The sequence below is a fragment of the Rutilus rutilus genome (genome assembly GCF_951802725.1).
Source record: "Rutilus rutilus genome assembly, chromosome: 3".
Taxonomy (NCBI): domain Eukaryota; kingdom Metazoa; phylum Chordata; class Actinopteri; order Cypriniformes; family Leuciscidae; genus Rutilus; species Rutilus rutilus.
This window is the reverse complement of record NC_140211.1, coordinates 11,861,899-11,991,148: the sequence shown is the minus strand read 5'-3', so window position 1 is coordinate 11,991,148 and position 129,250 is coordinate 11,861,899. Positions and strand designations below refer to the sequence as shown.

Genomic DNA, 129,250 nt, shown 5'->3' with positions numbered 1-129,250 from the left:
AATAAGCATTGTTGCCATATTTGTTTACCCTAATTATTCATCTTTACCTATGGGGTTAAATCTATGACCACGATTCAAAGAACCCTTAAATTGAATAAGCTGTAACAAAAATGTACAATGGAAGGGTTATTTTTGACTCCGATGATGGAGGCAAGTATTTTTCTCTGAGAACGGTGTATGTGTGGTTTCAGAGAGAGGTGTGAAGACACACCAGTGGGGTCAGTCATGCATTTGGAAAATGATTAAACTGATGTGTGCAAATCATGCTTGCAAAAGTATGCACAGGTGCAAACAGATGCACTTATGTAATTGTATATAGCCTGTATTTATTGGGTGACAGTGATTTCATCAAGTACAAGTTCCTGGATCAGCATCTTTGTTGATCCTCGAACATTCCAATCAACCAATCAGATATTAGGGACAAGTTTAGGCTTACAACCAGGGTTAGGTGCTTCTACGTCAGTGTTATTCACCTATCATTTCCATATGATTTTTAATAGGTTACTTATGGATAGGAATAGGACCAAATTTTCAGACAGGAATGTTGTTCCAGGATCATTAAAATATGTTGAACCAGGAACATGTCTTACTTGACAAAGTCACAGTGACCGTATATATTGTGTGTGTGTGTGTGTGTGTGTGTGTGTGTGTGTGTGTGTGTGTGTGTGTGTGTGTGTGTGTGTATACTTACACTTATCACAAGTGGACTGGGTAAACATGTACTGTACATAATGTATTTTGGATTTTTTTATTTTTATTTTTTTTTTATACTGCAGGTAAAAAAAAAAATCCAAATCCAATTTTTTATACAAATCTTAATATAGTTTTACTATGTCAGTGCTAAAGTTAAATGTTATCCGCTGATGTTAACCTCAGCAGCTCTGCAGTCTGTACTGAACAGCTTCTTCCTGTCAGTCACTCTACAGGAAATACAGGAAACTATAGGCAATATATAGGTAATATATTTGACTGAATGATTAATACTTAATGTTCTATGCCAGGCTGATGACTCAGATGCTTTGAATTATACAGCTGTGAGCTTTCAACAAAATCCCTCCAGCTCTAGAAGACCCAGGGAAAGGGACTCACAAGATAATTTAATATATACACATTTAAGATAACAATGAGCAAGATTTACTTACACAGTATTAAGAGGTTTCTATTTAGAAGCTATAAAAGTTGTCATTTTCCAATGTCAGATACCAAGACCAAAATCTGAAATGATGATTGAACTATCAAACTATCAAATAAGTTATCCATAATTATTGTCCTGTCCATTTATGAATTTATCATTTGAATGTGCATCAAATAATGTATATTATAAATTACTAAAGAAATGAGTGAGTGAGACTGGTTGACTTTCTGTTGAATTATTTCGGTCACACTTTACATTAGCTGTCTTTACTATGTACTAACATCAATAAATCAGTACAATGCACTTATATTGAATTCATATTATATGGAAAAACACTTTTGCTGCTATTGAGGTGGATACGGGACAGGTGTGGTGGTATGGGTAGGTTTAAGGGTGAGTTAAGGTTTAGGGAAGGGTCAACAGTGTAATTATACATGCAATTACAGAAATTAGTCACAGATGTAATTCCATGCAGGTATTTTATATAAATACAATGTAAAAACATGTATGTACACAATAAGTGCATTGTATCAAATTATGAATTTGTATGTGAGTACATAGTAGTTAAAGACACTAAATATAAAGTGGGACCTTTATTTCTCCACTGACTTAGAGCACATCACAGCTACAACATGTGCTGAAATTGTGTTAAATCCCTGTCCGTGGTTCTGAAATAAAATTATTTAGTCATATTGCTTTTGTAAAGAAGGTAGCATGATTTCATTAGATACTGAATCTATCCAGAAATTGATGACATCATTGTTCAAAAAGATATGACAAAACCCATTAATAAACTAGAGCAAGTAGATTTTCTTTGTGCAATATAATTATGAATTCAGTAGCAGATTGTACTGATAGTTCATCTTGACCTTTGACACGTCCATGCAGACCATGAGTCAAAATAAGTAATTTTTTTTATTTTATACACTGTAGATATCTGAAGTATAGTAATTGTGTGTTTTATAATTGTCTTTAACCATAAAAAATAGATACTATAATTACTATATTGTAACAGTCTTTTTACCTGCAAACAAACAACGATGAGGACAGAGGTTATTGTCTATGTGCAGATAATGATTAATATGCAGTTAACTCATGCAGTAAATATTAAGACAATTTATGTCTTTGTTCTGAATAAGAATCTTTCATACTATAACTATTAAAATTGTGATAATTTTGCTGTATTTTAGTACTAGACTACAATATGTGTCCCATTTGCCTCAATTAATAATATGCCCTTTTAAAAATCAAGCATAGCGTTAGTTCTGGCAGGTCACGTTAGTCAAGCTCGCATCAGCTGACCCTCAGCTGATCCACATCTACCTATAGGAATACGACACCTATCACCGTATACATATATAAGCTCCTTCAGTATTATCAGCAGCTATCGCGTTTCTCAGGAGCAAATTAAATGGCGAAATTCGTCAGGCAAACAACATCATCTCACAAGGAATCGTGCAATCGGGAATTTAGCAAGAGGAATTCATTCCCCACAAGGATTTCACCTCAGATTCATCTTAAACTTGAACACGAGATTTGTCGCATTGATCATAAGTTTCCTGATTTGGAAGTTACCTCAGTCTGCATTGCTGCTCGCATCGCTGCATTATTGTCACAGGACTCGACGTGATTCATTCTCAATCTCCATTCATCTCTGGAAGTTTTCACAAAGCTAAGCTAAGTTCCTTTTTAATGCTCATTGCTAAAATCTATCAGGGTTTTGGCAACATGCTTGTTGCTAATGCTATACGTGTGGCTTGGGCTATTCTAACTTAGTCGTTTTCATTAAAATTGCTCTTGCTAGGCTTACGCAATCATATTGGCCATGTGCGTTACTATGTGTTGTCATTGGCAACTGATCGCGTTGCACACGCTGTGCTTTTAGCGCTATGCAGCGCAGATTCAAGCAGCTGTTTGATATGAATTAACAATTCATGGTGCAAACGGAAATATTCTGCTGTGGCACAGCTTTAAAAGACATAGTAAACAGTCACAATTCAGTTGAGTCACTTTGGACACGCTTGGTCTATCTAATTCTTGGAAACACGTCGTTCTTAAAGCTACAGTGTATTGTATTTTGTAGTGCTTTCATTTTAATATATTTTTTACAGTCTATGATTTTAATGCATTGTTTCTTTTAAGGGCGTGCATCTTTATAGGCTGAAATTCAACATGATGGTGTATTTAAGCTGTTACATTCACCGCAGAGGTCGGGTATTCAACACTAACAACACTGTAGCTTGATGGTCCTGTGAAGGAGTGTGGAATCATGGGAGTCGTCATCGTCACCTCCACAGCCGAAGGAATCCGTAGGACGGGAGCAGTAATCATGTTCATTAATGATGAAGCACACTGTATGTCATTGCTTAGCTGCGCAGTGCACACTGCATCTGACTCAGAGCTAGAGGGTTATGATTCTCCGACCGGACTACACTAGTTTAATACTAGTCCTATGGTTCTACAAACATGCTAGTTGTATTAGTTTTCTTGTCGCTAGTCGGAGCTATTGCTGTAGGGTGCATGCTTCCCCTGCCAAACTACACTAGTTAGCAATAGTTCTGTGATTTACACACTATGATTGTTGTATTAGTTTGTTGCCGCTAGTCGGAGCTATTGCTGTAGGGTGCATGCTTCCCCTGCCAAACTACACTAGTTAGCAATAGTTCTGTGATTTACACACTATGATTGTTGTATTAGTTTGTTGCCGCTAGTCGGAGCTATTGTTGTAGGGTGCATGCTTCCCCTGCCAAACTACACTAGTTTTAGCAATAGTTCTGTGATTTACACACTATGATTGTTGTATTAGTTTGTTGCCGCTAGTCGGAGCTATTGCTGTAGGGTGCATGCTTCCCCTGCCAAACGATACTAGTTTTAGCAATAGTTCTGTGATTTACACACTGATTGTTGTATTAGTTTGTTGCCGCTAGTCGGAGCTATTGCTGTAGGGTGTATGCTTCCCCTGCCAAACTACACTAGTTTTAGCAATATTTCCGCGATTATACAACATGCTTGTATTAGATTTTGCTGCCGCTAGGGGTGTAAGCTTGCCCCAATAGATCCCATACAATTGTTAAATTGGCTACAGCAACACGCTTGTTGCCATGTGTCCTTGGCTTGCTCCAGCTTGGTGTGATGCTTCCCCAATTAGATTGGATATATAGTGCTCAACATATGACGCTAAAATCAGGATGTAACCATTCTATCAGCCTCAGTCATGGTGGGTGTAAAAATTATAATAACAAAATGTGTGTGTGTATATAATTTTTTATAATTTTTCTCTTTTCTACAGAAGTAAACTACAACCAAGTATAACAAGGTTATGACGTCATTGACAGGTGGCAGTGTACGCAGTACACGTCAACAAATTACTTGTCTATAACTTTGTGTAAATGTATCCAAGCATCAGCATCACGCTTGTTACATTAAACCATCCAGCTAATTCTAATTCAGTATTGCTAATTCTGGGTGAACCAGAAGTTTCCACCAGGATTACTCCAGTATTGTGTACTTCAGTACTTATTTCCAATGAAAAAGATCATTGAAAATTAAATCTCCATCTCTCATCTCTAGCTCACAGGCGTCACTCAAGAAACTGGAACTGGACCGCGGATATACAACAAGCAAGCAGCTGATTCATTTTAATATCTAACTTTAACTTCATTTCAGGTGGTATGTCATTCATTGCAATATGCATGTTTACTGCTGAACATTTCGGGTATTAACAACATGCTTGTTGCTATGGCTTATGTGGGTATTGGCATCATACTCATTTAGGCCATCTAGGTAAGGGCAACATACTTGCTTAAGGCTTCTGGTATTGTTGGTAACATGCTGTTGCTCAAGCTTTTCAGGTATTGGCAACATGCTTGTTGCTTTGGCTCACTCAGGTAACTTCAAAGCATCCAGATTGCGCTGTCAGTTGGTTTTGGGGGATATTGGCATATGGTTTTGTTTTGGGGGATTATTGCTGCTCTCCCTGCTCTTATCCATGCTAGGCTGCATGGATGCGCAGGGAGTTCTCGCCCAGAACGGAACCATTCCGCCAATCCAAACTGTATGCTAATTGTCAATCATATTTGACGGTAGTGGTCCTGACAGAAATCAAGCATAGCGTTAGTTCTGGCAGGTCACGTTAGTCAAGCTCGCATCAGCTGACCCTCAGCTGATCCACATGTACCTATAGGAATACGACACCTATCACCGTATACATATATAAGCTCCTTCAGTATTATCAGCAGCTATCGCGTTTCTCAGGAGCAAATTACCCTCCTCCATCCCCAGCTCCTCCTCTCGCCCAGTCAGGATTTGACATTCTGATTCCCCTTGAATCAGAATAATTATTGAATAATGTTGTACTTTAAATCTTGAATTAAATATATTTGCAAATTTTCATGTTGGTTCTGTTCTGTTTACCCCAAGGGGGATTATTGCTGCTCTCCCTGCTCTTATCCATGCTAGGCTGCATGGATGCGCAGGGAGTTCTCGCCCAGAACGGAACCATTCCGCCAATCCAAACTGTATGCTAATTGTCAATCATATTTGACGGTAGTGGTCCTGACAGAAACGTTTTTATAGGTAGCAGCAAATCTCAGATGGTACATGATGGTACTTGTTACAAGCATTAAAGCACTTATAAACCTTTGAAAGGGAAATATGTATATGCAATAATACAGGAAGACAGATATGGTATGATTGACAAGATGTGCACACAAGCTCCTTCTGGTGGAGAAATGTATTAAAAGCAACCCTGAAGACATTAAAATAGGCCATAAGGCTTGCTGTGCATTCAGCAGCAGAATGACCAGGCCGATGGATTCTAACTCTTAACCCTTTCACTCGTAAGTTTAAAATATTCTGGCTGACCCCCCAGCGTGAGTTTTTCAAGGCGACCGTTATTTAGAATGTGTCACTTTATGGTTTCCATGGTGACGCGCGTCATTGCTTGTCACGTGACACACCGCAGCAACAACAGAGCTGAATGAATGATGATCTGCTTTTATGCCATTTTCCCTTTTTTATTCAAAATATTCACAAATTTGTTGGATATGGCATGAAATATCTGATATTCCGATTGTCAAATATATGCAAGTGGAAGTGTTTTGTTGTTTAATCACCTTTATAACGATCGCGTAAGTTCAGCTGTATGCGCGATGGGCGCCGCCATCTTAGTTTGTGATGCAGACGTAGTTCAGAGAATCGGATCTGTTGGATTTTATACAACACGTGAATTCATCCACTTCTCCCGAAATACATAAAAGTAAGTGGCTGGTGAACTGGGAGAAGAATAGAGTAAACTTTAAAGTTACTTACACAATGTGTATCTGATATGAATAAAACGTGTCTAATTATAATCGAAAGGATTATTATTGCCTCTTCCTTTGACATCAGTGTGTATTTTACAAACTCTAAATGTATTGTTTTTTTAGTACTTATATGTCTGAAACCTAAAATAAACATTATGTGGTTGAAAACACTGAAACGTTGTGATATATGACAGCACTGAGCGCGCCTGTCTCTGGCTCAGCGCCAGCCAACGCGCGAAAGCAAATTTGAATTTAGCAGTTGATCACGTCATGTACTGACTGTTCTAATCACACCGGTGTGATCGTACGCTCCAGGGACCAGCTTAGACTGATCACACCGGTGTGATCGTACGTGCGAAAGGGTTAATGGTGTTTCCCTTATGCCCTAAAAGAAGAAATGATCTCTTTCCCGTTCACATTGAGGAACCTCAGTATAAACTGTAATGAAAGGATGAAATAAACATATGTTTAGACTTTCTGAGCTAAACTTAATAAAAAATTAAAAAAATACAATACTACTAGTGGTTCACTCTAACAAATGGCTTTAGGATGATATAAAATGTCTGTTTGTGTTCACTAATGTTGCTTTGGATCACAGGAATAAATTATACTATTTCACAATCGTGTAAACTAATAATAATTTAACTGCTTACAAAAGGCGGATAAATTACTGCACAACATGAGCAGAGGTTAGGTCAATAAATGGATGAATGAATAAATTGATATGGTTTATTTATCAGGATGTTCATGTGACCTGAATATTTTAGTACTTTTCCAACCGCAGGACTGGCGGCCCTGCTCTTACCTTACCGCCCACACAAACACCTTTCTGAGCGGATCTCTTTTTTTTCCATTAAATAGATTGTTTGTTTGTTTTTCTGACCTTAATTATAGAGGAAGTTCAACAACTGCCAAAATGGCATGTTTTTTTGATCACGTTAACATTTTTTTTTTTTTTTTGCTTTTGCTTTAGTACAAATAGAAATGTGAGTGATAATTAATAATATTAACTGAAAGGCAGAATAATAATGCCAAATAATGAATAATGTTGCATTTATTCTGTCTCCAAATGTTCCATTTTATGTGAGTATTTGCTTTCTAATGAAAGGTGCACTATGTAACTTTTGGCCCTGTAAACAAAACTGAATGCATTTTGTAGAAGAACATTGTTTTGGTTGTGCTTCAGCTCTGTGTGCCTGTGTGGATGAATATGGTTATTCTACTGGTCATAAAACATTCACTATGGACTTCAGAGATATAACCAGTTAAGATGGACAGGATCTCAAGCTGACTAGCTGAAGATGTTACTGTAGCTTTACCCATTAATAGACACGGTACTTTCTTGAAAATAAATTCCAGCACAGCGCTACAACAACCAAAATGAATTGACCCTTCACAACAAATAATGCTTTACAATGAACTCTGTTATAGAGCGACATATGGCAATTTAACTGTTCAATAAAATAACTTTCCCACCTGTTGTCACCCAGTCGCTTTTACATCTCATAAAAGCCAATGTTGATTCTTGTTGTATTACTAGCTCGGGCTCATTCTCTTTTTGCAAGCAGACTCTCCTCTGTTTGCCATTTTATTAAAACAGGTGATTCCGGTTGGAGATTTAGCGGCTCCATGTCAACCTTTCTCACTCACTGTGACTACTAACCTCTGCCACTCCCACACCATACACACGTCAAAGTAGCAGAAGCAACTTTTCTCTATTTACGGATATGACGAGACATGCGCGGGTGAGTGACATATGTATGCAATTCTGCTCGGTCTTAAATATAAACACTTATAATAGACTTACCATATTGAATCGGGGTAAGGCAAAACACATATAGTGTTTTTTACACATATGGTGATGTATTGATTTATTATTTAAATGTTGTTGATTTTGAACAACAACAAAAAAAGTTACATAGTGGCCACATGGCCCAAATACTTTTTTTTAAAGTTTGATTAAATATAATTCTGAACATGATATTTTGATGCAAAACACAGGCAGGCACAGACAAAACATTTCAGGGGTTGAAAGGTCAAGGTATTGCACTGGTTCTGGTCTTAGCCCAGTTCTGGTCATGAATTTCTGTTGTTGCACAATAGTGGTGCAGGATCCTTCAGCTGTGGTCAAAGTGTGACAGCAGGAAGTAAGAAAACACAAACTTCCGATGTTGTCACACTGTTGGAAAAAAAAAAAGTTTCCACATGAAATCTTGCAGAAATTCAGTATTTGTCAGTTACAGATTCAGCCTCTTCTGATGAAAAGCAACAAACAAACATCTCTTTCCAATATCATGGAGTGACAAGTGATACCATGCCACACATTTAAATAAACATACTGTACTGTAACTACTTTGATGTGTTAATATGTTCATTTCTGTCAATAAACATTCATAGTAGATGTTGCATTCAAATTACATTTTAAATGTGTCAATCTAGTGGAAGACTATAGATGTGGTCACCATGATCATGAACACAACACTAACATTAAGGTGAATCAGCCAATAGAATCATGTACAGTCATGTACATATGTGTTTTTTCTTTAGTACAGGGAGGTACAGTATATAAAGATGAATCTCTCTCTCTGTCTTCTCTTTCGGACTGTGTTGATGAGGAAGATAAAACCTGTCATCGGCTCTACATGAAAACCAACATTGATCTTTAATGAAGTCTGTAAGTTGAGACTAAAAACAGAACCTCTTTTTTTTATTCTTCTTACTTTATGGAGTTTTGTTAATAACTTTTTTAATTGGTTTATTTTTTAATGTCAATTGCTTGTTCTTGTCTGTCAAGCATTTTAAACTACACTGATTTGGAAAATATATGCTAGTCATAAATAAAATTGGACTGACTGATTTATTTTGGATTAATCTATTTTCAGTTTTTTTTTAATCAGCTTTCCAAAACACGATTTTTACTACATATCTATATGCATAAACAACATGTCGCCTTGCATTAAAATGTATGTTTAAAAAATAAATCTTGTCCGGTATCCTAACAATTTAATAATATCTAAATTAGGTGGTTTAATTTAAGACAATAAATCATGTTCTCCTCGGTTTATCCATTTGAGGTTTAATTTGGCAATTTGAAATGCATAACTCAACCATTGTTTTCTTTATAATTTTTTTTTGATTATTGTTATTTTCCTAGAAGATTCACTTCAGAGGTTCTAAATCAGACTGTTTGGAACTATCTCCTAAAAATGATTCATCATTTTTTCATCTTATTGCTTTACCTTTCAAAATGTAAGTATAATGCATAATGAAGCAAATCTACCACAAACAATATTAACCATTTTATTAGCCATGACATTTCATATTACATTTTTCTAGGCAACTCAGATAATGCAGACGTTGTGGCTCAGAATCATCTGAAGATTGTTCAAGCTGGAGACAGTGTCAACTTCACCTGTATTTTCCCAAGAGAGTCAAGAACCAGCGTTGTTTGGGTCAAACGAAGAGTCGGAGAGAACCCCCTTCCAATTGTTTCATCATATCAAGCTTTATCTGCCGTCTTTGAAAATGGCTTTGACAAACATAAACGCTTTTTTGTAGCAAAAGACGAGAGCAGTTTTAATCTGAGCATCACAAATACAGAAGAATCAGACACTGGAACATACTATTGTGTTATATATGTTTTTAATTTCCGATTGGGTGAGAGCACTGATCTCATTGTTAAAGGTAAGCAGAATATTCACTTAAATTTGACTGTGCGACATACAGTACATTGTGTCTGGTCAAACAAGCATTATGTTATTGTTGTTTCTTTCCAGATGGACAGCTGAGCATTGACTCAGAGCATCTTAGACCTGAGACAGATCCAGATCATCCAGAAGAGTCTGCAGCGGCCCTGCAGTGTGCCGTCGTCACTCAGAGCTGTGCAGGAGAACACAACGTCTACTGGTTCAGACATGAATCTGGAGAATCTCCTCCAGGAATCATTTACACTCAGGAACGCAGGAACGCTCAGTGTGAGAGGAGATCTGATGGGAACTCTACCACACACAAATGTGTCTACAACCTGCCCAAGAAGAACATCAGTCACTCTGATGCTGGGATTTATTACTGCGCTGTGGCCACATGTGGAGAGATACTGATTGGAGAAGGAAGAAAAGTTGCTTCACCAGGTATCCACTGAATTTGCTACAGAAAATCTAAATCTCATGGTTGTTGTATCACTAAATATCTTTTAAAAAGAAGTTCTTTTTCACATCTGCAGATACACCATGGAGTACAATTGCCCTAGTTCTAGCAGCTTCAAACTGTTTATCAGTGATTGTGATCATAATTCTGGGCTCACAGTTGTACAAGCATCGACGAAAAGGTAGGAATTACTGCATAACTCTTCTCTAATATGTAAGTCTGAACAGTCAAATCAACATCCTTCAGTGACCGTGCAGTTATGTGTCCAATTCTTATTGTATTTCAAGATGGGACTCAGAACATTCAGAATAGTCACTTAATGGTAAGCACATGTTTTATACCATTTGTTGTAATTCAATATGATGTCTTCATGGGCAATTTATGTGACAGAATGAATCAAAATTGCTGTTCTAGGATGAAGACAGAGATGCTTTGAATTATGCTGCGTTGAGCTTTCAACAAAAGCCCTCCACTTCAAGAAGACCCAGGGGAAAACACATCAGATAATTTAATATGTGCACATGCAAGGAATCAATACAATTTACTAAAAAATAAATTCTCTATTGTTCACAAAAAAAACCCTACTCTTAATGTGACTCTTCGTGTGCTTTAATTGATAAAACCAATATATATTTTAAACTGTTTGTAATTTTGTTTATGCTGTTTTGTCTTTTATGTGTAATTTTATGTTGTCTGCACCTTGACGCTTTATCTGGCCAGGTCGCCGTTTTTAATGAGAATGAGTCCTCTATGTGCCTACCTGGTTAAATAAAGGTTAAAAAAAAAAAAAAAAGCTCTTAATTAGCCTACTCAAGCTTTAAACATTATTCTATGCCTAAGTTTTATCTAAAATTATCTGTCAAGTGAACAGTTTGACAATAATGTAATTTAAAGAAACCTTCATGGAAACCTGTTTTTTTGGATGTCTGCATCAACTTGTTGGACTAGATTTTTGATCTACACATGCTAACATATTGATTGGGAGTTCATCAATTTTAGATTTGTTGAAAAAGTGTGAAGTTGATAAGCAGTAAAGAAGGGGAATTCCCTGTCCGTGGTACTTAAATTATATGTGACAATTGTGTCCATTTTACTCAAGCTGACTCTCGCTTTAAAAATTTGTTTGACTACATTAGTAAGTAGTAGGTCATTTGAGATTTTAATCAATCATATCTAGGAATTGGATTGCATCAGTCTACATACCTGAAAAAATGTGACGCTGCCCAATATAATTTATAAATGGCTCAAGATGTCCCTCTAGCGGACACATGTGGAAAAAACCTCCACCATGAGACCAGGAAAATAGGCTGTGAGGCCTTCAGTGCAATAGACTGTATTCAGAAATCACACGTTTAACTTATTGTTGAAATTCTAGGCGTACTATTCTAGGTTTAGGGATTGTTTCTGTCTCTTTCTGGACAAAAGTGTGTCCTATCTGACCACTGCTTAAACTTTTAAGTGTAATGTCATTTCCATTAATCAATTATTTTATTGCATCCATTTTCCTAATTAAAAATGTTTATTAACTTAATAGTATATATATATACATTTAAATTGATTTATAAAAGTATATATAGTTGTATATGTGTATATGTACTGTAATAGAATATATGTTTATTGTTTATAGTGTCAGGATAAGCTGTTACTATTTATATATGTTTTTGTCACCCTGTAAGCATCGATAGGCTTTTTTTTTCCTCTACCAGTGTTAGCTGAAGTAATGAACCGCCTGTGAATGATGCACGTGTGTTTTTGATTCAGATAAAGGTGTGAAAACACAGAGCGGGTCAGTCCTGTGGTTGGAAAAATGCTCAAACCACACTGTTCACAATCATGCAAAAGTTTGCATACAAAAGCACAGAGGTGCACACAAACTAAACCTCCTGATACATTAGGTTCATTAATAAGTTAATGAGTTACAGTATGCACATACAAGCAATTGGAAAATTACTTTACGTATACATTTTTATGCTGACAGTCATGTCTAAAGTTGTAATGTTTCTCCGCTGATGTTCACCACAGTAGCTCTCAGTCTGTACTGAGCAGCTTCTTCCTGTCAGTCACTCTACAGAAAAATGATGTACTTCTGACTGGAGCTGTGATTCACGTCACATGTTCTCGCATGGACAAATGCTGACTTTGAGGAGGAGTCTGTGCTTTGTGATATTAATGGCTTTAAGCCCAAAAATGTACTGTATCAGAGCATTTCAGGGTTATAACTAAGGGCCCCAATACAATAAATACCGATGGGTCCTTTTTTATCCCAACCACCAACTTAAAAACATGAAAATAATGTTTTTAACATTGCAATTTTGTGCTGTCTTGACCAAGTTGGTGCTCTCAATAGCATCTTTTCACAAACTATGAAAATTTGTGATTATATTGTATGAAATTAGAAATTGTGATATTTATCACAGCTTTCAAATGCCCAAAACATTGAAAAAATACCATTAAAATCTAGGCTTTGTTCTGAAATTCTTCTGAAGTCAAGATATTGCTTTGTTTAAAGAGGTCCAAATTTACATGATTACTCACAGAAAATCTTTACAGTTTTTCTCATTTCTGTGTTTGAAACGCTGATGTAAATTACAGCTGATTACACTTCTACATGGGATACCTATAGCAAATTTTATTTTGCATATCTGTTTGCTCCAACAGAAAAATAAAAATCAAGTACTGCATTTCTAAACGAGAAGAGGTTTAGAAAAAATGGATTGTGGCAGACAGAAGAGAGAAAGATGTACAGTATGTTGTATAAGAAACTCAATATTTTCTAAAACCATGTATAGTGATCATGACGGCGCACCACGGAAGCTATAAAGGATACACGGACCAAACATAGTCAGCTTCTGATTGGCTGAAGTAAGTCGCTCACAGGCATGCCAGAAGTATGGCAGGGCGATGCAGCATCTCGTTCCCTTCTCAAATGGTTACAGTCATAACCTGAGACGTTCCTTTTGAGGGAACTCGCAATGCGTCGGAAGTAGCAACGCTATGGGAAGGATAATACCCACCACTACGCCATACTAACAAGTGTGTCATCATTATCAATCACGTCGAGCACAGCTTAGGACATAATCACCTGAGCCCCTGGAGCTTTCCTTGGTCTGCAGACACAAACGGAGGAGGATAAAAGGGCTGTAAAACTACTTCTCTAGAAAGCCCCAGAACTCTTGCATGTATAGGTCTTAACCTCAGTGCACCACAAAGGAAACAAGATACCAGAGTGGGTCTCCCTAGATGTCAATCGCCCAAGGTGCTTGGCAGCAATGGCCACCACATGAACCTTAGCGTGGAGGATGATAGCCCAGCAGAAAAGCGATCCTGGACGATGTTCAATGAGTGATTATACAGGTGCTTCAGACGCAATCACGCAGAGGCGTTCACATAGCGTCGCTACTTCCGACGCAGCGCGAGTTCCCTCAATAGGGAACATAAAGCTGTTACCTGTAACAATGAACTATTAACCTGTAACTATTAACCTGCTGTCACTTTAAGGCATAATGCACAGATTCAGTACACTGAAACGGATTCACATTCGTTTTCTTTATTGACTGTTTACGTTCACTTAAGACATAACCTACTATATTTGTTACTCACCAAGACAGGCATGTTGACATACTTTTTGTGTGAATTTGTCTGTTAAAGCGCAAGACTTGAAAGAGAACTCAATATTTGTGCACTTCGGATGAGTGTGCACACAAATCTTCTCGTGCGAGTTCTCATTCGTGTCTTCTTGCTGTTGAATGTTTAAATTTGCAAGGCTTAAAAACACACACAAATGAGTTTAGTTTAAAAACAGATTGCAACGTGTGCTGTTTCAGTCTCACCAGCGCTCGTGCTCTCTCAACACCTGGGTGATAACGGTGTGAATGACTGGTTACATAGAGCATATTTCACTCGCATTTAACAAAGTTTACAAAGAGTTTTGTACACATTTTTGATCAATCGCTGTTAGAAGCCAGAATGTGTATCGATCGAAAGAAACATTCATTAGCTGAACTCTGTCTGTCTGTTTTATGTGTTAATATTTTCAACAAACCATGTTAAATATGCGCAGCATGCCGAACCGTGGGTGGAGAACCGTACTGTTTGATTTTTTAAAGAGAACCGGTATACCCCTAGGTCACACATGTGGCAACAGGGTTATTTAATGAGGTGTTGATAATCATAGACTGCAGGAAATTAGAGTACAAAACACTGTGTGTGCTTAGATGAAAAGATGCTTGTGTTACATGTGGTGTGTGTTTTTTTTTTCCATTCTGTTTTTCACAGTTCAGAGGCACTTGTAGTGGGGCGTCACTGTTTTAAGCAGGTCAGTTTCATAATACAGAGATTGTCTACTTCATGCTCCAGCCAATCTGCAACTTTACATTCAGTATAGGGCGTGTGTAACATAATGAGACGGCCCATTTTTACATCTGACTACAGTCTTTTCATTTACTGTAATCAAGTAAATCCATAAAGAGCTTTGTTAATATAAATAGGTGAAAAGAAATGTATTCAGTCAACCAGTAGAAGGAAGAGAAGAAGATTTATTGGAGCGACTATCTTTGTTTGTACAGGACACAACAACGTTATTTTTTATTCAAGAAAGTCTGTAAGTACATATTTTATTTTTTTTCTTCACCTTAATGCACTTAAATGTAGGATTATTTATCTTTTTTGTTTGATTTTGTCAAACAGCTTTTGAGGTCAAAATGTTTTGAGTATGTCTTGGAAGTGGATCACATATGATATCTACTGTACATAAACATGCTATAGACCTGCATTATAATAAAAAAAATAATAACTATTATGTGACGAACTAGACTTGTATAATTTTATGTGAATTTGATGCATATAATCATCATTATTATTATTTATTTTAATATTTTTGTCCCTATAGATGAAAAAAATGTCCCTACAGCATTTTTTTATTCTACTGTTTTACTTTTCAAAGTGTAAGTTACTATTTTGTATTCTGTTAACTTAGACCACTAGACTACATTAGTAGCTAGACTTCATAGTTTTTCATTTTCTTCATTGTAATTCATGAAGAAACCAAATCTACAGCAGGCAAAACTAACTGTCCTCTTGTTCATTCTTTAGGCAGCTCAGATAATGCAGACATCGTGGCTCAGAATCATCTGAAGATTGTTCAAGCTGGAGACAGTGTTAACTTCACCTGTGTTTTTTCAGGAGAGTCAAGAAACAGTGTTGTTTGGGTCAAACGAAGAGTCGGAGAGAAACCCCATCCAATTGTTTCATCATATCAAGCTTTACCTGCCGTCTTTGAAAATGGCTTTGACAAACATAAACGCTTTTTTGTAACAAAAGACAAGAGCAGTTTTAATCTGAGCATCACAAATACAGAAGAATCAGACACTGGAACATACTTTTGTATTAAATATATATATAATAGTTTTTATTTTGGTGAGAGCACTGATCTCATTGTTAAAGGTAAGCAGAATATTCACTTAAATCTGATCTGACTGAGATACATACAGTACATTGTGTCTGTTCAAACAAGCATTATGTTATTGTTGTTTCTTTTCAGATGGACAGCTGAGCATTGACTCAGAGCATCAGGGACCCGAGACAGATCCAGATCATCCAGAAGAGTCTGCAGCGGCCCTGCAGTGTGCCGTCGTCACTCAGAGCTGTGCAGGAGAACACAACGTCTACTGGTTCAGACATGAATCTGGAGAATCTCCTCCAGGAATCATTTACACTCAGGAACGCAGGAACGCTCAGTGTGAGAGGAGATCTGATGGGAACTCTACCACACACAAATGTGTCTACAACCTGCCCAAGAAGAACATCAGTCACTCTGATGCTGGGATTTATTACTGCGCTGTGGCCACATGTGGAGAGATACTGATTGGAGAAGGAAGAAAAGTTGATTTGCCAGGGCCGGGTATAAAAAAAACACACAAAAAAAACAAGTGTGGGTCATGGTGTTGTTGCATTACTAATATCTTTTAAAAATAAGTTATTTTTAATTTCTGCAGATACACCATGGAGCACAATTGCCCTAGTTTTAGCAGCTTCAAACAGTTTATCAGTGATTGTGATCATAATTCTGGGCTCACAGTTGTGCAAACACCAGCAGAAAGGTAAGATTTACATGCTTTATTTAACTCTAGTATTCAAAGCAATGTCTACAAGTTTCAGTGCAGATGTAACATATATGTTCTTATTGTTTACTCAAGAAGGGATCCCATATATTGTCCTTGATAAATCAATGGTAAGACTTTTTCTGCTTTATCTTCTCTTTATTTGATTGCTTTCAGACTGGGCTTTGTTTGCTTTATGTCAATATACATTTACAGATAAAATGTGAAACTACATTTTGTCTGCATGAAGTTTTAATCGGTTTTGGTTTTTCCAAGTTAAATTTTAATTGTGTTGTATGTTCATAATCAAAATATTTGAATATATGCATCATTATAACTGTGGTTCTGTTTCAGGCTGATGACACCAGCACTACAGTCAATTATACAACGTATCACAAACGTATTTAACCTTTTTAGAAGGCTTAAGGAATAAAACTGGCAGAACACAAGTTTGACTTTCACCTCGTCTATCAGGCATTCAGCAGTTGTTTGAAAGAAGTAATTTTTAAATGACAAAATTTACCACATCAAATGATTACAAAACATGCCTTAGTTTGTATTAAAAAAAACTAGGACATTAATTTACAATATGTACAAACTGCTGTTGATATGAGCTTATATGGAACCTGATATATTTCTTTCAAAACTTTTCTCTTGTAACAACTAAAACAGTGTGGAAGATGTGTTATATCTTCCATTGACTATGATTATGCAGTACATTAGATATAAATGTTAATGGTTAAAATGTTGATTTTATGCTTAGAAATACAATTTGCCTGCTTTTTTGTTTCATACTGAATATGTGATATTTTTTTTAAATAATAAAAAAATATAATTCAATACTTGAGTGTTTAATTTGTCAGAGGTCAGGATGTCAGGATGTCAGATACCCTGAGAAAACATAAATAATATAATAAATAAATGTCTTAATCATATCATATTAAACCTCAACGTTCTTTACTCAAATGAAAACTCAGTGCATTGTGCTGAAACATTTTTGGGTAAACTGCAATTTATTAAATGTACACACAATGACAGGAAATGAGACATCACATATTGTGGACTTATTGCTGCTGTCATTGTACGGATCATACTTTATTGCTTAAATTATTGTACTATTTCTTATGTAACAAATTAGCTCAAAAGGGAAATATGTATAATTAATTATAACAAATTGTCCCCTTGTAATTATAAGGTTCTATCTGCGTTCTGAGCAGTTTTGAGATATTGAGCTTTAAAGTTTTTGCATTCCATTCGACTGTGCAGAAAGAACCTTTTTATTTTCTAAATAAAAAGTTCCAAAATGTACACAACTTCAAAAACAACATCACATAATGTAAAGAAGTGGTCACAGAATAAGAATATGTGAATAACTAAATTTTGACAAAAATGTCAGATAGAACCTTATAATTCCAAGGGGACGAAATTATAATTAATTATAAATATTTCGATTAATTTTAGAATTGACTGTAGCAGAATTAATAGTACAATTATTTAATCAGTTCGTTCAATGAACAGACAGCATAATCAATTATAAATTGAAATAAATTATCTTCCTGGCCAAGATCAAGTGACTTTGATTTTGTGAGTGTCAAACACAGAGAATGGAAGCTTTAGTGTAAGTTCTACCAGGAAGACTCAATTGTTACGTCACTTATTACTTTCTCATCTAACCAATCATGTTCAAATACTAGTAGTATGAAAGATCGGTACTTACACATGTCTGAGTTTGCAGATGCTGACACCAACATTCACCTCCATCCTCCCCACCACCCGGGGGTCGGCTGCACCCCCGCCTTCGTCTTCAGGCAGGAACTGCAGAATCCGTTACCCTCGGTTTGCAAGTTACGGACGGGGCCTACGCCAAAGAACTTTATATCATAATACTTGCTGGCTGGGCTGTTAATAGATTTATACTTTGTTACATCATTTTGCCTCCCGAGTCTTTCTGGTAGAACTATGAAGCTTGGATATAATGGTTTAATAAACAAAACTATGGGTAGGCTACACACACAACTAAACTAAGCAAAGATTATAAGAATTAAGAAAGTAAAGAAAAGTAAAGAAAGAGAGAGAGAGAAGAGAAGAGGATGTCAAGATTACAATCAGTTAACCACAACGTACGAGAAACATCAAAGAATCAGGGTCACCTTAAAAGGGGCACAATAACTTATAAAGGCTTTAAATACGTGTACTTGCATTGACTTCTGTTGCTGAACAAGTCCAGATGCAGTGAATTCTGGAAATTCTTGATGATTTTGTCAGGAGTGCGCTGAAGTGTTCGTTTGGGTTCTTCTGGGTGGTCCATGTTGAATCTAATGAAGGTAACTTGAAGATAAAGATGCCGGAAGGAGACAGGAAACGTAGTGTCTCAAAAGATCTGAACTGATCAGAGAACGTTTAAAGGCCCCATCAGTTCACACACATTTGGTGAGGTGACCCATCAAAGTTCCATCTTATCCCTTTTTGCATGTTTATGGTGGCATGGAGGATTTGTGCAGTTTTTACACAAAGGTAAAAAATAATATGATGCATTTTATCATAACATCCTATACACTATAAATTATGAAATGTAAAGAGGTTTCTTTTGATACCAAGACCGTCTAGGTCTAGCCCAATCACCTTCAAGTGGTAACAAAACAAGCCAATCCAATACAAAACTTTACCATCCAATATTTTTGTTCTCATTTTCTGGTCTATGAAGTAATAAAAGTCAATGGCCCTCATTTATCATTCTTGCGTAGAAACGGGCGTATATGTTGGTGTAAGATTATGCTTACACTCCTCTCACCGCCTGATTTATGAAGCTGTGCGTACCTTTGAAATCCAGGTGTACGCAATACCTGCCCTTGATAAATGTTGCGGCCGAAAACGATCGTCATTAGAATAACACGCCCCTATATATTCAAGTCTCCGCTCCCCCCACGCCCTCATTTTACGCCATGGACACACGGAAGACGGCAAAGAAGAGAAACTTCTTTGAGAAAGAAAGAGAAACCAGGGAAGTGGAAAGAAACAAAATGTGGTAAAATTCTAGATTTTTATTATTAATGACGCTTATTGTTATTTAGAAGAAGAATGTCTTTATTATTATTATTTGTATTATTATATTATTTAAAAGAAGAAGAATGTAATTTTTATTATTTTGTCAGTCTGAATTATTTTTTGGTCATTGAAAGCCTTTCATTACTGAACCCAGTCCGTGCACACCTGCCGGGCCTAACCCTGGCCTAACCATCGTTTCAAAGAATAGTACAACGGCGAGCGCGTCCAGTATAAACGCCTCGTCCGTTTGGGGAGGTGCGCGCGCAGTCTGCGGAGACTCGCGCTGCGGAGCCAGGCGAAAGTATTTAACAAGGCTTGAAACGTCAGGTAAAGCGCACAGGCTCGCAACTTAAGGAATACATATGCCTACAAATCAAATGCTTTGGTAAAGTCACACAAATTAAACATTTAAGTCCATGTTGCACAAAAATAAACACTGAAGTTTATAATTACTATGTTGTTGTTTTTTTACAGTGGGTCATAATATATCATATCTTTTAGTTTGTCAGTGCGTTTTGTGGTGTTAGGAATTGTTTTTCTGCGCATTTCCACACTAACTCAAAACGTGCGTACAGCACCTCCTGAGCTGGCTTTGAGCGTGCCGTACGCCAACGTCCATATTGATAAATCTCAAAGTCACCGTGGTTTTGGGTGTACGCCAGGTGTACGCTGGAAATTTGGTGTACGCACTTTTGATAAATGAGGGCCATTGTGATATAATCTCGTCTTTTGAGTCTTTCAGGTAGAACTGCTCTTTCAGCCGAAATGCCCAGGGATTAATGAAGCTCTGAATGAACTGGATCCACACACCGCTGGAAGTCGCCTTCACACCAGCAGAGAGAACCCCAAAAATAGTAATAATAATTTTGAGATCTTTCTCCTAATAGGAATGAAAATAGCTTTTTGCTCTCTTTTAGAGAAATTTGCACTTTCCTCTTCTGAGGGTGACTGGATTGAGCAATCGTTGTACAACCGCTCGTCTCCGAAGCAAAAAATGTATACAGTGAGTAATGCTGGTCTTATTTATACGTATGTCCGGGCAGGTGTGACTCGGCACGCAAATCTCACTGGTTAATGTCCATTGGCTCGTTATGTTACTACTTGGAGGTGATTGGGCTCCCAGCCGAGACCCCATGACATCAGTCTGACGTGACGTTGAACGTGACTGACTGAATGAGAAAGATGGGGATTTGAAGACATTAAAGCAGGTATACATCATCATCAGTATTTGAAGTTACCCTTACATAACTAAAGAATCATAACTAGGCTAATATAACATAGGAACGTTGTCTTCCTTAAATATTAACCTATCTTAACATGGGTTAAATCCCTATTCTTGAACTCATCTTCTACTGAACTTGAAATCACAAAAAAGAACACTTCAACAAATAATTAAGATCACAATAACAGGCTAAAAGGACTGAAAAGGTACTATTATATGTTTAATGGATATATATTTTTAAGATTATAAGATTATATATTTTACCTCATCATAGCTAAAACTAGTGTAACTTTTTCTTAGGCCTCAACTTTTCTAAGATGTTTTTTTTTTTTTTTTTCTCTAACAGTGGAAAGCAACTTGCAGTGGTTGACTGTTTGAATGTTGTCTCTGTGGTTTTGATTCAGAGTGTGCTGTTTAAAACAGACAGAGTTCAGTCCTGAGGGTAGGAAACTGCTTTAGCCATGAAGTGCATGTGTCACGCTTACATGTGCATGCAAACAGATCTCATAGTTCAAAGCTTGTGTGCGTGCGTGTGTGTGTGTGTGTGTGTGTGTGTGTGTGTGTGTGTGTGTGTGTGTGTGTGTGTGTGTGTGGTTATATATACAGTATGTGTATATATATATATACAATATATTGCAATTCAAAAAGTTAAAAGCCTTACATATATTAATTAAAATGAGACACTTCAAATGCTGAAAATGTATCCGCTGACATTCACCCCAGCGACTCTCACTCTATAATGATCAGTTTCTTCCTGCCTCTCATGCGACAGGAAACAATGCAGCTCATCTCTGACAGCTAGAGTCACATCCTCTCCTTATATGGACTGAGTCTGAGTCTGCTGTAGGTTTGATGGTGGTGTAAACAAGGCCCAAAATGATCATGTGTTTTGTGAATGAAATCCAAATAGTGAGCTTGTTAGTGGGCAAAAATACAATATTTCTGTGAACACAATATAGCTGAAGTGCTTTTATCTCTTTGATCTGGTGTGTGGGTTGTGTGTGTAGTCTTTTATGATGGCTTGGGTACTTTTGTGGTTAAGAATCAACTCAAATGTCCACTTTACATCAGATCATCAAAGACTTATGAAAACATTAAAGGGATACTTCACCTCTGGGAAGATGAATGTGTATTTAAAATAGGTCATTTTTGTAGAAGAAATGTGAAGAAATTTTTTAATTTGGAGCTTTCTAGACTGAGAAAAGCCAGAAAATGTATTTTTGGCTTATGTGGATGAAAGACAACAACTCCCAGAATGCACTTGCTTCGCTGCCCTAGGAGGCCACGCCTACCGGTAAGACAGCGCAGTTGAAAACAAGGTTAGGCTACTAGTGAGTCTCTGTGACGAGTCTGCCTGGGATTTCGGGATCGCCCAAAATGTCCGGGATTCGGCTTTTGCGTTCTACAGTCGCCATTCATTATGTTTACTGTGGTGAGCAGGACGAGGCTGACGGCCGCGGGAGAACAGTGCGAGGCCGGTGGGGTCATTACTGGGACGCGCCGGTCTCGCAACGGAGGTGCGGGAATTTTCTTAGCAATGTTAAAACGCACATCAACCGATCACTTGTTTAGCGTTCATGTAAACACTACATTCAGATTCACCGATCGGAATGAATTCAGTTAGATTGAAACATGAGGTGTGCATGTAAACAATGAATGGCGACCGCAGAAAGCAAAAGCCGAATCCCGGACATTTTGAACGATCCTCGCCCGCCGGACATGTCCGGGAAAAGGAGGATGGTTACCCATACTTACTCAGCTTTCTCCTACTATTCAGCTTTCTCCACAGAACAAGAGCCTGCTAGCTTAGCTTCCAAAGAAAGACGGCTGACTGTGTGTACATTCTGTGAGTGAGATCCCACCCTGTATGGGCGGGCTGAAAACATGCGGAACAACGCCATCTACTGGCTGTAGTCTTTAGCCTCGGGCCAGAAAATCCTCCGATGACGCAAAATGACGATTTTTGCGTCATCGGAGGATTTTTTCCAGACAAAAAATACATAAATCTCTCCTCTCAGGGGGATATGAGGGTGGAAAGCATGGTAATATACTACAGGTTTTCTACTAATACAAAGCTTAATGCTAAATCCTGAAGTAACCCTTTAACTTTGAAACATAACTTAAATTTAATATCTGAACATGAGATTTATTTAAGGCTCTTTAAAGATGAACCAGTTGAGATATTGTGCAATAGAAGCATCTTTTTTTAAATTGAATATTGCATTGTGAAACATTAAATATGCATTTCGTAGCTATCCTGGTACTGCTTTGAGGAAGATTTGTCAGATTATGATCAGTTTGCATGTGTTTTATTCAAGTGTTGAACTTTGAACTTGAAAATTCTGTTTGTGCATTAATATGAATATGAAAAGATTTATGTTAGGTCATGTTTTATTTCAGTGCAAAATTAGTAATTGTGTCCCTGTCCTTGGTGCTGAAATTACAAATCCGTGTCCCATACACTTCTGACTTTAATGATTTAAGGCCTAAAAAAATGCACACAGCACTGGTTGTCATGGTTGAGATTTAAGTCTCTGAAATATTATGTGGAAAAGAGAAACATGTTATTTTTCAACAATAATTTTAAAATGAATAAAAATGTGTTGTGTCTACTGCTACCTCACCCACAAAAATAACCATTAAAATAAAAAATTAACTGCATTAGGCCATCTTTTTCAGTGAAGAGACTCATTTCCTGTTTTTGGTCTTATGATACTAACAAAATAATCATTAACCACATTTATATACGTACAGATACCATTGTTATGTGTACCTTATAGTCTTAATATGCAGTAGGCAGTTTATCAAATGTCATACAGAATTTCTGTTCTGTTAATCGTTGTCTGTTTACGGTACATAGATAAGGCTTTTTTTCTTGCTTTTTTTTTTTTTTTTGCAATGGAAGGGTAGTTGGGTTTTAACATGTTGTGGTTTTGTTGCAGCAACAGGTGTGAAAAAAGACGTGTGAAAACAAACAGAAATGAAGGACATGGGTCAGTCTCACTGCACTACACAGTGGTAAATGCTTACCAGCACTCAGATCTGACCCATCTGACAACTTTGAAATGTAGCTTACAACAGCAATCATATTTCCTTTAACTTAAAAAAAAAAAAAAAAATCCTTAGCATTTATGAGATTCAGTTACAGTGTAGGAAATTTGTCTGTGATTTTCAGTAAAGCTGTTTTAAAACACTCTAGTATGTATAGGGTAAAGGTACTTCATTTGTGAAAATAGCTAAATATCTGATAATATTTTTAATTATAGTCTTCCTTATTGTTTCCACATGTTTTAAATTTAATGATCAACTTTTTGGGGGAAAATAGTATAACTCCACCACAGCATCAGTTGATTGGCTGCTGTCACAGAAGTGGTTTTCACCAACTTCAAAACCCTTTTCAAATGACCAATCAGCTTTTACAGCCGTGTGAATAAATAAGACAGAAGTGTATATGCACCTCATTTGTTTGAAGCAGAGATTGAAGGACACATGGTATATGGACAGTCTACTGATCTGCCTCTATTATATACCTGGCGTGAAAGGGTTGTTTTGGGCTTATTCGTGTTTTGTTTTTGTTGTTGTTTTTTTCCCCAGGGGAATTTAAAACATGAGGATAATTTTGGAAGACAAGTGATCATGAGATATTATTTAATCATTTTGTTCTTCTCAACAATTGGTAAATATACTTGAATACTTTCCTATTCAACAAAACTCTATTTAATGTCTATTTATCAGAACTCTGTCAATTAAATGTACCTGTTTGATTTTGCAGTCTGCTCCTCTGATGTGTCCTCTAATGTGGATGTTGTTCAGGAAGATGTAAAAGTAGTTCGAGCTGGAGAGGATGTCAATCTTACTTGCAGCTTTTCAACGATTCTGCAATCAACAAAAGCATGGTTTAAACAGACGGCTGATGGAAGAATCATACAAATTGTGTCTTTATATTTAAATCAACAACCCAGCTGGAATAAGGACTTTGAGAAAATGAATCGGTTTAATGTTACCAAAGGAGATGATCATTTTAATCTGACCATTTTACAGACAAAGCCTTCAGACTCATCAATATATTACTGTGTTGTCACATCATATTACAGCATTGGAATGGGTGCAGGCACTAGATTAATTTATGAAGGTAAGTTTTACTGCTTTTAGCTTTGCTTGATTTATGACATCAGATTTTTTTTGTCCTTACTATTTCTGTTGCTTTTATGTCACTTTTCAAGCTGGACACACAACTCTTCAGCAGTCTTTGATAGACACGCTTCATCCAGGGGATTCAGTGAATTTGCAGTGCAGCATCTTCAGTGAGAGTTGTGCTGGAGAACACAGCGTCTACTGGTTCAGACAAAGCTTGGGAGACTCTCAAGGAGTCCTTTACACCAAAGGAGAGAGAAATGGTCAGTGTAAGAACAGCAGTGAGTCTCAAACGCAGAGCTGTGTCTACAATCTCCTCAAGAGCAACATCAGTGACTCTGATGCTGGGATTTACTACTGCGCTGTGGCCGCATGTGGAGAGATACTGTTTGGAAAAGGAACTCAACTCAATATTAGAGGTAAGGTTTTTGGAGACATATTTAATTTTGCCACTCAGGAGGAACATTTAAATCATTTATTGGGGGAAATAATAGCAATGGACTGATCTGTTATCAGTAATTTGAATTATGTCTTTTCAGAGAGTGGTGTGAATACAACCCTGCTTGTTCTTGGGATTTCAAACATCATATTTTTTACTTTAACTGTTTTTCTGGCCATAAAATTATGCCAGAATCGAAATAAAGGTAAGGTTTCGTTTTAGCACACACTGATAACACATACAGTATTTGTATTAACACGTGTTTATGAAAATACAGCAATTGCCACTACAGCAATATTATAATTGATTGCCTTTTTTATTACATGTTTTTCTTATTCACCCACAATCCACAAAACTCAAGAGAGTCAAGTAAGTTTCTAGTTTTATGTTTGAGATTCAAATCATATATGTACCGGTATTCTTTAGAATCATAAAGTAAGTCTTATCACGTGCAAATGATTATGCTAGTGGGTCTCATTTTTTGTGACAATGTCTTTGATGTTTGTTTCTTCTTCTGCATTATTGTAGGGTGAAGACATTCTGAGTTATGCAGCTCACAATTCTTTCACTGTAAATGGATTTAAAGTCAAGATTACTCAAGAACACTCTCTGGTGACATACAGCATGTGTAGTGAAAGAATGCCAATAATCGCAAAACAGAAGTAACAGTTTCCCATTCAAGCCCAGTTTATGAGGTAAAACATGTTTTGCTGTATATTTTCAGTACTGCTTTGTAACAGTGTGTATACATACCAGATTTGCAACAGTTAATGTCACATCGCAAGTTTTTTTTATATTGTTCTGTATTTTCATGACCTTTTTATCATGTTATTTGAGTTTTACATATAGTCGGTTGCATGTACATATGGTCATTTACATAGAATATAAACCAGATAGTCTTGTCTGTATATTAACTTAAACTGTACTTAAATTATATGGTGTTTTAGATACTTGAAAGTATCTAAATTAAGATGATAATTTCTCAAAGAACATGCCACAAATTCCTTGTTTGTAGTGCAAATGTAAAACATGATTTTTAGCTTACAAAGTAATTTTTCATAAATTGTGTTATGTGTAAAACAATGCATGTTCTGTGATATCTACATACATGGCTTTAATGTTCCCCCCAAAAATGTAACAATGTAATATAGGTGTGGATTCACGTTTCTATTGTGCAAGTAAATAACTAAAACAAAGTCTGCTTTATCCATTATTGTTACTGTATCTTGCTGTGTGTCTCTTTTTACTAGTGTCAGTGACAATGTGTTACATTATCCAGACAGATTCTTCCTTTAGCAAAAATTCTATTTCATTTAAACATTCCACTAACACATTTAACTAAAACACAAACTGACATTAAAACTGCTTATGTGTTCTCTAGTGATTGCATAACATATATGGTTTATTTTTTATTGACTTTATGCTAGAGTACTTACATATTTTTGAAATGCGAAAAAATAGTCACTTTTTTTTTCAAAAACATTACTGTAGACAACTAACGTGAAGTCATATTCTCTATATAAATCATTAGTTATGACTAATTATGTCTTTTGAAAATGTAAAAATGCTGAAGGTTTTCTGTGATGGGTAGGTTTACGGTTAGGGCCAAGAAACTGTCATTAGCTCTCAGTATAAAAACCATTATGCCTATGGAATGTCTCTATGTCAAACTCATCTCCAAGAAATAAAGGCCTGCAGAGATATTGAAGCACATCCATGGTGGTATGTATGGATACAAAATACATGCTGTTTTTTATAGTGGGAAATTCTCAAAGCCAGCAAAGCCATCTGCTGGTGTAACAATAACCAGATTGCCCAAATAAATGAATAAATTATTTTCATTTTCATTTATTTACAGTATTTACTCACTTACTCCTGATACTGTGCAGACTTCATCAGTGTATAAACAAATAATCCCGATAGGTTCATCCAATCTATTTTGACCTGGTGTAGTCTTTGCATAATTCAACTTTCATGTGCGTAATTAAAATAAACAGTATGAGAGGTGTTCTAGTTTGTTTTTCCGGATTCATGTTCTTCCGGAAGCAGTGCTTCACACTGGATGTTATCTCTCGTTGCAAATACACAGGTCGAGTCTAATAGAAACAAAGTCCCTCACGACCAGGATGACTCCGGGTCATCACCTATTTAACCCATGACTTCCTGCAGACTGTCCCTATACGTCCTGTGAAATATGTGCTTGCAAAGTTTGTGCATGTAATATGTTCTGGACGAACCTCTTGTTTGTTAACTTTCTTAAGTCTGAATCATATGAAGGTAAATCAGTAGCAAAACTCGAGAGCACGTAAATGTGAATTTGAGAACTTTTGAGAATAAATATTTGTACTTGTACATGAACATTTACACTCACAGCTCCAATGTGAAAACCTGTAAAATAAAAATCTGAAGTTGAATGTTGAAATTTGCACTCGCATACAGTAGTCACAAACCTGTATTCTGAATTTGAAGCTGCAGACAAGTAGACACAAATGTGTAAAATGCCATTCACAGCTAATACAACGACAGACACAAACTTGTAATATATATTTTGCGTTTAATCTTATGTTCACATTCGTGGTACTTCCTCAATTAGGCACTTACAACTTCTCAAATCTGTCACTGCAATTTCAAATTTCGCGCCTTGACTTTTGCTACTCTTTTCGCGATATATCAGATGCAAAACTAACTTGTGCACTTGAAACTGAGAGGCGGTGAGAGAGAAAGGGGGGCGGGAGGAGGGGGGGTCAAAGGAGTCGTTTTATTGGTTGGCAGCTAGCCAATGAAATGGGACTTCGATGATGTCACGAAACCCGTGTGCACTGAAACGTTAACATGGCTTAATGCATTAGACTGATATTAAAAGAAATAAACGATATTATCAAACTCAGTAAACACAATGCTTATAATGCATACTACAGAAAAGCAGATGAGCACAGAATATGACGAAAGAAAGCAAATGTGTGTTCAGTGCAAATAAACTTGCTGCCTGTGTTTTATTAATAATTTAACGAATTATGTGTTGTTGTTTTTTTTATTTTTTTATTTTTTATTTTTTTATAACTGTTGGTCCATTAAGCCTTATTAAGCGTTTTCTTGGTTTTCTGTGGGAGGAAAACGTACAATTAAACTCGTTGCATCCATATTCAGAGCTCAATTGCTTTGCTTTATTTGTATGGTGTTTCCTGAGTTTGGTCTTTTAATACCACTGTCTCAATTAAACGCGTTGTGTTCATATTCTGTGCTCATCTGCTTTTCGGTAGTATGAAAACCAAGAAAACGCTTAAGGCTTAATGGACCAACAGTTATAAAAAAAAAAAAAAAAAAAAAAAAAAACATAATTCGTTAAATTATTAATAAAACACAGGCAGCAAGTTTATTTGCACTGAACACACATTTGCTTTCTTTTGTCATATTCTGTGCTCATCTGCTTTTCTGTAGTATGCATTATAAGCATTGTGTTTACTGAGTTTGATAATATCGTTTATTTCTTTTAATATCAGTCTAATCATTAAGCCATGTTAGCGTTTCAGTTCACACGAGTTTCGTGACATCATCGAAGTCCCATTTCATTGGCTAGCTGCCAACCAATAAAACGACTCCTTTGACCCCCCCTCCTCCCGCCCCCCTTTCTCTCTCACCGCCTCTCAGTTTCAAGTGCACAAGTTAGTTTTGCATCTGATATATCGCGAAAAGAGTAGCAAAAGTCAAGGCGCGAAATTTGAAATTGCAGTGACAGATTTGAGAAGTTGTAAGTGCCTAATTGAGGAAGTACCACGAATGTGAACATAAGATTAAACGCAAAATATATATTACAAGTTTGTGTCTGTCGTTGTATTAGCTGTGAATGGCATTTTACACATTTGTGTCTACTTGTCTGCAGCTTCAAATTCAGAATACAGGTTTGTGACTACAGTATGCGAGTGCAAATTTCAACATTCAACTTCAGATTTTTATTTTACAGGTTTTCACATTGGAGCTGTGAGTGTAAATGTTCATGTACAAGTACAAATATTTATTGTACAAGTTCTCAAATTCACATTTACGTGCTCTCGAGTTTTGCTACTGATTTACCTTCATAGAATCAGGCTTGAATTATTTTGAAATTGACGCCATCCTTAATATTTACATCTGAGTAGCGCTCGCTGTTATGGTAAGGGGCGTGACTTTCCAGAATACTCGCTAAGCTGTGCCAATCACAAAACACTGGGCCAGCTAACCAATCACAGCACATTTTGTAATTTGGAAGGAGGGGCTTCATCGAAACAGGAACTAAAGACTGGAGAGGGAAGTGCTGTAATAATGTTAAATAAGTAAATAAGTTAAAAAAAAAAAAAGTGTTTTTTGAACAATCAAGCATGAAAGCATATTCTAGTACACCTCCAAAACAAAATCAAGACTTCGTAAAAGGGCATAATAGGACACCTTTAAACTTGATCATGCCCTGCCATCTGCCAAACCCTTGATTCAAAACATGAAATTAATTATTTTATTTATTTTTAAATTTAATTAATTTAATGTAATATATATTGGACACTCACCATTGGTAGGCCTAAAACATTGACTTTTATATGAGGCCCTTAAAAGGATTGTTTTCTGGTTACATGCTTCTTTGAAACATCTTATTTCCTGCTTTTGATCTGTGTCAAACCACAAGATGCATTTCTAATAGCAATAAAAAAACATATTAACCAGAGTTTTCAGAGAGGCCAACTTTAGTTGCTAAAAACTGGATAACTAAGCAATAGTATTTATAATGCATTTCCTAATAAATGAAAGAGGTTTTTTGGAGCAATGGAAAGATGGTTGGGTTCGATTTTTTTGTTGTTGTCATTTTGATGTGGCGACGGTGTGTGAAAGCAGAAAAGTTGAGCTGAAAGTGCACATGTGCCTCAGTTGACTGAAGCAGAGACAGATGGACACATGGTAAAGACAGTTAGTCTAGTGATAGTGATCTACCCTTATTCTTTAGCGTGTGTGATGGTGTGGCTCATTCGTTTGCTTTTTCAGGGGAATTCAAAGCCTGAGGATAATTTTGGAAGACAACTGATCATGAGATATTACTTCATTCTTTTGCTTTCCTCAACAATATGTAAATATAACTAAATGCTTATGCTTTGTAAACATATAAACAACTCACCTATTTAAACTTTATAATATATTCAACTCTTAAGTATCTAATGTGTGCTTCCTTTTGCAGTCTGTACTTCTGAAGTGAATGTTGTTCAGCAAGATTTAAAAATAGTTCAGTCTGGAGAGGATGTGAACTTTACCTGCAACTTTTCAGAGTTTCTGGAATCAACAGCATGGTTTAAACAGACGGCTGAAGGAAAATCTTTAAAAATTGTGTCTTTACACTATAAACAACTCATTTGGAATAAGGACTTTGAGAAAATGAATCGTTTTAATTTTACCAAAGGAGATAAACATTTTAATCTGATAATTTTAAAGACAAAGCCTTCAGACTCAGCAACATATTACTGTGTAGTCGCATCAAACTGGAAGATTGGAATGGGTGCAGGCACTAGATTACTTGTCAGAGGTATATTTTCTTGCTTATTATTTATGTTTTGTGGGGATTGTGTTGGATGACTTTTGGCCTTGTTTTTTCAAGTGTCCCTTTTATGTCTCTTTGTCAAGATGCAGCCGTAGCACACACAACTCTTCAGCAGTCTTTGATAGACACGCTTCATCCAGGGGATTCAGTGAATTTGCAGTGCAGCATCTTCAGTGAGAGTTGTGCTGGAGAACACAGCGTCTACTGGTTCAGACAAAGCTTGGGAGACTCTCAAGGAGTCCTTTACACCAAAGGAGAGAGAAATGGTCAGTGTAAGAACAGCAGTGAGTCTCAAACGCAGAGCTGTGTCTACAATCTCCTCAAGAGCAACATCAGTGACTCTGATGCTGGGATTTACTACTGCGCTGTGGCCGCATGTGGAGAGATACTGTTTGGAAAAGGAACTCAACTCAATTTTAGAGGTAAGGTTTTTGGAGAAATATTTAATTTTGCCACTCAGGATTTAAATAATATTATGGGGGAAATAATACCAATGGACTGATCTGTTAATATGAATTATGTCTTTTCAGAGAGTGGTGTGAATACAACCCTGCTTGTTCTTGGGATTTCAAACATCATATTTTTTACTTTAACTGTTTTTCTGGCCATAAAATTATGCCAGAATCCGAACAAAGGTAAGGTTTCTTTTTTTACCACACACTGATAAGACATGTACAGTATTTATTTTAACAATATTTATGAAAATACAATAATTGCCACTATAGCAATATTATACTTTATTACCTTTTTAATAAAACAATTTTCTTATTCACCCTCAAATCAATCCACAAACCTCAAGAGAGTCAAGTAAGTTTCTGGTTTTATGTTTGAGATTCAAATCATATATTTATTAATTAGAATCATAAAGTAAGTCTTATCACATGCAAATGAGTCTATGCTATGCTAGTAGGTCTCCTTAAAAGACTTGACTTTTTTTCTCAATTTATGCGACAATGTCTTTGATGTTTGTTTCTTCTTCTGCATTATTGTAGGGTGAAGACATTCTGAGTTATGCAGCTCACAATTCTTTCATTGCAAATGGACTCAAAGTAAAGATTACTCAAGAACACTCTCTTGTGACATACAGCATGTATAGTGAAAGAATGCCAATAATCGCAAAACAGAAGTAACAGTTTCCCATTCAAGCCCAGTTTATGAGGTAAAACATGTTTTACTGTATATTTTCAGTACTGCTTTGTAACAGTGTGTATACATACCAGATTTGCAACAATTAATGTCACATCACAAGTCTTTTTCATATTATTCTGTAATTTCCTTACCTTTTTATCATGTTATTTGAGATTTACATATAGTTGGTTGCATGTACATATGGTCATTTATATAGAACAGAAACCAGACCACAGATTTGTACTTAACTTAAACTGTACTTAAATAATATTGTGTTTTTGATACTTGAAAGTACCTAAAATAAGATGATATTTTCTCAAAGCACATGCCACAAATTCCTTGTTTGTAGTATAAATGTAAGACATGATTTTTAGCTTATAAAGTAATTTTTCATAAATGGTGTTGTGTAAGATGCATGTTCTGTGATATCTACATACATGCCTATAATGTCCCCCCACAAAATGTAACAATGTAATATAAATGCATGGCTTCACATTTCTGTTGTGCAAGTAAATAACTAAAAAAGCTTTATCCATTATTGTTTTTGTATCTTGCTGTACAGTATGTCTCTTTTTATACTTAATGTATGTTCAGGAAAACAGATTCTTCCTTCAGCAAAAATGCAATTTAATTTAAACATTCCACTAAAACATTTAAATAAAACACAAACTGACATCAAAACTCCTTATGTGTTCTCTATTGATTCCATAACATTTTGGTACATTTTTATTGACTTTATGGTACTTACATGTTTTCTGAAATGCGAAAAAAATAACCAGTCCATTTTTCTTTTTTTCAAAAACATTACTGTAGAAAGCTAAGGTGAAGTCATATTCTCTGATATAAATCATGATTTATGTCTAAATTATGTCTTGAAAATGTAAAAATGCTGAAAGTTTTCGGTGATGGGTAGGTTTACGGTTATGGGCAAGAAAATGTCATTAGATCAGTATAAAAAAACGTACTCGGTTACTAACGTAACCTCTGTTCTCTCTAGAGAGGGAACGAGTATTGCGTAAGCTAGCTTACGCTGCGGGAAAGTCTCCTTTCTCGAGATACTGAAGCCAAAAATTATCCTTAATTTTTTAAAACTTGCCAACGCAGTGCGGCAGCCTGCAGACCTAGGGCAAGCGAATCGCGTGCCCATTGGCTGCTCTGCGGCAACTGCAGCAGCCTATGGCTGAGCCTTGCGCGTGACGTCACGTCCAATGAGCGCGCTTGGCGCGCTTAATGCGTCACAGCCCGTCATGAGGGGTGTGGCTTAGCGTATATAAGCAAGGAACAGAGGCTGCTTCGCTGGTTTCTGTCGCATGAAGCGAAATGAGCTCGTGGCGAGAGCACTCGTTCCCTCTCTAGAGAGAACAGAGGTTACGTTAGTAACCGAGTACGTTCTCTTACGAGAGGTTCTCTCGTATTGCGTAAGCTAGCTTACGCTGCGGGAACACCTTTGTCAACGCCGTGCGCGCGCCCAGCATCCTGAATGAATCCCATGGGGAGCCCAGGGAACGCGAAGCGGAGCTGGGCGGCCAAGATACCACAGTACACAAGCACATAATATGGGGCAGGGAGCGGCACAGCCAGTCCAACTAACACTTCCATATAGTGTAGCTCAACCAGTAGAGCTAAATCAGCAGCGTAGCCCGCGCACAGACAGTGGGCTGGCTTACGCGAGACTTAGACTGATAACACTTTGGCCTGCAAAGCGGGAACTTCCAGGTTGTAAAACCTAACAAATGTGGAGGGGGAGGCCCAGCCTGCCGCCGCACAAATGTCATGAATGGGAATCCCACTGGACCACGCCCACGATGAGGCCATGCCTCTGGTGGAGTGTGCCCGAATGCCCAAGGGGCACTGCAGGTTTTTAGATGCGTAAGCAGCTGCGATAGCATCAACTATCCATCTGGACAGGGTGTGTTTCGAGGCGGCGAGACCCTTGGTGCGCCCACCAAACGAAACAAAGAGCTGCTCTGAGCGCCTGAAGGCGGCGGAGCGTGAAATATAGCTTCTCAGCGCCCTAACTGGGCAGAGGAGTTGACTATCTGCCTCGCAGCCGGCATTCGGCAGGGCTGAAAGGGAAATGACCTGCGCTCTGAAGGGAGTGCCCAAAATTTTAGGGACGTACCCATGCCTCGGTCTGAGAATAACTTTAGAGTCATTGGGTCCGAACTCGAGGCACGCAGCGTTAGTGGATAACGCGTGAAGGTCTCCCACACGTTTTACTGAAGACAGTGCTATCAGAAAAACGGTTTTGAGCGTGAGGTATTTCATATCCACAGTTTCTAAGGGTTCAAAGGGATGTGCTTTCAGTGCGTCTAAGACCAGTGAAAGATCCCACATAGGAACCGAAGGGGGTCGCGGGGGGTTCATCCTCCTCGCTCCTCTAAGGAAGCGGATGACAAACTCGTTCCTTCCTAATGCGCGGCCCGGCTCTGAGACAGAGAGCGCTGAGATGGCCGCGACATAGACTTTGAGCGTGGAGGGGGACCTGCCCGCGTCCAGTAGCTCTTGAAGGAAGCACAATACTTGCGAGACCCCACATGTCTGTGGATTGAGCCCTCTGGTAGTGCACCATTTGTTAAACACAGACCATTTAGACGTGTAGAGCCGCCTTGTGGAGGGGGCTCTAGATTGTATGATCGTGTTCATCACCCCTTCTGGTAGATCAGCATGTAATTGTTGAGGCTCCACGCATGCAGAGACCAGTGCTCTGGGTGGGGATGCCAAATCGAGCCGCAGGCTTGAGAGAGAAGGTCTCTCCGCACCGGAATCGGCCAAGGGGCTGAGTCTGCCAATTGTATGAGTTCCGGGAACCAATCTTGGTTCTCCCAGAACGGGGCTATGAGGAGCACTGTGTGGCGCGCTTTCCTGACTCTCTCGATGACCTGAGGCAGCAGAGAGACTGGTGGAAACGCATATAGCGGGCCGCTGGGCCAAGGCTGGGCCAGCGCGTCCTCGCTCTTTGAAAAGAATGCTGGGCAGTGTGCGTTGTCTTTTGACGCAAAGAGGTCGACTTTCGCTCTGCCAAAGCGGCGCCACAGCGACTGGACTGTTTGGGGGTGTAGAGACCACTACCCAGGGGGAACGTTGTCCCTGGACAGTCTGTCGGGGCCCTCGTTCAGATGGCCAGGCACATGCGATGCTCTCAGAGAGCGCAGAGAGTGCTGAGCCCATACGAGGAGGCGTTCCGTCAGGGCGCAGAGTTGCTTTGATCTGACACCGCCCTGGCGGTTCACATAGGCCACTACTGAAGTGTTGTCCGTGCGGACTAGAACATGGTGACCATGGAGGAAAGGGAGGAAGTGCATGAGCGCTTTCTCGACCGCGAGCATCTCTAGACAGTTTATGTGTAGGAGATTCTCCTGGTCTGACCAGTGGCCATAGACCGGTCTGCCTTCGAAGAGCGCTCCCCAACCTAGGTTGGACGCGTCTGTTGAGACAACTTTCCGGTGTGAAACCACTCCCATATTCACTCCCGTGTGATACCATTCGGCTGCTAGCCAGGGCTGCAGGGCTGAGACACAGACCTGAGTCACTCTGATTAGCGAGCCGCCGGTCGCCCAGGCTCGATGGGATACGCGCGTTCTCAGCCAGCGTTGAAGCGGGCGCATGCGCAGTAAACCCAGCTGAAGCACTGCTGCAGCTGAGGCCATATGCCCCAGAATGCGCTGAAATGCTTTCAGGGGAACCCGGTTGCCTTCTTTGAAGGATGCAGCGAGGCGCTGGATGCGGCGCGCGCGCTGCTCCGACAATCTGGCCGTCATCGCCACCGAGTCTAGTTCTATTCCGAGAAAGGAAATCGACTGCCGGGGCGAGAGCGAGCTCTTGGTCCAGTTGACCGCTAGACCCAGACCCTCCAGGTGGTCGAGTAGCGCTGTTCTGTGAGACACAAGTTCTGTCTCTGACTGCGCTAGAACGAGCCAATCGTCCAAATAGTTCAGAATTCGCATTCCCTGACTCCTCAGGGGAGCGAGAGCCGTGTCCATGCATTTCGTAAATGTACGGGGTGCTAAAGACAGGCCGAACGGCAGGACTGTGTATTGATAAGCTCGACCGTCGAAGGCGAATCTCAAGAATGGCCTGTGACGGGGAGTTATCTGGATCTGGAAATACGCGTCTTTCAGATCGAGAGAGATAAACCAGTCTCCTGGGCGAATTTGCGCGAGGATCTGTCTGGTTGTAATCATCCTGAACGGCCGTCTCATGAGAGCCTTGTTCAGATGTCTCAGATCTAAAATAGGTCTTAATGCTCCGTCCTTCTTGGGAACGAGGAAGTAACGGCTGTAAAAGCCTGACTCGCTCAGGGAAGGATGAACCTGTTCTATGGCCCCTTTTCGCAGCAGCTTTGCTATTTCTGCTTGAAGCAGATGTGCTGTTTCCAAACTCACTTTCGTTTCCGTCTGCGCTAGAAAGCGCAGAGGGCGACGAGCAAATTGGAGCGAATAACCGTGTCTTATGGTGTTGAGCACCCATTCTGACGCGCCCTGAATAGCCTCCCATGCTTTTGCATGCATAGCTAGGGGTCGAATGGTCTCTGGGTTCAGATCGCCGCGTTGCGCGGGATGGGGAACCTGTATCAGAGAAGACGGGCCGCCGATGCTCGGACACGAGGGCAGAAGAGCAGGGCTGGCCGACTGTGCAGAATTTAGTAGCTCGATCTCGGACGATGGAGCGTGAACTGCTGTCAAATAACCCAGGCGCGAGAGCGGCGTGGGGATTATGGTGTCTGAAAGTGGGTGCGCGTGCTCGCGAGCTGGCGCGGGATTTGCACTTATGACACGGCCAGTGTTTGGGGGCTTTATGAGGTTTGCAACCTGTCTGGCAGAGCGGGCAGTGGGCAGGTGTGAGCACAAGGCTGTGGGCACATTTCCTACACTTGATGCTCGAGCGGAAAGTTTCCGCTTTAAGAGACAGCGCTCTGGACGCGTTGCCATGGGAACCTGGTCTGTGTGAGGCAGTGAGCACACGGGAGTGGGCACTTTTTCTACACTTAATACCCCTGCGGCTTGAGCCGTAGCAACTTGAGGTAACTGAGTGACAGAGCGAGCAGCGAGTAGGTGTGAGCACGGAAGTGTGGGCACATTTACTACATTTAGTACTCGAGCGGTGTGAGGCCGCTTTATGAGAGAGCGCTCTGGGCGCGTTACCATGGGGATTGTACTTGTGTGAAGCAGTGAGCACATGGGTGTGGGCACATTTTCTACACTTAAAGCACTCGTGCTCTTTTTGAGATTTATCTGGGTCGCTGGAAAACGGCGTTTGTGTGCAGGCGAGCGAGTGTTAATACTGGCTCGTTGGCTGCGGTGTGTGCTGCTGCAGTAGCCTGAACATAGGGGACTGACAGAGCTGTGCGTTTTGATGGCGGTCCGGCCGTAGCGGGACTCAACCATCTTTTCCTCCTTGCGGATGCTAGGAGGACTTCGCGGGCTCGGGCTTCAACGCGATCTTGGGCCGCGGGCCCCGGGGGGGGCGGCGGTCTGTGACGGCTGGTCGAGCGCGACCTGGGGCGATTGCCCTGGCGTCGCTGCGAAGCGCTGGGAGGCCTGGAAGAGCGCTGGTTAGAGCTGCGCACAGGAGGCTGAGTTTGAGGGCGGCCTGTGGCTGGGCTCGAACGGCGGGGCAGGAAGAGGTCCATCGCCTGCGACGCCTTCTGTACTTCAGAGAACCGATCCACAATTCCGCTGACCGCAGGGCCAAAGAGGCCGGTGGGCGAGAGTGGTGCGTTCAGAAATACAGCGCGCTCTGACTCACTCATGTCCGCGAGCGTCAACCAAAGGTGTCTGTCGATGACGGTGAGCGCGGCCATGGATCTGCCGATGGCTTGAGCAGCGGTCTTGGTAGCGCGTAGCGCGAGATCCGTAGCGCTGCGCAGATCGGTTAAGGCAGACTGATCCGAGCCCTTCTCGTCCAGTTCACGGAGGAGGTCGGCTTGAAGGATCTGAAGAATGGCCATTGAGTGCAGGGCGGAAGCAGCCTGGCCGGAGGCGGCGAAAGCGCGGCCGGCGAGAGCTGAGGTGGTCCTGCAGGCTTTAGACGGCAGGGCAGACTTTGAGCGCCATCTAGCAGACGGCGGGCAAAGGTGCGTTGCCACAGCATCCTCAACGGCGGGGATGCCGTTATAGCCGTTCTCGGCGGCTCCGTCCACCTGGTAGAGAGCCGAGGAGACTGGCGAGCGGAGTCTGGTGGAGAACGGAGCGTTCCAGGATTTAAAGAGCTCGGCGTGGAGCTCAGGCAGGAAGGGTGCTGACCTAGAGGCAGGCGCAGGGCGGCGGCTAGGTAGAAAGCACCCGTCAAGGCGATTGGGCTCCGGCTCCTTAGGTGGGGACCAATCCAGTCCCATTCTCTCGACCGCTAGAGTGAGGAGGCGGAGAAGCTCTGCGTCAACACTAGCGCGGGTTCTGGAAGACTCCAAAGTCGAGGGGGCGGAGCGGTGAGAGCCCGACCACTCCTCGCTGTCAGACGCGAGCAGAGAGCAGCTGTCAGCGGCATCATCTGCATCATCCCCCAGGACGACGGCAGTGCGGGCAGAGGCCGGCCGCTGCGCGTCGGTGAAGGGTGGGGGGGAAGGAGATAGCGAGGCTCGCGGGAGAGGTTCCGGCGAGCACTCAGCTGTAGCGTCCAGTTCCGGCGGCCTTTGGGAGCGACGTTTCTTCTTACGTGGCCCGGAAGAAGTGGCCGGAGAAGGTGGAGGTTCTTCAAACTTAGCGAGTCGAGCCCGTAGGGTCGACATCGGTAACTCCTCACACTGTTCGCAGCCGCCCTCGGAGAGAGCGCGAACCGCGTGGTCGAAGCCCAGGCAGAGAGCGCACACCACGTGGCGGTCTCCGTCGCTGAGCGCGGCTCTGCACGAGCCACAGGATGTGCGAGGCATTTGCAACAACGCCTCGCGCTCTTTTAGATGCAAGTGTGTCGCGGCGGACACACAAACACACAACACAGAGCAGAAAAAGGATATATATGCCGGATGGCGCAGCAGGCAGGGAAGGCTGAAGGCGGCGAGCGGCCGGCGTCCTCAGGCTGAATTCCTCGGCGTGCTGGTACGCGATTCGCTTGCCCTAGGTCTGCAGGCTGCCGCACTGCGTTGACAAGTTTTAAAAAATTAAGGATAATTTTTGGCTTCAGTATCTCGAGAAAGGAGACTTTCCCGCAGCGTAAGCTAGCTTACGCAATACGAGAGAACCTCTCGTAAGAGAACCACTATGCTTATTAAATGTCATCATAATGATAGGAATACCTGTGTGTGTGTGTGTGTGTGTGTGTGTGTGTGTGTGTGTGTGTGTGTGTGTGTGTGCGTGTGTGTGTGTGTATATATGTGTGTGGCCTGGTAAACCCTACAAAAAGAGGACATAAAGAGGGCAATAACCAAAATTCTTGTCCTTGTGGGGACATTTTTTGGTCCCTATGAGGAAAACAGCTTATAAATCATACCAAGTGATGTTTTTTGAAAATGTAAAAATGCTGCAAGTGTGATGGGTAGGATTAAGGGGTAGGGTTAATGTGAGGGTATATAGAATATACAGTTTGTACAGTATAAAAATTATTATGTCATTGGAATGACCTCATTAAACATGAAAACACAACAGATCTTTTCACCCTGGATCTTATCTCTCGTTGCAAATGCACAGGTCACAAAGTCCCTCGAGACCATGATGACTCCGGGTCATCCCCTATTTAACCCCATGACTTCCTGCAGACTGTCCCTATAATTTTCTCATGTGCACATATTGCATGTCATAGAATATTATTTAAAAAATTAAAAAATAAAAACATTGGAATCCGTTCATCACAGAGGATGACTTCGTGGAAGGCTATGGTGGAAGGACTTTTAGGTGAGTCACTACCACCACCAACAGATAAGAGTAAAAATGCTGAAGCAACCGGTGCCTCTGCTGGCAGGAAGCAAGACCACTTATACAAGAAGGTGGATGTGTCGACTGCTAGGTTTGCTCAGATTAAGTCTATGCTTATGAATTTGCAACTGAGCAAGAAACTAGCATCTTCAATTGAAGCCCCCAATATGAAGTTGCCTATTTTCTCACAGCTAGTTCTTTGATGATGAAGAAGTGGAGGTTATATCTGACCCCTCCGACCCACTGGTTATAATAACACTAACTCAGGGGTACAAGCTGCAGTTCCGACGGTGGCCTCCCGCTTTCAATTGATTCAAGATGACAATATTATCAGACTCCAACAGCTCACTCAAAAAAAGGGTGCCAATTAACCAGCAGAATGGTCAGAACGGCTCAGTGGGTTCTTCTCAGTATACCTTTTAATTCCAAAAAAAAACGGTGATGTAAGGCCCATACTCGACCTTCGTGACCTCAACAAGTTCCTGAAGATCTGACTATTTCACATGTTGTGCAAAACCGATGTTCTCCAGGCAGTCAGACAGCAGCACTGATTCTCCACGATATACTTAAACGATGATTACTTCCATATTCCAATTGCTCCACAACACAGGCCGTTCCTTCGCTTTGCATTCCAGGACCAGGTTTATCAGTTCTGTGTCCTCCCGCTCTGCCTTTTTCTTTCCCAAAGAGTCTTCACCAGGTGTATGGCCGCAGCACTGGCTCCAATCCAAGCCACAGGAATACAGGTGCTTCTATACTTGAATGACTGGCTCCTTTGCTCCCACTCTCAGGAGCAGGCAGTGGTGGAAATCACACAGCTGCTCTCCCATATTCCCCGATTGGGCCTTACAGTGAATTTTAGCAAGAGCCGGTTAACTCCAAGTCAGTTGTTGGGGTCCATAGGTGTCATGCTGGACTCACGATTTATGAAAGCCTTGCCATCAGCACAGCGGATGGACAATATACTGCTCCTTGATCCGCAACTTGATCCTACAGAATTAGTCAATTACAGGCCGATCTTGAATCTACCTTTTCTGTCAAAGATACTAGAAAAGGCAGTGTCCTCACAACTAGAAAAGTTTTTTCTATAAAGTCCTTTTTAGAAAGAAATGGTATCTGCGAGGATTTCCAGTCAGGATTTAGACCGTACCATAGTACTGAGACAGCTCTCATTAGAGTCACAAATTATTTGCTCTTATCATCCGATCGTGATTGTATCTCTCTATTAGTGTTACTCGATCTTAGTGCTGCATTTGATACCATTGACCACAACATTCTTTTAAATAGACTCGAAAATTATTTTGGCATTTGTGGAATTGCATTAGCATGGTTTAAATCATACTTATCTGACCGTTATCAGTTTGTAGCAGTAAATGAAGAGATGTCTTATCGATCACAAGTTCAGTATGGAGTACCACAAGGATCAGTACTAGGACCATTGTTGTTCACTCTGTACATGCTACCCTTGGGAGATATCATTAGGAAGCATGGCATTAGTTTTCACTGTTAAGGTGATGATACTCAGCTCTATATTTCTTCACGCCCTGATGAAACTTACCAGTTCACAAAATTAACGGAATGCATAGCTGATATAAAAAAACTGGATGACTAGTAATTTCCTACAACTCAATTATGAAAAAAACTGATTCTAATAATTGGACAAAAAACTTCCTCACGTAATAACCTAGAATACTGTCTAGGTCTAACACTTGATGGCTGCTCTGTCAAGTCTTCGTTGTTGGTTAGGAACCTGGGTGTGCTCTTTGATACCAATCTTTCATTTGAAAGTCACGTTTCTAGTATCTGTAAAACCACATTCTTCCATCTAAAAAATATATCTAAATTACGACATATGCTTTCAATGACAAATGCGGAACAGTTAGTTCATGCGTTCATGACATCAAGGCTAGATTATTGTAATGGTCTTATGGGTGGTTTCCCTGAGTGCATAATAAACAAACTACAGCTGGTCCAAAACGCAGCAGCTAGAGTTTTTACCAGAACCAGGAAGTATGACTACATTAGTCCTGTTCTGTCAACACTGCACTGCAACCCTCTATTAAACATCGTATACATTTTAAAATATTGCTGATTACTTACAAAGCACTAAATGGTTTAGCTACCCAGTACTTGAGCGAGCTCTTAACACACATCTATTGCGATCTCAAAATTCTGGCAAGTTGATAATACCTAGAATATCAAAACTGACTGCTGGCGGTAGATCCTTTTCCTATTTAGCACCTAAACTTTGGAACAGCCTTCCTAACATTGTCTGGGAAGCAGACACACTCTGTCAGTTTAAATCCAGACTAAAAACACATCTCTTTGACCTAGCATACACATAACACATTATCAACTTCTATAACTCAATGTTAGGCTGCGCACATATATTCAAACGCACATACCTATAGACTGAACTCGTAATACGCATGTGCACGCCATCAGCGTTCTCGCTGGTTCGCGTTTTTGAAGTTTGCGCAGAAAGAACTTAAGACTTTTCTGTTAAAACGGTGTCGTGTTAGCGGCCCCTAAGTTAATAACTAATGATCGTTGCGACGGAAGTGAATCAATCAAACTAACTTTAGCTGGACAATAACTTTATTCTAGAGCTGCTATAAAGCCAAAACACTTTACTTTAATTTCCTATTATCAATGTAAAGCTGCTTTGGAACAATCTACACTGTTAAAAGCGCTATATAAATGAAGATGACTTGACTTGACTTGACATAGATTGTCAGCCGGAACCCATAATACCTGATGTACTCGTTACACCATAAGAAGAATGGCGTCTCTGCTAATATTAGTCCCTCTCTTTATCCCGCGGTTTACCGCAGTCCGCCGGATTCAAGCCGTATCCAGATCTGATGAAGGACATGCACATGGACATGACGTCAACGCAGTCCTGAAGTCTCAACTAGTCTCTCCCCTGTGAAGGCCTCTTTCCCTTCCCTTTACCCCTGTACAGATAAAACATTGTCAGAATGATTCCAATTCACATGGATATGCGGAAGCGACAATTTTTTTTTTATTATTCAGTTTTAAGGCCAGACAAGTCAATTTGTAAAGAAAGACTACACGCCTGCGCACATATATATTCCTACGCGCATACCTATAGACTAAACACGTAATACACATGTGCACGCCGTCAGCGTTTCCACAGGTTCGCGTTTTTGAAGCTTACACGGAGATGAAAACATTTTTTTTTTTTAATTCAACGCTTGCACCTTGGAACCTATTTCAAGATTTGCGTTCTCTAACCACCAAACACTGTTGTTGTACAAATGAGCAGGCCAGAGCGCATTAAGGGTTTTCTGTTAGAACGGTGTCGTGTAATCGGCCCCTAAGTTAAAAGGAGATACTTCAAGCTTTATAAAGACATATCTCTCATGAAAGTGTGGCAAGTATTCGCTGAGTTACAGTTCATTTTTGGACAAGTTTCAGAATGGACTTCACTGATAGAGAGGCGCTAATTTTTTTCTTTATTTAGCGAAAAGCACAACACTTTGTTTTTATTGTGAGTGCACAAAGTAAAAAAGTAGACACTTAACACTCAAATGATGTATAACACTTATATTTATGATCAAAATGAACTGAGGATTTGGAGTCTCTTTTGCACTAATAAGAAAAAAAGTGGGGTGATCGCGCCGGCACGACCGCCAACCCCAGAGGGTTAATATGATCTTTGCAACGGAAGTGAATCAATCAAAACTAATTTTAGCTGGACAACAACTTTATTCTAGAGCTACTGTACTGTGAAGCCAAAACAATCTCTGTTACTTAAATCTCCTATTATTACTGTAAAGATGCTTTGAAACAATCTATATTGTTAAAAGCGCTATATAAATGAAGGTACTTGACTCCTCCTTCAACGATTTTGAAGGCAGGCCATGCGTCCGTTCAGGTGCGTCCTCAGGCTCATGGGTATTTTGGCGGCAGCAGCTACTGTCATACCATTAGGTCTTCCCTCGGTTTGCAGGTGTCATCCCAAGAGTGTCAAACAAGGTGGCAGCTTTCTTGTCATGTCACAGACCTCCATTGGGGGAGTGGAGGGTCAACCCAGAGGTGGTAGATATAATATGGCAGCGGTTTGGCATGGTGGATATGGACATCTTCGCTTCACCTCTGTGGTATCAACACACTGTCCTTTCTGGTTCTTACTAGCAGAGGAATCCACTCTGCTTGGGCAGGATGCTCTAGCCCATGCCTGGCCAGATCAGTTAGTCTGTGCTTTTCCCCCGATACTGTTGATCTTGGCAACTGTTCTCAGGATCCTTCAGAGACACCACAGGCTGCCGCTAGTTGCGCCAAACTGGGCGGGGAGACCATAGAGACAATCTCTGTGTTTGGCTTCTGAAGAGCTGGAAACACATTTGAGTGTCTGTGATCAAGAGGTGCAAAACACTATAGCTGTGTCCCAATTCAGGGGCTGCATCCTTTGAAGGCCACGTCCTTCAAAGTGCGCGGCCGATGCGGCCTTTCGGAGGACGCACCGAGACTCATTTAAAGGGGAAAGTATAGCCGATTGCATCACCGCGGCGCGACGAAGGCCGTTCCAATTCAAAAGGCCATTCTTTGAATGCAGGACATATCAGAAGGATCCTTCGCAGCCTTGCCTACCCCAGAATTCATTGCGCGCTGGAGACGAAATTGCCAGATTACACTTTTAAATGTAAGTATTGGGTTTCAATTGAATCGAATAATCTAATGTATCTAATGATTAAAAAAAAAAAAAAAAAAAAAATACAATAAAGGTTCAAATGTTGACTTATATGTTACCAGTATGTGATTTTATTACAATAATTATTTTTGGTTTTAGGCAGTTACAACTATATATATATATTTTGCTAGGCGACAAAACCAGACAAATTGAACAACTCCAGGGACACAGCTTGCAAAAAAAAATATTAATGTGACAATACAGTTTGTTAGTTTCACTTTCCTAATCACCAGTGGTGGAATGTAATGACATACATTTACTTTTTGCACAGTCTCAGTGATCAAGCCGTTTGGATTTTCTGAGCAATATGATGTCATATTGCTCATGCTCTGCCCACGACCACTGATGGACTGTCCCGTATTAACATATTTCCCGCCCTCAGCCATTTGTATACTGTCCGCCAAGGCAGGTTGCCAAGGCAGCACTTTACATATCTTGTGTCGACACCCCCCACAGAAGAGAGGGGTGGGGTGAGCAGTTGCTCATTATCATTCAAAGAGACATGCACAGAAACGGGTCGCTGTGAACAGTGCTGTTTTTGAGGAGGTTAATTTTAAGCAAAGTATGTTAAAAACTTTACATGAAGACCCTAAAGAATCATACCAAAACTTGAGGCATCCAATGACCCCTTTAATATTTACATCTGAGTAGCACTCGCTGTTATGGTAAGGGGCGTGACTTTCCAGAACACCCACTAAGCGGTGCCAATCACAACACACTGGGCCAGCTAACCAATCACAGCACATTTTGTAATCCAGAAGGAGGGGCTTCATCGAAACAGACTGGGGAGGGAAGAGCTGTAATAATGTTAAATAAGTAAATAAGTAAAAAAAGAATGTGTTTTTTTAACAATCAAGCCTGAAAGCATATTCTAGTACACCTCCAAAACAAAATCAAGACTTCGTAAAAGGGCATAATAGGACACCTTTAAACTTGATCATGCCCTGCCATCTGCCAAACCCTTAATTCAAAACATGAATTTAATTAAATTATTATTAATTTTAAATTAAATTAATTTAATTTAAAATATCTTGGACGCTCACCATTGGTAGGCCTACTAAAACACTGACTCTTATATGATGCCCTTAAAAGGAATGTTTTCTGGTTACATGCTTCTTTGAAACATCTTATTTCCTGCTTTTGATCTGTGTCAAACCACTAAATGCATTTTTAGTAGCAAAAAAAAACATATTAACCAGAGTTTTCAGAGAGGCCAAATTTAGTTGCTAAAAACTGGATAACTAAGCAATAGTATTTATAATGCATTTCCTAATAAATGAAAGAGGTTTTTTGGAGCAATGGAAAGATGGTTGGGTTCGATTTTTTTCTAGACATTTTGATGTGGCGACGGTGTGTGACGGCAGAAAGGTTAAGGTGAATGTGCACATGTGCCTCAGTTGACTGAAGCAGAGACAGATGGACACATGGTAAAGACACAGTCTAGTGATCTACCCTTATTCTTTAGCGTGTGTGATGGTGTGGCTCATTCGTTTGCTTTTTCAGGGGAATTCCAAGCCTGAGGATAATTTTGGAAGACGACTGATCATGAGATATTACTTCATTCTTTTGCTTTCCTCAACAATATGTAAATATAACTAAATGCTTATGCTTTGTAAACATATAAACAACTCACCTATTTAAACTTTATAACACATTCAACTTCAAGCATTCAAGTATCTAATGTGTGCTTCCTTTTGCAGTCTGTACTTCTGAAGTGAATGTTGTTCAGCAAGATTTAAAAATAGTTCAGTCTGGAGAGGATGTGAACTTAACCTGCAACTTTTCAGAGTTTCTGGAATCAACAGCATGGTTTAAACAGACGGCTGAAGGAAAATCTTTAAATATTGTGTCTTTACACTATAAACAACCCACTTGGAATAAGGACTTTGAGAAAATGAATCGTTTTAATGTTACCAAAGGAGATAAACATTTTAATCTGATAATTTTAAAGACAAAGCCTTCAGACTCAGCAACATATTACTGTGTAGTCGCATCAAACTGGAAGATTGGAATGGGTGCAGGCACTAGATTACTTGTCAGAGGTATATTTTCTTGCTTATTATTTATGTTTTGTGGGGATTGTGTTGGATGACTATCGGCCTTGTTTTTCTATCAAGTGTCCCTTATATGTCCCTTTGTCAAGATGCAGCCGTAGCACACACAACTCTTCAGCAGTCTTTAATAGACACGCTTCATCCAGGGGATTCAGTGAATTTGCAGTGCAGCATCTCCAGTGAGAGTTGTGCTGGAGAACACAGCATCTACTGGTTCAGACAAAGCTTGGGAGACTCTCAAGGAGTCCTTTACACCAAAGGAGAGAGAAATGGTCAGTGTAAGAACAGCAGTGAGTCTCAAACGCAGAGCTGTGTCTACAATCTCCTCAAGAGCAACATCAGTGACTCTGATGCTGGGATTTACTACTGCGCTGTGGCCGCATGTGGAGAGATACTGTTTGGAAAAGGAACTCAACTCAATTTTAGAGGTAAGGTGAAATGCAAATGTCTGGTTTAAGATGTTGAGATATTTGGTTTGATCGTTCCTCTCTGGAAAAGCATTTCATTCATTTACAGGAGTACATGATACCGAACTGATCTAATGAATGTAAAAAATATATAATAATCTAAGCAAAAGATATAAAATCTGTTTGTTTTTATTGCCTTAGATGTGAGTTCAACTCTTTTTGCTCTTGGAATTTCAAACATCATATTTTTGGCTCTTGTTGTTTTTCTGGGAATAAAACTATGCAGGGGTCAGAAAAAAGGTAAGATTTTCTGAATAGGATTAATTTATTATGGTAATGCAATATCAAATTTTGAATAACACAACTGCCATTTATAATGACAAGACGGTTTCTTAATTTCCCAAAGTGCCCACACCACAGGAGAATCAAGTACGTACACAATTATCTTCCATTTCCATCTTTTTCTACATTTTATCAATGTATCTGTTTTATCAATTTAATATTAGATAATACATTTTTCTGTCAGGGTTTTTAAAAACGCATAATGCCACATTATGTGTAATTTTTCCTCTCATAATTGGAGATTCTTTTCTCTCTTGATATTAGAATGAAGCCAGCATGAATTACGCATCCATTAGTTTTGGTCAGAAACCTCTGAACACTAGAAGGACCAAATCAAAGGTCATTCAGGAGCAGTCTCTGTACACTCACTTACAGCAGTAACATCCAGAGGTTTAGTGGAGCATTTCACTTCGACAAATATTTTCATCATGATCTTACAACAACATATTTGAAGACAATACATTTAATTTGGTCATTAATACTCTATTTAATGAGTTTATTGATTTTCGTCATGGTTTTATGTTTTGAAGTCTGTTTTATGAATTCTTTTTTTTTACCGTACAGCACTTTGGTCAGCCTTGTTGCTGTTTTTAATGTGATTTAAAAATAAAATAAAATAAATTGACCTTGAATCTATAATGCCTGTCCTTTATTTCAAGCATTTAAGTGTCAGTTAATTGTTAAATGCTCTGAAAATGTAACTTTAAATATCAGTATCTAACAATGTAAAAAAAGTAAAAATGTAGATAAAAATATGGATTGCAAGATGATAGCTGTTGGTGGCCATATTTGAATGCATTTATATGTTAAAGTGTTATTTTGGCTTTGTACTGTTATATAGCTATATTAATTTGTTAGGCATAGTAAGGATAAGGATAATTGTAAAAGAGAAGTAGTGTGTTTATATGCTCATTTATATTTTTTGTTAATGAATTAATGAATGTATGTTGTTAGACTCTGTTCATTTTGAGCAACTTTGGAATTTCCGTTTTACAGTTTCCATATGAATCACTTGTGTGAAGTAGGCTGTGCTTCATTTGCATCTACTAAATTAATAGCCTGTTTATGTGCATTTGATCAAATGTGTTGTTGTTTTTTTATGATGTTTCATTGCATTGTTTTTATTGTTAACTCAAATGATGGATCCTGGTGCATGTATAGGGTATAGTTCCCTTGCAAAGTATTAGTTAGCATTTAGTTAGTCTTTAACAAGAAAGACTATTTTTTTAAAGACAAACTTGCTGAATGCTGAATTCAACATGGTCTCTACTGCCACCTAGTGATTGTAGATCATTGGTATGAGATCTGATTCTGATGTGGGAAGGGGATCTTATTATAATATCACTGCCCCTTAATCTGTACGTTTCCACCCACGGCGCGCCATTTGGTTTTCGCGAGCGACAATAGTTTAACCAGTTCTAACGCAATGGCAAAAGTTTGAGCAAAGCAAGCAAACTGTTCTGTCGTTGGCTGCAGAGACGAGCACTGAACACTATTTGACCAAAATATGTCACAGCTGTCTTATAAAGACCTCAGGGAACTGTGTCAACGTGTGTAAAAGTTAAACATGACAGTATATGAAAGTCGATGAGATGAATCAATGTAACTCAACAACTATATAAATGTATCCACTTACCATTCAGAAACGTCCAGGTGCGTCTAAAGTTGCAACCTCTTCCTGAGTCTCTCTGTAAGGCTGCACTCCGCTACTGGTTATTTCTGGGTCTTTGGATGAGTGAGATTTGCGTGTTGTTTATTGCCAGAGTATCTGAAGCTCATGTAAAGGATCAGCTCTCTTCTGAACGGGGCGGAGTAGCAGCAGCTAATTTTTATTTAAAGGGACACACACAAAAGGCGAGTTTTTGCTCAAACCCAAAAAGGGGGAAATTTGACAAGCTATAATAAATTATCTGGTGGGTATTTTGAGCTGAAATTTCACAGACACATTCTGGGGACACCATAGATTTATATTACATCTTGTGAAAAGGGGCATAATATAAATATGTCACCTTTAAATCCAATTTTCCCTCTGTTTTGTTCACTCAGAAGTACATCATTACTCACGCTGCACAAATGTGGACCAGTGATGTTGTAACATGTTTGGCTCTGTTAAGTTCTGTCATGACAACTCTCGGGACACGAGTATGGAAATAGAGATTGGCATAGTAATGGATTGGCAATGTTAATGTATTTGGTCTTGGCAGAATAGATCTGCTACGCTGCTGCTGCTACAGAGCAAGTACCGAGACTTGCTACTGCAAATACATTCACAGACATTGCTGAGAGCATGTAAGACATGCTGCTGCTGCTGCACATGTAACAGACACATGTGTACAGCCAATGCAAATAAAAGCTGTTATGCATGGCTGAAAAAACTATTGATACACATTTGTAAACTTTTCACACTACACAGTTGCACAGGGTAATGGGAGAAATAGACAATACAAATATACATGTGCTGTTGAGCGAGAAAACAAGCTGCTGCATCGGCAGATATGCATTTATCTGCATAATGATGACATAGCCAGGAGACAGGAAGGGAGAGAAAAGACACCCCCAAAACAGCAGATCTATTGCCAAAACATATGTAGGGCCTACTTTTTTTCCTTATGGGACCACATGTTTTGCTATCTATGTGTGCCTTGACTACTACAGATGCGCTGTTGGCAGTTACAGCCACGGACGGATGACTTGATGAAAAAATTATATTTTAATTAAATTCGATCGGGTGGCGGTTGAACCAATCAAATGATTGTTAGGCCTGCTGGTATAAAATGAATTGCACTGTCTGCCTGAAAAATAAAAAAACAGGCTCGTCCTAGTCATCACCCTGACGTGACAGTGCGTATAGAGTTAATTAGCCTATAATGTGAATGACTTGTTATTTTATTCGAGCTTTCTTTCTTTAGTAGTAGTAGTAGTAGTAGTAGTAGGCTAAATAGCATTGTGTTGAAATGATGTGCCAAATTGTGTTTTTTATTACAGTGATAAAATTGTACAGTAGCCTAGTCAGGTAAAGTCAAGTTTGCCGATGTGCGTTTTATTTAGGCTATTTATTTATTTTTGTCCCTGTGCGCCGATCGGAGACGGAGTTCACTGCTGATATTCTGAGGATACAACATAGCCAATAGGCTATACTAGTAGGGACTTTAGCCTTTAAATATCTCTGCTGCATTGGATCAGATCTAGAACAGGCAAGAGCTTTCTAGCCTCGCGGCTTTGCGTCAGCAGTGCCTTGCATCGCCCATAGACCTTAAAACAATCAGAGAATGACGGGCAGGTGCGGCTTTGAAAATTGGTCAAAAAACGTTGGTGCGGATGGATGGCGGACGGATGATGAGTTTTGTGATGCGTTTGCGGATTAAATAATAGGCCATCCGCGCATCTCTATTGACTACCTTGCCGACTGGCTTAACACTAGAAATGCATGCTATGTGTTCTTGTGAACAATATGACGTTGAAAGCTGATAGAGATAGGAACCCAGCAACCACCTGAGCAAGTATCATCAATCAAGTCATTTGATAATGATTACATAACCCTTATACTCTTATTTGATAAATTAAAAGCCATTAGGAGCGATAACGAATGACAGCGTGCTCTGACGCTCGATAAACATGTTAGCATAGGTAATGAAACATTACCCTTGAAATATTTTTTGTTTCTGCTAACATGTAATCCCATTGAATATGAATGCTTATTTTACTTTAACCTTCTCATCCATAGACAGCATTTACTCACAGAAATACAAACAATACACCATTTTCTGCTGCATAGACACAACTGCATAGCGCTCCAACTTATGCTTAGTAAAGACTATAAATATGACTATAATTGTACATGACTATACAAACAAGACTATAAACATGATGCTTAGTTTAACATATTGATTGTTCTTTTAGCATGACGCGAACACACAAGCATCTGAATCTACCACACACATTTAGCATAGCTAATGAAAACATTGCTATTGGAAATAAAAGGACGTGTCATTGAAGTTATACCACTAAATATGGTGAACACCATTTAAATCACAAATGCATCACTTTGACTGTTTTCATATCCATGCTAACAGCGTATAAAACAGCAATGACATACAATAGACCGCTGCTGCTGCATGCAGTAAACACTGCTGCTTAAATGCACTGTTGACATGACGCTATTTAAAACATTTCTAACACGAAGCTAGTTTAAACTTGTAAAGATATCTCCATTTATGAATTAATAACCAGACCACACAATATGCGCAGAGATGTGGAATAAAACATCAATCACTTATCTTAGATGTTGATTCCAGATTCAAAGCGCACTGCCATTCTGAAAGCGCACTGCATACTTTTAGTGCTAACAGCAACACACCTGTATTTGTTTGAATGTTGAGCCGCAGCTCATTGGACGCTGATGCAACAGCAACCAATCAGCTGTGCTATGTAGATAAACATGTAAATAAAGACTTATCAGCCTGTACCATCTAGTGTTTCATGCCAGAACTAGGTAATTTCATTGTGTTTTGTTTCAGTTTTCCCTGTTCCTGTTAACCTGTGTTTTCTGTCATTGTAAGTTGACCGAAGGTGTGTTCCGATTAACAGGGTCCGTACGCAGTGTTCAACTGCTCCCTACTTCCTAAGCACGGGATATCCGATGAAGTGGACTTTGCTGAAAATTTGGAACTCCCTAAACAATCATCAAAGAAAGACAATGACGGGGTCGCACAGATTATGAAATAAATATTTCTTTTTTTACTTTAGTTTCAAATTTATCATATCAAAATCATATAATATACATATACAAAACAAACATTATGTATCTAATAAATATAATTTAAAAAAATTAGACTACTTGTATATTTAATTGACTATTGCAGCTATTAATTGAAGCTTTACAATAACTGTCATTCAAAATGAAAATAAATATGATTTGGTTAAGTATGTGTAAATGTGTTCTTAATCAATGGTTTTTATAATTGTAGCTGTCTCATTTTGTGCGCTTTCTTTGCCACGCACAGCTGCATAGTAAACATTCCTGAGGTTCATAAATATTATAGTTTGTATAATAACAACAAAATATTTATGAATACTCTATACGTAAACTCGTCCATAGCAGAGCCATTTAAAAACTCTTCCAAAGGCTCTGCTCCATTTAGACTGGTGACGCAATGCGCAATAACAGTTGGGTGATTTTCACTATCCACTTCCTGTGAAGTGATGTATCGATGTTCCCTTATTCCCTATGCAGTTCACAGTGCCCTTTGAATGGAAAATGTTCACTCCCTTCGGATTGGAATCTCACTTAAGGCGGAATACCCTGTGATGTCCACTTTACAGTCCATGGAATGCACCACTAGTTTTCTAGTGTGTGTCAGTTTGTTCCCTTGGTTACTGATTACATTCACCTGTTGTTCATTTAGTTTTCTCATTACCTCTCCTTGTGTGTTTAAGCCCTTAGTTCTCCTCAATGTTTTGTTAACGTGGTATTTTTGTTTAGTGGTTCTCATTCCTGTTCCTGTATTCTCCTGAGTTTCAGTTTATTAAAAACTATATATATTGTACTCTCCATTGTGTTTACTGATCAGCATATCGTGACATGTATGCATGAGATGCATAACCATGTATTCACCAATCCAGAATAGTTTAACTTGATCATATTTGGATGCTCATCATCGGTAAAAAATAACTTTCTTGTGAGGCCCTTTAAAGGTTTGTCTTCTGGTTACATGCTTCTTTTGACATCTTATTTCCTGCTTTTTCCCTTTGTCAAACCACATCAAGCATTAGCAATAAAACAACATATTAACCACATTGTTTAGAGAGAGGCCAACTTACTAAGCAGTAGTATTAATAACATCTATCTAAATAAGAGATTTTTTTGGAGCAATGGAAAGATGGTTAGGTTAGACTTTTTTTAGCCATTTTGATGTGGCGAGGGGTGTGAAAGCAGAAAAGTTAAGGTGAAAGTGCACATGTGCCTCAGTTGACTGAAGCAGAGACAGATGGACACATGGTAAGGACACCGTCTAGTGATCTACCCTTATTCTTTAGCGTGTGTGATTGTGTGGCTCATTCGTTTGCTTTTTCAGGGGAATTCAAAGCCTGAGGATAATTTTGGAAGACGACTGATCATGAGATATTACTTCATTCTTTTGCTTTCCTCAACAATATGTAAATATACCTAAATTATTTTTTAAACATTAAACAAGTTACCTATTTATTTATTAACACTTTCAACTCTAAATGTTACTTTTGTGCTCTTGATTTTGCAGTCTGCTCCTCTGATGTGTCCTCTAATGTGGATGTTGTTCAGGAAGATGTAAAAGTAGTTCGAGCTGGAGAGGATGTGACTCTTACTTGCAACTTTCCAACGCTTCTGCAATCAACAAAAGCATGGTTTAAACAGACGGCTGATGGAAGATTCATACAAATTGTGTCTTTATATTTAAATCAACCACCCAGCTGGAATAAGGACTTTGAGAAAATGAATCGTTTTAATGTTTTCAGAGGAGATGATCGTTTTAATCTGATCATTTTAAAGACAAAGCCTTCAGACTCATCAATATATTACTGTGTCGTCGCATCATATCACAGCATTGGAATGGGTGCAGGCACTAGATTAATTTATGAAGGTAGGTTTTACTGCTTGTTATTTTAGCTTTGTTTGATTTGTGGAAACTTTTTTTTTTTTTTTTTTTTTGGGACTTTACTATTTCTGTTCCTTTTATGTCACTTTTCAAGCTGGACACACAACTCTTCAGCAGTCTTTGATAGACACGCTTCATCCAGGGGATTCAGTGAATTTGCAGTGCAGCATCTTCAGTGAGAGTTGTGCTGGAGAACACAGCGTCTACTGGTTTAGACAAAGCTTGGGAGACTCTCAAGGAGTCCTTTACACCAAAGGAGAGAGAAATGGTCAGTGTAAGAACAGCAGTGAGTCTCAAACGCAGAGCTGCGTCTACAATCTCCTCAAGAGCAACATCAGTGACTCTGATGCTGGGATTTACTACTGCGCTGTGGCCGCATGTGGAGAGATACTGTTTGGAAAAGGAACTCAACTCAATATTAGAGGTAAGGTGAAATGCAAATGTCTGGCTTGAACTGTTGAAATGTTTAGCTTTATCTGCTATCTGGAAAAGCATTTGATTCATATACTAGAGTACATGATACCAAACTTAAAAATCTAAAAATCTAAATCTAAAAAATGTTTTCTAAGAAGATCAAATAAATTTTGTTTCAGTGAGTGGTGATGTGAATCCAACTCTTCTTGCTCTTGGAGTTTCAAACATTATATTTTTTGTTCTTGTTGTTTTTCTGGGAATAAAACTATTCAGGGGTCAGAATAAAGGTAGGACTTTCTGAATAAAATTATTATTTTTATTGTAAAGGAAAATGTTGTAGAAATTGAATTACCATTTATAATGACAAGACTGTTTCTTAATTTCCCAAAGTGCCCAAACCTCATGAGAATCAAGTAAGTACACAATTATCTTCCATTTTAGATATTTTCCAAATCTTTATCAATGTATCTGTTTTATTACTTTCATGTTAAATAATATATATTTTTTCATGGTTTTTAAAAACTTTAGGTGTATATTATGCCACATAATGTGTAATTTTTCCTCTCATAATTGGAGATTCTTTTCTCTCTTGATATTAGAATGAAGACAGCATGAATTACGCATCCATTAGTTTTGGTCAGAAACCTCTGAACACTAGAAGGACCAAATCAAAGGTCATTCAGGAGCAGTCTCTGTACGCTCAGGTCAGATCACAGCAGTAACATCCAGAGAGGAGCATTTCACTTCGACACAAATAGCTAACAATGTCATCAAATAAAGATTTCGAGATTAAGTGTCCATATTTTAATGTCTTTGTATGTTTAAGTGTTATTATGGCTTTGTACTGTTTATTGTTAGATATATGCATTTCTTTGGCATAGTAAGGATAATTGTGGGAAAAGAAAGGTAGTTTGTGTTGTGTTGATTTTATGTGGATTAATGAATGTATGTTGTTAGACTCTGCGTTGTTCTTTTCAGGTCAACTTTGGAACTTATGAAATGTTCCATTTTACAGTTTCCTTATGAATCACGTATTACTTGCATCGTAGCCTATGCTTTATTTGCATCTACTAAATTAAAGTGTATGTGCATGTAATGTGCATTTGTTAAAATGTGTTTATGTGTTATGTTGTTTTTATTCTGTTAACTCAAATAGTGGACCCTGGTGCTTGTATAAGATACAATTCCCTTTAAAAAGGACTAGTGCACATTTAGTTGGTATTTAACAAGAATTCTTAAAGGGATAGTTCACCCAAAGATGAAAATGTTGCATCACTTTAGGCCCTTTCACATGGGACGCGGCAAGCGGTGGAATCACTGAGCGGCTGCTGCTTTCTCTCGTAGTGGAAGCGTTTTGTGCGGTTGAGGTGGTGCTCGCTTTGCGATCTTGGGGTGGATGTTGCCATATTTACAATCATCAACAAAACAAAAAGATAAATATATCTTAACAGATTTTTTTTATTTTTTTTTATTGTGGTGGTGGTGTCATTATTAATTATTGTCATTAATTATTTATCAATAATATATATATTTTCAACACTCTGATATAAGTTTAGTAAAATGTTCTATGATTGGTCGTTAATAACCTGTTCGATGATTGGTTAAAGCGGCCACTCACAAAAAGATAAAATATTTTTATATCGTGAAATATAATAATATTGTGAAAGCCGCTTGTGAAAGTGGCAGGATTTTGGGTGCAAGAGCGTTTTGCCGCTTTCCACATGTCTCCGATTGAAAATTAACTCGACACTCGCGAATGTCGCGTCCTGTGTGAAAGGGCCTTCACTCACCCTCAAGTTGTTCCAAAACTCTTTCTTCTGTTGAACAAAAAACAAGATATTTTAAAGAATGTTTGTATTCAAACAGTTGACGGTAGCCATTGACTTCCATAGTAGGAAAAAAATACTATGGGTGCCTAAGTCAAACCCATTCTAAGTCAGTGGGTGCCATCAACTGTCTAGTGACCAGGGCGGTTTCTTCATTAGGGCGACAAGGCGAAGCACCACCACATTTTTTCAATCACATTCGCATTCAACCACAGAGTTACGCAAGAATTATATAAATCACCCAGATCTTCACATAGACTTCCATACATAATTATTTTTTTTTTAACTGCAGGCACTGCAATGCATTCTCTATGGGTTCCGGGAGGGCTAGCACTAACGTGCTTTCAACATCAGACATCAGACTTAACTTGTGCAGCGATTGGTGGGGTCAAAATACCTCTATTAATAATCTTTAAGCTGAAGTGACATTCAGTAATTTCCTCAGTGCAACTTACATTTCACGGACATATTCTCCATCTGTAAATGTTAGAAAGTCAAGCAAAAAAATTCCATTTTGCTGTCAGGAGTGGATGAGCCTTTCTGCAAGCTAAACTTATGTGATCGAGCGCCACCGCGTGCATGCACGTCAAACAGATGGAGTGCAATAGGAGCGCAGTAATTCTGACTAAAATATACATTAACACTAAAATATAAATATATTTTGCTAAAATATTTGTTGTTGAATATTTGTTGTTGGTGAACAAATGTGCTAGGCCTATAGAATTTCAAACCTACAAGTGTATTTTAGGCTATTTATTTTCACTTTTAGTTTAGTGAATTTAACGTCTTCTTTAAAAAGCATTATTTTGTTTTTAGATTGTAATGATACAATGTGATTTGACCCATTTTTTGCACATAATAGATACTGCAAGGTTAGGCCTACTACATTCACAGTGGCTGAGTCCCAATTTGCCTACTTATACTACGACCTAAAAGTATGTACTTTTTTTGTGAGGAAAAAGTACATACATACTTTTGAGTGTGTAGCAAAAGAGTATGCACGTTCTGGGACATACTTCGATGACGTCATGCAACGTGAACGAGAACGTGGTTGCCTAGTTACACACACCGCGACTGTTAACAAAACATTTTACATTTCATTCATTCTTATATGTCCAATATAATTTGATTTACTATTCCCATCTTTTTTTCCACAATACATTTACAAACGCAGGTCGTTTGTGAGGCGGCTGGTTCTGACGTTCATGTGCAATGTGTGTAACGAAAACTACTTATTTTCTGAGTTAAAATATTTAAAGTTTACAGTATAACTATTGTTTAACGTATTTTATACTTAATTTTATACTTTATGTAGCAGTATAATACTCAAAAATACCCCGATGAAAATGAACCATGCTTTTACTATAGTAAAAGTGTAGTAACCATGCAGCTCAGACTCATCTCTTCAATCGGACTCGATTGTTCACCACACCGGCTTCCATGTTTACATCACCACCATCACCACAAAGCTCCTCCCTCCCGCACGCAATGGGTTGTGGGCAATATTAGCCGTTAGAGTGTGCATTGATCTGCACTTCGAATTCTAACCGTAAATAGTAGACCATCCGGGTATCTTTGGAATACTCATTTCAACATACTACGATTTGGGGTGTACTAATTCTAGTTTCGCATACTATTTAGGACGGATAGTATGCGAATTGGGACTCAGCAAGTGTTTGTTTTCATAGCCTTTAATATGAACATTGTAGGAGAATATTGAACAGGATATGATTATTATTATTATTATTATTATATATTCAGATCTTTTTTCACTATGTTTGTTTTCATAGCCTGTAATATGAACATTGTAGGAGAATATTAATCAGGATATGATTATTATTATTATTATTATTATTATATATATATTCAGATCTTTTTTCATTCAAATAGAAAAAAAAGTAAATACTGAGATTATACCATACATCGCCATTTAGCCCAAAAATACAGATTTTTGGCTATAGCCTATTGCCCAACCATATACCTTATATATTATGCTTTAAATGCAGAATTTTCCATTTTTAGCTAAGCAGTAATAATAATACGTTATCACTGTTAAATGGTTATTTAACAATTAGCCTACATTAGTCTACATACAATAGAAGAAGAAAATTCATACAGGTTTGGAACAACTTGAGGGTGAGAAGGTGACGACAATTTTTCATTTTTGGGTGAACTATCCCTTTAAAAGAGGAACTTGCTGAATGCTGAATTTAACACGTGGTCTCTACTGCCACCTGGTGATTGCAGATCATTGGATCTATTCACCTTCTAGTTCACAACAGCAAAAACACACAGAACACAGCAATTCATATGGAAAGTACTTTATTTATGCCATTATATATGAATACATTTATAAGAACAAAAGTAGCCTAATTGTACAGTGGTGGCATAGACAGAACGCATAGAATGTTTAAATTATTGTAGATGTTAATGTTTATTACATGAACAAAGCAAATAAAAATGTTTATACATGCAGCATGTAATTATTGCAATAAGATATTGAGGAAAATATTTACTGTGACTGTTTTTTTTAGTCAATACAATATATCAGCCCCCATTAATAACTATAATTACTGATCAAAAATAATTTTCAGAATTGCTCAAATGAAATGATGGTTATTACTGAATAATACAGCTAATATACAGCCGGTTTGTGTTTTTGTTTTTGCCATGGTTTTGACATGTCAAACCTGAATATCATATCTCTGTTGTTTCTCTTCACTCTTCGAGTGTTTGGTGGTGATGGGTGAAGGCCAAAAGTTCACTTCCTCATACTACACAAAAAAAAAGAACATTCCAGACAATATAATTTTAATTTCCACAATATTATAGTGATAAATCATCATTAATGTATTATAAGTGGTTTTACATCTGGAGAGTTTCATTTGACAAACCTGAATTATTGACACATCATCATCAGTAATCTGGATTTGCTGATATTTGCCGTCTATTGCATTAATAGACTCTATAATAAAACACACAATGGTTAGCCCTCACATAAATAATCTAATTCTAATATCTGACAAATAAAATGTTATATTAAAAAAAGTATGCAGAATATTTAAACTAGATCATGGAATTACTACAATGCCGTAACAAACTGTTGATTGTAGAAGCACTTACCTTTCCTCCTCATGCAGCACAGCAGAATATTGATCGTAACGTTTGATGTCAGCAGCACCGTAAGGCCAATTATAAAGATTAATTGTGTGTTCTGGCTCTTGAAGTTGTCTAAATCATTAGAAACAATATTTCATATATACTGAATAACACATAATATGCACTATAGGGCTGATATTTTCTATGCGATGTTGAAAAGCTCAAACTTACCAGGATTCAGTTTAGGAACATTTCCAAATAAAGCCTCTCCACATGTGGCCAGAGCACAGTAGTGAAATCCAGCATCTGAGGAACTGAACGTTTTCTTTGGGAGGTTGTACACACAGGTCGGTGAAAGACAGCCAGCTCCAGAGCTCTCCACACACTGATCACTTGTGTTTCCATGAATATAAATGGATCCTGAAGAAGATTCTCCTGATCCATGTCTGAACCAGTAGAGACGATGTTCACCTCCACCACTCATGAACTGGTTTTGGATTGAACACTGTAGAGGCATATTTACCGCAGACTCAACTAGTTCAAGCTTGGGCAGCTGTAGATGAGTGGGTTTGCTGGTTTCAGCTCCTAGAATGGATGATGTTTTGTATAAATAACTGTTTTATTCCCAATATCATCATTATAAACACTTTAACATGAAGGAGACATGCACTGACTCACCTTTAATAACCAGACGAGTGCCATTTCCAAAGTTAAGGGTATTAGTGAAAGATGTTGCACAGTAGTATGTGGCTGAATCTGATTGTACGGTGTTCATAATCTTCAGATTAAAAGTGTCAGTCACTCTTGACACTTCAAAGTGACTATTGTCAAATTCATTGTGAAATTGGCTTTCTGATGAATGGAGAAGTGAGGAAGCGATGAGACGTGGTTCTTCTCCAGTGACTTGCTTGTACCATGAAGCCAGATTTATTTGTTTTGTTGAAATGAAGCAGGACAATACCACTATATCTCCTTCATGAACTAACAAAACTGAATCCAACTGTATGATGTTTCCATATAGTCCCGCCACTGTAAAAGAATTAACATTGTGAATCAAACAACTAAAACGAAACATTGATATCAGACTAATTAGAAAAAATATAATTATTGAAATATACACTTACACATTTCCGTTAACAGTAAAACCATCACACACATTTTTTTATCCATTTTCTTCTTAGTCTGAGAAGCTCAACCAAAGTTATATAATGTTGTAGCCTATAACATATGTCTTGAAGTGCTGCACTGTTACATGATTCTGTTCTGTTAGCACTATTACCCGTTTCCTGACACGCAACCGCAGATTAGATTCATGCAGTGCTAAAATACAAACCTGGCCTCATTATTTTAACAGTTGTGTTCTCTCTTTTACAGTGACTGGTTTTATTTAAAGGATGCGATAATTACAGATGCAATTAATGATTCAGTGTCAAATAGTCCTGTGCACATACATTGTCAATACGATAAAATTAGAGTTGAGACTGTTATCTGTTAATCTCAGCTCAGTTTTTTTAAGAGTTTACTCTTGCTGCCCTTTAGTCTATCTTGTGTTAGATGTTATCTGTCTTGATGGCCTCATTTTCTTTCCCGCAGCCACTGTATTCACCCCTGTTTTCTCACATAGGCTTAGATTTGTGAAGAATACAATTCACATTTTTTGAGTTTGCATGTTCCAAAATCAGAGTTTATGTTGTTTTGATTTTGAACAGATACTACAAATCTGTCATTGATATACAATACCTCCAAACCTATATGAATGTAACTCATCTTTGCACTGATTATATGGTCTCTGCTGCCACTTTGTGGTTTTTGGATGTTGGTGCAAGATCTGTTAGTTTAGATAGGCTAATTGATTCTTAAAGCCATTTATTTTTCTAATTTTTAATATTGATTTGAATTGTTTCTTCTCAAAAATTGATTGATACTAATACAGTCTTTTCAAGGTCAAATGTTACTTATGACTTATAAAATTACCACTTTAGCTTCAAATAATGTCAAAACAAGCATTTGTGTATTGAGCAAGTAAAGAAAAGTTGTTGCCTCAGTCAGAACAACGGGACTAATGCTGCTTTGACGTGCTATAGGCCTATAGGGATCATCGTAAAAAGTAGTTTCCTTGTTAGAAATTGGACATGAACGCCATCTCGAGTCGTAATTACCACTGGGAAGCTCGGGAATAATTTTGATAGGTGGTAGTCCATAAACTTTAAACATGGCGGAGGAACCCAGGTAGGCCTATTAGTTTCTTCCACAACAGCTACATCGCCTTGTCTTCTCGTGAAATTGGTTCATATTTATATGAATAATCATTTAAAGCGTACCCAGACAGCAACATAGTGTCGACCCAGATCCGGCCCACATCTGGATCGTGTGGAATCCACTTGTACCAGATGTAGGCCGGATCTGGGCCGACACTATGTTGCTGTCTGAGTATTGTACAGCGAAAATAGCCTGAATTTGACCGAAATTCCAAAATCAGCAGCAAGCTGACTATCAAGACAGCGAGGTGAATGTTTGTATTGTTGTCAGTGAATGACGCTAAATATCATTTTGGCTTTAGTGCGATTTCCCCAATAAATAGGCAAGAATAAACCTGGTGTTCATGGCCATGATTCCTGTTATTTCCTACTACAAAGCACTTGAATGCGAAAGCTCGTAAGTTGTAGGCTAATCTCGACTACAGAAGTGGGAAGTCGGAAATATCCAAGTATAAAGTCCATTCTAAAGGAATGTGTTATTCATTTTTTAATAAATATTTATTGTGCAATAACCTACGATTTGTGTGAGAAGAAATTATAAAATCAGCTTAAAAAAAAAAAAAAAAAATTGAATGTAATTACTAATAAAATAGAATATAATAGCAAATAACGTAGCCTACCATATTATCAAAATGCTGTTTCATAGCATCATTATTTCAATCACTTTTAACATTCATTTTACATAATTATTGTATTGCATGTATGAGAATAACCTTGTGACGTGAATGACTATTACTATTATCTCGCTACAGCTGCTTTACAGCAGAATTTGAATTTGTCTCATAGTTGATGAAGTTTGCATCAGTAATTCTGTTAAATCCTGTTTATTATTGTGCAGCTGCTTTGAAACAATTTGTATTATATAAAGTGCTATAAAAAATAATGGTGACTTGACTTGAAGGAGAAGAAAAAATGTGAAAACTGGCGTTTAGGATAGTGTCTTTGTGGCGTTTGTTGCTATAGTATTTTGTGAGAACATTTAAACTAAAAAGGAGCCTTTAGCACTTTGTACCATACCTTTATTTTCCAGAACATGTATTTGTAGAACATGCATTCCAGAACATGCATAAATTGCACGTCCTTTGCACATAGCCTCACCCACATACAAACATATACAAAACAATGCAAATAAAATAAAAAAGGTTGCTGGACAATAGCAGCTAATTGCAAGTAATCAGATGACAAACAAATATTTATGATGATATTATCATATCTGTACTTCTCATTGTGTGCTTTTGCCGTTTTTGTTGCTAGTGCCAGAAAAGTTAAAGTAAATCTGATATGCTTTTTTTGTTGTTTTGGAAGGGAAAGTAAATATCTGTGCACACAGAGCAATATAACTAAATGCTTGCAAATATGGTAATATAAAGTTTTTTCAGCTTTGCTGTTGACATGCTAAACCAGAATACAGTGTGTCTTCGGGGCTGCTCATCCTCTTCACTCTTGAGTGTTTGCTGCCGGTTAGTACAGTCGCGTAAGTCAATTCCCTGTTCTAAAGAAAAAGCAGATTTCCACAGAGTTATTTATCATATCACTCATTGTAGATGCATTATCAGTGGCTTTAATCTGTTTTCGATTACCTGATTTATTGACACATCATCATTATCATCCCCATCAGTAGCCTGTATTTGTTGAGATTTTCTCCCTGTTTTAAATAGAGATATATTACACTTTGAGAATTCATCTTTAAAAGAGAGAACGGCATTGCTTACACATGGCCTTAAAAAAGAAATGTTCAAATATTACAGCATTTTTTTATTATTATTAAGGAAATAATCAAACAAAAATACACTATTGATCAGGTAATTCTTACACTATTTTGTAACAATATTAATATAAATTACGCTCTTTACAGATAAGTGAATAAAAATTCTTACCATTTTTCCACAAGCAACAAAGCAGTATGTTGATTGTAAGACTTATTACCAGTATTGCTGCAAGACCGATTTGAATGAATTGTATTTTCTGGCTCTCATTTGAGTCTAAAGCTTGAGAAGAAAAATACGTTTTTGGTTTTATATTTTTGTAAGCTGAACATTATTTAGGTCTGTTTTCTCTGTTCAACTCTTACAAACCTCTTAACTAAAAACATGCCATTTTCAAATATAAGTACCGAAGAAATAATCAAATGTTCAAACTTACCAGGATTCAGTTTAGGAACATTTCCAAATAAAGCCTCTCCACATGTGGCCAGTGCACAGTAGTGAACTCCAGCATCTGAGGAACTGAACGTTTTCTTTGGGAGGTTGTACACGCAGGTCGGTGAAAGACAGCCAGCTCCAGAGCTCTCCACACACTGATCACTTGTGTTTCCATGAATATAAATGGATCCTGAAGGAGATTCTCCTGATCCATGTCTGAACCAGTAGAGACGATGTTCACCTCCACCACTCATGAACTGGTTTTGGATTGAACACTGTAGAGGCATATTTACCGCAGACTCAACTAGTTCAAGCTTGGGCAGCTGTAGATGAGTGGGTTTGCTGGTTTCAGCTCCTAGAATGGATGATGTTTTGTATAAATAACTGTTTTATTCCCAATATCATCATTATAAACACTTTAACATGAAGGAGACACTGACTCACCTTTAATAACCAGACGAGTGCCATTTCCAAAGTTAATGATATTAGTGAAAGATGTTGTACAGTAGTATGTGGCTGAATCTGATTGTACGGTGTTCATGATCTTCAGATTAAAAGTGTCAGTCACTCTTGACAGTTCAAAATGACTATTGTCAAATTCATTGTGAAATTGGCTTTCTGATGAATGGAGAAGTAAGGAAGCGATGAGACGTGGTTCTTCTCCAGTGACTTGCTTGTACCATGAAGACAGACTTTGTTTTGCTGAAATGAAGCAGGACAATACCACTGTATCTCCTTCATGAACTAATAAAACTGAATCCAGTTGTATGTTGTTTCCATATAGTTTCACCACTGTAAAAGAATTAACACTGTGCATCAAACAACTAAAACGAAACATTGATATCAGACTAATTAGAAAATTTATAATTATTGAAATATACACTTACACATTTCTGTTAACAGTAAAACCATCACACACATTTTTTTATCCATTTTCTTCTTAGTCTGGGAACAGAAGCTCAACCAAAGTTATATAATGTTGTAGCCTAAAACATGTGTCTTGAAGTGCTGCACTGTCACATGATTCTGTTCTGTTAGCACTATTACCCGTTTCCTGACACGCAACCGCAGATTAGATTCATGCAGTGCTAAAATACAAACCTGGCCTCATTATCTTGACAGTTGTGTTCTCTCTTTTACAGTGACTGGTTTTATTTAAAGGATGCGATAATTACAGATGTAATTAATGATTCAGTGTCAAATAGTCCTGTGCACATACATTGTCAATACGATAAAAATTAGAGTTGAGACTGTTATCTGTTAATCTCAGCTCAGTTTTTTTAAGAGTTTACTCTTGCTGCCCTTTAGTCTATCCTGTGTTAGATGTTATCTGTCTTGATGGCCTCATTTTCTTTACCACAGCCACTGTATTCACCCCTGTTTTCTCACATAGGCTTAGATTTGTGAAGAATACAATTCACATTTTTTGAGTTTGCATGTTCCAAAATCAGAGTTTATGTTGTTTTGATTTTGAACAGATACTACAAATCTGTCATTGATATACAATACCTCCAAACCTATATGAATGTAACTCATCTTTGCACTGATTATATGGTCTCTGCTGCCACTTTGTGGTTTTTGGATGTTGGTGCAAGATCTGTTAATTTAGAAAGGCTAATTGATTCTTAAAGCCATTTATTTTTCTAATTTTTAATATTGATTTGAATTGTTTCTTCTCAAAAATTGATTGATACTAATACAGTCTTTTCAAGGTCAAATGTTACTTATGACTTATAAAATTACCACTTTAACTTCAAATAATGTCAAAACAAGCATTTGTGTATTGAGCAAGTAAAGAAAAGTTGTTGCCTCAGTCAGAACAACGGGACTAATGCTGCTTTGACGTGCTATAGGCCTATAGGGATCATCATAAAAAGTAGTTCCCTTTCGAGGGAACTCGCGATGCGTCAACGACGCTTTGGGAACGCCTCCGCGTTATTACGTCTGAAGCACGTATGTCAACTAGTCCAATAGGAAGAATGAGCGTCACGGGCGGGTGACGTCATGACCAGGAAAGGATAAAAGCACATCCGGTGCAACCGGCGCTAGCTTTTCTGCCTTTTATATGTCAAAACTGTCTGTATATTTACTGTTTGTTTGTCACTATATATATATATCACTATGGCGAAACAACTATTCAAGGCGTGTGTTCCTCCCTGCCCTCGTTTCCTTACGGGTGGGGATACACACGATCTTTGTGTAGTTTGTTTGGGAGCGGAGCATGCTATGTCAGCCTTCGAGGGGGCTGACTGTCAGCATTGTGAGCTTCTCCCGCTCCGCATGCTCCGCTCCCGCCTGTCCATGTTTGACGAGAGTGGACAGGCTCGCGAACCTCAGGGTGCTGGACCCGCCGCTGCTGAGGCAGCCCGGAGAAGGCAGACCTGGGGTTCGCAAATGGATCTCTCGGCGGGGTTGGAGACGGGCTCTGCCTTATCTCCTCCCTTACCCGGGGGATCCAGTGCTCTCTTGCCGGTGTCGGAAGCCCGCCCTGCGGTTTCTTCTGCCCGGGAAGAGAGCCCATGCTTCAGTGCTCTAGCTCCGAGGAGGTAGATGTGCTGAGCATGGCTAGTGACACAAACACACGAGAAGAAAATACGCCATCTTCTCCCGCACATGATGAGCTAGTGGAGGTGATTACACGCGCTGTTGAGAAATTAAATATTGAATGGCCATCTGAGAAAAAAGACACTCGCCCCAAAAGCAAGCTTGACGAGCGTTTTTTATTATCTAATATATCATCTCCCTCACGGGCACTTCCATTTTTTCCCGATCTGCATAGTGAGCTAAGTAGATCATGGAATAAGCCATATTCGTCACGTCTCTTCAGTCCTCAAGTGCACACATATTCTGATATAAGGGGACTGAAGGAATATGGTTACGGGTCGATGCCCCCGGCAGAACAGACGCTCGCGAGCTATCTGTCTCCCGGGTCAGCATCGTCCCTGAAATCACCCGTGTTGCCCACTAAACCGCTAAAAAATACATCTGCACTAGTGGGCAAAGCTTATACAGCAGCTGGTCAAGCTGGAGCCTGCCTGCACACTATGGCAGTGCTTCAGGCTTATCAAGCAGATTTATTAGGGGATATTGACAAGAGTGAGGGGGTCAGTCCCGACGATATTCGAGAGCTTCATCGGGCAACTGATCTTTCTCTCAGAGCTACGAAGGAGACCGCTCGTGCTATTGGGCGGTCTATGGCAGCCCTTGTAGCTACTGAGAGACATTTATGGCTTAATCTAGCTGAGATTAAAGACAAAGATCGTGCTTTCTTATTAGATGCTCCTATCTCACCATCTGGTCTTTTTGGCGATGCAGTCAATACGGTTGTTGAACGTTTTCAAGAAACAAAAAAGCAATCTGAGGCATTTAAAAAATGTATCCCTCGTAAAGTCAAAGCCCCTGAGGATGCTGGGCGTGAGCTTCCTCAAACTAGCACAAAATATACTCGTGCACAACAAAAAGAGAGTGTCGCGTCTCGGGCTCCCCCTATGAAACCTTGGGGACCGAGCCGTCAGTCTCAGCCAAAGTCTTCTAAGTCGAAGCCGGATCTGAGGACCGTTCTTACGGCTAAGAAGGCTCAAAAGAGGTCCTGACGCTCTCAGTGTCAGACCATTGAGGACAGCCCCAGCCGGGGTGGAACGGTGTTCACCTCTTTTTACGGTGCCCGTTCCATTTCGGGGTCCTCAGGGAGCCGTTCTGCCAACCCTGCCACCCTCGGTTCCAGCGAGCGGCTTCCAGCGAGCTTCTGAATCAGCGTCAACTCGACGTTGCGTCAGACTCGCGCCCTCTGAGGGGGGTTCAAAAACAGTCACTTCGGTTGTTTCCTGCCAGTATGCTTCAGGTCACCGAAGTAGCTGTTCCTTTAATACCAGAGGCCAGTCTCGAGAGACTGGTACCCTTAGTAGATTTTCTGACAGAGTGGAAGAATCTGACGAATATATCTCCATGGGTCCTGCAGACAATAGAGAAAGGTTACAGAATCCAGTTTGGTTCTCCTCCGCCTCGTTTCAACGGGGTGTTACTCACGTTAGTACACCCCAAGCAGGCTCTGGTAATGGAGCAAGAAGTAAAATCTCTTTTAGAGAAAGAAGCTATAGAGCAGGTGTACTCGCCCGACAGAGAATCTGGGTTTTACAGCCGATACTTCATTGTTCCGAAAAAGGATGGGGGGTTGCGTCCCATTTTAGATCTTCGTCTGTTGAATCGTACAGTCATGAAACTCAAGTTCAAGATGCTCACACTCAAACAGATCGTGACTCAAATCAGATCCGAGGACTGGTTTGTCACGATAGATCTAAAGGACGCTTACTTCCATGTCTCCATCCTCCCTCAACACAGGAAGTTCCTGAGGTTTTCTTTCGGGGGCAAATAATACCAATATCGGGTACTTCCATTTGGCCTGGCTCTATCACCCCGCACGTTCACGAAATGCGTAGATGCAGCTCTGGCCCCGCTCAGGCTGCACGGCATACGCATTCTGAACTACATCGACGACTGGCTTATTCTGGCGGAATCAGAGCAGTTAGCGGTTCGGCATCGAGATGTCGTCCTCGCTCACATGAAGAAATTGGGGTTGAGACTCAATACCAAGAAGAGTGTGCTATCTCCATTACCTTGTGCCTTGGTTATATGGAGGAAACACTGGTTCCTATCCCAGGGTCCGGTGTTGGGAGCTCTTTGCCATCGAGTCGCGATCTCGACAGATGCTTCCCTCACCGGCTGGGGAGCGGTAATGGAAGGCCGCTCAGCTCAGGGTCTGTGGAGGGGTCATCATCTCTCGTGGCACATAAACTGCCTGGAGATGATGGCTGTCTTCAATGCGTTGAAACATTTCCTTCCAGACCTGAGGGGCCATCATGTGCTTGTCCGCACAGACAACACATCGGTGGTCTCTTATATAAATCGTCAGGGGGGTCTGCGCTCGCGTCCACTCTGCAAACTGGCGCACCAGATCCTCCTGTGGTCTCTGGGCAAATTACGCTCTCTGAGGGCAGTGTATATACCAGGGGCTCAGAATATAGGAGCAGACTCCCTGTCGAGGCAGGGGCTGAGGCCAGGGGACTGGAGACTCCATCCCGAGGCGATGGAGCTCATATGGGACTTCTACGGCCAAGCAGAAGTGGATCTTTTTGCATCTCAGCATACGATGCATTGTCCACTGTGGTTTTCCCTCACTCAGCCAGGGGCTGGACGCAACCCCCTGGGGCTGGACGCTATGGTGCAGACATGGCCGAGGCTACGTCTGTACGCGTTTCCCCCTGTTGCTCTGCTCCCAGGAGTTCTGGAGAGAGTCCGCCAGGACGGAATAAGTCTACTGCTAGTAGCACCACGTTGGCCGAGCCGGGTTTGGTTTACGGATTTAATTCATCTCCTCGACGGCCCTCCCTTGGAGATCCCAATCAGGAGAGACCTTCTGTCTCAGGCAGGGGGCACAATATTTCACCCCCGGCCAGAGATTTGGAAACTATGGGTTTGGCCTCTGAGGGGGCCCAACTTATAGAGAGTGGTCTCTCAACTGAGGTTGTTGAGACCATTCTTAGCTCCAGAGCTCCAGCTACGAGGAAATTATACGCACTTAAGTGGAGAGTTTTCACTTCTTGGTGTCACCAGCATCAGTGGGATCCAGTTAACTGTTCAGTAAACACAGTACTTGAATTTCTCCAAGATCGCTTTGCATCAGGTTTATGTCCATCCACCTTAAAAGTCTACGTGGCGGCCATTGCGGCTTTCCACGCCCCGGTGGGTGGTACATCATTGGGTCGAGACCCCCTGGTCATTCGTTTCCTTCGTGGCACCTTGAGGCTGAGGCCTGCAACTCGCACTAGGGTTCCGGCCTGGGACTTGGCGATTGTTCTGGAAGGTCTTTCAGGGACGCCCTTTGAGCCCCTAGAGTTAGTTTCAGAGAAATTTCTGACTTTTAAGACCATATTTCTTCTAGCGATCTCATCTCTAAAAAGAGTCGGAGACCTTCAGGCCCTTTCGGTTTCTCCCTCCTGCCTTGAATTTGCACCTGGGATGGTCAAGGCATTCTTATACCCTAAACAGGGATACGTCCCTAAGGTGCCAACCAATATTCCTAGGCCTATTGTGCTGCAGGCTTTCTGTCCTCCTCCTTTTACATCTTCGGACCAGGAAAAACTGAATCTTTTGTGTCCAGTGCGAGCACTCGACACTTATGTCCACAGGGCTGCCCCGTGGAGAAAATCTGATCAGTTATTTGTCTGCTTTGGATCACCTAAGAAAGGTCTTCCAGCCTCTAAGCAAACAATTAGTAAGTGGATAGTTGAGGCTATTTCTCTTGCCTATGAGTCCTCTGGCCAGCCATGCCCTTTGGGCATGCCATACCCCTCATTCTACTAGGGGTATGGCGGCTTCTAAAGCCTTATTATCTGGGGTTTCTCTTCAAGAGGTTTGTGATGCGGCAGGTTGGTCTTCTCCGCTCACATTCGTGAGGTTTTATAGCCTGGACCTGGCTGCTGCCCCAGGTTCTCAGGTGCTTGGTACTTAAATTGCCGACAGTTTTGATACAGGCAATTGTAAGTCTGGCGTGTTGGGTATTCTCGTTCCCAAAGCGTCGTTGACGCATCGCGAGTTCCCTCGAAAGGGAACGTCTCAGGTTACGTCTGTAACCCTAGTTCCCTGAGAAGGGAACGAGACGATGCGTCGCCCAGCCATACTTCCTGCATCCCTGTAATCGACTTTGCTTCGGCTCTAGAAGCTAGCGCCGGTTGCACCGGATGTGCTTTTATCCTTTCCTGGTCATGACGTCACCCGCCCGTGACGCTCATTCTTCCTATTGGACTAGTTGACATACGTGCTTCAGACGTAATCACGCGGAGGTGTTCCCAAAGCGTCGTTGACGCATTGTCTTGTTCCCTTCTCAGGGAACTAGGGTTACAGACGTAACCTGAGACGTTTTCTTGTTAGAAATTGGACATGAACGCCATCTCGAGTCGTAATTACCACTGGGAAGCTCGGGAATAATTTTGATAGGTGGTAGTCCATAAACTTTAAACATGGCGGAGGGACCCAGGTAGGCCTATTAGTTTCTTCCACAACAGCTACATCGCCTTGTCTTCTCGTGAAATTGGTTCATATTTATATGAATAATCATTTAAAGCGTACCCAGACAGCAACATAGTGTCGACCCAGATCCGGCCCACATCTGGATCGTGTGGAATCCACTTGTACCAGATGTAGGCCGGATCTGGGCCAACACTATGTTGCTGTCTGGGTATTGTACAGCGAAAATAGCCTGAATTTGACCGAAATTCCAAAATCAGCAGCAAGCTGACTATCTAGACAGCGAGGTGAATGTTTGTATTGTTGTCAGTGAATGACGCTAAATATCATTTTGGCTTTAGTGCGATTTCCCCAATAAATAGGCAAGAATAAACCTGGTGTTCATGGCCATGATTCCTGTTATTTCCTGCTACAAAGCACTTGAATGCGAAAGCTCATAAGTTGTAGGCTAATCTCGACTACAGAAGTGGGAAGTCGGAAATATCCAAGTATAAAGTCCATTCTAAAGGAATGTGTTATTCATTTTTTAATAAATATTTATTGTGCAATAACCTACGATTTGTGTGAGAAGAAATTATAAAATCAGCTTAAAAAAATAAAAATTATTGAATGTAATTACTAATAAAATAGAATATAATAGCAAATAACGTAGCCTACCATATTATCAAAATGCTGTTTCATAGCATCGTTATTTCAATCACTTTTAACATTCATTTTACATAATTATTGTGTTGCATGTATGAGAATAACCTTGTGACGTGAATGACTATTACTATTATCTCGCTACAGCTGCTTTACAGCAGAATTTGAATTTGTCTCATAGTTGATGAAGTTTGCATCCTTGTGCAGCTGCTTTGAAACAATTTGTATTATATAAAGTGCTATAAAAAGTAATGGTGACTTGACTTGAAGGAGAAGAAAAAATGTGAAAACTGGCGTTTAGGATAGTGTCTTTGTGGCGTTTGTTGCTATAGTATTTTGTGAGAACATTTAAACTAAAAAGGAGCCTTTAGCACTTTGTACCATACCTTTATTTTCCAGAACATGTACAGTATTTGTAGAACATGCATTCCAGAACATGCATAAATTGCACGTCCTTTGCACATAGCCTCACCCACATACAAACATATACAAAACAATGCAAATAAAATAAAAAAGGTTGCTGGACAATAGCAGCTAATTGCAAGTAATCAGATGACAAACAAATATTTATGATGATATTATCATATCTGTACTTCTCATTGTGTGCTTTTGCCGTTTTTGTTGCTATAGGCTACTAGTGCCAGAAAAGTTAAAGTAAATCTGATAGGCTTTTTTTGTTGTTTTGGAAGGGAAAGTAAATATCTGTGCACACAGAGCAATATAACTAAATGCTTGCAAATATGGTAATATAAAGTTTTTTCAGCTTTGCTGTTGACATGCTAAACCAGAATACAGCGTGTCTTCGGGGCTGCTTATCCTCTTCACTCTTGAGTGTTTGCTGCCGGTTAGTACAGTCGCGTAAGTCAATTCCCTGTTCTAAAGAAAAAGCAGATTTCCACAGAGTTATTTATCATATCACTCATTGTAGATGCATTATCAGTGGCTTTAATCTGTTTTCGATTACCTGATTTATTGACACATCATCATTATCATCCCCATCAGTAGCCTGTATTTGTTGAGATTTTCTCCCTGGTTTAAATAGAGATATATTACACTTTGAGAATTCATCTTTAAAAGAGAGAACGGCATTGCTTACACATGGCCTTAAAAAAGAAATGTTCAAATATTACAGCATTTTTTTATTATTATTAAGGAAATAATCAAACAAAAATACACTATTGATCAGGTAATTCTTACACTATTTTGTAACAATATTAATATAAATTACGCTCTTTACAGATAAGTGAATAAAAATTCGTACCATTTTTCCACAAGCAACAAAGCAGTATGTTGATTGTAAGACTTATTGCCAGTATTGCTGCAAGACCGATTTGAATGAATTGTATTTTCTGGCTCTCATTTGAGTCTAAAGCTTGAGAAGAAAAATAAGTTTTTGGTTTTATATTTTTGTAAGCTGAACATTATTTAGGTCTGTTTTCTCTGTTCAACTCTTACAAACCTCTTAACTAAAAACATGCCATTTTCAAATATAAGTACCGAAGAAATAATCAAATGTTCAAACTTACCAGGATTCAGTTTAGGAACATTTCCAAATAAAGCCTCTCCACATGTGGCCAGAGCACAGTAGTGAAATCCAGCATCTGAGGAACTGAACGTTTTCTTTGGGAGGTTGTACACACAGGTCGGTGAAAGACAGCCAGCTCCAGAGCTCTCCACACACTGATCACTTGTGTTTCCATGAATATAAATGGATCCTGAAGGAGATTCTCCTGATCCATGTCTGAACCAGTAGAGACGATGTTCACCTCCACCACTCATGAACTGGTTTTGGATTGAACACTGTAGAGGCATATTTACCGCCGACTCAACTAGTTCATGCTTGGGCAGCTGTAGATGAGTGGGTTTGCTGGTTTCAGCTCCTAGAATGGATGATGTTTTGTATAAATAACTGTTTTATTCCCAATATCATCATTATAAACACTTTAACATGAAGGAGACATGCACTGACTCACCTTTAATAACCAGACGAGTGCCATTTCCAAAGTTAATGATATTAGTGAAAGATGTTGTACAGTAGTATGTGGCTGAATCTGATTGTACGGTGTTCATGATCTTCAGATTAAAAGTGTCAGTCACTCTTGACAGTTCAAAATGACTATTGTCAAATTCATTGTGAAATTGGCTTTCTGATGAATGGAGAAGTGAGGAAGCGATGAGACGTGGTTCTTCTCCAGTGACTTGCTTGTACCATGAAGCCACACTTATTTGTTTTGTTGAAATGAAGCAGGACAATACCACTGTATCTCCTTCATGAACTAACAAAACTGAATCCAGTTGTATGATGTTTCCATATATTGTCTCAACTGTTAAAAGATTACAAACTTTAGATCTTTAGAAAAGCATTCAAATTATTTCTTAAATGTATGTGAATATTATTGAAATGGCACTTACAGACTTCATACAAGAGGAAGATCATCACACAAAGTTGTTTGTCCATTTTATCTTCATCCAGATCATTCTGTGCTCAGGCTAAGAAAAGTACAGTAGCTCACACAGAGTTAACTGTTATATGCACTTATACCTGATAAGATCACATGATTTTCATGAAGTCAGCAAATCATGCTCATTTCCTGGACTTGACACAGTTTTAAGTGCAGAGTGCTTCCAACCACAGTTTAAATTAATTCTGTAGACAAAAAAGTTTGATCCATGTAAAATGTACCTGATGACATACTTCCCACTTTTCCAAAAAGTGAACATTTTATTTGTTCTCAACCTAAATTTATTTAAAAAAAAACGTAATAATGTAATCAATTAATTATTTTTAGTCTACACAGAACATATCTATATTTGACTACTAATAATATTTACAGGTACATTCTATAAAGAGAATAAATGCTAAAATCTTCCTCTAACAAGTTTATTTTTTATGAATATTAAAAAAGCTTGTTGTAAAGGATTATCTGTGTTCTTTGTCTGTTTGGGTGGGTTTTCAGTAGTTTTTCACTATTCTGTGTCGACCAAAGAGGGAAAATTTATGTCTGTCCTGTATCGTCCAAGAAAACTTTTTGTGAACCCCTGCCTGCACTGCCCTGTCTTTCAGCCTCCTCACAGCCCTTCAGCTTCTCTTACGCTGAGTTCACACATCTACTTGGATTTGCCCTTGGGCTCATGTTCGCCAGTCCAGCCCTGGAGTGTGGACCTACTAGCTCCGCCCAGAACCTCCAGGCCCAAAACTCCACCTCTACCTGTCGAGCAGTCGCCCCCTGGGCTCCACCTGGGACCGCCCTCCCTACGACTCCACCGGGTGCCTTCTTGTCCCTAAGGCTCCACCTTCTGGGACTTCAGCTGTGCTTCGTCCCTCCACCCACTTTGCTCCGGCAGTCTCCTCCTTCCAACCAAGTTCGCCTTGGTCCTCAGCTGCTTGCCTGGCTCCACCTCAGTCGCTTGTCGCTATGGCTTCGCCCTGCCCTCCAGGACCTTCTGTGTCGCCCGGTCGTATGTAAGGGATTATCTGTGTCCTTCGTCTGTTTAAATGGCTTTTCACTAGTTTAGTTCATGTTCCTGTGTTTTCAATTAGTTTCCTTGTAGTATTCCTTGGCTGTGTCCGAAACCGCCCCCCAAATCCTTAAATAAGGCACTATTTGAAGGGATAGCCATTTGTTATGGTGTCCGAAACCACAGTGGACATCCGACAAACAGACAACCGTATCGCAGTGGTTGTTCTGTTTCTAGTGTTCTGAGTATTTTGAGTTCTGTTAAAGGTATAGTGGAGGATCTTTCCGAATTTTAGATAAGACCCGCCCTCTCCACTTTTTGAATAAGTTTGATTGATTCACCAGAATGATTGACAATTAGGAGGACCAATAGTATAGGTGATCCACCCGGAAGTAAAAAATCCTCCGCTATACCTTTAAGTAAATATACACTGCTGCGAATTTCCATTTCCTCACCTTTATTGCAACCGTTCGTGACAGTAACCTTTGACATAGAATATCCCTGTCCGTGGTCCTGAAACTACACAACTGTAATTTCTGATGCTGTGCTGATTTGTCAGAACAAAACCCAATACAATATTTTGATGCACCTTAATTAGTTTCCTACAGCAAATAAATTGAATATGATATAATCATATCATACAGCAGATCACGTATGATCATCTTTGATTAACTACCATGAATGGAATGAATGTTGATATTGTCTTTATCACCTTTTCTTCATTCTGCAGTATAACTAATCAATAAAATACATAATAAACGTAAATAATTTGTGTATTTTTTTTAATATATATTTATTTATACATTTAATGAGTCTACGGTTTTAAAGCAATTTATTACTCAACTATAGATGAACAAGGCCTACTCTTGGAAAACAACCTAAAGGTGAAGTAAAAAAAAAAAAAAAAAATATGTTAATGCACTTTTAAAATACCTGTAACATGATAAACATGTTAAAATCTCCTATCACAGTTTATGCAGAGATATTACTAAGTTAATTTGAAACACTGTGGCTCTGTCAAAACATTACTGTGTTGTTTTTTGTAGCATTATGACACAGCAACGTTGGCTTAACCGATGGTGTGAGTTTGAGGCAGGACTACCTTTATCTCTTTTTTTTTTTTTTTACTTTTTTTTACTTTTTTTTAATCTCTCTGACTACCTTTATCTCAACAATAGAACCTGTCTGACAATTTTTATTATTCCATTGGGAGTTACATACACTACTTCGTTTTTAAATAAAACCCTTTACGCACATGCATTTTTCATACATGCTCACTTTCCAGTTCATACCTATTTTTGGTCTGCCATAGACAGGTCAAATCAAGACAAGAACATTTTGTTTGCTCTTAAACAAATACACCATTATTTTCATGAACAATGAGCCGATAAGCATCAGAAAGGTGAGGTTTTAACATGTGTTCATATTAGTTGGCTAAACTGTACCTCTGGAAACTGAAAAGCTTTGTCATGCAGCGCCCCATGAGAAGAAATGTAACACCTGAAATCAGAAGTCTTTGTAGTTCAGTCTTTCACATGTGTAGTGATAAACAGACTACGCAACTAAGCAAATGCCTGTGACTGTTTTTGACACCTTTGTTTTTTGCAACATCAGAAGCTATGGAAACTTTTGACCACTAAGATTGAGCCCTAGTGAAGGCTGCCTGCTTGATCTTTCCATTCTATTTTTTACTTTCATGCACTGACCACAAACGCAACACTGAGACCGACGGTCTGCACTGTGAACTCAAAGTTGAGGTTGCTGATCTGTAGTGCAAGTTTTTATGCAATAAAAAAATAAAAAAATTAAATACAGCAAACCCTTATTGCATTTGTCATATATATATATATATATATATATATAGCCTTACTCTTTAAAGAATAATAAACAAAAAAAGAGGAAGTAACTTTTAGTGTTAATTGTGTGATAAAATGAAAAATAAAAAACTGTATTTTCTTTTTTAATTACTACATAAAGCAGTGGGAGCCGAATAAAGTAAGGTATGAAAGCAGTACTGAAAAATGATAAATGTTTAAAAGTACAATATGGGTGCATCTCAAACGGCTGTGTTCTTCCTAGTCCAGTCCATCTGAGCATTCTAGGCTGAGTCCTCCTCCGCATTAAATGCTAGAATGAAACAGTCTAGTAAGTGTGCATGGCTAAGTCACGCATGTTCTCGCCGCCACGACATGGCATGAAAATATTATTAAAAATTGTAATATTTGCTGGCTTTCTATTAATGCAGTGCTGTGAGTGACAGCTGTCTGTGGTCTCCCAGTGGTTTACATTATTGGAAGTTTGTTGTTAAGGGATTAATTTAAATTTGTTTTGGAAGAAGGATTGATGATATATTGGCTCATTTAAATTTTGTTAATTGTGAACTTCAAAAAAGTTACATGGTGTACTCTAGTTTATTATTAACATTAAACTGATAAACTATGAAAATGGATGCATATAGTGCATATTTTATTATGTATTTATTTAGACAACTCAAAGTGTGCATACACTCTGTGGTTTATATAAACACACATGAATCGGATATGCACATGAGGGTATCTTTAGTGATAAGTACTATATATAAAAAACATGTCCAGGAAGATCTCGGAGGCTTCTTGTAATTAACAATGCTTCTGAGCAGAGTGAGCTATTTGTGTTTTTGGTAATGGAAAGGGATGTGAAGACAAAAATTGCCTTCGTAGGTAAAGTATGTTTGTTGTGGTTTTGATGAAGGAAGTGTTGTGAAAGAAAAATAAATGGGTCTTGTGGGTGGAAACTACTTAAACCATAATGCGTGCTCATTTACAGTGCTGAGCAAAGGTCCTGATCCACTTTTTTTATTTTTTTATTTTTATTTATTTTTTAATGAAACATATGCCTTTTATTTTTAAGGCATATTTTCTGCCTTATAAGTTCTGTGATAAATAAAATAAGGTTTTATTTTTAGCACTTTTTAAATATTTCCACGGATATGTAGCCTATATGTAGTCTATATATATATATATATACTTGTGCCTGGTTATGCTTTCTTTTAGTTTAGATCTAAGAAATATAAAACACCTAAAATTCAACAAACAGTAATACTATAAAAGTAGGACAAATTACAAGTAACCATTTACGTAGACTCTAAAAAAATAATTAATGATCACACGATTAATTCTATTTAAGCTAAAATGATTCAAATTATGTATTTTGATAACAGAAGTATTCAAGATACAAAGCTGATCCGCTGATGTTCACTGCAGCCGTTTTTGTTCTACACTAAGCAGTTTCTTCCTGTCGCTCACTCAGCAGGATATGATGTAATTCACTCGTTCCGCCCGTTTCAGTTTGACATGTTTAGCCTGACCACTTTCCATTATATCTCTTCCTCTCCTACTTTTCTGCTGGACTTGAATGAAATGAAGAGATTTTCCTGGTGGGAGTCATGTTTTTTCATTAATCATGAGTAATGGGACAAAGAGCTTGTGCCACACAGCGAGAAGGGAAAGGGTTAAGAATGGGCGTAGAACAAAGGAAATTGCAGAGAGGCTAGCAATAGAAAGTTAGTTTTGAAAGCATGAGATCCCACCCTCCCTTCATATGCATTTTCTGATGCATTTTCACATAGAGCTTTTCATTGGCCAATGTTCTAAGAGACAAGATAGTCTATACATGACCTGACGTTTTATTCTTATCCAAAACGAGATGATGTAAATATTATGGAGCGCTAAAAACTCATGTAATGTACTTTGTTTCATTCATACTGGAAAGGCGCCGTTGTGCAGAAAGTCCAAAACAGACTTGTATGTAATAACTTATGATGTTCCAGGAAACCCATTATATGGACAAATGCATCCAGTGTAAAGGAATTTCTCCAAATCTGACTATCTAGAATAAAACTGTTGCGTCTACTCATCGACACAGAGCGTCTACTAATCGACACTTAATAACCTTTATACTCCAGCTCTTGCGTCTTCAGTCGACATCTGGCCGAGTTTCTTACTCTAACTTACTTGATTCCCTAAACTGACCTGCTGCGCAGCAGAAATTAACAGACAGACATCAGCAAATGTCCTCCAAATGCTTTAATAACGGCCGGAGAGTCTTCGAGCAGTTCTCAGAGAAACTCTCCCAAGAAGAATCAAGGCCGGAGGATCTCAGACAAATTCCATTGAGACATCCCACCGTAAAACACATATACAACAGTTTTTATAGTATAGAGCAGGGGTGTCCAAACTCAGTCCTGGAGGGCCACTGTCCTGCAGAGTTTAGCTCCAACCCCAATTAAACAGACCTGAACCAGATAATCAGACCTTGATTATCTGGTTCAGGTGTGGTTAATTGGGGTTGGAGCTAAACTCTGCAGGACAGTGGCCCTCCAGGACTGAGTTTGGACACCCCTGGTATAGAGGTATGACATAAATGTCAGGCTGCATTACATAATTTCCCCACTATTTGATTGGTTCTTCATATGCAAACCCCTATGTTACTAGGTAAAGCAAACTCTGATCTTGTGGTGACTTCATCTGTAATCACAAGATTCTAACAGACTGTCTAGTTTTATTTCCCAAAACTAAGTTATTTTTACATACATACGCACACGGTCAAAGACACAAGTTTTCCATTGGTTTCGTACAGTACATCCTGTTCCATTGTTAGATGTTAAATAAGGTTAGATGTTAGAAACATGGTTAGTTTAATATACAGTTTAAAATTTCCACGACACCAGCTATCGCTGTAGCTTAATAAAAAGCAGAAACGTTTTGACTGATGAAACGTGAAGACAATAAACACACGATTGCAACAATAGATGGTTTATGTGTGTATTTCAAACCATCTCAGTGTATTTTCATAAGAATAAAGTACATCAATTATGCAGTGCTAATTGTCAGCCTTTATTACAGTATAGAAACTATAACTTTTTTTTTTCACATTGTATGAAATCCATGATGACTCAATGCACAAGTATTTGTAGTACATAAACCAATTATAAAATTGTCATAAGGAAAATATAAGGAAACATATTGCAGAATACAAATGAGTGGTTATTGTTCAGCAGTGTGTTTGATTTCTTAAAACCTGTCAACCTGTCAAAGGTCAGAAAAAAACTGGCATTACACGTGACATTTCTGTCCCCCTCACTTCTGAAATGACGGCCACCCCCCTTAGAGTTGAGTAGGTGTTAAATAGGCCAAAGTCACTGCTGGCAGTCTCATGTATGTCGAATGAAAGAGGGCTGACTAAAGCTCCTCTATGTAGTTTGGTCTGTTGATTAGATCTTACCACAGCACAGGGGTGTAAATGGGCTAACTTTCAGACCTTGTGGTTTGTGGTGCATCTTATCTAACGTTAATCAAAACCAAAGTTTGTTTTTCTGGAAAAATAAGACACTTTATTCACACACACAGTACATTAATACACAAGAAAGAGTTCAATGCATGGGGTTATTTCAACAGAATAAAGAGACATTTAAATTTCATAATTATTTCAGAACATAAAATATGACAGTCAGAGTGGCTCTGGTTAGCAAACAAAATTAGCAATTACAAAGACAGTACAGAAATACAGTACAAATACAGTTACACTACAGAATCGTTTCATTTCAGTCCAGAGTATTCTGTCTGCCATTGCCTCTCCACTCTCTGCTGTCTTGAACTTTGTGAATTTGTGAATTTTACGACAGCATAATTCACATCAGAGGTCATGTGGTCCTAAAAATAAAAAAAAATATATATATATATATTTAATAAACATTTCCTACATACATCACCTATATACACCACTAAATACTTGACTTTTAGATACGCATATCATTTTGCCATGTAACAAACCTGTGCCCTTGACTCTACGTTATCTGTAGCATGGACTTGCTGAGATGTGTTGCCTGTTATAAGATGAAATATTAGACGAGTTTTAGTACTTCAAAATCGGCATTGTTAAAGGGAATAATACAAAATACCGCATATTTTGCACTTTTATATGATACTTTAGTCAAGTCAATGGTTACCTTTTGTCTTTGTCACGCAAAGTAGAACATTAGTGATGAAGCTTATGATCAGCAATGCTGCAAGGCCAATGAGAATGTAGAACTGCAAGTGCTGGCCTTTATGTCCATCTGAAACAATAAAATAACTGAATTGTGTCCTGGAACTATAGTAGTGGTCAAAAGTGATGTCCGAAAATAGACATCTTCACCCTTTATTCAAATATTATTAAACATTTGTTAGAGGTTTTTCCATAGCAAAAAAGAAACATAATGCACAGTTGTGCTTAGTCAATTGTTTTATTTGTGATGAAGAAATTAAACATGCCAAATTGTGGTCTTTTTTCCCCCTTTGCATAGTATAATAAAACCTGTCGCTGAAGTTTGAATACTTTTCAAATCATTTTGTCCTTAGTTTGGACTTGGTTTTCCCTCATTTTTCTATTATTTTTTTTTTAATCACTTTTGGCCACTACTGTATGTACAACAATATGAAGCATGCAAATAATTTTTCATCAGTAGAAAATCTGTATTCTATATCAACAATAGCCCCTGTTTAAAATGCTATATGCACATGAATTATACAGTGTTTTTGGTCATAAATGGGCAGTTTTTGTTTAGGCATTATAGAAGCACCCTAAAATGACATAAAATTAAGTCATACTGCATCATCATCCATAAAACGGGGCATTAAGATGCGATTTCTTGTATTTACCTCACTTACCGTCAATATCCAGATTAATTCCATTTCCAAATAAAATCTCCCCACATGTAACCACAGCACAGTAGTAAGTCCCAGGGTTGATGTTTCTCATAGAGAGATTGTAGACACAGCTCCTGGAAGGAGAATCCGTCTCAGAGCTGTTTTTACAACTTTCTTGAGTGTAAATGATTCCTGGACTAGATTTTCCTGTACCGGATCTGAACCAGTAGACCCTGTGTTCGCCTCCACAACTCTGTTGCTCATTTTGGATTGTACATTGCAGAGTCACATTTCCATCTGATGATGATGTTCCAGTTTGCTGTTCCTGCAGAATATGAATCCGGTTGGATTTAGAACCTATTGAAGGAATATAATGAATTTAAGGCTGTAAAATGTGATTAATGTCAGAAAGGGTTGGTCTAAATGTTAACCGCTCACCTCTAAGCACCAGATTAGTTCCAGCTCCAAAGTAGACAATGTTAGAAAAGGAACCGGCACAATAATATGTGGCTGAATCGGATTGTACAGTTCTTTCAATCGTTAGATTAAAGCTGCCAAGCCCTGACTTCACTTTAAAGCGCTTTGTCTTTTCAAACTCATCATGAAGTTCACTGTGTTGAGTCCAGTGATATGAAGAGGCTACTAAAGCAGGTTTTTCTCCCAGAGTCTGTTTGAACCACATGACTCTATTCATTTGGTCTTTGGGGTGAAAGCAGTGAAATGTCACATTATCACCCACTTGAACCGTTACATCCCCCATCTGCAAAATACTTCCAGAATATTGCATTGCTGTAAAATATTTAATTGCAGTTATTACATAAATGCGTTTCTACATAGACGACACAATGAAAAGTAAAGAAAGCTCAAGAAAAACATTACTGTTGTAAATTTGTACTTACATGGTTTATAAAAGAGAACACAAACAATGAAGAGAATGACATACATTTCCACATATGATCTCCAGGGCACAAACTTAGAAGTTAATTCTCTGTAACCTTCTCTCTGCTTCGAGTCAAAGCCCTGTGACATGATTCCATTGGCTCTCTGAGCTAACAAGTCATTTCCTTGTTCAACTTACTTTTAACACAGATGTGCTACATCACGGTATAATCTTTAATGTAAATGACCTGTTCTGATATTCATATCAATTTATTTAACGTGATTAAAACTGATTTGAAATTAAGTTATACACATTTGGAATAACTAACATTGTGCCGTACACTCAATACATCGATAAGCTATTCATCAGACAAAGGAAACTCTCTTTATAATACATGTCAGAGTAGGTCCAATAGCTGACATTTGTGTAGGCAAGCAAATAAACATAAAATCAGTTTAATCTTGAAATATTATATTCCATACAACAGTATACAAGTGAAAAGGGTTAAATTTCAGTGGTGGTGTACGACAAACAACAAAAACAGGTCCGTATGGAATTTCTTGGTTTATTCTGCATAGCTTTTGGGAGCATAGTGGTTCAAGAACTGAACTATTAACCCACAATTTTAAACCCTGTAAGAGACTATCCATCATAAACAGATAATGAGTTAGGAGTATTTACATTTTAATAAAAATTAAGGCGTGTGCTGGGAGATATGTACTGTACATTTTTATATAATGATGAATGAATATTGTATAAGCACTTTTACATAGTACATATGTTGTATTATCAAGGTAGAAAAATTCGATTTTTGTGATCCCTCACTGCCATCACCTGGTAGCTTATAATAGTAGTTTTCTACATTGTTGTCACATGACCTCATCATGTTTCATGTGTAAAATCACTGTTGGCCGGTTTCACAGAAGAGGCTTAAGTCTAGTCCCAGACTAAAATGCATGTTTGAGCTGTCTTAACTGAAATCAACTTGCATATCTTAAAATATGTCAGTGCCATTGTTTTGTCTCAAGATTCATACTAGCAATGTTTTTTTTTTAAAGGCACATTTATAAAAGCTACTTAAAGGGACAGTTCACCCAAAAATTAAAATCACTCTCACATCATCCTAGGTGTATATGACATTCCTCTTTCAGACGAATACAATCAGAGTTATATTAAAAAATGTTCGGCTCCTCCAAGCTTTATAATGGCAGTGAATGGCCGTTTCTGTTTTGAAGTTCATAAAAGTGCATCTATCCATCATAAAAGTGCTCCACACTGCAAGTTAATAAAAGCCTTCTGAAGCAGAGTGATGCGTTTGTGTAAGAAAAATATCCATATTTAAAACTTTATGACGTCAGAAGTAGTGTAGTGCGTCATAGCGTAGCGTAAATATAACAGTACGTCGCATTAGTTACGCTTTAGTCGAATCTGAATGTTCGTTTGACCGGAAGCTAGTTATTTTACTTTATAAAGTTTTAAATATTGATATTTTTCTTACACAAACTCATCGCTTCGCTTCAGAAGGCCTTCCGGAGCCATGTGGAGCACTTTATGGACTTCAAAACAGAAACGGCCATTCACTGGCATTATAAAGCTTGGAAGAGCCAGGACGTTTTTTTTTACTATAACTCTGATTGTATTCGTCTGAACACCTAGGATGACTTGAGGATGATTAATCATGGGCTAATTTCCATTTTTAGGTGAGCTATCCCTTTAAATGTCCTAATTGAACTAAGGCCTAAACCTGGCTTAATCTAAGCCTTATCTGTGAAACCGGGCCTATGACATATTGACAATTAATTTGCATAAATTATTATAAATGAGTTATCATTGCACATCATTATTTTTCTCTTCTCTTCTCTAATGATGTGTTCTACGGTGCGAGGGCGGGGCAACCTGTCACTCACATGAGATCGACCAATAGCAAACCACAACCATCCAATTAATTGCCAATGTACAAAAGCAAGTCCTGACCTATTTTTTTTTTCTTGTTGCAATGTTTCAGGTGACTTTTTCAGGTGAGGTGCATCCTGTTCTCGTATTGGAAAAAAAATGTCTGGTCAGCATTAATCCAAATGTAATCCAAATTTACTTTTACTATTCCAAAGAAAATGTACTTTTCCTATTCCAAAGAAGGATAAAAAAATCCTACAACTCAGAAACCACATTCCTTTTTTCACAGTCACTAATCTCCACTTATTTTTCAAGCCTTCCACTGCAACTAAGGAAACCAGTTCCATGATTTGCATGGAAATTAACCCAAAAAATTCACCCCTTCATTGAATATTTGTTTTTCTCCAAATACAGTATGTCACATTACGGAAGTAAAATGTGTTACAAGTGCTGACTCATGTTGAATTTAATTCTCGGCATTCTTATCACATCATGATGAGTAAAAAAGGATGTCGCCTCTGGCTTCCATAGTCGGGGACACTTAATATTCAACAATATTATTGATTTGACTGCACTGACACTATTGGAGAACTGAACTGAGATGGACGATGACATCACTGTTTTCTGCAGAAAACATGAAAATGAACTAATTTAATTACTGATTTTCTTTACATGGAACGGAATCTACACTGAACTATGAGACTAGTTTCTTTTTCTGTTATCACTGTAAAGCTGCTTTGAAACAATCTGTATTGTGTAAAGCGCTATATGAATAAAGGTGACTTGACTTGACTTGACTTGAATGATATGCTAAATATCATAGTTGATATGTCCTGTACTACATTCACTGGAAACGGAAGGTCAAATCGAGTGCATTGCATTTTGAGATGCACTATTTAACACACATGCTCTGTTGTGGAGGAAGTAACCATACAGTGTTGGGGATGAATAACTGAATTAGAGAAGGTTGACCTAAAAAAGTTGATGAACACACCACTTTCACATTTCCCCCTTACAGGATGTGGTTATGCTTTTATATAATTTTGCACGTTGTTTCTCTTATACAGAAATGTTAATGTTAACACTAACAAAAACACGTTTAACACGTAGCATAATAAGCAGAGACGCACCAAGTGCATAGGAAGTTTTATCATTAGAGACACAAATATGGTATTTTTAATGCACTCCTGGAGTTTGTGTTAAATATTATGATGTGATTCGACAATCAGCAGCAATAGGTTTCAGATATTATCGCGCAACATCGGTCTAGAGTACAGCGTCTCCTCTAAGGTCCTCTTTCTCTGACCTCTTTTTGTGGAAAGGTTCAGGGCAGCATAGTTAATGTCATCAGTGTTGCGGTACTAGAAGAAAGAATTAAGAGACTTTTTTCAGCACTCTTTTCAATTACACGAGTTATTCACACATATATTATTCACACATATGATTCTCCTAACCTCAACTCTGGTTGTTACGTCATTAGTGGTCTGGATTTGTTGAGGTGTTCTAACTGTTAGAAGTCAAATAAAGCAGTACGAAAAGAGTTATTCTATTATATAAACACATACTTTCTAATATTAGGATTATTATTATTGATAATAATACTTGAACTGAAATTATATCACTTAAATTAAGAAAGAACTTACCTTTTCTTCTCATTGGTAAGCAGAGCAACAGATTGATGGGAAGGCTGATTGAACACACCAATGCAAGGCCAATTAAAATAAAATACTGCAGACTCTCATTATTAAATTCATCTGAAACACAATAAACATTGTGCAACTTTATAAATCTACAATAGTCTGTTATGTTATAACTAATATTTAGTTAAATTAAGTTTAATGCCCATGCAGGAGTATGATTATGAAAAGCACAGCAATTATTATATTCATACTTTGACTTCATTGTTTTCTTTAAAAAAGGATTTTACTGAAAAGGTTTCCTACACTTAAAATAAAGACTTTGTTTTTATGATTTAAGACATCTATCTATCATTCTATCTATCATTCTATCGTTTAAAAAAAAAGCATGTGTACTTATCTATCTTATCTAATTTATCTTTGAAACTTGGCATTATGTACTGCAAATATTGCTCTTGATAAATGGTGTTCCTACTTCGCAAGTCGCTTTGGATAAAAGTGCACTTATCAAAAAAAGAAGGCAATTACCTTCAATGACCAACGTTGTGCCGTTTCCAAATAAAACTTCTTCACATGTTACCACAGCGCAATAGTACATCCCAGCATCAGAGAGACCCACATTCATCTTGGGGAGGTTGTAGAGACAGCTCTGCGTATTAGAAGTGGAGGCTGCAAAGTTCTTTCCACACTCGTTGTTCGTGTCTCCATGAGTGTAAACTATTCCTGGATGAATTGTGTCTGAACCCTGTCTGAACCAGTAGACTAGTTGTACTCCTTTATCACACATTTTCACTTGCACTGAGCACTGCAGAGTCACATTGCTTCCTGGCTTGATAACACCAAGCACAGGCTGTTGTATAACAGCAGCTTTCAGGTCTGCACCTATAAGGGAGGGGGGAAAAAAACAATTGACATTGACAATAAATGGAATCACCCATCTTAAAAAAAAAACAAAAAAAAAAAAACAGTATTACAATCCTCACCTTTAACCAACAGAACAGTTCCAGTCCCGAAGGAAACAACATTGGCAAAGGAAGAGGCACAGAAGTAAGTGCCTGAATCAGATTTCAAAGTCCTCGGGATGGTTAAGTTAAAACTATCAGCTGTTCGTACTGCATGAAATCGCTGAGTTTCTTCAAAGTCTGGAGAAAATTCATTCGGTTGAGAGTGGTGATATGAAGACACTACTAGGACAGGTTTCTCTCCAAGAACCTGTTTATACCATAATGCTCGGTGTAACTGATCATCTAAAAAAAGACAAGATAACAACACACTGTCCCCCTCTTGAGCAGTTAAAACCTGATCCACATGAGCAACACTGCAATTATATTCACCTGTTGGGGAAATAAATACCATGGTTTGCTAAGACGGCATGTAAATGTTTAGTTAAAGAATTCTCAAATATTTTGTATATTGTGATTCAAAAAAAGAAAGAATGATAAAAAGGTTTTGTTATTTTGTACTTACAGACTTCGTGAAGAAAGAGAAAAAGTATCATGCAGATGCTGCAATCCATTTTATGTTCTTCGTGGGTCTTTTGTACTTCTGTCTAAATGTGGTACTCGGTCTATGTGTCTAAATGCTTTCTGAGGGTTTCATCATGTGACTCTACTGGTTCTCTGCATGCACATATTACTGCCCGTTTCCTGAAGTAAGCTTCCAAGTACAGTATGTAAGCAAATGCAACTAGCAGACATGCATTTTGAGGCCAGATGAATGCATTTTAGAGAGATGCTTAGGGTGGCGACATGCTAAAAACTTAATATATACTTTATACAATACTTTATGATATATCAACTATAAAACAAAATGAATTAAATATTGTGGGACAAGTATGGTATGTAATACAAAAACATCAAAGCAGTCTGAAAGAGGAAGAAAGAAAATACTTCATTTGAAGAAGATTTTAGTTGTATAAGGAGTATAAGTTCACCAATGGAAGCCATTGCATGCTATTGCTAACACATGTTTTTACTGTATAAGAGTATATCTATGTATCTGTGTTTGTGTGTACTAGTGATATCTGACTGCCATCATCTGGATGTGACTAGTAGTACATTTCTGTATTTTTGCATAATGCTGCAACAGTAATTAAGAGAAAAACAAACCGTCTTCTATATCTCTATTTTCCATGTTTGTGTCATTTTGGGGTTAATTTGTAATAATACTGATATTTTTTGTCTATTGATGACAAGCAATTTGCTTTGAAAGTTTTTTCCCCCTCATTTGCAAAATGTCGCCCCTCTCCATGGTGCTGAATTTAATGAGAAATTATTGTAAACACACAATTTATCGATTTTTTCATGTTTTAATGTGTAAATTTATACATAGTAATGACACGCTGAATTACATGGCGGCACAATGTCACATAAATGCTATTATAAAATGAAAGCCCTATAAGACAACATTTTAAGACAACAACAAAGAAAATCTATAAAAGACGGTAAGAGAATTCTCTCCCTCATCACTTTGTCAAAATACAAGACTTCATCTTGCAGCTGAATGCTGTGATGCTCGTATTATTTGTGACCACATGATAAGTGACATTCATTTAAACAATTTACAGACAAACAAAAGACTGAAACAGTTACAACATGACAAGCATTAAGAATGAGGAAATCCTTGTTTTACACTTCCTGTTTGCGAACTGATGCATAGACCACAGAATTGACCTCTTTGTGGCCTTTTATTTTACGTGCAGGCTGGACTGAAGAAAACTTCAGCGATGCATAATTTTCTGAGTTTATGTCAGCAGTCTGATGAGAGAATATAATTTAGACAATACTCAGTAATGTTACGGTATCAGTGGTGTAAAGTATTTGAGTAAATGTAATTAGTAACTTAAGTATCTTTTTGGCTACTTTCTAGTTTTACTGAGTAAAGATATTTGCACTACATTTTTTACTATATGAGTATATTTACTCTTTATTCAAATACATCTGTGATGAGTATGGTACCTAACTTTTTCTGCAGCAGTTTATTTCTGCTACAAAAGAAGTGATATCACCATCTACAGGGCACTGAAGGTACTACATCTTATGCGTTTTGCCCTTACTCACCCAAACTTGTCAATAAAGCTACTTTATGTGAATGCGAGTGCATTAGCAGGTAGTTGCTGATTCGGTAACACTTTAGAATACTGTATCTTACTTACTGCATAACTAATAAGGAATTATTGAGGAACTAATAGATAATTATTTATTAACACTTAAGTCACTACTGTTAACTACTAAGGAAGATGTGTTAACTAATTAGTATGTAATAGAATTGTATGATTGTGTTAAGTTTCAGTTAGTTAATCAATAACTAATGAATTATGTCATAACTCTTGAAGAACTATTATTAATTATCTATTAATTAATGTGCAAGAAAAATAACTAAGAAGTAACTACTAATGAACAGTCATACACAGTGACAATAAACCGTTTTATTTTAGCAGTGGAGTGGTGGATGAAGTACACAAATCAAGTACTTGAGTAAAAGTACAGATAACCCAATAAAATATTACTCCAGTAAAATTATAAACTATTGGCCTATTCATTTTCAAAATTACCTTAGTAAATGTACAAAGGTAATTACTTGAAAAGTAAAAAGCACTGATCAATGTTTTTTATTTTATTTTCTAACCAGTTTTAGTCATTCTTCAGCACTAATAAGAAAGATAAGTGCAGACATTTACTAGGCTATATATTGATCTGCAAATAAGCAAACTTTTTATTTAATTAGCAAAATGTATCATAATGTATGATAACGTATCTATTTTACAAAGGTTTAGATAATACCGTTAATAATGTGTTTTTTTCAGTAAGTTTGATTTGAGTCAGAAGTATGTGGTAATTCTGTATTAATTACTAATGAGTTTCCTATATTCTCACTTTAGAATACTGTTCCAGGTTCCAAGTAATTCCTGAAGAATTATCTAATAATTATTTGTTAATTACCAATTAATTTCCTTATATGTTCACTTTAGAATACTGTTTCAGGTTATAAGTAGCCTAATTCCTGGATAATTATTTGATAATTATTTATTAATTACTAATGAGTTCCCTATATTCTCACTTTAGAATACTGTTCCAGGTTCCAAGTAATTCCTGCAGAATTATTTGATAATTATTTATGAATTACAAATAAGTTCCCTATATTTTCAGTTTCCCTCAGTCATTGCCTCAAACATGAATTTACTCAATGGCATTCTATGCTGAGGAAAACAGACACACACAGTACTGTATATAAAATATAAAAACTAATCTGAGGTTAGTTTTGTATGACTGTTCATTAGTAGTTACTTCTTAGTTATTTTTCTTGAACCTTAATTAGTAGATAATTAGTAGTAGTTCTTCAAGAGTTATGACAGAATTCATTATTTATTGATTAACTAACTGTTACTTAACACAATCATAAAAATATATTACATACTGATTAGTTAACACATCTTCCTTAGTAGTTAACAGTAGTGAAGAAGTAGTTAATGAATAATTACCTATTAGTTCTTCAATAATTACTTATTAGTTATGCAGTAAGTAAGATACAGTATTCTAAAGTGTTACCGCTGATTCTACCTAGTTGCTAGTAACTAGTTGCTAGTTTTTGAAATTGAGATTTAAACGTCATTTTATCATGTGTGGTTTGTTAGGATAGGACAATATTTGGCCGTGATACAACTATGTGAAAATCTGGAATCTGAGGGTGCAAAAAAAAAAATCGAAACATTGAGAAAATCGTCTTTAAAGTTGTCCATTTATGTTGGCAAGACGTGCTGCATTCACTCACAAAAATAAACATTTTATATATTTATGGTAGGAAATTTACTAAATATCTTCATGGAACATGATCTTTACTTAATATCCTAATGATTTTTGGCATAAAAGAAAAATCTATAATTTTGAAATCGAAATATACATATATATACATGTGCGACATGTGACTGGTTTTGTGATTCAGGTTCACATATGAGCTATGAAAAGAGGACATGGCTTCAGCCGAACCAGCATGTCCAGTGCAAGTAGCCTTTGACTATTTAATGTTAACATTCTTTCATTTATCCATTATATTGAAAAGACCTTTTTGAAGGATATTGGTTTTACCTATTCCCTTTTTGAGCACTTGAACTTAACTGAGACTTGAGTGTTTGTAGATGTTTTAGGAGTCGACCTTGATTTATTGCAATATTGAGGTGTTCCGTTTTATTTTGATTTTAGAAAACAAACATTGTTGCTCTCCTCACAAATCAACTGTTTCTTGTTTTTCACTGGCATGTCTTTTAGGTGTTGAGGACTGATGCATCTTTGAGCCTATATTCAGTACAAGTAAATACTTAAGTACTGTTAAAATCAGATATTCTAAGACGCATTAAAATTGGTGAGTCATTTTCGGTGTAAGGTATTCTGAACTTTTACTCAAGTATGGTTTTTAGGTACTCTGTACACCTCTGTATGGTTTATGTATGTGTTATACATATATTCTGGATGGTTCATAAATATCTTAAATGCAAACAATGTGCAGCAAAATTTTACTTTGGGATTGTAAAGTACATTATTAAATATTATTATAAACCACTCATTAATGTTCATGTTTATTTGAGTGGCACAGCTTACCCACTCTCCCAGTGTATAATGTAAAAATATAAAGCAACTCACCTGGGCTGTAGACTGAACCTTGCCAACACCTTAAAATGTATCATAATTAGAAATTAGAACAGTTACATCAAATCATTTTGGAAAATGTATACACCACAGGTCAAAAATTTGGGGTCAGTAAGATATTTTTTTAAATAACTTTAATTTTAATTTTGCAACGATGCAAAAGTGATTGAAAAGACATTTATAATGTTAATCAAGAATCCTGAAAAAAATTATCACTATTTCAACATTGACAATCAACAAGCTGTTTTCAACATTCATAATATTAAGAACTTTTTATTGAGCGGCAAATCAGCATATTAGAATTGAACAGATTTCTGAAGGATCATGTGACACTGAAGACTGGAGTAATGATGCTGAAAATTCAGCTTTGATCATCGGAATAAATTACATTTTAAAATATATTAAAATAGAAAACAATTGCTTTAAATTTAAATAATATTTCACATTACTGTTTTACTGCCTGTGTGCGCACAAGAGACTACTTTCAAAAACAATAATAACATTAAAAACATCGTAATTTTTTGAATGGTAGTGTATTTGTTAGCCGTTTTGAGAGAATGTAATTTTGAAATGTGAGATGAGTAAAAAAGGGTCTTACTTCTGTGTGCAGCTCTTCTCCATGACAGCACCATTATTATATTCACTATTACTGATATCACTAATACAGCGGAGAGCAGTGCGATGATATAGAACGCTGTTTTATGAGAAACAACTGGAAAAAAATATTTAAGAAATAAGATGTCATTTTGTCATCTAAATCTGAACAATCCAAATGGAATAAAATGTCTCTTTTTCTATTATTGAATTCTCTGAAAAAAAGAAATATATTGCCAAAATATGAAAAAAGATATTACGGACATACTGTATGTGAGCAATAAAAAAAGTTTTACCATCAGCTGTCAGTTTAGTTCCATTTCCAATGAATAGCTTTCCACATGTGACCACACTGCAAAAGTACGTTTCATCACTGGCGAGGCTTTTGGGGACTTTGTGCACGCAGTTCTGTACAGTCGATCCAGACACAGAGATCTTCTCACACTGATCTTTACTGTCTCCTTCACTGTAAATCAATCCTGAATGAGACTCCCTTGGTTCGTATTTAAGCCAGTAGATGCTTTGCTCTCCTGAACAAGTCTCACCAAAGACTGAGCAATGAAGAGTCACAGAGTCTCCTACATGATGCGAGTCCAAAACAGGATGCTGGATGACTTTAATTGGCTTCGCATCTCAAAAATAAAATAAAAATTCTTTAGTATTTGCAGTAATAATAATAAAACAAACTTAGAATTTCCAAATTTGGCTACATTCTCACATTCCAGGTTTCCACTCACCATTAACTTTTAGATAAGATCCCCCTCCAAAGTACAACATTTCATACAACTGCACACCACAATGGTAATAGGCGGCATCTCTGGATGTAATCTTGGTGAAAATTAATGCAGATTTCATGTCATCAACTTTGACTTCAAGCTGTGATTCGTTGACAAATTCTTCTTGAAGATTTATCTTCTTGTAATATGTGTAAACTATAGTGTTTAACTTTTGTCCTGGGATTTGTTTGAGCCAAACCCAGGTCACAACTGGATTAGCAGTGGTGTAGCATTCCAGGATGACCGAACCACCGACTGGTGCTGTGACTGAGACGTTTGGCTGGAAAACACTGGGTGTCATAGACACACCTGATATAAGAGAAGTCCTGATGAGTCCTGGGAAATCATATCTCAATCATTTCCACACAAAAAAGGAGTACAGTTAACTTGTTGATGAATAGATAGATAGATTTTGAAACAATCTGTATTGTAAGCGCTGTATAAATAAAAGTGACTTGAAGGAAGCATAAAATACTCTATAGGATCATTCTCAAATCATGCTAGAAAAAAGGGTAACACAAAAGGGTCCAATTCTCACTAATAACTAGTTGCTTATTAGCATGCATATTACTAGGATACTGGCTGTTGGTTAGTACTTATAAAGCACATATTAATGCATTATTCTGCATGACCATATTCTACATCCCTTAACCCAGTACCTAAACTTAACAACTACCTTACCGACTATTAATAAGCAGTAATTAGAAGTTTATTGAGGCAAAAGTCGTAGTAAATAGTAAGAATTGGACCCTAGTCTAAAGTGTGACCGAAAAGAGTAATCAGCTCAAGTCCTGCTGTCATTAAAGCAAAAGACAGACCAAATATTGAGAAAGTCTGGAATTCATAAGTAATTGTCAATTGAACTTTAAATTCAAATAGTTTAAAAGTTAACTCAAAGGTTATTCTGATAATACAATGTATTTAAAAAAAATCCTAAATAAATAAATGGAAGATTACTTACATGATATGTAGAACATAAGAGCGTAAGTGTGCAGAGCAAACCTCTTGATAGCTGGCATGTGAGCTGTCTCCATCCTGAGAACAAAATGAGAATATGGCATATAAACTGATCAATTTCAGTATATCGTGTATGCAAATTGTCCAAACTACGAAAAAATTTCTCATTGGCTGAGTGAAGTTATTACAATCATTTAAACCTTCTCTGTCTTTCAGTTAACACCCCTTGTCCTCATTAACTTTTCCAATAAACAAGTCTTTGACCTAGTGGACTTCCTGCAGTCAATATATAGTTCTAGATGTATAGAAACATATAGAAAGATTTCTTTGTTTGTATCAGTGTATTTAACTTTTCTGTAGAACTTTATATTAAACAGCTCTGTGAGGCTCTATGACACCACAATGTTTTTTGAAACACAGTATCAAATGCCATGAATGTTGTGAATATGCAACATTATGTTAAAAATATAAAAAAAACTGACTTTGTAAACAGGTCAAAGGTCAGCAAACAGTTCTGTGTCTGTTTTGCATTTTAGCAGATATATATATATATAAAGTATAAACTTAGTGTACATTATTGTCACGGTATAGAGAGAAGCAGACAGGTGAGTAATACAAAAACAGAGGCACAGAGTGGAACAGCAGAGATGACTGGTGAGTATATATTTAGAAGAATTGGGACTGGATGTAGAACTTAGCTGGCTGTTAATCTTGATTTCTTGTTTGTAGATGAGAACCGTGGATATAGCGGGCAGATGGCTGGAGACAGAAGACAGATGATGGAAGACAGGATGCGGGTGATCGGCGATGAAGTACAGAAAGGTATCTTCGAGGTAAGTAGCACAGGTAAGTAGTTGAGTAGAGTCTGTGTGTTCACGTAAAGATGAGACCAGACAAAGAAGTGAAGGGGAAGTGTCTCTTTATAGTGAGCGTGGTTGATGTACAGGTGTGGTGAATTAGACCTCCAGGGAAAGTGAACGAGTGGGCGGAGCGTGCTGATCTGGTGACTCCATGACAGTACCCCCTCCTCCACGGGCGGCTCCTGACGGCTGGATGGGACGACGACGACGAGGTCTATCTCGACCCCTGGGAGCTGGTCGATCTGGGTGTTCTGAGTGATATTGAGTGAGGAGTGTAGGGTCGAGGATATCATGACGTGTGACCCAGGAGTGTTCCTAGGGACCGTAATCCTCCCAGTCGATGAGGTATTCCAGTCTGGGGCCCCGTCGTCGTGAGTCCAGGATGGCTTGAACCCGGTCGATAGGCTCTTCTGCGGCGATGTTGGGAGGAGGAAGTCCTTCGTCGTCACCAGATTCTGTGGGAGGAGAGAATACAGGTTCAGAGTGAGGTTTGAGAAGTGATACGTGGAAAGATGGTGAAATTCTGTAGTGTGGTGGAAGGTTTAGCCTGTAGGTGACTTTGTTGAGCTGCCTCTGCACTGTGAATGGGCCTATGTACCAGGGACTCAGCTTACGGCAGGGCAGGCGGAGACGGATGTCCCGCGTCGAGAGCCATACCCTCTGGCCTGGTTGGTAGCGAGGGGTAGGTGTTCTACGGTTATCCGCCTGTCTCTTGTGTCTCCGCACTGCCTGTTGGAGATGCACATGAGCTGAGTCCCATACCCTCTCACTCTGCTCGAACCAGTGGTTGACAGCCGGAACCTCTGAGGGCTCACCCGACCAGGGGAATAGAGGAGGCTGGTACCCTAGGATGCATTGGAACGGGGTGAGCCCTATGGTGGATTGACGAAGGGAGTTTTGGACATACTCGGCCCACGGGAGGAATTGGCTCCAGCTGTCCTGGTTCTGGTGAAAGTAGGACGTCAGGTATCTCCCGATCTCCTGGATCTTCCGCTCAGTCTGGCCGTTATTTTGAGGATGGTAACCGGAGGAGAGGCTTACGGAGTCAATGCCCAGATGCGACCATGGCCGATGAGGAATGGGAAGAGAGACCAGTTTACCTTCTGGGAGTCTTTGAGGAGTGTTGGTAATGGCACAGACTGAGCAACCCTTGATGTACCGGGAGATATCCTGAGGCATGGTGGGCCACCAGTAGCGTTGACGTAGGAGCGAGAGGGTACGTCAGCTACCTGGGTGTCCAGAACCCGGAGATGTATGAGCTGAGTCCAGAAGGGCCAAACGGTAGGTGGGTGGAACGTAGAGGAGCCCTTCTGGACCTCCCGGCGGAGCAGGGTTGGAGCGATTGGCTTGGGAAATTTGTTCATCGATGGCCCATCTTATGGGGCTGATGATCATGGCTGGAGGGAGAATGGGCTCAGGAGTAGAATCATCAGGAACAGGTTGGGGAAGACGTGATAAGACATCTGCCTTAAGTTCTTATCCCCAGGTCCATATGAGACATTGAAGTTGAACCTGGTGAAGAATAATGCCCACCGGGCTTGGTGCAGGTTCAATATTTTAGCTTCTCGTAGGCATTTAAGGTTACGATGGTCTGTGATAACATCAAACTTGTGATGCGCTCCCTCCAGCCAATGTCTCCACTCTTCAAGAGCCAGCTTGATGGCGAGCAGCTCTCGATTACCAATGTCGTAGTTATGCTCCGCCGGGGAAAGCTTCTTAGAGTAGAAGGCACATAGATGGAGTCTAGGAGGATCACCCTGCCGGACCGCTCTGACCCCGGTAGATGAGGCATCCACTTCAACAATGGACGGAAGATCTGGATTAGGGTGGACCAGGGTCGGAGCGGTTTGGAAGGCTTGTTTGAGCTGTTGGAAAGATTCAGATGCTGCAGGGGTTAAGGACAGAGACTTGGGTCGGCCTTTGCGAGCAGAGGTCAGAGGAGAACTGAGGAGGTTGTAGTTGTGGAAGAATCGTCGGTAGAAGTTGGCAAACCCAAGAAAATGTTGGAGTTCCTTTATGGTAGTGGGTTGTGGCCAGTTCTGGATGGTATCCACTTTCCTCTGGTCCATCTGGATGCCATGTTGGTAGATGACGTACCCTAGGAAGTGGACGGAGGTTGTGTGGAACTCGCATTTCTCAAGCTTGAGGTAGAGGTGATGGCAGAGCTTTTCAAGGACCTGCGTCACGTGGAGGCGATGTTTGGCCAGGTTCCAGGAGTAGATGAAGATGTCACAGTTGGTTCAGAATTCTTCGTTGACGATGATAGGAGGTCCACTTGCATGGGTTCAGGTGCTGGAAGGACGACTGATGGTGCCGAGGGCAGAAGATATGCAGCGGAATCGGAAGAGAGCAGGCAGTGAGAAGTGCAGTTTCATTCCAGCCGCTAGCAGCCACAAGAGTGCGAAACTGGAGAGCGTAAGTGCTGACAGAATTTTTGGCTTGACGAAGGTTGAATAACTGGTCATGAACTGATAAATCTGATACGGTTTGACCAAAAACTTCCTTGAAGTGGCTGAGGAAAAGTGAGGAGCAGTGAGGAGATGACTAGGGCATTGGATTGCCACAGTGACTGAGCCCACTGTAGCGCGCGTCCGGATAACAATGAGATGACAAAGGTCACTCTGGCACGATCATTGGTGAACTGGTGAGACTGCATCTCAAAATATAGAGAACACTGTAGCAGGAGCTCGCTGCAGTCCAACGCAATATTGTAATGCATTATTTTTAAAAGTGACTTTACCCAACACTGTCTATAACTGACTCGATTTAGAAAAGACAAGAGTTCAACACTGAATCATTTGCAATCAATGCATTTATCTAGTTTGATTTTCTTGTCAACAGACATAAAGCATTCATTTTTGACATCATAAAAACAAAAAAAAATTAGAACCATAATGAAATGTAAGCAATAAGTCTGGCATTTACTGAGAGTGGTACTTCTATTAAAGCTTTTGCAGCTTGTTTTGACCAAAGTGCATGTCTCAGCGGGTTTCTCCTACACCAGTGTGGGTGCGTTTATCTTAAAAGGTCACTGGTGGCACAAGAACAAACACACATAAAAGAAATCAGGTCAGCAGAACACATCCTGAAACGGAAACTAGTGAGGGTCTGCTATTGCTGTAGTGCAAAGACCACAACGTTAAACCAATGCAAGCTTAACACTTTGCAAGTGACCGCAAAAAGCATAATTTGGCTATTTTGAATGAGAGAAAGTAATGTGGGTTGGTTATCGCACATCAAAACACTTATAAACAGATAAACAGATAAGTGTGTGTGTGTATACAGGTTTACATTGTGGGGGGACCAAATGTCCCACAAATATAGCGAAACCAAGTATGTGTGTGTGTGTGTGTGTGTGTGTGTGTGTGTGTGTGTGTGTGTGTGTGTGTGTGTGTGTGTGTGTGTGTGTGTGTGTGTGTGTGTGTGTGTGTGTGTGTGTGTGTGTGTGTGTGTGTGTCCAAGTAAACCCTTCATTTTGAGGACAAAATGTCCCCACAAAGATGGCAATATCCAAAAAATGTTGGTCCCCATGAGGAAAACAGCTTATAAATCATACTAAGTGTTGTTTTTTGAAAATGGAAAAATGCAGAAAGTTTTCTGTAATGTGTAGGTTTAGGGGTAGGTGTAAGGTGATTGAATATGCAGTATAAAAATCATTATGTCAATGGAAAGTCCCCATAAAACATGAAAACACAACGTGTGTGTGTGTGTGTGTGTGTGTGTGTGTGTGTGTGTGTGTGTGTGTGTGTGTGTGTGTGTGTGTGTGTGTGTGTGTGTGTGTGTGTGTGTGTGTGTGTGTGTGTGTGTGTGTGTGTGTGTGTGTGTGTGTGTGTGTGTGTGTGTGTGTGTGCGTGTGTGTGTGTGTGTGTGTGTGTGTGTGGTCCCGGTATTCTCATCTTTAGATAGTAATGAATGAAGTCACTGACCATTACATGGTCACTTGCATACTACGTACCGCTGAAATTTGTCATGTTGCGCCACGTTATCGACCAGGCAGAACAATCCTTCCAACAACTACAGATCATTTCTCAAATAGCTTACCTGATCTGTCTCAGCTGCTCAGTGAACCCAAACAAACAGATGAACTAGAGGAAATGACTAGCACTATGAGCACCATTTTCTCTAGTACATTAGACATCGTTGCACCAATTAGATTAAAAAAGGATAGAGAGAAAACTAAAGCACCATGGTACAACAGTGTTACGCATGTTCTAAAGAGAGAAACTCGTAATTTAGAGCGTAAATGGAAACAAACTAATCTAGAGGTCTTTAGAATCGCATGGAAAGACAGTATGTCACGTTATAAAAAGGCCCTAAAAGCAGCCAGGGCTGAGCATCTCCGCAAACTAATAGAAAACAACCAAAACAATCCAAGGTTTTTATTTAACACCGTCGCTAGACTAACAAATAAACAGACGTTACCGGAGCAAAATATTCTGTCACAGTGTAGTAGTAATGATTTTATGAATTTCTTCACTGAGAAAATAGAAAGCATCAGAAACACAATTGTAAATGTACAATCTTTAATGGTGTCTTATGATTCAGCCTCAATTATCACCCCGCAAGAACAATTACAGCGCTTTGCAACTATAGGACAGGAAGAGTTAAATAAACTTATCATTGCATCTAAACCAACAACGTGTTTATTAGATCCAATACCAACTAAACTACTGAAACAAGTGTTACCTGTAGTGGAAGAGCCTCTTCTCAATATTATTAACTCGTCTTTATCCTTAGGTCATGTTCCAAGAATATTCAAGTTGGCAGTTATAAAACCTCTTATTAAGAAACCACAATTAGATCATAATAACCTAGCAAATTACAGACCCATTTCAAATCTTCCATTTATGTCTAAAATACTAGAAAAAGTTGTGTCCGCTCAACTGTGCTCTTTCTTGCAAGAAAATGATATCTATGAAAAGTTTCAGTCAGGATTCAGGCCGCACCATAGCACAGAAACTGCGCTCGTTAAAATCACAAATGATTTACTTTTAGCTTCTGACCAAGGCTGTATCTCAATACTAGTTTTACTTGATCTTAGTGCTGCGTTCGATACTATAGATCACACAATACTCTTAGATCAACTACAAAACTACACTGGTGTTCAGGGACAGGCATTAAACTGGTTTAGATCGTACTTATCAGACCGTTACCATTTTGTCTGCGTAAATGGGGAAAAATCGAAGATAACGTCAGTAAACTACGGTGTACCGCAAGGATCTGTGTTAGGCCCTCTGCTATTCTCAATATATATGCTGCCACTTGGTAATATTATAAGAAAACATGGAATTAATTTCCACTGTTATGCTGATGACACTCAATTATATATTTCATCACGACCAGATGAAAACGCTAAATTATCTAAATTAACAGAGTGTGTTAAAGATATAAAATACTGGATGACATGTAATTTTCTGCTATTAAATTCAGATAAAACGGAGGTATTACTTATTAGTCCAAAAAACTGCCCACAAAACCTCTTACAATACAACTTTAATTTAGAAGGGTGTCCTGTTACTTTATCCTCTACAGTAAAAGACCTGGGTGTTATATTAGACCGCAACTTGTCTTTTGAAAATCATATTTCATATGTTACAAGAACAGCCTTTTTCCACCTTAGAAACATTGCTAAGCTACGTAACATGCTATCTGTTTCTGATGCAGAAAAGTTAGTTCATGCATTCATGACCTCGAGACTAGATTACTGTAATGCTTTATTAGCTGGTTGTCCTGCATCCTCAATAAACAAGCTACAGTTAGTCCAAAATGCCGCCGCTAGAGTTCTTACTAGATCAAGAAAATACGATCATATAACACCAATTCTGTCGTCTCTACACTGGTTACCTATAAAGTTCCGTATCAATTACAAAGTATTGCTACTGACCTATAAAGCCCTAAATGGTTTAGCTCCCGTGTATTTAACGGAACTTCTATCGCCCTACAATCCATCGCGCTCTTTAAGATCACTAAATTCGAGGCTTCTGGTCATTCCTAGGATATCTAAGTCCACTAAAGGAGGGAGAGCTTTTTCACATTTAGCTCCTAAACTGTGGAATGGCCTTCCTGATATTGTTCGAGGCTCAGACTCGCTCTCCCAGTTTAAAACTAGATTAAAGACGCATCTCTTCAGCCAGGCATTCACATAATACTTACATTTTATACTACAGTTGAATCAGATTGAATGCATTAATATTGCGAACAGCAGCTACGCTAATTATTTCCCATATGCTTTTCTGTTGTTATCTCGGGACGCTAGTCCCGAGGTAAATACAGATCGTCAGCTCCAGTTTGTATCCAGCCTCTCATGGAAACTACAGATTCTCCAACACCCGTGAAGAGACGACTCGGCGCCTGTGAAGAGACGACTCGACGCTGGCGATGTTTATGCCCTAAATCAATACATGATTAACTAACTGTATTTCTCTATGTACATTTCTGAAATGCACTTTCTGTAAAGCTGCTTTGAAACAATATGTATTGTGAAAAGCGCTATACAAATAAATTTGAAAATGTACAAATGCAGAACGTTTTCTGTGAGGGTTGTGTTTATGGTTAGAAGATAGAATATACAGTTTAAAAATCATTATGTCTATGAAAAGTCCTCATCAAGCATGGAAACCCAACACGTGTGTGTAGCCTAAATAAACTTTTTCAAATAGCCTACATATAAAAGTAGCCCATGTTTTGTTTTTTGTTTTTTATCAAACTCATACAGTATTACCTATAAGGACCCCGATATAGCTTTTAACATAGCAAATGGTTTGTAACATTTAAAAATATCTGAGCTTTACTATTTGTCCTTATAATTCCAATGCAACTGTTGTTATTTCTTTAAACAGCCTTTCTGTGTAACTTATTGTATGAGTGTTAATTTATTGTTCTGAAAGTCAAATTAAGACAACAACCCCTTACAGGCCTGAGGCTTAAAACAGAAGGTACAGCACTTATAGGACAAAAGCAGTCAAACACAGCCATAAAAGAGGACGAGTCCGACCACTCAAAACTGCAACATTCAATATGGCTGCTAGAGGAAAGCAAGTCAATTAAAATCTTTTCACTTTAGAAAGCACATGCACATTTTCTGCACTAACCTGTAAAATGTTGTTGTTTTTTTAGACTAATTTTGACATTTGTTTTGTACGTTATCTACTTCCTATTCAACAGTAGGAGCTGCACAGCTAAAAATAATGGTTGCCCAGGGGTGTTACTGAAATGACTCCAGTCCTGTAGGTGGCAGTAATGCACCCTTAAGCTGGCTTAAGAAAGAAAGAAGAGAAAAAACAGCAGTGGGACAGGGAGACTAAAGGGAGACATCTATACCAATCAAAATAAAGTTGGTTCTGTGAAGAATAGAGGAGGGAATAGAAAAGAAGAAATAGATATGGCCAGATTAAGAATAGGTCTCAGTAATTTGAATACAATATACATTTTTAGGGAAGCACCCAACTGGTTTTTGTAATTAATTATTGTAAGGTTTCAGAAAACTATAGAACTTACTTATGATTTGCAGGTGTATTTCTATTACCACAAAAAATATCCAATTACTCGATCAAAATAATCGATAGATTACCAAAATAATCATTAGTGACAGCAGATTAATGTTCCAGTTACAATGACCTACAACATAAACAATTCCTCTGGTATTTCAGGTTATTTCTCCATGTAATTTTCCAACTAACTCCCATGCTTAGAAGACAACTATCAGTACACTTACTTACTTAGAGATTTGACGGGGGTGGGGGGGAGGAGTGTTTTTGACCTATTACCGGTTTGTCCAGTTTATCAACATTAAACAACATGATCAAAACAGATAGTCCAATCATGCATCAGTTTTAGTTTCTCCTTCAATGGAAAGAAGCCATTTTATGAAATGCAACCATTTTCATGCACACGTTTTTTTGTTTTTGTTTTAATCTGCAGTAAAGACACTAAAAAAGGACTGAGAGAAGAATTGATCACTGAGAAGGATTCATTATTATTTCAAGCAATATATTTTATTTGGATTTTACAATGGCAGACGGTAAGAGACATCAAATGAAGCATTTTCAAGAAAAATTGTAGGATGTGGTGATTCTCCTTTCTCTTCTTTGTAATCAAAGGCTTTAAAATAATTTTCATGAAAATTAATTAAAAAAATATTTAGTAGAGCATAAACAAAATAAAAAAATAAACTGTGTCATCCTCATCCTCTTCCTGCTTTTGTTTTACAGAATTGCGATTAGTGTTATTGGGAGGACATCTGAGTGGTAAGAGTAATGTGGCACACTCCTTTTTAAATGTTAAATGTGAATCTGATCAAACGACCACACAGTGTGTGAAGATGGAAGGAAACACACACGGCAGGAAAATCATTCTTGTGGACACCCCAGGCTGGTGGAAGTGTTATCAGTTATGCGACACCCCAGAGCGCATGAAAGCGGAGCTTGTTAGGAGCACCAGTATCTGTCCACCAGGACCTCATGTTTTCCTCCTGGTGATAGAGGTTGATTTTGCTTTCTCAGAGAAGCACGGGAAAGCAGCCGAGGGTCACATGCAGTTCATTAGTGAAGATGTCTGGGATCAAACCATTATAGTCTTCACAAAACTCAAACATTTGGGTCACAAAACTATAGAGCAATATGTAGAACGTGAAGGGGAAAACTTGAACAAGCTTACTCAAAAATGTGGAAACAGATATGTTGGTTTTGACACTGACCTGGATAGAGATGGTTCCCAGGCGAAAGAGCTATTTAGGCAGATAGAGAAACTTGTTGCTGAAAACAATGGCCGTTTTTTTAAAGCTGATGCAAGAAGGCTGATGGATTTGGAGATTAAAATAAAAAATGTGGAAGAGAGAGCAACTGCCAGAGCACACCAAGTTTTGGAGAAGAGAAGAAAACTGGAAGAAATAAAAAGTGATGCCGGTCAGTCTCCAATTTTAGTTTGTTGTTATTTTACTCAGTATAACTATAAATTGTATTGCATAAAAATGATCAATTGTTGTTTACATTGCAATCAGCTGTAGCCTACAACATAGACACATACAGTATACTAAAGTCTCTAAATGAAACAAGTAAAGTGTGTTATAAAAAATAAAATTATATTTTAATAGTGTATTATAATATATTATAAATATAAAATATTGTATTATAATATAATTAATAATATTTATTCATAAATATTATAAATATTTCACAATTCTATATATTTTAAATATATTATAAAATACATATTTTCAACAGAAGCAGAGCATGATGTTACACCTCTGAATATTGTGCTGCTGGGCTGGGTCCTGTCAGGCAAGACAGTAGCTTGCAGTGCCATTTTGGGTGATCACATTTCATTTGACAAGACTGTGAAGTGTGTCAGAACATGTGGAGAAGTGAATGGAAGACAGGTCACTGTGGTGGACACACCAAGCTTTTGGAAATTTCTTCCGTATCAACTGAACGCAGATTCGGTGAATACTGAGATCTTGAAGGCAATGGATTCTTCCCCCCATGCAATCCTCTTGGTTATACCGGCAGACACGTCGTTTTTAGAAGAGCAGATGGAAATCATATTAGAAAACATGAGACCACTTGGTGAAAAGGTCTGGAGGCAAACCATGGTGCTCTTCACATGGGGAGTATTATTGGGAAACAAACCTATTGAGTACCACATTGAAAGTGAAGGGGACTCTCTTGTGAGACTCGTCGAGATGTGCGGGAACAGATATCATGTGTTTGAGAGCATGAGAGAAGATCGCACCCAAGTAAATCAGTTACTGGAGAAGATTGAGGAAATGATAAAGGAAAGTGCTCTGCTGGAAAGCAATGATGAACATCAGGGGAAGAAAAAGAAGTCCCAAGAAAGAGAAACCCTATCTGAGTGGCTTCGAGTTGAGGATGTCAAAAAATTGCTTAATGAAGAATGGGAGAGGAGTGATGCTCTGATGAAAGCTATGTTAAAAACAATGAGCCCACAAAGATTTGTCAGAAGTGGAAGAAGTTTAGAAATACCTCTGAATCGTATGTGTAATTTTTTGCAATAAATTATTTTTTATCTCAGTGGCTTATACTCACTTTAATTGCCTCATTATGCTTTTGCTTGCAGTTAGTGGAGAAGTAATAAATACAGAATTATTTATCAACAAACACCAGCTGAAAGATGCACTTGAGAGGGAATGGAATCGTCGGGAAGCAGTAGACATGGCTAGGAAACAGTATAAACTAGAACAACGGGATATCAATGGTAAGTACAGAAAAAATTATACAATTCACTAATTTGGAAGTTTGGCTGAGAGTGGCTGGTAGCTAATAAAGATCTATCTATCTTGGATCTATCACTTTCAATGATAGATCCAAGATGGCGGCGCGAGTACATCGCGAGGCTCGCGGTCTCTCCAGATTCTGTAATTTAGCAGTATTTTTCTTGCTCATTTCGGGTCTGTTCGTCCAGAACAGTTGTGCCTTAACATCGTACACCCAAGGTGAGCTTTTGGATATTGGTTTGCGAATTTCCGACAGTTTTATGGACAACCTTCGACTCCTTCCTGAGATCGCCAGATCACCCGAGGCTATGCACTCTGCCCGGCCGGGCGGAAGTGCTCGCAGGCGCCGGTGAGATCGTAAACAAAGGCGGGGGAAGCGCGGAGGACTAAGAGCTAAGCTAAAGCTAACACCACACCGGCTCTCTTTACCCAGCATTTTCCTTGCCAATGTACGGTCGCTGTTGAACAAAATGGAGGAGATTCGACTCAACATCACATACAGCAAGAGACTTTTGAACTGTAATGTTCTAATTTTCACGGAAACATGGTTAAACAGCGGAATACCGGACAACGCTATTGAGCTAGCGGGACGCCATACATTCCGGGCGGATAGAACATTAGATGGCTCCGGTAAGACCAGAGGTGGTGGATTGTGCATTTACATTAACAAAGCTTGGTGCACAAACTCTGCTATTGTTGGGAGACATTGTTCAGCTAACCTTGAGTTTCTCATGGTTAAATGTAGACCGTTTTATCTACCGCGGGAGTTCACTTCCACTATTATAACTGCAGCCTATATTCCCCCGGATGCTGATGCCAAGTTTGCTATGAAAGAACTTCACGCAGCCATCAGTAAACAACAGACCGTTCACCCGGAAGCTGCGTTTATTGTTGCGGGTGATTTTAATCATTCAAACTTAAAGTCAGTGCTACCGAAATTTCACCTGCATGTTTCCTGTCACACCAGAGGAAACAAAACCTTAGACCATGTTTACACAAACATGGCTGAAGCTTACGTCGCGACACCCCTCCCCCACTTGGGACAGTCAGATCACCTTTCTTTGTTCCTCACCCCCAAATATGCACCTCTGATCAATCGCGTGAAGCCATCAGTGAAGACCATCAAGGTGTGGCCTGCGGGGGCAGATTTCTCACTCCAGGAAAGGTTTCTACACACAGACTGGAGTATGTTTGCTTCTCAAGCCACCAGTGGCTCTCACACGGACATTGACTGCTACACCTCCTCTGTACTGGATTATATTAATACCACCATTGACAGTGTTACAACCCAGAAGCAGATCACCACATACCCAAATCAGAAGCCATGGATGAACAGGGAAGTGCGACTCCTATTGAAGACACGCAATACTGCCTTCAGATCAGGAGATGCACAAGCCTATAGCACATCCAGAGCAAATCTGAAAAGGGGCATCAAAGAGGCCAAGCACTGCTACAAGCTTAAGATAGAGGGACACTTTTCCAACGCTGACCCTCGGCGCATGTGGCAGGGCATTCAGGCCATCAGTGACTACAAACCCTCTCACTCCACCCCCGCAGCCACTGATGTCAACTTCCTGAACGAGCTAAATGACTTTTATGCTCGCTTTGAAAGAGACAACAGAGAAACTGCCACCAAGCTCAAATCCTCAGCTGACCACCCACCGATCACACTCTCCTCCACAGATGTCTGCAATGCACTGAGCAGGATCAGCGCGCACAAGGCTGCTGGACCAGACAACATCCCTGGACGCGTACTCAGGGCATGTGCGGAGCAGCTCGCTGGGGTTTTTACAGACATTTTCAACCTGTCTCTTGCCCAAGCAGCTGTACCAACATGCTTTAAATGCACTTCCATTGTGCCAGTGCCAAAACACTCCAGCCCGAAGTGCCTTAATGACTACCGCCCTGTAGCACTCACACCCATCGTAATGAAGTGCTTTGAGCGGCTGGTCCTGGCACACCTAAAAGACTCTCTACCATCCACATTGGACTCACACCAGTTTGCCTACCGTAGCAATAGGAGCACAGAGGATGCAGTCTCCATGGCACTGCACTCTGTGCTCACACATCTGGACAATAAGAACACTTATGCACGCATGCTGTTTGTTGACTTCAGCTCAGCATTCAACACTGTCATCCCAACTAAGTTAATAGCCAAACTTGGAGACCTGGGCTTCAACACCTCCATGTGCAACTGGATTTTGGACTTCTTGACCAACAGACCCCAGAATGTTCGATCAGGCTCCAACTGCTCCACATCCATCACACTCAACACTGGTGTACCACAGGGCTGTGTGCTAAGCCCGTTCCTCTACTCCCTCTTCACCTCCGACTGCAAGCCTGTGTACGGATCTAATTCCATCGTCAAGTTTGCGGACGACACTACGGTGATTGGTCTCATCAGCAACAACGATGAGACTGCCTATAGGGAGGAGATCAAGCACCTGGCCACATGGTGCACCGAAAATAACCAGCTCCTCAACACCACCAAAACGAAGGAGCTCATCGTGGACTTCAGGAAAGTGTCAAGAGGCACACACGACACCATCCACATCAATGGAATGGCTGTTGAGCGTGTCTCCAGTTTCAAGTTCCTGGGGATCCACATCTCGGCGGACATGACCTGGACAACCAACACCTCCAGCCTGGTCAAGAAGGCTCACCAGCGCCTTTTCTTCCTGAGGACACTGAGGAAGAATCAGCTTTCCTCCACTATCCTGGTGAACTTCTATCGCTGTGCAATAGAAAGCATCCTGACCAACTGTGCTACAGTGTGGTATGGGAGCTGTTCTGTTGCAGAGCGCAAGGCACTGCAGCGGGTGGTGAAAACCGCCCAGCGCATCACTGGGACTCCACTACCTGCCATCGAGCACATCCAGAGGAAACGCTGTCTGCATCGAGCTCGCAGCATCCTTAAGGACTCCTCTCACCCAGCCCACAGACTGTTTTCTCTCCTGCCCTCCGGCAGGCGTTTCAGGTGCCTCCGGACCAGGACCAGCAGACTAAAGAACAGTTTTTTCCCCAGAGCTGTCTCTTTATTAAACTCTAACCCTCATTGATCCCACTCCCCTCATATACTGATTGACTCTCCTCTCCCTCCTCACACCTGCCTCCATTTTGTTATTTGCAATACTACAATGTTCATTTGCACTGCTGACTGTTATTACAGTAACAACTGTTTACATATGCATCTTGCACTACTACCTTGACTGGAATATGCTCAATTTGCACTGCCGACTGTTTATTTACAGTACCGACTGTTTATATATACATTGCAATATCGTACCTTAACTGTAATATGCAATTACTTTCCACTGCACTTTCACTCGGATAGCTTCTGTCCAAACTTTATTTGCACTACTTTAAATCCATTGTTATACTGCTCATTAGCCTAACTTATACATATATCTATTTGTTAAATTCTGTTTATAGTAATAGCCATCTGTATATTATGCTCACATTCTGTTTATAGTAACAGCCATCTGTATATATATTCATAGTACATATCTATCTGTAAAATTCTGTTTATAGTAACAGCCATCTGTATATTATATTCAGTACATATCTATCTGTAAACATTCTGTTTATAGTAATAGCCATCTGTATATTATTATATTCAGTACATATCTAGCTGTAAACTCTGTTCACAGTAATAGTTATCTGTATATTATATTCATAGGACAATCTATCTGTAAATTTTTGTTTATAATAGTATTCAACTCTATATTTATTCAGTACATATCCATGTTCTGCACTTATGGAACCACTGTATATCCTGCACTTGCTGCTATTGCACTTCTGGTTAGACCTAAACTGCATTTCGTTGCCTTGTACCTGTACTTGTGTAATGACAATAAAGTTGAATCTAATCTAATCTAATCTAATAAAGTTCTGTGCTGCCAACAAACAGATTGCAAATTCAAAGTCACGTACTTAAGGTTCTTTTGAAAAAATGTCAAAAATGTCAGATAACCAAAGCTTTGTTTTATTTCCTTAAGCAGAGATGTCCTCATGTGCTGATGAAGAGGACATACAGATGTCTTTGGCTAAGGTGCATGACTGGTGTCAGAGGCTTCCTTTATCAGACTATGGAAGTGTTTCCAGCTATGAAGAACATGACAAGACTGAGCAGGATAGAGATTAATCATGAAGACAATCTGAAAATGCATGTTTAAAGTTTCAAATTTTTGTCATGCAGTTATTATCATAGAAATGCATGTCATTTTCATTAAAAACAGATTGTACTTTTTATTATCTTTCACTTCATTGATCCATTAATCTGCTTTAACAAACATAGCTGGGTGCACACTGTGCGATTTTGGCCGCGATTTGGCCGTCTGAGACAAATTTTGCAAATCCTAAAAGAATCCTCTGATCCTAGACTAAAATCTGAAGTCTTTGAATGTTAGTTTGACATGTTCACCGACAGCCGATTAATGACCGTTGCGATCAAATTTGACCTCTGACGAAATTCTGACAGTGTCAGAAGATTTGACTCGCAGTCCTGCAGTGTGACTTCTCCTACTATGGCCGTCAAATTGTTCAATTGTTCGTTTTTCAAGACAAGCCGTGACCTAAATTAAAGGACAAGTTCGGTATTTTACACTTAAAGCCCTGTTTACAGATCGTTTCTGATGAAATAGAACGTTAAAGATTAAAATTTAAACACATGCTGCTGTCCCGAGAAATTTAGGTTTCTTTCGCTTTCCCCCCATTTTTGTGTGAGTATATCAATGAACACCCCTGACCACTCGGTGAGTTTCACGTCTTTGTAAACGAAAGTTTAATGCGTTTTATGAAGGATTGTTCCAGTGCACCTATCCAACCATTGTGGGGGTGGGGGGGGGGAAGCGAAAGAAACCTAAAATTCTCGGGACAGCAGCATGTGTCCAAATTTTTATCTTAACCGTTCTATTTCATCAGAAACGATCTGTAAACAGGGCTTTAAGTGTAAAATACCGAACTTGTCCTTTAACGTTAGAGATTTCATTGTAGCCACTATTTCAATCCCATGTGTAATGCAGATCACGTCCGTTTTTAACGCGTCTTGACTGTCCTACAGTCTGACATTAATGACAACTGAGATCTTATAGTGTGGCATGGCTTACAGCGATGATCACGTACAGTCTGTGTCCTAACTACACGAGACGAGACGTGCGATAAAAGGTATCTTTTCCATGTTAATCAGAGTTTTTGTCCTAACCACCCGCGATGGCGACACGCGACGATTCTATTTTAGAAACGGTTTCTATTTTTCTGCGACGTCGCGGCTGGAACAACAAACACAAAGTGTGGCAATGATAATCTCAGGGACTGTTTATGTGCTTAATTTAATGTTAAAAGCATCCAATGTGACTTTGAAAATGATCATTTATATCATTATCATTTGTAAGATGATACAAATCATTCATCTTTTGAAATATCAATAATACATGTTTATAAAAAGGCAAATAATTTTGTAAAGATAAATGTCCAATCATCTGTTAAATCATGTGATCAGTCGGCTTGTAGTTCACTTCACTGTATTCAGATGTTTTCACTGTATTCAGTCTGTTGTTTGATCTTCTGGCTGGAGGGACGGAGGCAAAACTCACTGCTGCATAATTCACATCTGAATCTCCAATCTGTTAAAAAAAAATGTATAGCCTATTTTTTTCTTTTCTGCTTGAGAAGCAAATTACATTACTTATGTTAAAATGTTTAATATTCAATGGATTAGAAGTACATATTATAGTACAGAAGAAAATGTATTTTGTATTTTTGAAAATTACCTCACATGACGGAGATGCTAGATTTGTAGATCCTTCAAAATTTGTGGAAAATTTTAGTTAAACTTTGACATACACATTTGTGATTGAATATTTAAAGTGTTTGTACAACATATCTGTATATTAGACTGTATACAACTTTTTCTGGATCAACAGCCTATTCAATTAAACTCTTAACTGATGGAAAGTGTGGGTGGAATTTTACCTCTATGCTTGTTTCCCCAGCGTTTGCAGTGAACAACAAGGAGTGTGACAATTACTATCACAAAAACAACATTGGAGGATATCAAGCAAAGTAACACAGGATCCCATACTTTTTGATTATTGCTGTCTGAAATGGAGAAAAGATACAAAAATAATTTAATAAAGCACATTCTGCTCATAGTAAAATTCGTTATTAAAATACTGTGAATATACATTACTAGAACTGCTAGCTATGTGTTGTGAATATACTTTTTCATGACTTGAAACTGTATATAGTAGCCCAAAAAAATATTTTAACACTCGAACCATATACTTAAAGATAAATTAATGACTTCGCATTAGATAACAAAGTGTCAAATCAAGTGGGACTCGTTTTAAAGAAAGATAGTGCAAGCACACTTTTCAAGCAAAACATTTTCACAAAAACATTTAGATTGACTTGACACATTCAACTTGAAGAGAACTGACTTCATACATTTACTTTAAAAAAAACATCTTGTGAATCATTGCTGAAACTTTGCTGTTCTTGTTTGCAGAATCCACTTGGTTGGATATTTTGTTGTGTAATGCAATGAAATTCATGCTATTTTAAGCGTGGCTTAAGGATGCAAATACTTTTTAGGGCCACTGTTGTGAGAGTCACCAAAGCAGGTTAACTATAAGTCATAGTAATTTAATGAATAATTACCGTTATTCTTAAAAGTGGTTCCATTCACAACTGGTGTCTTCCCACATGCCACATTAAAGTCTTTAGATTCAGTTCCTTTGAAATAGCAAATAAACATGTCAAGACTCTTTTGGTTTTAAACAAGGACTGTTAAATTGTTTAAGTAGTTTTCTCCAACACAAAATCTTTACAAATTGAATCTATTTTACCTTTTAGCATCAGATATGTTCCGGAGATAAATTCTATTAAATTCAAGTACATCGTCCCACAATAGTATATTCCGATGTCCTCCTTGGTCATAGCTGTGATGTTCAGATGAAAAGATCCTTTGCTTGCTGAAAAATTTAATCTCCCATTTTTAAATTCATCCTTAAATTCTATATCATTCCAATAATTGTATGCAATAGGCCGAGGGATCTGCCCAATGCTCTGTTTATACCAAACCATTGTGTTGCCATAACTTTTTTTCGAGAAGCATTTGATTGTAACATCATCTCCCAGCTGGAATGTTTGTAACAAGACATTTTCACCACTGTGATCAGGTCGGACTCCAGCTAAAACAGAACAGTGAGGTTTCATTTAAACACTAAATATATGCATACATGGAACTGACTAATAAATACATATACATTTAGACAGTGGAAAGAAGGGGAAAAAAGCTACTTACGAGCCCAAAAGATCAAAATGGCCCAAACGATCATGTTTGAAGCAATGGATGTGTGAAAATGCTCTTTAGAAGACTTGCATGTGATGTGATTGGTCACTTTCAAACCAAGACTTGAAAGAGTGTGATTGGTTGAAATCAACCTGGTGTCTTTTACCCCACTCCCAAATTGGAGCAAAAGTGTTAGTAAAGATATGAGGTGAGGACCAATGCCTTTGACACTATATTCTCTGCAAAAATAATCTGGTTTTGTTGAGCTAAATTGCTCTGCTCCTGGCCCGAATTTACTTTGAAATATACACAAATAAATGTGAAGGTATGTTACAAGTCAGTGGTAAATCTCACAGAGAGACAAAAGTGCTCAAAAGAGCCTTTTTAATTCCCAACAAGGCCAAAAAAAGGAAAGACTGGATAAAAAAAAGTGAATTTAACTAGGCATGTGTTCATGTGTGGGTAATATCAAAATCTTCTCTTAGACAAAGTATGTGAACAGACCTGGAATCAAGTGAGTCCAAAAATTAAAACTGCAGTGAAAATCCTATATCTGTCCGTCTGTCCATCCATCCATCGATGTTATATATTGTTGATCTCCTCTACCTTTAAGATAAATCAAAGACTCCACACAATGAATACAAAAAGCACATACAATATGTGAACTTGTCACAAATCTTTTTTTGTTTGTTTTGTTTTGTTTTGATGAAGTGCTGCATTGTGTGAAAACAGTTTGTGGTTTTCTTGTTTTTCTAAAGATGGCTATCAGAAACGACCACCAACCACATCAGCACCATATATAGTACTCATAGAGAAACAGGTCACAGCAGGACGGACAAACATCCTGTGTGCACATGTGAGTAAAAGTGCAAGCGCAATTCTTAAATCATAGGTATGACTGCCTGAAGTGTTTCACGACCACAGTGTTAATTCATCGGAAAAGTACGAATGCAGGAGACCATTGCATATTCAAGTGTGCATGAGTGGGTGTTTGAGGCAACCACATGTTACACATGTGACTGTGGAGAAAAACTGTAACCTTTTTTTTAAATAAAAATAAATAAAATAATAATAGATCACTAGATGAGACTATAGAAATTAGGTAATATTTTCTTCTCAACTTCACATTGAGTATGTCATTATACACAAGAGCACACTTATAGATGAGAATCCACATATCAGGCACAATCAGAGGTTTTATTTGGGTCATCTATTGAGCAATAAATCCAAGCAAACCTACTCCAACTTTGACTACACTAGTGTTGATGAATAATATGCTGTTATACAGGACGTCTGCTGCTATTCATCTATTTGGAGAGTTGTTTATATATAATAATATTAGCATAATATTATAAAATGATGTAATATATATATATATATATATATATATATATATATATATATATATATATATATATATATATATATATATATATATATATATGTATATGTATACACACACACACACACACACACACACACACACACACAAATTGTGCCAACTTCTGGGTGTTATTTAAAATTAAATAATTGATTGTCCTGTAGTTATGTTCTGTAAAATTAATAAAATCTCTAATAAACTCAACCAAAAGAGTACATACATTTTTTTAAAAATAAAATAACAAATGTAAAAAATATTAAAATATTTGTACAGACCCTCCTGATAATTATTATAAAATTTGTCTTTGTGTTTAAAACAACTGTTTTAATTTTTTAAGCTTTAGCTCCCTCTTGAGGATGGATCCAGCTAATGATAAATACAATAACCAACAATACAGAGAGAGCATTAAAAGGATAGTTCAACCAAAAATGAAAATTCTGTCATCATTTACTCACCCTCATGTCGTTCCAAACCCGTAAGACTTTCGTTCATCTTCTGAACACAAATAAAGATATTTTTGATGAAATCTGAGAGCTTTCTGTCCCTCCATTGACAGCTACACAACCACCACTTTGATGCTTTAAAAAGTTCATAAAGAGATCGTAAAACTAATCCATATGAATTGAGCAGTTTAGTGCAAATTTTCTGGAGAGCCTCGATCACTTTATATTATGAAGTTTAAATTTAATCTGTTCATGATATAAAGCGATCGTGCCTCTTCAGAAAATGCAAAACCGCTGCTTCAGTTGACACAGATCCAAGATGGTCGTAACCCACCACACATTTAGGGTACAATGAAGTACGGGCTCATGGAAGCCAGACTTCATATCGGCTGGAGGAAACGGCTAGCACGCGTCCTTCGCCAGTAGGACTGCGACGTACACACACAGGACAGGAGCACTGCTCAACACCTAGGTGTGATGAATCTCACAAATTTTTAGGAGCATCTCTGCTCAACACCTAGGTATGATGAATATCACTGAGCCTGGGCGGAAGCCGAGCGAAATCAATCGCAAGCCGAATCTGAAGGTACCGTTTGGGGCCAGGCTGGACCCTTTGGAAGCATTTTAGGCTTCCATAAAACCGGGCCAGGGGCCAGGGAATCACAGACGTACCCGAGGTGGGGCAGCGAGGTCGAGAACAGGGACCCGGCTCAAAGGCCCAAAGGCGGGGTCTGAGTGTGCAGTGCAACACTTACCTGTGATGACCGGGTCCTCGAACCACTGCCAGCTGGCGAACAAGAGAGGGCTGAAGGGTGCAAGGCTTTACAGGGTCGCACACAGGCAGACTTGCCCTCTTGGGACCCAGGAACAGAGGAATTTGCTATTTCGTTGAAGTATGGGTACCGCTTGCTCCATCTTTTTTTTTTTTTTTTTGAGGAGCCAGCACTGGAACAGACACACACACAAACAAAGACTCCACCCGGCCCTCATCTGGGGGGAGGGAGTGGATCGGTGACCATCGGATTGGTGACCGCAACGGATACCTTATGCTCTACTCTAACCTCTTCTCCAGACAACATTTGCCCTCTCTCCTGCAGGCCTGCACGCGCTACCCCCTCTAACCCCTGGTTGTCTGAGGTTCTTTGTGAACACCGGACCGAACTCAGGGCAGCGGAGAGGAAATGGCGCAAATCAAAAGACACATCTGACCTGAGTATGTATAAATCTCTCCTCTCTTCCTTTTCTGTTGATGTTCATGCTGCAAAATCTTCATACTTCCACAACAAGATCAACAGCTCCTCTAACACACAATCACTCTTCAAGACATTCAACTCTCTCCTCTGTCTACCTCCACCACCACCCGCCTCCTCTTTAACTGCTGACGATTTTGCTAACTTCTTCACCAACTAAACAACAACTATCAGCAGTCAGTTCTCAGCTCGACAGACACAGGAACCCAGACCGACCCCTTCCACAGCCAATAACCCTCTCTCCTCCTTCTCTCCGCTAACCGTGGAAGAAGTGTCTAAACTTCTCCTCTCCAACCATCCTACCACCTGCCCTCTAGACCCCATCCCCTCACACCTTCTACAAGCCATCTCTCCCACACTTCCACCAGCACTCACACACATCATCAACTCATCCCTCCATACTGGCACTTTCCCTACTGCATTCAAGCAGGCTCGGGTTACTCCACTGCTTAAAAAAACAACATTAAACACATCACTTGCAGAGAATTACAGACCTATCTCTCTCCTACCATTCATTGCGAAAACACTTGAAAGAGCTGTTTTCAACCAAGTAACATCCTTCTTGTCTCTGAACAACCAGCTGGATGTCAACCAATCCGGCTTCAAGAAAGGGCATTCAACTGAGACTGCATTACTGTCGGTCACAGAAGCCCTACGGATCACAAAAGCTGCTTCCAAATCCTCAGTTCTCATTCTCCTGGATCTGTCAGCTGCCTTCGACACTGTGAATCATCAGATCCTTATGTCCACCCTCTCATCACTGAGCATCACAGGAACTTTCCTCCACTGGTTTGAGTCCTATCTCACAGGTAGGTCCTTCAGGGTCGCATGGAGAGGTGAGGTATCCAAAACATATCAACTGACCACAGGGATTCCTCAGGGTTCAGTTCTTGGACCCTTGCTCTTCTCCATCTACACCACATCACTGGGACACATCATACAGGCACATGGTTTCTCCTACCACTGCTATGCTGATGACACACAGCTCTTCCTCTCATTTCAACCAGATGATCCCACAGTAGCTGCACGGATCTCAAGCTGTCTGGCGGACATCTCGACATGGATGAAAGAACATCACCTGCAGCTCAACCTGGCAAAGACTGAGCTTCTCGTCCTCCCTGCCAATCCGTCTCTACAACACAACTTCACTATCCAGCTAGATTCATCATCAATTACCCCATCAAGGTCGGTCAGAAATCTTGGAGTAACATCTGATGACCAGCTGACCTTCACAGATCACATTTCAAAGACAGCTCGATCATGCAGGTTTGCACTGTATAACATCAGGAAGATCAGGCCTTTCCTAACTGAGCATGCAACACAACTTCTCGTCCAGGCCCTGGTCATCTCTAGGCTTGACTACTGCAATTAGATTAGATTAGATTAGATTCAACTTTATTGTCATTACACAAGTACAGGTACAAGGCAACGAAATGCAGTTTAGGTCTAACCAGAGTGCAATAGCAGCAAGTGCAGGATATACAGTGGTTCCATAAGTGCAGAACATGGATATGTACTGAATAAATATAGAGTTGAATACTATTATAAACAAAAATTTACAGATAGATTGTCCTATGAATATAATATACAGATAACTATTACTGTGAACAGAGTTTACAGCTAGATATGTACTGAATATAATAATATACAGATGGCTATTACTATAAACAGAATGTTTACAGATAGATATGTACTGAATATAATATACAGATGGCTGTTACTATAAACAGAATTTTACAGATAGATATGTACTATGAATATATATACAGATGGCTGTTACTATAAACAGAATGTGAGCATAATATACAGATGGCTATTACTATAAACAGAATTTAACAAATAGATATATGTATAAGTTAGGCTAATGAGCAGTATAACAATGGATTTAAAGTAGTGCAAATAAAGTTTGGACAGAAGCTATCCGAGTGAAAGTGCAGTGGAAAGTAATTGCATATTACAGTTAAGGTACGATATTGCAATGTATATATAAACAGTCGGTACTGTAAATAAACAGTCGGCAGTGCAAATTGAGCATATTCCAGTCAAGGTAGTAGTGCAAGATGCATATGTAAACAGTTGTTACTGTAATAACAGTCAGCAGTGCAAATGAACATTATAGTATTGCAAATAACAAAATGGAGGCAGGTGTGAGGAGGGAGAGGAGAGTCAATCAGTATATGAGGGGAGTGGGATCAATGAGGGTTAGAGTTTAATAAAGAGACAGCTCTGGGGAAAAAACTGTTCTTTAGTCTGCTGGTCCTGGTCCGGAGGCACCTGAAACGCCTGCCGGAGGGCAGGAGAGAAAACAGTCTGTGGGCTGGGTGAGAGGAGTCCTTAAGGATGCTGCGAGCTCGATGCAGACAGCGTTTCCTCTGGATGTGCTCGATGGCAGGTAGTGGAGTCCCAGTGATGCGCTGGGCGGTTTTCACCACCCGCTGCAGTGCCTTGCGCTCTGCAACAGAACAGCTCCCATACCACACTGTAGCACAGTTGGTCAGGATGCTTTCTATTGCACAGCGATAGAAGTTCACCAGGATAGTGGAGGAAAGCTGATTCTTCCTCAGTGTCCTCAGGAAGAAAAGGCGCTGGTGAGCCTTCTTGACCAGGCTGGAGGTGTTGGTTGTCCAGGTCATGTCCGCCGAGATGTGGATCCCCAGGAACTTGAAAGGTATCCAAAACATATCAACTGACCACAGGGATTCCTCAGGGTTCAGTTCTTGGACCCTTGCTCTTCTCCATCTACACCACATCACTGGGACACATCATACAGGCACATGGTTTCTCCTACCACTGCTATGCTGATGACACACAGCTCTTCCTCTCATTTCAACCAGATGATCCCACAGTAGCTGCACGGATCTCAAGCTGTCTGGCGGACATCTCGACATGGATGAAAGAACATCACCTGCAGCTCAACCTGGCAAAGACTGAGCTTCTCGTCCTCCCTGCCAATCCGTCTCTACAACACAACTTCACTATCCAGCTAGATTCATCATCAATTACCCCATCAAGGTCGGTCAGAAATCTTGGAGTAACATCTGATGACCAGCTGACCTTCACAGATCACATTTCAAAGACAGCTCGATCATGCAGGTTTGCACTGTATAACATCAGGAAGATCAGGCCTTTCCTAACTGAGCATGCAACACAACTTCTCGTCCAGGCCCTGGTCATCTCTAGGCTTGACTACTGCAATGCTCTTCTGGCTGGGCTTCCATCATGTGCAACTAAACCTCTACAAATGATTCAGAATACTGCAGCTCGTCTTGTCTTCAACGAGCCCAAAAGGGCCCACGTCACTCCTCTGTTCATCTCTCTGCACTGGCTACCTCTCGCTGCTCGCATCAAGTTCAAGGCATTGATGCTTGGTTACAGATCTATCACAGGCTCAGCTCCCTCCTACTTTCACTCACTCCTACAAGTCTACATCCCTACCAGAGGCCTACGATCGGTCAACGAGCGACGTCTCGTAGTTCCATCACAGAAAGCCACAAAATCACATTCCAGAACATTCTCATTCACAGTTCCATGCTGGTGGAATGCTCTCCCCACCCTCATCCGGAATGCAGAATCCCTGACAACATTCAAAAGACAGCTGAAAACCCATCTCTTCCGTGAGCACTTAACCTCATAAATAAAATAAAAAGTTATAAAAAGTTAAATAAAATTATGCTATTCTGAACAATGCCTGAACTTCATATTTTGAGCACTTCTTGCGTTGTTTTTTGCCTCTTCACGATGACTTGCTTAATTTAGTCCTAATTTGTAAGTCGCTTTGGACAAAAGCGTCTGCTAAATGACTAAATGTAAAATGTGACCAACTCCAAAAGCACCCGCTCAGGAATGCTTTCGCTGTCGCTTGCCACCTGGCTTGGCAGCACCTAGAGCGGGATGGGTGTCCCAACTGCAGCCAGCTCTATGCTGAGGCCTGGCTGGAGGCTGCTGTGGAGGCCCAGCGGGAGCGGCGGCAGGGTATGATGAATATCACTGAGCCTGGGCGGAAGCCGAGCGAAATCAATCGCAAGCCGAATCTGAAGGTACCGTTTGGGGCCAGGCTGGACCCTTTGGAAGCATTTTAGGCTTCCATAAAACCGGGCCAGGGGCCAGGGAATCACAGACGTACCCGAGGTGGGGCAGCGAGGTCGAGAACAGGGACCCGGCTCAAAGGCCCAAAGGCGGGGTCTGAGTGTGCAGTGCAACACTTACCTGTGATGACCGGGTCCTCGAACCACTGCCAGCTGGCGAACAAGAGAGGGCTGAAGGGTGCAAGGCTTTACAGGGTCGCACACAGGCAGACTTGCCCTCTTGGGACCCAGGAACAGAGGAATTTGCTATTTCGTTGAAGTATGGGTACCGCTTGCTCCATCTTTTTTTTTTTTTTTTTGAGGAGCCAGCACTGGAACAGACACACACACAAACAAAGACTCCACCCGGCCCTCATCTGGGGGGAGGGAGTGGATCGGTGACCATCGGATTGGTGACCGCAACGGATACCTTATGCTCTACTCTAACCTCTTCTCCAGACAACATTTGCCCTCTCTCCTGCAGGCCTGCACGCGCTACCCCCTCTAACCCCTGGTTGTCTGAGGTTCTTTGTGAACACCGGACCGAACTCAGGGCAGCGGAGAGGAAATGGCGCAAATCAAAAGACACATCTGACCTGAGTATGTATAAATCTCTCCTCTCTTCCTTTTCTGTTGATGTTCATGCTGCAAAATCTTCATACTTCCACAACAAGATCAACAGCTCCTCTAACACACAATCACTCTTCAAGACATTCAACTCTCTCCTCTGTCTACCTCCACCACCACCCGCCTCCTCTTTAACTGCTGACGATTTTGCTAACTTCTTCACCAACTAAACAACAACTATCAGCAGTCAGTTCTCAGCTCGACAGACACAGGAACCCAGACCGACCCCTTCCACAGCCAATAACCCTCTCTCCTCCTTCTCTCCGCTAACCGTGGAAGAAGTGTCTAAACTTCTCCTCTCCAACCATCCTACCACCTGCCCTCTAGACCCCATCCCCTCACACCTTCTACAAGCCATCTCTCCCACACTTCCACCAGCACTCACACACATCATCAACTCATCCCTCCATACTGGCACTTTCCCTACTGCATTCAAGCAGGCTCGGGTTACTCCACTGCTTAAAAAAACAACATTAAACACATCACTTGCAGAGAATTACAGACCTATCTCTCTCCTACCATTCATTGCGAAAACACTTGAAAGAGCTGTTTTCAACCAAGTAACATCCTTCTTGTCTCTGAACAACCAGCTGGATGTCAACCAATCCGGCTTCAAGAAAGGGCATTCAACTGAGACTGCATTACTGTCGGTCACAGAAGCCCTACGGATCACAAAAGCTGCTTCCAAATCCTCAGTTCTCATTCTCCTGGATCTGTCAGCTGCCTTCGACACTGTGAATCATCAGATCCTTATGTCCACCCTCTCATCACTGAGCATCACAGGAACTTTCCTCCACTGGTTTGAGTCCTATCTCACAGGTAGGTCCTTCAGGGTCGCATGGAGAGGTGAGGTATCCAAAACATATCAACTGACCACAGGGATTCCTCAGGGTTCAGTTCTTGGACCCTTGCTCTTCTCCATCTACACCACATCACTGGGACACATCATACAGGCACATGGTTTCTCCTACCACTGCTATGCTGATGACACACAGCTCTTCCTCTCATTTCAACCAGATGATCCCACAGTAGCTGCACGGATCTCAAGCTGTCTGGCGGACATCTCGACATGGATGAAAGAACATCACCTGCAGCTCAACCTGGCAAAGACTGAGCTTCTCGTCCTCCCTGCCAATCCGTCTCTACAACACAACTTCACTATCCAGCTAGATTCATCATCAATTACCCCATCAAGGTCGGTCAGAAATCTTGGAGTAACATCTGATGACCAGCTGACCTTCACAGATCACATTTCAAAGACAGCTCGATCATGCAGGTTTGCACTGTATAACATCAGGAAGATCAGGCCTTTCCTAACTGAGCATGCAACACAACTTCTCGTCCAGGCCCTGGTCATCTCTAGGCTTGACTACTGCAATTAGATTAGATTAGATTAGATTCAACTTTATTGTCATTACACAAGTACAGGTACAAGGCAACGAAATGCAGTTTAGGTCTAACCAGAGTGCAATAGCAGCAAGTGCAGGATATACAGTGGTTCCATAAGTGCAGAACATGGATATGTACTGAATAAATATAGAGTTGAATACTATTATAAACAAAAATTTACAGATAGATTGTCCTATGAATATAATATACAGATAACTATTACTGTGAACAGAGTTTACAGCTAGATATGTACTGAATATAATAATATACAGATGGCTATTACTATAAACAGAATGTTTACAGATAGATATGTACTGAATATAATATACAGATGGCTGTTACTATAAACAGAATTTTACAGATAGATATGTACTATGAATATATATACAGATGGCTGTTACTATAAACAGAATGTGAGCATAATATACAGATGGCTATTACTATAAACAGAATTTAACAAATAGATATATGTATAAGTTAGGCTAATGAGCAGTATAACAATGGATTTAAAGTAGTGCAAATAAAGTTTGGACAGAAGCTATCCGAGTGAAAGTGCAGTGGAAAGTAATTGCATATTACAGTTAAGGTACGATATTGCAATGTATATATAAACAGTCGGTACTGTAAATAAACAGTCGGCAGTGCAAATTGAGCATATTCCAGTCAAGGTAGTAGTGCAAGATGCATATGTAAACAGTTGTTACTGTAATAACAGTCAGCAGTGCAAATGAACATTATAGTATTGCAAATAACAAAATGGAGGCAGGTGTGAGGAGGGAGAGGAGAGTCAATCAGTATATGAGGGGAGTGGGATCAATGAGGGTTAGAGTTTAATAAAGAGACAGCTCTGGGGAAAAAACTGTTCTTTAGTCTGCTGGTCCTGGTCCGGAGGCACCTGAAACGCCTGCCGGAGGGCAGGAGAGAAAACAGTCTGTGGGCTGGGTGAGAGGAGTCCTTAAGGATGCTGCGAGCTCGATGCAGACAGCGTTTCCTCTGGATGTGCTCGATGGCAGGTAGTGGAGTCCCAGTGATGCGCTGGGCGGTTTTCACCACCCGCTGCAGTGCCTTGCGCTCTGCAACAGAACAGCTCCCATACCACACTGTAGCACAGTTGGTCAGGATGCTTTCTATTGCACAGCGATAGAAGTTCACCAGGATAGTGGAGGAAAGCTGATTCTTCCTCAGTGTCCTCAGGAAGAAAAGGCGCTGGTGAGCCTTCTTGACCAGGCTGGAGGTGTTGGTTGTCCAGGTCATGTCCGCCGAGATGTGGATCCCCAGGAACTTGAAAGGTATCCAAAACATATCAACTGACCACAGGGATTCCTCAGGGTTCAGTTCTTGGACCCTTGCTCTTCTCCATCTACACCACATCACTGGGACACATCATACAGGCACATGGTTTCTCCTACCACTGCTATGCTGATGACACACAGCTCTTCCTCTCATTTCAACCAGATGATCCCACAGTAGCTGCACGGATCTCAAGCTGTCTGGCGGACATCTCGACATGGATGAAAGAACATCACCTGCAGCTCAACCTGGCAAAGACTGAGCTTCTCGTCCTCCCTGCCAATCCGTCTCTACAACACAACTTCACTATCCAGCTAGATTCATCATCAATTACCCCATCAAGGTCGGTCAGAAATCTTGGAGTAACATCTGATGACCAGCTGACCTTCACAGATCACATTTCAAAGACAGCTCGATCATGCAGGTTTGCACTGTATAACATCAGGAAGATCAGGCCTTTCCTAACTGAGCATGCAACACAACTTCTCGTCCAGGCCCTGGTCATCTCTAGGCTTGACTACTGCAATGCTCTTCTGGCTGGGCTTCCATCATGTGCAACTAAACCTCTACAAATGATTCAGAATACTGCAGCTCGTCTTGTCTTCAACGAGCCCAAAAGGGCCCACGTCACTCCTCTGTTCATCTCTCTGCACTGGCTACCTCTCGCTGCTCGCATCAAGTTCAAGGCATTGATGCTTGGTTACAGATCTATCACAGGCTCAGCTCCCTCCTACTTTCACTCACTCCTACAAGTCTACATCCCTACCAGAGGCCTACGATCGGTCAACGAGCGACGTCTCGTAGTTCCATCACAGAAAGCCACAAAATCACATTCCAGAACATTCTCATTCACAGTTCCATGCTGGTGGAATGCTCTCCCCACCCTCATCCGGAATGCAGAATCCCTGACAACATTCAAAAGACAGCTGAAAACCCATCTCTTCCGTGAGCACTTAACCTCATAAATAAAATAAAAAGTTATAAAAAGTTAAATAAAATTATGCTATTCTGAACAATGCCTGAACTTCATATTTTGAGCACTTCTTGCGTTGTTTTTTGCCTCTTCACGATGACTTGCTTAATTTAGTCCTAATTTGTAAGTCGCTTTGGACAAAAGCGTCTGCTAAATGACTAAATGTAAAATGTGACCAACTCCAAAAGCACCCGCTCAGGAATGCTTTCGCTGTCGCTTGCCACCTGGCTTGGCAGCACCTAGAGCGGGATGGGTGTCCCAACTGCAGCCAGCTCTATGCTGAGGCCTGGCTGGAGGCTGCTGTGGAGGCCCAGCGGGAGCGGCGGCAGGGGAACACCCTCGGCGATGAGCAGGTGGAGGAACTGCCACCGGCGGCGGGGTGGAGGTAGCAGCGGGCCGCCGGGGCAGGATGTGGTGGATGGCCTCCGTCTGTGCGTGGTCCTGGTCAAGAAAATCTCCTGAACTCCAAACTGAATGTCAGAATGGGAAAGAAAGGTGATTTAAGCAATTTTGAGCGTGGCTTGGTTGTTGGTGCCAGACGGGCCGGTCTGAGTATTTCACAATCTGCTCAGTTACTGGGATTTTCACGCACAACCATTTCTAGGGTTTACAAAGAATGGTGTGAAAAGGGAAAAACATCCAGTATGCGGCAGTCCTGTGGGCGAAAATGCCTTGTTGATGCTAGAGGTCAGAGGAGAATGGGCCGACTGATTCAAGCTGATAGAAGAGCAACTTTGACTGAAATAACCACTCGTTACAACCGAGGTATGCACAGCCTTGAGGCGGATGGGCTACAACAGCAGAAGACCCCACCGGGTACCACTCATCTCCACTACAAATAGGAAAAAGAGGCTACAATTTGCACGAGCTCACCAAAATTGGACAGTTGAAGACTGGAAAAATGTTGCCTTGTCTGATGAGTCTCGATTTCTGTTGAGACATTCAGATGGTAGAGTCAGAATTTGGCGTAAACAGAATGAGAACATGGACCCATCATGCCTTGTTACCACTCTCTTGCAGGGTTTATAATTGTGGGTTAATAGTCCAGTTCTTGAACCACTATGCTACCAAAAGCTATGCAGATTAAACCAAGAAATGTCATATTGTTTCATGTTTTTGTTGTTTGTCGTACACCACCACTGAAATTTAACCCTTTTCTACACTGTTGTCACATGACCTCATCATGTTTAAAATCACTGTTGGTCGCAAATCACCTGGGGCCTGTTTCAGAAAGGAGGTTAAGTGAAAACTCTTGAGTATGTTAACCCTGAAATGAGGGAAACTCTGGGTTCTCTGTTTCAGAATGGGAGGTATGTCAAACCTAAGAAAGCAGAGTAAGTCAAACCCGTTTCTGAAAGAGAGGTAACTTATACTCAGAGTCAGTTACCATGGTAACCTACTCTGTGAACCTAACCTGTTCGAAAGCAGGTTTTCTTTGGTAAACCCAGAGTTTCTTTCGGTGTCCTCCCCTTTTTTAAAAAGGAAGCAGTGTTTAAACACCTCATTCATTCTTTCAGAACATTTATTCATTGCTGGTTTTACTGCTGTCTTTTTCCCAATTTTTTTTAATAAGATGAAGTCTATATAACTCCTTAACTGGCAACTGAAAATACAGTAGTAGATTAGAGTTACATAATGTAGTTCTAAACAAATTCTACAGAATTAAACTGTGGCATTTACTGAAAATCACTGAACTGTGTTCATCTGTGCAACAGAAGGTGATGGACCCTCCTCCTGCTGTTCTTCCACACTCTGGGGGTGTGGGGGAGAGATAAGAATACCCGTTTATACTTAGATTTAAACTTAGATTCTATAGACTACTCCACATAAAAATGTAACAAAATCTGAATGTGTAGATTGTTTGATGTGTAGACACATAATATTAACATTACCTCTGTAGGCCTCTCTGTGGCAGCAGAAACTCTTTATCCCCATTGTCCTGTGAAGATGAGCATTTGGTTGAGTACACTTTATAACACTATTTGTCATAATTTCTGGTGTATTGAGTAGGCTACTTACAACTGCCTGGGGTTCTGTTGGGACAGGAGGCTCCAATAATAAATGGAAATATCAAAAATAGCCTATATAAAAAATAACACATATGTAAACCTCTTACATTTTGGCCCTTGGATCTTCGGGAGTGACTGGCTCTGAAGTCCCTCCAGGAATTCCCTCAGCCAAAAATACTGCTGCACTGCTAGACACTGGATGCTATTTAGTTATTTAATATGTCAAATGTTTGTAAAGTCAGGTAGCCTACACCAATGATATGCTCAAGCCTTACCTGATTGAATTATGTTTTTATATTTAAAGCTGCTGCCATGTTCTTTTAATACCTTCAGGATTGCACCTACATGAAAATTTAAATTAGGTTGAATAACATACTGTTCTTCCAGTTTCACCTCAGATATTATAACAGTTGGGTAAGTTACTCTAAAATAGTTATTAATTACTAACTACAAATGACATCTTCAACAGTGTAATTACATTTTTGTAATAATGATTATCTTTAGAAAGTATTGGTCTACTTATTACTAAATCCCATATCAACCTCAACCACTTGAACAATACAAGGAGAGACAAGAAACTGCACTTTTAATGCTTTCAAATAAACAATATACAATTGCATGAATTATTCTTGAATTGACCAAAGTGTGTAGAGGGAGAAGGTTACATTAAAAATATACCTTTTAAAAATGTATGTTAAATATACAGAAGTGTTCTATAGTCTAATGCAATTACATCAGATTTTACTTTAAATTACAGAAGAATTAAGAGTAAGCCCTTTAATTAAATTACAGTATTTAGATTACTTGGTAATTAATTACACACATCACTGTATAACAGTAATTAAAATGTAAACTTACGCATTGACTCGAGCAACTATTTTCTCCCTAGCTAACTCTCTGTCCTTCGCTGCTGCAGCCGATATTTAAAAAATAATAATAATATGTGTTCGTACTCTCCATGCTTGCAGAAGCACATCCATTTCTGCTGAGAAATATGCAGACCTCTTTTTGTCTGGCGCTGTTGACATGGTGACTCATAATATCTGCGCTCCATTGATAATGGCTTTTTATAGTTGTGGTGCACGCGCTTAACTCAGAGTCAGTCAACTCAGAGTTGATTGAACTAACTCATTTCAGCTGTTCTGTAACCGAAAACTCAGAGTTTCCCATCTCAGGGTAAGTCAACTCAGAGTTCAAGTTTTAACTCAGAGTTGGTTGAACCTCCTTTCTGAAACAGGTCCCTGGGCTGTGCAACAGTTGTGTTCCTGTTTAGTCTTATTAGTCACATGTCTTTTGTCTTCCTGCCACTTATCCGTTGCCATGTCTACCATCATTAGTTCATCATCACCTGTGTCTTGTCAATTACCTTCATCTGTGTCACCTGGTTTATGTTCATCAGTGTCTGTATTTAGTTCCCTCTGTTCAGTCAGTCTTTGTCTGTTCTTGTCGATGTAACGTAGTTACTAGTGTGTGTATCCTGCCTATTTGTATCACTTAAGTTATATTTTAAGTAAGTAAACACTTTGTATTGGAGCCTTCTGTTTTCCTCGTCTTCTTCTGCCTGCACACACCCTGACAGGCTGTATTTTGAACCTCGCCATCACCTTAAAATGTATCATAATTAGAAATTAGAACAGTTACATCAAATCATTTGGGAAAATGTATACACCACAGTTCAACAATTTGGGGCCAGTAAGATTTTTTTTTTTAAATAACTTAATATTTTAATTTTGCAACGATGCAAAAGTGATTGAAAATACATTTATAATGTTAATCAAGAATCCTGAAAAAAAAACAAGATCACGATTTCAACATTGACAATCAACAAGCTGTTTTCAACATTCATAATATTAAGAACTTTTTCTTGAGCAGCAAATCATCATATTAGAATGATTTCTGAAGGATCATGTGACACTGAAGACTGGAGTAATGATGCTGAAAATTCAGCTTTGATCATCGGAATAAATTACATTTTAAAATATATTAAAATAGAAAACAGTTGCTTTAAATAATATTTCACATTACTGTTTTACTGCTTGTGTGCGCAGTAGAGACTACTTTCAAAAACAATAATAACATCAAAAACATTGTAACTACCAACATTGTATGAATGGTAGTGTATTTGTTAGCTGTTTTTTTGAGAGAATGTAATTTTGGTATTTGTGAGATGAGTAAAAAAGGGTCTCACTACTGTGTGCAGCTCTTCTCCATGACAGCACCATTATTATATTCACTATTACTGATATCACTAATACAGCGGAGAGCATGTTTTTTTTTTTACAAATGCAGAACGTTTTCTGTGAGGGTTGTGTTTAGGGTTAGAAGATAGAATATACAGTTTGTACAGTATAAAAATCATTATGTCTATGAAAAGGCCTTATCAAGCATGGAAACCCAACATGCGCTTGCAGCCTAAATAAACTACTCGGTTACTATCGTAACCTCAGTTCCCTGAGAGAGGGAACGAGTATTGCGTAGCTATACGCAGTGGGGAAACTCCTTTTCCTCGATTTACTGAAACTTATATGTAAATAGCATTTGCAGCTGCACAGCTAGCACATTGAGCGTCTAGCTAGCACATTGAGCGTCTGGCTCGCTCATAGGCTGTGCTGCAGCAACTGCACATCCAATGGTGCGACCAATGAGCTAGCCCTACGTCATTACACGTCAGAGCCCTCCAAGGGGGCGTGGCCTTAGCCTATAATAGTCCCCCGAATTCGCCATTATAGCAGGTTTAACGACTGAAGCGACAACTCTCCAGGTTACTATAGTGCGGCCGGCTACGCAATACTCGTTCCCTCTCTCAGGGAACTGAGGTTACGATAGTAACCGAGTAGTTCCCTTTCGAACGGTCACTTCGTATTGCGTAGCTATACGCAGTGGGGACGCCATGCAAAACGCCGCACCATAAGTAACTGGTTGCCACTGTAACTCAGGACCCCTGAGCTCACAGAACAAGTCAGAAAACCCAGTATATATATATATATATATATATATATATATATATATATATATATATATATATATAACAGACCGGACACCGTCGGGTCTAGAACAATATATATGTGTCAGTAACAAAACAACATAATATACTAATAAACCCAGACACCGTCGGGACTATTAGTATGGGAAAAAATAACCAGCCAAAGCAGGTTTTATATATATATGTGTATGTGATTGTGCACAGTAGCATTTTAGACAAGACCAGACCCCGTCGGGCCTTAATCATACCGAAAGCACCTTCACATGTAGAGAAGGCACCTACATATTATAAAACTTCATGAATGTGGAAGGCGCGGACCAGCCGGCCGCATCACAAATATCTTGAAA

The 129,250-nt window shown here is 39.2% G+C and overlaps 14 protein-coding genes across 18 annotated transcripts; 7 read left to right on the top strand and 7 right to left on the bottom strand.

Annotated features, from left to right (window-relative positions):
• The first annotated feature begins 9,029 nt into the window (after positions 1–9,029).
• Positions 9,030–11,175, top strand: LOC311287604 (uncharacterized protein). Its single transcript, XM_084404538.1, has 7 exons — positions 9,030–9,112; positions 9,593–9,687; positions 9,775–10,122; positions 10,215–10,568; positions 10,661–10,765; positions 10,872–10,906; positions 10,999–11,175. Exons 2-7 carry the CDS (start codon positions 9,645–9,647, stop codon positions 11,089–11,091), a joined length of 978 nt encoding a protein of 325 aa, XP_084260664.1. The 5' UTR covers positions 9,030–9,112; positions 9,593–9,644; the 3' UTR covers positions 11,092–11,175.
• A 3,800-nt stretch (positions 11,176–14,975) lies between these two features.
• LOC311287597 (uncharacterized protein) lies at positions 14,976–17,481 on the top strand. 3 transcript variants are annotated; one of them, XM_084404528.1, is made up of 7 exons: positions 14,976–15,184; positions 15,473–15,527; positions 15,676–16,026; positions 16,124–16,483; positions 16,578–16,682; positions 16,782–16,813; positions 17,037–17,481. In XM_084404528.1, the coding sequence occupies exons 2-7, from the start codon at positions 15,473–15,475 to the stop codon at positions 17,088–17,090; spliced, it is 957 nt and encodes a 318-aa protein (XP_084260654.1). In that variant the 5' UTR covers positions 14,976–15,184; the 3' UTR covers positions 17,091–17,481. The 3 variants fall into 3 exon arrangements, with proteins under 3 accessions (XP_084260654.1, XP_084260653.1, XP_084260652.1); XM_084404527.1 differs by having other exon boundaries at positions 16,779–16,813; XM_084404526.1 differs by having other exon boundaries at positions 16,578–16,813.
• Positions 17,482–24,435: 6,954 nt separating this feature from the next.
• Positions 24,436–25,760, top strand: LOC311287383 (uncharacterized protein). Its single transcript, XM_084404197.1, has 4 exons — positions 24,436–24,625; positions 24,722–25,081; positions 25,173–25,502; positions 25,623–25,760. Exons 1-4 carry the CDS (start codon positions 24,439–24,441, stop codon positions 25,742–25,744), a joined length of 999 nt encoding a protein of 332 aa, XP_084260323.1. The 5' UTR covers positions 24,436–24,438; the 3' UTR covers positions 25,745–25,760.
• Positions 25,761–30,414: 4,654 nt separating this feature from the next.
• Positions 30,415–32,881, top strand: LOC311287380 (uncharacterized protein). Its single transcript, XM_084404193.1, has 5 exons — positions 30,415–30,611; positions 30,720–31,061; positions 31,160–31,498; positions 31,607–31,716; positions 32,069–32,881. The coding sequence occupies exons 1-5, from the start codon at positions 30,443–30,445 to the stop codon at positions 32,204–32,206; spliced, it is 1,098 nt and encodes a 365-aa protein (XP_084260319.1). The 5' UTR covers positions 30,415–30,442; the 3' UTR covers positions 32,207–32,881.
• A 13,266-nt stretch (positions 32,882–46,147) lies between these two features.
• On the top strand, positions 46,148–48,205 carry LOC311287382 (uncharacterized protein). Its single transcript, XM_084404196.1, has 7 exons — positions 46,148–46,195; positions 46,272–46,353; positions 46,469–46,810; positions 46,912–47,250; positions 47,431–47,529; positions 47,636–47,658; positions 47,836–48,205. Exons 1-7 carry the CDS (start codon positions 46,193–46,195, stop codon positions 47,950–47,952), a joined length of 1,005 nt encoding a protein of 334 aa, XP_084260322.1. The 5' UTR covers positions 46,148–46,192; the 3' UTR covers positions 47,953–48,205.
• Positions 48,206–53,519: 5,314 nt separating this feature from the next.
• LOC311287381 (uncharacterized protein) lies at positions 53,520–55,733 on the top strand. Of its 2 annotated transcripts, none has more exons than XM_084404195.1 (7): positions 53,520–53,569; positions 53,646–53,727; positions 53,829–54,188; positions 54,298–54,627; positions 54,891–54,904; positions 55,008–55,030; positions 55,217–55,733. In XM_084404195.1, exons 1-7 carry the CDS (start codon positions 53,567–53,569, stop codon positions 55,230–55,232), a joined length of 828 nt encoding a protein of 275 aa, XP_084260321.1. In that variant the 5' UTR covers positions 53,520–53,566; the 3' UTR covers positions 55,233–55,733. The 2 variants fall into 2 exon arrangements, with proteins under 2 accessions (XP_084260321.1, XP_084260320.1); XM_084404194.1 differs by having other exon boundaries at positions 53,521–53,569; positions 54,797–54,904.
• A 3,017-nt stretch (positions 55,734–58,750) lies between these two features.
• Positions 58,751–60,781, bottom strand: LOC311288133 (uncharacterized protein). Its single transcript, XM_084405380.1, has 6 exons — positions 60,667–60,781; positions 60,221–60,571; positions 59,774–60,127; positions 59,567–59,674; positions 59,338–59,408; positions 58,751–59,217 (listed from the first exon to the last, which is right to left on the bottom strand). The coding sequence occupies exons 1-6, from the start codon at positions 60,710–60,712 to the stop codon at positions 59,128–59,130; spliced, it is 1,020 nt and encodes a 339-aa protein (XP_084261506.1). The 5' UTR covers positions 60,713–60,781; the 3' UTR covers positions 58,751–59,127.
• Positions 60,782–62,802: 2,021 nt separating this feature from the next.
• Positions 62,803–64,968, bottom strand: LOC311286916 (uncharacterized protein). Its single transcript, XM_084403362.1, has 6 exons — positions 64,829–64,968; positions 64,386–64,733; positions 63,943–64,296; positions 63,678–63,788; positions 63,381–63,445; positions 62,803–63,292 (listed from the first exon to the last, which is right to left on the bottom strand). The coding sequence occupies exons 1-6, from the start codon at positions 64,872–64,874 to the stop codon at positions 63,176–63,178; spliced, it is 1,041 nt and encodes a 346-aa protein (XP_084259488.1). The 5' UTR covers positions 64,875–64,968; the 3' UTR covers positions 62,803–63,175.
• A 7,004-nt stretch (positions 64,969–71,972) lies between these two features.
• Positions 71,973–74,138, bottom strand: LOC311288496 (uncharacterized protein). Of its 2 annotated transcripts, none has more exons than XM_084405913.1 (6): positions 74,019–74,138; positions 73,580–73,930; positions 73,133–73,486; positions 72,868–72,978; positions 72,571–72,635; positions 71,973–72,482 (listed from the first exon to the last, which is right to left on the bottom strand). In XM_084405913.1, exons 1-6 carry the CDS (start codon positions 74,062–74,064, stop codon positions 72,366–72,368), a joined length of 1,044 nt encoding a protein of 347 aa, XP_084262039.1. In that variant the 5' UTR covers positions 74,065–74,138; the 3' UTR covers positions 71,973–72,365. The 2 variants fall into 2 exon arrangements, with proteins under 2 accessions (XP_084262039.1, XP_084262040.1); XM_084405914.1 differs by having other exon boundaries at positions 72,868–72,972; positions 74,019–74,107.
• A 6,280-nt stretch (positions 74,139–80,418) lies between these two features.
• LOC311288415 (uncharacterized protein) lies at positions 80,419–82,898 on the bottom strand. Its single transcript, XM_084405833.1, has 6 exons — positions 82,630–82,898; positions 82,169–82,519; positions 81,752–82,087; positions 81,052–81,159; positions 80,876–80,928; positions 80,419–80,755 (listed from the first exon to the last, which is right to left on the bottom strand). Exons 1-6 carry the CDS (start codon positions 82,757–82,759, stop codon positions 80,642–80,644), a joined length of 1,092 nt encoding a protein of 363 aa, XP_084261959.1. The 5' UTR covers positions 82,760–82,898; the 3' UTR covers positions 80,419–80,641.
• Positions 82,899–84,468: 1,570 nt separating this feature from the next.
• Positions 84,469–87,744, bottom strand: nitr4a (novel immune-type receptor 4a). The gene is made up of 6 exons (XM_084405835.1): positions 87,608–87,744; positions 87,124–87,474; positions 86,669–87,022; positions 86,147–86,257; positions 85,958–86,010; positions 84,469–85,864 (listed from the first exon to the last, which is right to left on the bottom strand). Exons 1-6 carry the CDS (start codon positions 87,654–87,656, stop codon positions 85,745–85,747), a joined length of 1,038 nt encoding a protein of 345 aa, XP_084261961.1. The 5' UTR covers positions 87,657–87,744; the 3' UTR covers positions 84,469–85,744.
• A 698-nt stretch (positions 87,745–88,442) lies between these two features.
• Positions 88,443–94,183, bottom strand: LOC311286920 (uncharacterized protein). Its single transcript, XM_084403366.1, has 6 exons — positions 94,114–94,183; positions 93,114–93,461; positions 92,673–93,008; positions 92,381–92,494; positions 91,777–91,805; positions 88,443–88,896 (listed from the first exon to the last, which is right to left on the bottom strand). Exons 1-6 carry the CDS (start codon positions 94,169–94,171, stop codon positions 88,768–88,770), a joined length of 1,014 nt encoding a protein of 337 aa, XP_084259492.1. The 5' UTR covers positions 94,172–94,183; the 3' UTR covers positions 88,443–88,767.
• An 8,603-nt stretch (positions 94,184–102,786) lies between these two features.
• LOC311288102 (GTPase IMAP family member 8-like) lies at positions 102,787–110,592 on the top strand. Its single transcript, XM_084405352.1, has 6 exons — positions 102,787–102,989; positions 103,180–103,872; positions 104,191–104,958; positions 105,044–105,181; positions 109,199–109,795; positions 110,182–110,592. The coding sequence occupies exons 1-5, from the start codon at positions 102,980–102,982 to the stop codon at positions 109,342–109,344; spliced, it is 1,755 nt and encodes a 584-aa protein (XP_084261478.1). The 5' UTR covers positions 102,787–102,979; the 3' UTR covers positions 109,345–109,795; positions 110,182–110,592.
• LOC311288104 (uncharacterized protein) lies at positions 110,512–112,603 on the bottom strand. The gene is made up of 6 exons (XM_084405354.1): positions 112,507–112,603; positions 112,049–112,393; positions 111,861–111,935; positions 111,174–111,299; positions 110,972–111,003; positions 110,512–110,824 (listed from the first exon to the last, which is right to left on the bottom strand). Exons 1-6 carry the CDS (start codon positions 112,538–112,540, stop codon positions 110,684–110,686), a joined length of 753 nt encoding a protein of 250 aa, XP_084261480.1. The 5' UTR covers positions 112,541–112,603; the 3' UTR covers positions 110,512–110,683.
• Positions 112,604–129,250: the final 16,647 nt, after the last annotated feature.

Coding starts and splice junctions, on each gene's coding strand:
- LOC311287604 (XM_084404538.1), top strand. CDS start 9,645: ATGATTCATCATTTTTTCATCTTATTGCTTTACCTTTCAAAAT. Junction 10,123..10,214: donor CACTGATCTCATTGTTAAAG/GTAAGCAGAATA, acceptor GTTTCTTTCCAG/ATGGACAGCTGAGCATTGAC. Junction 10,569..10,660: donor AAGAAAAGTTGCTTCACCAG/GTATCCACTGAA, acceptor TCACATCTGCAG/ATACACCATGGAGTACAATT.
- LOC311287597 (XM_084404526.1), top strand. CDS start 15,473: ATGAAAAAAATGTCCCTACAGCATTTTTTTATTCTACTGTTTTACTTT. Junction 16,484..16,577: donor AGTTGATTTGCCAGGGCCGG/GTATAAAAAAAA, acceptor TAATTTCTGCAG/ATACACCATGGAGCACAATT. Junction 16,814..17,036: donor TTGTCCTTGATAAATCAATG/GTAAGACTTTTT, acceptor GTTCTGTTTCAG/GCTGATGACACCAGCACTAC.
- LOC311287383 (XM_084404197.1), top strand. CDS start 24,439: ATGGTATATGGACAGTCTACTGATCTGCCTCTATTATATACCTGGCGT. Junction 24,626..24,721: donor TTTGTTCTTCTCAACAATTG/GTAAATATACTT, acceptor TTGATTTTGCAG/TCTGCTCCTCTGATGTGTCC. Junction 25,503..25,622: donor AACTCAACTCAATATTAGAG/GTAAGGTTTTTG, acceptor ATGTCTTTTCAG/AGAGTGGTGTGAATACAACC.
- LOC311287380 (XM_084404193.1), top strand. CDS start 30,443: ATGGTAAAGACAGTTAGTCTAGTGATAGTGATCTACCCTTATTCTTTA. Junction 31,062..31,159: donor CACTAGATTACTTGTCAGAG/GTATATTTTCTT, acceptor CTCTTTGTCAAG/ATGCAGCCGTAGCACACACA. Junction 31,717..32,068: donor AGAATCCGAACAAAGGTAAG/GTTTCTTTTTTT, acceptor GCATTATTGTAG/GGTGAAGACATTCTGAGTTA.
- LOC311287382 (XM_084404196.1), top strand. Junction 46,354..46,468: donor TTTGCTTTCCTCAACAATAT/GTAAATATAACT, acceptor TTCCTTTTGCAG/TCTGTACTTCTGAAGTGAAT. Junction 47,530..47,635: donor ATGCAGGGGTCAGAAAAAAG/GTAAGATTTTCT, acceptor AATTTCCCAAAG/TGCCCACACCACAGGAGAAT.
- LOC311287381 (XM_084404194.1), top strand. Junction 54,189..54,297: donor CACTAGATTAATTTATGAAG/GTAGGTTTTACT, acceptor TCACTTTTCAAG/CTGGACACACAACTCTTCAG. Junction 55,031..55,216: donor CCAAACCTCATGAGAATCAA/GTAAGTACACAA, acceptor TCTTGATATTAG/AATGAAGACAGCATGAATTA.
- LOC311288133 (XM_084405380.1), bottom strand. CDS start 60,712: ATGGATAAAAAAATGTGTGTGATGGTTTTACTGTTAACGGAAATGT. Junction 60,128..60,220: donor CACTCGTCTGGTTATTAAAG/GTGAGTCAGTGC, acceptor CATCCATTCTAG/GAGCTGAAACCAGCAAACCC. Junction 59,218..59,337: donor ATGATGTGTCAATAATTCAG/GTTTGTCAAATG, acceptor TTTTTTGTGTAG/TATGAGGAAGTGAACTTTTG.
- LOC311286916 (XM_084403362.1), bottom strand. CDS start 64,874: ATGGATAAAAAAATGTGTGTGATGGTTTTACTGTTAACAGAAATGT. Junction 64,734..64,828: donor TTTACTGTTAACAGAAATGT/GTAAGTGTATAT, acceptor ATTCTTTTACAG/TGGTGAAACTATATGGAAAC. Junction 63,293..63,380: donor ATGATGTGTCAATAAATCAG/GTAATCGAAAAC, acceptor CTTTTTCTTTAG/AACAGGGAATTGACTTACGC.
- LOC311288496 (XM_084405913.1), bottom strand. CDS start 74,064: ATGGACAAACAACTTTGTGTGATGATCTTCCTCTTGTATGAAGTCT. Junction 72,979..73,132: donor TGTTCCTAAACTGAATCCTG/GTAAGTTTGAAC, acceptor TTTCTTCTCAAG/CTTTAGACTCAAATGAGAGC. Junction 72,483..72,570: donor ATGATGTGTCAATAAATCAG/GTAATCGAAAAC, acceptor CTTTTTCTTTAG/AACAGGGAATTGACTTACGC.
- LOC311288415 (XM_084405833.1), bottom strand. CDS start 82,759: ATGTCACAGGGCTTTGACTCGAAGCAGAGAGAAGGTTACAGAGAATTA. Junction 82,520..82,629: donor TGTTCTCTTTTATAAACCAT/GTAAGTACAAAT, acceptor AATATTTTACAG/CAATGCAATATTCTGGAAGT. Junction 80,929..81,051: donor TTGCGTGACAAAGACAAAAG/GTAACCATTGAC, acceptor ATCTTATAACAG/GCAACACATCTCAGCAAGTC.
- nitr4a (XM_084405835.1), bottom strand. CDS start 87,656: ATGGATTGCAGCATCTGCATGATACTTTTTCTCTTTCTTCACGAAGTC. Junction 87,475..87,607: donor TCTCTTTCTTCACGAAGTCT/GTAAGTACAAAA, acceptor TTTCCCCAACAG/GTGAATATAATTGCAGTGTT. Junction 86,011..86,146: donor CTTACCAATGAGAAGAAAAG/GTAAGTTCTTTC, acceptor GACTTCTAACAG/TTAGAACACCTCAACAAATC.
- LOC311286920 (XM_084403366.1), bottom strand. CDS start 94,171: ATGCCAGCTATCAAGAGGTTTGCTCTGCACACTTACGCTCTTATGTTC. Junction 93,462..94,113: donor TCTTATGTTCTACATATCAT/GTAAGTAATCTT, acceptor CTCTTATATCAG/GTGTGTCTATGACACCCAGT. Junction 88,897..91,776: donor AGGTTCAGTCTACAGCCCAG/GTGAGTTGCTTT, acceptor TTCTCTCATCAG/ACTGCTGACATAAACTCAGA.
- LOC311288102 (XM_084405352.1), top strand. Junction 104,959..105,043: donor TTTAGAAATACCTCTGAATC/GTATGTGTAATT, acceptor TTTTGCTTGCAG/TTAGTGGAGAAGTAATAAAT. Junction 105,182..109,198: donor AGAACAACGGGATATCAATG/GTAAGTACAGAA, acceptor TATTTCCTTAAG/CAGAGATGTCCTCATGTGCT.
- LOC311288104 (XM_084405354.1), bottom strand. CDS start 112,540: ATGATCGTTTGGGCCATTTTGATCTTTTGGGCTC. Junction 111,004..111,173: donor CTGGGGAAACAAGCATAGAG/GTAAAATTCCAC, acceptor CAAATTTTGAAG/GATCTACAAATCTAGCATCT. Junction 110,825..110,971: donor TAGCATCTCCGTCATGTGAG/GTAATTTTCAAA, acceptor TTTTTTTAACAG/ATTGGAGATTCAGATGTGAA.